The following is a 144179-nucleotide window of genomic DNA, read 5'->3' on the forward strand; positions in this document are numbered from 1 at the left end:
ATCGACACGACTCACCTTCAGTATCAGCTTCGCACGCAAGAGGGCGATATTGCACAGACATGAAACTGGCAGCAAGAGCCTGAATGCAAAGATGATGATTGTGGAAGAAGTGCTTACAGAGTGTTTTGATACAGATGTTTTCTATCTAATCCTGTTGTTTAAAACCCACAAATATCCTCCCCTTACCCCCTCCCAGACTAAAAGTGTGAAACCCATTAATATTTGGAAAATGAGAAGTCATCCTGAGCCCCCCTTTTTATCCATCGTCCATACTTTACCCCCTTTTTTGAATGTTTTAGCTCAATTTCAGGGACCAAATGTGAGTTGCTGCTGATGACTCGCCTGCTGTCATAGCAATGAAATCTCCGTGAAGCTGTTTTTTTCAGGGGGTGGGGGGCAGTTTTCTGCATGTATGATTCATAGGAGACAAGTGAGTGTTGTTTGTTTGTTTGTTGCTGTGCTCGGTGTTGGTCTGTGTGGTTGTGCATGTGAGTACTACTACTAGTATAACAGGATATTAATTTATTTGCTTTAGCGGGCGCCCTGAAGCGTCTAAAAAGGGTGAGGACCTAATCAGAAGTGACACTGTGTTTAGAGGAGTCGTCACAGCAGCAGCACTGTCTTACATAATGTGTTGGAAACCTTTTTTATTATTTCGCTGTGTTATTAGCACTTGCAAACTAATGCTTACATCCTGAGCTGTATATAGCCATACAAAGCAGACAAAGAGTCTTCAAGTGTATCAGCAGACATGAACAAACTAACCACTGGATTTTTGATATTGACACAGACGTAGTATTCACACCCAGTGCCATGATCGCTTATGAGTTTGACGAATGAGAGTATTGTTTTTTATTTTCCTGCTCCAGGGCCTGTGATTCCGCCACCGTCTGAAGTGGCCATATGACACAATGAGTGTGTGTGAGTGTGCACGTGCGCGTGCGTGTGTTTATGTGTGGAGACACCCAGCAACTAATAATCCCCTCTAGACTTATAAAATGCCAACTCACTGCGGTGAGATGCCCAGCTCAATAATCCTGTCTCTTTCATAGGCTTATAACTAAAGCTGCCCCCCTCAGTCTACTGTCGTCCAAATGCCACATATTCCCCCCCGGACACATACTGTGTACCCGCTGTGATTGCATGTGCAGTGCAACTCAGATAATGTGTGAATGGACTACGGACAATCCAACAAAGAGACAATGTTGTACAAAAAAACCCCAAAGTGGCACTTGTAGATAATGTACAATATGTTCTTTTTTAATTTTGTACCAGCCAAACAGCTGATATTTATAACTATTGCCTATTTATGTACAAATTGTTCTCCTGTACATACTCAACTGTCAGTTGAAATAAAAAAAAAATCTTTTTGCAGTATAAATACTCTGGAGTGCTGTTTCCATGTCCTCGGATGTACAGAAGTGTATCCTTACAGCCGGTAAAAGCTGCAGCAGTGACTTTACTCTCACTTTCTACTTCAGTCTTTCACACCATAAAGTCCCACATGATGCTTTTACCCCTCTTCATCTATCTGCAGTCCACCACCCCTGTGCTCTTGTGGTTTTATCATCACTCTCTCTCCAGCTTCTGGCTGCCTTTCTGCTCTCTCCTTCCAGGTTTTTGACCTTCCTCTCTCCTCTTTCCCTTCATAACTTATAGTTGGAAACAGCATAGAAATATTTTATTAGTTGAGGAAAGAAAAATGTTCTCCAGCTTTAGTTGGAGGACATTTGTCAGATACACAAACATTGGTATTGACTGTTCAATGTTAAGTCCACATTCAGAAGAGTAATTTGAATTCTTTTCAAATGTTTTGGTAAGAGCCAAATTAGCTTTTTGAAGGCTGGAAAATCAGCTGTGTTGTGTTGATTCAATAGTATCAGTCATGATAGAAGCAGCAGCTTTAAACATTGTTTATTTATTGCTGACAAGTATTGATTTTTGAGTTATTTTTCTACTCATAAAGCTGATATTGACTCTGGAGAGCTTGTTAAAAGCATCTAAGAAAAGTGTTAAATATCGCCAGCCTTGTTATATGAAAGTAAATGAGCACTGACACTTTTTGTTGTTCTTATTCAAAGCAAATAATTACTTGAGAGAACACTAAAGTATTTCACTTTTGCACAGAAGTAATTTCCCCTTCAGAAACAGACTCCAAACTTGCGGATTTATTGTAAATGTAAAGATTAAAACTTCACGCAGAGGCAGCTATCAGGCCGGCACACAAAGCCCAGTTTGTGACTTCATTATCATGCACTGTGTCTCTGTGTCCTCGGGGTCAGATCCGTCATCTCCAGTCGCCGCCCGTCTCCTGGTGGCACCGGGGCAGACGTGTCGTGCCGTGAACCCAGAGATCACCAGAGATGAGGCCACACCGCCCTCCTGGGGCAGCTGTGAGCCACTCAGTCTCTTCACTTTCACTGTACGTGCACTCCTGCAGCAACCATTTATAGAGATCCAAAAGTCGTGTTTTGTCTTCCTGAAGCTTGAGGAAGTTGGATGTTTTCATTTGGTGGTATGATACCCAAAAAAAGCTTCCAGTACGTGATGCCTCATCATTGTAATTACAGGGGCAAGCCCTCCTTAAACATTTTGATTGTACCCATGACTCCATGACTGAACAAAAAACAATTCAGAGCCAGACACAATTGCTTATTCTCATATCTGATTTGACATTTTGTTGCCATTCCAACCATGTGATGTGCTTTCCTCCCCGGCTTTGAAGGATTTGACTGCCTGCTGGTTTTTCAGGACATTTTTGGATCTAAACCTGCAGACAGTATTCAATGCTGCTGAATGTAATGTGTTTATAATGCAGAGAAGAAGAGGAGGAGCTATGAATAACTCTGATGGAATTTAATCAGCGTGCTTGTGGGTTTAAAAGGAAAAGGGGCCTGATTTGTTATCACCTTGTTTTTGTTATTTTATTCTTTTAATGGGAGAGAACAGAGCCTATGACTGCACAAGCTTCTGGTTTCCACTCATCAGGGGCAGCTACAGTATGTGAACAGTAGTTTTATAACCAATGGAAGAGAAAGGCTGAGCTGAACTGATAAGGGGTCAGTGGCTGCAATATGAGGCCAGGAAGCGTTTCATAAGAGGCTGGGGAATGTGGCTTTGGTATTTATGAGTGTTTGATGAGTATCTGGTAAACTGGGAAAATGCATGAGTGCACCGTGCAGAAGCAACGATGATGTTTGACCTTAAATCACACCGAATCACTGTTATATGTGAATCCTGCATCTACGCATTAATATGCAGACTTTATGTCTCATTTTCCTTCACGGAAAATCACAATATTTTTAGCCTGGGTCTGAATATCATAATTGTGGCCATGTGGGTCATGCTAACTTAACCTCTGTTGTAGAGATTTTGGAAATGCAATGCTAGAAAAATAATGCATGAGAAGGTAAGCAGGACAAGCCTCCAAAAGCTTTCCAAATAAACTTAAATCACAAGGCCAAATTAAACATGTTAACTATCCCTCTTGATTAGCTATAGTGGCTAATTGCATGAGGATCTACTTCCAGGGAAACTTGCAGGCTAAGCTAGAGCTATAATAGCCTTTTTTACAAAATAATCACCTCTCAGGACACTTTCATTTGTTTGCTTCTGTTCTGTACCTTTGAAATATCATCATAAAAAAGATAATAAGCAACAAGTTATACTGCAGATAAGCAGGTGTATAGTTGATTAGCTAACCAACAATCGTGCTTGGTTAGCTGGCTGGTTGTCACACAAGTTGATGTTTAAATATCTGTTTACCTTTGTTAAATTAGAATCATGCTATACATGAAACGATGAATAAAAAATGTTTATTACTGAAGATGAAGTTTACTAATTGGCTAACTGAAACAGCTAGCTTTGTTAGCCAGTTGGTTGTCCCATGTAGATTTTTGTAATATCTGTGCTCCATTGCAGCGAAATTATGTTATATATGAAGCAATAATTATCAAATTTGTTTAATAAATAAAATGTTTTCTAGTTGGCTAACCTAACAGCCAGCTAGCCTACTTAGCAATTTGGTTGCTGTTTGTGCTGTTAGCAAAACTAGCTGAGCCAGAACGCTAATATATCTCAGTTTGGGAGTCAGAGACAAGCATTTTAATTGACTTATATAAAACTTAAGTTTATTTGGAAAACTTTAGGAGTCTGAAGTGCTGCTTGTCTCAATAAATGTTTTTTTCCTAAATCTCATTAACGGAGTGGCAAGTCCAAATTAGCAGTCAGAACAGCCACAATTATGAGAATAAGACTTTTACTTTTCATGTAAAAAGGACAAACATTAGTTACTTTTTGTGTTTGATTCTCATATACATTGTGTCCTAAACCATGTAAATATTCACTATTGAATCTTCCACAGATAACTGGGGTTAGCAGGAAGCTGTGTATCAAATGATTTAACATCAAACAAAAATCGTGTTGAATTCTTTTGGGGGGTTCACAGCTCTGTTACGTCATTATGTTTCCAAAAGCAGGACACAACAGTCGTGTTTATAGAGACCTTTTTAGGTTAGGATATTTGATTGTTTACAACCATTTTGCATATCAAAATATTTAATCCTAAAGACCCCTGATTTCTCAGAACTGCCCATAATGGTGACCACCAAGCCACTCGCTGCTATTGTCTTATTGTTTCCTCCACAGGAAATACTCAAGAGCTGAGCGTGAGTGCAGACAAGGGGATAGCATGCTTGCTTTGAAAAAAGCACCGCTTCTACAATGGCTGGAACCAGGCCAAGTCTTTTGACCTGGCAGATCACTTCACATTATTGACCTTGCCTTTGTGTTCAGCGACTTTGACTCCACTTGCTCATAATGTACAGTATATAAAGCTCAGACAACAGACAAACAGTCCATGAGGCCAGTCTCCATCAGAGGCTCGGCCTACTGTCAGAGCAGCCGCTGCCGTCTGGACGAAGCTGTGATCTCTGACAGGGTTTACTTGAACATCCTCTGTTCTTACCTCCTGTGCTGTAATATTCAAAACACGGAGCATATTTCCCTGAAGTTTCAACACAATGAACTATGAGTCAGGTCGGGGAGTGTGTTTACAGTCATTAATGCCAAAAATGTACTTTATTCTTTCATAGTTAAAGTTTTTTAGGTGATAAATTGAAGTGGATGAGTCGAAGTGTAAGTGATAAATTGAAGTGGAAGCGGAAGAAATTAGTGCCGGTACAATTATGTAACGTAAAAGACAATCTTGAATTGAAGTGTTGATGGAAAAGAAAGAAATGAAAGCAGTTAGAGTAAATTGTATATGAACAGTTGAAATTGTGGGAGTTTGAAGTGCTGCAGGAGTTTTATTGTCTTTCAATGGCGAAGACCTGAGACCATGAAAGGGTTTGAAGCATCGGTCTAAATGTAAGCACTGAAAGGAGATGAAGTTGAAGAAAAAGGGATAAAAGGAGTTGAGTGGAATTAATTAAATCAAATTTTGAAGTCACCTCCACATTTATTAATAGCTGCTGCTGATGATGATGGTGATGATGATGAAGAAAAATATCCATATTCTCTGCCTCCATTGTTCTCCAGAGCGTCTGCTCTTCAACAAGAACAATGTGGGATCTCGGCCACCAACTGCGTCCCTCCTCCATCAGTGATTAGCTTCTGATGAAGGACTATTGTCTCAAGCAACAGTAGTCGCGTGCAAGAGACAGTGCGACAAACACCGGCTAACACCCCTCGTTGTGGCTCTGTCTCCAACACCAGACAGGAAGGACTGTTAACTTGATGAATTACAAGGAATCCAGGAAAAGTTGAAAATATAAATGATAAGCATTGATAAAATGAAAAAAGGGCAGGACCTTTAAAGGCAAACTATGCAGGAGAGAAAAAAAAGACAATGTATAGACTCACTTATCTGCAGCGACCTTGCCCCCTCTCTGTATTTTCTTATTGTCTAACTATTTTGCTGAGAAAGGGACATTTTTGTGCATCAACTTTAGGGGAAGTGGGTGTGTAGCCTCCAGCCAATAACAGCATGCAGGGTGTGAGGTCAGGAGTCGCAGCACAGTGACCAGGTTACAACCCTGGTTTTTTTATGTTTCAGTGTTTCTCCTGATGCTTCGTCTCGCTCCTTCGTCTTAAGAGGCCACAGTGGAAGGGACAAGCATGCATTTCAGCTGCATTCACACAACATCTGGCAATTTGGTACCTTCCTGCAGGGTTGTGCGGAGGTGTGCGCCTGTTTATTTGTACTTTAGAACGTTGCAACCATGTATTGATACCAGTACCTTTTAAATTAAATGATTTTACTGTCATGTTCTGACCTGTATTAACATTACTTCATTGATTTTTATCCGCTTGGTCCACTTGATCTACTTTGGTCCGCATTAAAATATCTCAGCAAATATTTGATGGATTGCCATGAAATTCTGCACAGACATTCATGACACCCAGATGATGAATCATAATGACTTTAACGACTTAATACTTTGGTTTACAACAGAAAATCTTCAAAACTTATAAACATTCCCATGAGCCTCAGCTGTACTTTCTCTTAAGTGCTACATTGTGTGTTAGTGAATGCAAACATGATTGTGTATGGTGATAGTTTGTGATTGTACTGTGAATGAACCTTCTTATTGAGATGTGTTTATGTAACCTGTTCTCAGTACTCATTTGCAAAACACATCTTGATCTCTATGAGAATTCCTCAAAAAATGGGCTTAATTTGGGCTAAACTTAAATGCTAGATTTAATCATACATAATACAGAAAGGCAACAGCTGGAAGAAAATAAAACCAATTATTGTATTTTGAGGTTAAAAAGGGGTATATCTTTGAAGACTTATGAAAGAATAGAGGCACATAACCTCAACAGTTTCTATTAGCAGCATAAAATAAGCCATTATTTGCAAACTGGGAGTGACCTTTTCCCTTTTTTGGACACCACCCTCTAAGAAATTATTACATTTATTTCACTGGAACTGCTAAAGATAACAAATTAAATCTTTTTAGCCAATCCAACATTTTGGTTTTATTTACAATGAACATTAAATCCTCTCAGAGCTGTTAGTATGGCTTTATATTCTTGACATTGACAGCAGAACAAAACTTGTAGAAATTATAACTCAGCAGATACAGCCTGCCATCTATAACAAATACTAAAAAGATCATTTGTGGCATGCAGAATTAGAGCTAACAGCTTTGGGAACTGAGTTTGTCAAACAAGGTATGTCACATTTTTGTGGTAGTTTTGTAGCATCAATGAATTTGACAGCTGCAGTGTATCAAAGCTGCACACCACATGTTGTTCTCCATAAAAACCACAAGAGAGCAGCATCGCAGCCTTCTCTCAGTGGCTTCTCAACTTCCTACAGTGATTCATCCTCCGAGCCGCTGGGACTGACAACTGAGTCAGAGAGCCCATCTCTCATTTAGCCGCTCAATATCCGATCCAAGCAGTTATGATCCCCTGTAAAACGAGGCATTAGCCTTATATTCACCTGTGGCACAGTGGGAGTGATGGCTTGCTCCCACATCTGAAGCGGCACACTCACACTGCTTGGCACAAAGTGTAATTGGAAAAATAAAAAGGAGGAATTGTCTGCTGAGAATTTACTGTTGTTTTTGTTCTTCTGGTTGACTTTTTTGAAAATTAAACATTCCCTTTTGAGAGAAATTATAGCACACACTGAACATGTCACACTTCTGAACTTCCCTGTCCAACCATCATAAAGTATATTTGCACAGAACATAAAGTAACGTCCATGTAAAGTAGATGTTAGAGCCAGTTAAACTATTTGACTATAGTTGGTGATTATCCAACCATCTATTTTCTATACCTGCTTATCCTGTGCAGGATTGTGAGGGGCTGGATTCTATCACTGGACATGTCGTCAGTCTATCACAAAGCTGATGCATATAGATCGACAACCATTCACACCTACAGGCAATTTTAGTGTTGTCAACTCACCTAAACTGGATGGTTTTGGACTGTAGAGGGAAACTGTAGCACCAGGAGAACATGCAAACGCCAAGCTCCATACATGTAGACTCCATCCCTACTTGAATTGATCAGCTAAAGCTACTTCTACAAGTTACTTTATTACCTATAAGTGGAGCTACCATGCACATTTAAAAACTTTGAAAGTAAACTGCACACAATCCAATGATTCATTTCTACACAAGACGAGAGGGGCATTTATCACAGAATAATATTTAAACCTGCAGTAACTGATTTTTTGTTGCCACTTGGGGGCATCAGAAACAAGTTGTGAAGATAGCCCTGACCTTTTATGTTGATATGTTGAAGCAAACAGATGCTTATGTAAACATCCTCCAGTTATAGAATTATCATTCATTTGGGGTTGTGTTTCTGTCCACCTGATGAATATAAGTCCCATATTTACTCTTTTTCTGCTCTGTTTTTGGTCTCAACCATCTCCTCAGGGAAATATCTGGCTCTATAGCTGCTAAATGCTCCACTATGTTCACCAGCTAGTTGCTAACTGTGTCTGTTTTCCATATGCGTTTGAGCTATTTGAGCTTGAGAGAATGATGCTATGAGAGTGCTGAGAGTGAACCAAAACAGTAAAGTTGCAGTCAGACAGCTAATCAATGAGCAGAAATGTGCTTTAAAGTTTCTTTAAGCTGATGGGGAACTGCAGAGTCTTTGATAGTTCTCTGTAAATAGTTCATATGAAAAATATTGATTGTAGCTACTTTAATAATGTTAATTATATAGATAAAAGTTAATTGTTGATCTTGGAAACAGAGGTTAACACAACAATCTGACCTCAAAGTCCATTTGGTGGCTTTTCTAGTAAGCATTAATACTTATACTAATACTTAATAACATATATTTCTATGACAACCAGACTGCTGATAAAGATTATGTGAGATGAGCAAAAGCTCCCGAAAAACTATATGGACATTGAGTCGAGGGGGGATTTTTACTAATTTTTTGTCAACAGGTATGTCACCTGTTTGTCACCTGTTTTTTGTCTGTGACTGAATTGTGACTGAGAAACTGATGGCAAGGTTGGTAAAGACACCTTCATATTTCTGACAGCAAGAGGACTCCTGACTTTTGTGACCTCATTATCGTTCCTCTACATTTTGGCTAATTGTGCAGAGCCCTTATCTCTGCTTTGGACTATACCTAACCACAAAAGAATGAACTATGAAATGACTGCAGATTGTATTCTTGTTTTATTAGCTTTTCTTTTGAAACACAGACAAAACTACCTCAAATATTTTATAAAAGACAAGATAAAACAATCCAAGGGGCTTTTTATTTGCACAACTGACAACAGAAAACAACAGCTTGCACAGCCTGAAACCATAAAAACAATCACAAGAAAAAATAGCACTGTCCAGGAGAAACAGGATATGAAATATTCAATTCATGCTTGTTTAACAGCAGAATTTGAAGGGTTTTCTTTTCTGCGGTGGACGCTGCTTTTAGTTCAAGTTTTCCTCGCTGGGAACTGATCCAGCACCTCCTCTCACTCTACTTCTGAAACCTTTTGGCAAACAATCTGCAAAAAATGTCATCCATCTTCTGAATTAAATCTGCTTTGAACTGACTTTTCTTTCATTTCCCTCCTGATTGAATTTAGTTTCTCTTTCTTATTCCAGATGGACAAAAGCGATTTGATGTGGCGATAAGATTCTCTATCAGATACGATGTGAGTCTTTGAGGATGACGGAGACACGTTTTGCACTGTGTGATAAAACAGGGCCAGATAGCATCACGCTGCACTGTGAGTGTGTCGGATGCTTTTCAGACACAAGACTAAAGGATTTCCTCCTTCATCCACTCTGCTGCTCTGTTATGTAATGTGCATTCGTATCAGTTGTAACTGCAAAGTGTCTGCAGCTTTCTTGATCCAAATGAGTTGTGCTATAAACAAGCTTCATCCTCGTCAATAATGGATTCACAGTAAAACGTTTGTCGTCCCTGTTCTTTGGGACCACTCTGTCTAACCCAGCATCCTACCAGAACAGTTATGCAACACAAGGCCGATAAGCAAAATGCCACAGACAGGCAAGATGGCATTCTTCAAGATGGAGGGGACAATGGTGAACCACTATCAGGCCCCCTCCAGACCTGCCTGCCCGAACCTCGGCCTTCCTGCTAGGCCTGGGTCCTGACATTTTGATTGAGCACACTGGGTCAGTGGCAATAACAAGCCACTGCAGAGAAGTCGCTACTGATTTGTGCAGCGGTTGCCATCCTGTGACTTTCACTCGACTATTGGATGGAGGGATAGGGGGCACTTTTATCCCAGCCATTACTCCCAGTCTGCTGCCTGGGACGCTGACCTTTCCATTAGTTTTGGTTTGGAAGTAAATGCAGATTAGGGCTGCGGTGCACAGCAGGCATGTTGCAGTGATGGCTGGCAGGTGAGAGCTGAGCCTCACCTGCCAACATTATGTTTTATTACATAAAACATAATGTTGGATTTGTGCTGACTGCAGACTTAAAATACTGACTATGCACCAAATCTCATCAGTTCTTGTCAGAGACGATGTAAGGAGAGGAACAAGTACTATATGCTGGCTGTGTGAATAAGACAAGCTACTTTCTAATCTACATAACTAAACACTAAATCAATCATGTGATCACAGAAAGAGGATGAATTTCACTAAGATGGGGGCTTTTAGGGTCCTTTCAGGTAATCTGCATATATTTCAATCAGGAGAGACCAGAGAATGAAGTAAAATAATGTTTATTATGCAGATGATATTAATGATTAGATATTGTCAAAGTCTTTGGCGCTTGGACTCTGCAGGGAGAATTTTTGAATCGAAGGACATAAGTCCTGAGCATCAGCATGATAGATCCCCCCATGGAGTCCAGACACTGGTGGTGGTGGCTGATGACTTTGATCAATCAATCTCGGGCCAAATCACAACAAGTCATCTTGAGGCTGAAACTGATCGGCTGATGAGGTTGAAGTGTCGCATTGAGGAATCTGAAGACTGGGTGGTGATGGGGAGGTGGAGGGTCGCGCAAAACATCATCAAGAAAGCACCTGAGCAGAGAGGGAGAACATTTAAAAAGATAGCTGCAATATGATAGGCTGACAATGAAGGTGTGTCACTGTGCTATTGGTTAGACTTGACCAGGTGATGTGAACAGCTGACGTGTCAATTGATGCTCCAGAAATAACAGCAAGGAAAATATGAGCTTTGACAGAGACCAGTATGAGCTGTGAAAAGGATAAGGATGACTAAAGAATGAGAAATAAAACTATGACGTGAGCATACAAAAAGGTGGTCTTCCTGTCTGAACTTTCGCTAAGCTTCATTTGTGCAAAGCAATGTCTCTATTTTTTCAGTAGTACTGATGAATTGTGTTTAAAAATGGTATTTTAGACTTATTAAAATGGTATTTTAGACTTATTAAGATCAATAAAGCAAACAACAGTGAGAGAGACTGTGTGCAAGAGCTTTTTTCAATTTTAGATTCATTGAAAAAGCAATTCCATATTTTACACATCAAGATCAGCCAACTCTTCATGGGTTAAACTACAGGACAAACAGTTGTGTGATGTCTTCTGTGGCTCTGTGAAAATATAATAAAGATGAATACATTTGTATATTAAACTTTGTCAAATTAAATGTAAGCATTTACTAAGTGGAGATTTACACATCTGTTAATTAAAACCAGTTGCACCTCAAATACAAGTTATTACGTAAAGATGAGTTGTATATGTTTATATAATATTTACAGCCACTAACTGCCAGGTTGAAATGTTACGTAAGCTAGCTGAACAATCAATTAATATCTGACCTGTTTAGACTGAAAGAGAGTAAAAGAGGTAGGCCTAACCTGACACTTTACATTTCACAGACAAAACACAACATATAATATAATATATTTATTTTTAATTACAAAACATGATGCAAGTGATATTAGACTAAATGTAAATTGGCAAAAGTGTCATTCTGTATCTTGTAATAGGCCTTTTTTATGTTCAAACATAGAAAAATATTAAGCTGAGGTTTTGGATCTGGTATTTATACAGAGAAGTCATCGATTAAGGAAAACAATAGTTGGAAGTTTATATATAATCCATATATGCATTCATTCCTCATGTTTCTGTAGCGGAACAAAGATTATTTATACTTCACCCTGCAGCATTTTTCTGTGAGAGAATTTGATCCTACGGGAGGCTGATTAACTTTATTGTATTTATTTTCAACTTACTGAGAAAAATGTGTTTGGTTTCACTTGGAAGAACAGCACTGTATAGTTGGGAAATGTCTAAACTAGTATCTTTTCTTCTTCTTCATCTTCCTAGAAAAAAGGCGGTGGGTGGGTGGGCAGATTGTGGGGTAAAAATAAAGAGCAAAGAGAATGAGTCACCATTCCCTCAATCCCAGTCTGGATATAAATACATCCACATAAACACACGAACACGCATACTCTTCTCCACGCGTGGCTGACATTACATAAGCTGGAGCGTGGGAGGTGTGATGCGAGGCATGTATAATTCATCAATGTGGGACTGAACTGAGGGGTAGCTCTTATACCCAAGTGAGCCCCCGAACACATCACCAATGTTTTGGTTGAATTTAATGCTCCAACATGAGAATCGGACTCGAGTGTTAAATCGGTCAGTTGCAGCGGTGAGTGTAAACTGACAGAAGGCCCAGAGGCTTCACGCCACAGCGCTGAGTGGTTATCAAATATGACAGAAAATGAGGAGAAAGATCAGATTGTCACAGACGTGGAAACAGGAGGATGTTCTGAAACATTTCCTGTAGTAGGAGGTGAAATATACCAGAGTCAATCCAATTTAAATTCAACTTGAACCTGCATTAACTGATTTCAGCTCATTTAGGGCAGCAGGAACAAGCTGTGACCACAACACTGACATATCAGACTAGTTTGCATACAGTATACACATCCAGCACAAATGGAGAGTCATAAGCCTTCATTTAGAGTCACCTGATTACTGATAATTAATTCCTAATGTCCATTATCTACTCTGCTTTCGGTCTCCACCAACTCCTGAGGGAAACATTTGACTCTTTAGCTGCTAGAGTCTCCACAACAGTGCCAGACCGGTTTAGAGCTTTTTGGATTTTTTGATTAAAGGATAAAATCTCATGTGCAGAGCCAAACCCACAATGAATTGATCCTCTTATAAGTATTGTGTGTGTATCCGAGGCTTGATATATCTTATTCCTCTGTGCTGCCCAGAAGTATTAAAAACACATCAGTGAGCCACACCACTGCACACAGTGAAATGTTCCTTCACCTTGAAGAGTGTGAGGAGCTGCAGAGCCGGGTGATAATTTCTCTGTGGGTTGCTGCTTTAATTTAGTTTATTTTAGACTAAAAGTTCAGAGTGAAAAAAACAAAAAACACTTCAACCATAAAAAACAGCCATTAAAATGCATGTCACATACACTGTTACACTCACAATACAACTGCTTTCCAGGGAGTCCTTTATAAGATATAAGTGGAAAGATTTAAAATAATCTGTAAATATATTATTAGTATTATTATTGTTATTTTGATGACTAATCAAATGGTGAATTAACAGATTTGTTGTACTTCCAGTGCATTTTCACATAGTATAATAGATGTTCATCAATTATCTTTTATTAAAATTAAATAAATAAGCTGCAAAGTAATGTCAGGTACTGTAGGTGTGCTGTGAAGTTTCAGGTCAGGTATGTTTCTGTTTTGTCCACAGGGGGAGAAAGAGAGCTGAAAACGGCAACAGCTGCATGAATCTCCACTGCAGTTTCTTCCAGCTGTAAACTGAAGCTCTCATTTTAAACCCTTTATATTATTCAGCATGTAAGCTTTATAATGCACACATGCGGGTATTACTAGTATTTTTCAATGAGAAGACACAAGATTAGATTATATTAAATTCAACTTTATTGTCATTGCACACAGTACAAGTCCAAGCACAATGAAACTAGTGCAAACTAGTGAAGTGCTGAAAAGAAAGTACGTTATATAAACAGAAGGAGTTATATCTATGCACATGAGAAGTTATGTCCATAAAGCTATGTGTATATGGGAATAAATGAGATGAATATTATATATCTGAGTTACATACAGATGAAGTTATTTACAGTGCAAATGAGGTGAATGTTATATATTAAAGTAAAGACAATAAGTTATAGAAGGAGAAAAGTCAGAGAGAAAAGACATGAAAGCCAAAGTTTGTCAGTAGTCGTATCAAAAAAGCTGTAAATATTTGAGAGTGATTCGGATTACTTAATTATTTTTAAGTAAATTACTTCAAATCCATGTTTCCAGTCAACAGTTCTCAGATTCAAGTAATTTATTATCAGTTGTGTTGAGGCTGCTTCACTTATAAAAAGCCTTGCAGAGTATTTAATTTGATAATGAAGAAGAAACTCAATTAAAGTTAAACTATGATCAGACTTATTTGAGGATGACGAGGAGGTTATGAGAAGGATTTAATGATCTAATTGAATCTACACTCTGAAAAGCATCATGCGTGACGCTGAAAGGGGGAGAAGTACCCTACTTTCACACACTCTTTGGGGAAACACTGTATTTCATGTGTCAACAACAGACGCCAAGAAAGTTTCATTTCCTCATGACTGTCAGATGACAACAAAACCAAAACCAGTTCAAATACTCCATCCAATCCCGAATCAATGAAACTGTGCCAAAAACAAAGCAAAATAAAAAAATTCAAACCAACTAAAACAAAACCACTTGTAGTGTTCTCATGCAGCGTGTTGAAACTCTGACTAAACACTCTGTTAAACTGTAGCCGATGAAGACTAGTGAGGTTTACCATTTACTGTCACACTTCCTCATACATGCTGTGGTGAAACTGTAAATAAAAACACAAACACAAAAACAGTTTCTGTCCTCTTATAAACACCGTTGTACATCGCTGTCATTGTTGCCTTGTACTGTGAGTAGCAGTTACTATGGCAACTAGCATTTCTGTTAGCTTGTGCAAAATTATAAACAAACCACAATTAAAATAACTTAAAACTTTTATTAAAACTAAACTGTGACTGATACATGTTCTTCTTACTTGTCTAATGTTGGACAACAACATTTACAGCATGGCCTCTGTGATGCTTCTCAGTGTGTGAAAGTTAATTGAATTCAGATTGTACACTGCGTCTCTCCATGGCCGGATCTACCATACGAGTAACCTGGGTAAGTGCCCAGAGGGCCACTCGAGTAGATGCCCCCATTAATTGAGGACCCCCTCAATGATGCCCCCTTTTTTTTGCTAGGCAGCACAGAAATATGACATAAAGCTTGACCCATGCTCTTGAAGTTAATAATTATGGTTGCTGCCACAAACCTAGTAATGTTTTCATCTGACAGCAGCGTTAGAGGAAACGAAGAAGGTTAAGTCTCATGATTGACTGGGTTTTATTTGTTGATTTCACGGCTGGCCAAGTGATGAATGGTTAACAGACCACAATACACTGTAGAAAGAGAACTGGATACAGTGTTGGATGTGAGGCCTCATTCATTCCTATCAAAGTTGCTCAGTGATGGATGAAGTCAAAAAAGACACTTCCTGCTGTAAAGAAATAACTGGATCAAAATATACTGTACATGCTCTCTATGGGCCTAATGCATTCACTGAGCATGCTCACTCAGAGACTTTGCTATCTTCCCTGTTAGCACTCCAGATAACTTGAATGGGGATAAAACGTTTCAAACATGCAGCTCTACTAGACTTTAGAAATGTGATCAGACCAGATGGATCAAATCCTGATGTTGAAACTAGTCATTTCCCGGAGGTTGTGACACTCAAAAAAAATGTATCTGCTGATTAACAGACATCTCTTTCACAATGTAAGTCTTTTGGAAGCAATGTGGTGTTATGTGTTGCGGTTTGGCCACTTAATTAGCTTCAAAGCTTGGTGCTACTTGGGTCTATTTTTGGAATCCATGGATCTATTATTAGAGCTACTGGACCAAAAATGGCTCCCATACAGTTGTATAAGAATTGCTCGACTATCGAAAAAGTTTCTGGCTTCCCAGTTTGCTTCCGCGTTATACGGCCAACTGAACATATTTACATTGAGCTACGTAGTTACTGAAGCTGTGGGTGAACACAGTCTTCTTGTGCAGTCAGGGATTATTTCATTTCGGGTGTGCTCACTCTCAGTTTTACCTCTAAATAAAATGTTTCTTTGCCCTGTCAGACTTGGAGTTTCAGCAATGTCGTGTTAACAGATCGCAGCAGTTACATTGGTCCAATGTTATAACAACCAATAGAAATGAGAGCCAAACATACAAAATTAAGCCCCAAATGGTAATAATAAACCAGATTTTTCCATTACTGTTACTCAAACTTCCCACTTTAATTTGTAGCACACAAAGATTTGATCTCCAATTCAAGCTCAAAACATTTACCCTCCAGGTCTCGGACAACATAATTGATCAATAAATTGGATTCTGGAGGTTTTCTCAACACACTGACCTCAGGGTCTCTGTGCTCTCTCTGATTGTACTGTACTGCTTTGATGTTGCCCAGAGGCTGTGCACACAGGGACAGCAGAGGTTTATTAATGCAGTGTGTAAACCATAAGTCAGCTGATGTATGAAATACCAGGGGAGCTGCATCCGGCTCCTCCTCTCCTTCTCGACTAATGAAACATTTTTCCAGGCAAATCCTAGTGTGGTTCTTTGTTTCCTGTCCTTTTTCTTCCGAAGCAAAGGGTCTAAAAGTAGCAACAGTACGGCTGACATGTTTTTCTTCTCCTTCCTCCCACAAATGTTTTCCAGGCATTTAGAGTGCAAACAAGTGTCAACAGAAGACTTCAATTTGAAAGATGGAATAGCCACTTAAGTTTGTTCCTTTAAAAAAAACCTACTGAATATCTCAAAAAGAAAAAGAAAAGACACACAGAACTATAGTATAAAGTACTATAAAGTACTCAAAGTGAAAAGAGTGAAAAAAATTGCAACGCCTGGGAAAATTATTTCAGGTTGCCAACATTTACTCATGTGATTTTTGTTTTGTTTTTTTGTTTTAATTTTTTTTATAAAGAAGCAGAAAAGAAACACATGCCAGTATTCAAATCACCTTTTTTAGTTTCACTTCTGTTTTCCAAGCAATAATGTGCTGCAATCTGTGTTACAAGCTGGACTGTATAGACAGGAATGAAGAAATAGTGAGATGACAAGTCAGTGCAACACCCTGAGAAATATTTGAAAAGTCAAACCAAGTTTCCAATTATTGGGAAGATATTGAGCCTTAAAAGTATCAAAATCAGCATTAAAAACCAAGCGTCTTTTTTGTTTGACACATCTTCAGTGTCCTCATCAGGCCTGTTTACACGCACTGCTATCAGAATACATCAGTATACTTTTGTATACTATTCTTTAATATTTCCTTTTTACTCCACCCTGGAAAGGAATAATTTCTGCTCCTTCTTCTTCTCTCAAAGTGGTGCATTAACAAGGACTTGTCATATAAACTGACACTTAAAGTATTTTCCCTTATTAGCACAGCCAGGCCTTCCCATCAACAGCAGGGATTTTTCCCTCTGTGGTAACGTCACTGGAAATGTTGACACAACACCAGGCTTCTCCCGAAAACCCTCTCCTGCTTCAGGATCCAGGATTCCAGTCAAGCCTCCCTCCCTGATCCCACATCCCACTCAGCGATGCTGTCAAGATGTCGACACAGCTCCAGCTCGTGTGGTACTCCGGTCTGCAGGTCGGTGTCTGCAGCTGAATGGAAACTCTGCAGGACTGTAGTAATTCACTGGCACCGTCTGTGGCAGTGACTCAACGCAGTGCAAAAAAATCCCAGAGAAGACGGATATTGGCCGTACTTTAAAGAGCAGCTTAAAAAACTTTTCTTTTTTTCCCCCTGTGGATTATATGTGGGTCACTTGGGAACAGTGAAAAAAAAGGGAATTTGTTTTTCCTAAAGGCTCATTTTGCAGGGCATTGAGAGCTGGATTGAGGCACTGGGGCAGAACGGGACATAGAAAACTAAGTTTACCTCAGCTCATACTTTTCCAAGAAACAATTCAAGCTGGCATCATGCAAAGTGATTTTCTCATCAGGGATTAGTGTATAACATCTTTCTACTTCAGGCTCAACTGATTAAATATCATATCCGCATACAGTACGATGCTTAAAGAAGGTCTTTAAAGGGGCTTTAGCTTGAGTCGATTCCAGCTTGAACAAACTTACACAAACAACATTTGAAATAGGCCTAAATGTCAGCTTTCTTCACACATTATACACACAAATATACAAAGATTTTATAATCTTACCCTGTGATGTGTAGAGGTGAAACAAGAGGCAGCTGCTCCTCTGTACTGCACAGTGCACAGCCATGATGGATGACATGGGGACACCATCAAATCTGCTCTCTAAGGGCCAACTATCACACCATCTCACACAAATACACTCACTGTCCTTCCTGCCTTTAAAAAAAAGTTGTATTGATAAGCATCTTTGGATTGGTGCCCAGCTGCTTGGGGACGGTTTTTATGATCCCTATGTGCCAGATTATGTCTGCAGGACATTGAGACTTCATGGTTTAGTTTATTTATACGTCCAGTATGTGAGGATTCTGTTTCTGCACCGAGACATGCATACCATACCTGAACACATTATGCACACATTCATCTACAATATGAGGGATCTTTCAGAGGTTTCGCCAGCATGACCTGATTTGAACCAGATTTAATCTTTTGAGTAAATTTCAGCTGAACCTTGTCGGCTGGGAACTCAAGACAAGTTAATTTCCACAGATTTAGATCTCCACTCCTCCAAGAATTTGCCGTCACATAAGATGCAATACATTTTTTGGCTCCATGGCTGACATTGCCAGTCTGTTAGTCTGACATTGCCAGTCTGTTAGTCAGACAGTTGGTCCAGCATTTAGTTGAAACTGAAATATCTCAACAAGTACTGATACTTTTAAGAGACATTTATGGTCGCCAGCAATAACCTTACTGACTTTGTTGATACCCTGATTTTCCTCTCTAGGGCCACCATGAGGTTGGCATTTTGGTTTTTAATTAAAATGTCTCAACAACTATTGGCTGGATTGCTATGAAATATATGAAGGTGTTTAAGGTCTTCAGAGGATACATTTTAATAACTTTGGTGATCTCAGACTTTTCATCTAGCAGTTTAAATGTTTAATTTATCCAAAACTTTGGTTTATGATCAAATATCTGCAAAACTTGCAAATATGCATCAGCCTCAGCTGTATTTTGTGTAGCGCTAATAGCAAATGTGTTGCATGCTAACACACTAAAATAAAGTGGTGAAAATGGTAAATATGAAATGCTCAACGTCAGCGTGTTATACTGTTATCTCAGGAGGCTCACAGAGCTGCCTACGTGGCTGTAGACTGTTAATGTTGCTTTTATTTAACCTTTGCTTAACCAGGGAAGCAGAACAATAATTAAAAATATATTTTGCAAAGTAGCAAAGTTTCCTGGCTTGGATCCTGAGCTACAGTTAACAGAATATATGCTGCAACATAGATTTAAATCTGACCGGCATGCTATTATATAGAAGAGAAACATTGCAGATGTCAACTTTTCTCAGAGTGGAAGACTTTCTTTGAAACTGGTGAAATAATTGATCAGTTTTGCTAACTGATACAGAAGCAGCCAAGGCCCACAGCTTATACTTCTGCCTCCTGGACCAGAAGCTGGTTCGATGGACTGTCAGATGGCGTGTGAATGGAGCTTTGAGCTGGCATTGAGAGCTGAGAGTGTACTCAGCACTGTACCCTTCAGCACAAAGAGACAGCTCTTGTGCGGGAATGCCTTGTGTTGTTATTGTAGGCTACGGCTCAAGAAGGCAGGAGTACCTCCCTGACCTTGAATTCATCTAGTGGAGCTGATTGTTCACACAAAGTAATGAAAACTGACTCACATTGTTGCCATTCAGCCACTGACAACATGCACATTGTACGGCGCGGCTTGGGTGAGAGCCTACATCCCATTTCTGTTAGATTTTTGCAGAAGGAACACAGGACAGGGCGCGGCCAGCCTTTGATGGATAGCCATAAATAACTGGATGTTTCGGTGCAGCTTGTAAAATGTGGTGAATGGTTAATTTGCTTATCAAACAACACCGTGGTGAGCCATCACAGCGGAGATGTGTCACCTCGTAGGGATTGTAAAATATTTCTCGGGATCAACATTTCTGGACACCAGAGAGAGGCCATGTTGTTAATAAAGTGTATCAGCGAGGGTTAAATCAACCAGTCATGTGGTTGGAGAATGTCCTGTTGCTTGATCCCTGTGTGTGTGTGTGTGCGCGTGTGTGTGTTTATATGTGTGTCTATGGCTAGGTGGGGGGTGGAGTCTGAGCGTTGCCCGGGCAACAGCCTCAGTTATGTAACATCATATGGTGTGGTGTAAACAAAGCATCCGGCAATGTGTACACCCCACCTTTTTTTTTTTTTAATCAGAGCTGTGGAGAAAATATGGAAACAGACATTTTGCACAAACTCATGCACAGCAGTTAAATTTACAACTGCAACCTATTTCCATTCATGATGTTAAAAAAAACCCACTCTTTATAGTTACAAATTACATAGAGAGCAGTGGACATTATAGCCTCATAATTTACATTTTACAACCATGCATGGCACGTTTATTGAAAATCCTGAAGTATAGTTTGTTTTGGTGGTGAGCAGCTGTTTGAGCTGCGCTACTGGATTCTGTAATGGTGCCTAAATGGGAAACCATCCAGTTTGATATGTGTATATGTGAGGCCTTATCTCCACAGGACAGCTTGGGGGCCCAAACCATTGTCCCATATTTATATAGGATTTTTATGACCAGTTCCTTGCATATCTGCAGCAATAGGAAACGCACTGAAAAAAAAGGGGGGATGAAAGGACACCACCCTATAAATACTTCAGCAACATCAATCTTTATCCAAATGCCTAACTGTGTGCCAAGAGAAATAGGACACTCCGGCATTCCCTTATGAATACTCTCTTTCTTTTGCAAGTTTGCGTTCAATAAATATCTATTTTTGATAAGAGGGGAAACAAAGTCAGAAAAACAGCACAAGAACCCCCCATGAACATCAGTTACAGAAGGACACAAACAGAAGGGCCTTCCCTCCACATAAGAGGCTATTGTTCAGGGGACATTTCTGCTGGGCAGCTGTGCTTATTTTCTGTAACCACTCCAGGATATTAATAGCCTGCCATTCACTAACACTGCTGTGGGGGCAGCTGAGGAAGTCCCCTTCTTTAATATGACCAAACAGTGATTATATTGCCGCGCTGACAAAGGTCTAACTGACACGGCAGAGTTTGGGAACTGCCTTTTTGATCAAGAAAATCCCTCCAGACCCTCGGCGACACTTTCCACAGTCGGTACACTCCGATCTGCTCTATCTACAGAAGTGCGATGAGAGGGTCAAGTCGAATCACAAATTTGCCTCAAAGGCCTTCACAATCTGTACAACACACATCATCCTCTGTCCTTAAACCCTCTGTCCAGATAAGGAAAATATCCCAAAGACATTTCCGACAGGGATAGTGAAGAAGAAAAGCCACAGAGCAGGGAGTCCTTCTCAAGGACGGACAGACATGCAACAGATGCCCTACTATATGTACACAGCAGACAGAAATAACAACAGTAACAATACACTCCCAGGGCCATAATTTTATTCAGCCAATTTCTGAATTTGGCAGGCCTGAAAATGAAATGTTCTGTCTGTCCATGATCGTCAGTCGTTGTCAGTCATGTACAGAAAAGACTGAATTTTAGCAATGTTGTGTAGGTGGCACAAAAATGGTCTTGTGGATTTCTTTGATGTACGGATCAAACAAGACTTGGAGTCGCCAACCATGCTGGCAAATCTGTGAGGCTACACTTAGCCATAGCCGTAAAGCTGATATTTAGCAGGTATTATATTTACCATCTTCACTATCTTAGTTTAGCATGGTAGCATTTTGATGTGAACTATTTAGCACTAAACACAAAGATAGGAAAGTTACTGTCAATGTCAAGTACTGGACAAAGTAAAATCTGACCTGGTGGTGATGTAAGAGGAAAGCTGAGGGGATCACCAAGTTTATTTTTTGATCATCATGTGGAGGGGTAACATTAATGTTTCTATCACATGCCCAAGCATTCAGCATTCAGTCATAAAATTGAATTCAAACCCACAAATGTCAACTTCATCATATGACACTAGAAAAGTCCTACAATGGTTAACAGTCATTATGATTCATCATTTGAGAACCACGAATGTGTGAACAAAATGTGCCAATTAAACTCAAGGTTCAAGGTTCAATGTTCAAGGTGTCTTTATTATCCCTAAGGGGCAATTTGATTCACAGCCAGCAGTCATGTGGATGTCGAGATATTTCATTTGACACATGGAAACTTTGATCTGCTGGTGATAGATAAAAATCAAGGGATTACCAAGTAATTATGATTCATCCTCTAGTCCTGGATGTCTGTACCAAATTTATGACATATTACTCAATAGATGTTCAGATATTTCATTCAAAAAACTGAATGTCACCTGGTGGTGGCGCTAGAAAAAAAATCAGGTCAGTAGGATTCATGAATGTCTGTGCTGAGTTGTACAATTGACAATCCGGTTCAGTGTGGACCAAATAAGTGAAACCGACGGCCTTCAACATGGACAAAAACACAAAGAATCTTGGCTGCCAAAATCTGAGAGAGAGAGTTACTCAATCAAACGGTGTCAAAATCTGGTGAGGACAACAATCAACATGTTAGTTTATTCAGAGTTTAGAGGCAGTTACGTGACATCCAGTTTTTCACAAGCAGCCAGGCGAGCCTCTAATTTACCAGCATGGACGTGATCATCTGCTTTTACGACCATGTACAGCTGAGTGTTATCAGTGTGGCGGTGGAAATTGAATTCTGCCTTTAATTTGGGCATGAGGTGAAATATAAAGAGACAAGCAGAGGGCCAAGAACAGAGCCCTGAGGTCCAGATCACCTGTTCTTCATTAAACACTTCCAGAGAAAAAATACCACATTTCTGGTGGACCTCAAAAACATTAATGGATCTCGTCCAGCTGCAACCACAAAAAAACTCTGATTTGATCTATGCTTGTATTGACTTTGGCAAGCAGAGTGGCAGCTGAGGGTTCAATTAATGAACAACTGTTCTGCTCTTTGTGTTGCATTAGCACAACCCAAACAAGCTGTCTTCTCAGGAAAAAATGTGGTTATGTAAACAGGTTTTAACATCACACTGCAATGCATCTTGTACTGACAAAAACAAAAACATCTCGACTTTTATGTGGGTGTACAGACAGCATGAATGAAAAAAAACAAAAACCTTGCTATGTCTCGTGGAGAAAACTGAGCAGCCTTTGTGATAACAGTTGACATTTTAGGTGATGTTAATTGTCAAAAAGCTCTTTTGTATGTGAGAGAGAGGAACAGAATCACTTTTGCATTTAATAAGTCAATGAAAACCCTCATTCATTCTTACTAAATAAAACCCCATACAGAGAGAAATGCTGCATTAAAGTTCAAATTTCTGTGCGGAAAGAGGATATTGTTCCTCTTCTTGCAAGAAAAATGTTCCACTATTCAAATGTGCCATTTTAAGTTGTTGTAGTTGAAACAGGTGAGTCATAAAGCTCAACTGAGCCAGGAGTCCCACTGTGTGCAGTCTGCAGGAAGCTTGTGATATGATGGTGGGCGGCTGTCACACAATCACTTATTAATGAGTAGATTTGCCTCACTGCAGCAAAGTTTCTTTGGGTGACAGTGTGTTTCTTTCTTGGAGCTAGTTTGCAGTAACTGCAGCTACTGACTCGCTATGAGACTATAAAAAATGTTCAGGCTGCAGCTCAGTTTAAAAATCTGGGTCATCTGTTCTCACATTAAAATTGTTTCCAGTTTAAGTGTTTTCCTTTTTTTTAATTAAAAAGAGCCTGTTGATAGTGTGCTGTGTATTCATTCAAGTAGATATCTTTCAATGTTACAGTCTTTTTAGTGCCAAACACCCTCTTTTTGTTACTAAAATCCTCCGCAGCTCAACAGGGAAACACAAAGAAGGAATTTGATGCTTAAAATGAACACTGGGGAAATACTAACGGCGTCATTTCAGAAAGGTCAAACTAAACCTTACTCATTTGATTCCACGCTGAGTAGTCACACATATATTAAATCTATAGATCTGTAGATTTGGGGCAGTTGTCCAGATAACCAAATACACAAATCTGTGGTGGAATTTGATGCTAAAAAGATTGTAAGTGTGGCATATATCCACTTAATATGATTAACTTTTAAATGCTTTTATGCACAAAATGACTGTGGGATCTTTTAGGAAGGGGATCTATTAATAGCCAGTATAAACAGGATGATGACTACAGCGAGGAAAACCTCTTTCAGTCTTCATTTGAGCAACTGAAAAACTGTGAATCTATCCTTTAACATTTTTTTTGATCACACATTGCTGTTGCTTGGCTAACAAGGTGCTGCAAAAGGTGCTGGTTGCCGGGTGAAAGCATTCGATTTATTCACGCATTTATCTGAGAGCTATTTCTGACTATATGGCAAAAAATAGCATGACCTTTTACGCTCTGTGATGTGTCATAGCAGGAGCAACTCACACTCACGGTGGCCATAATTTGAGGAATACAGACAGAGGATTAAAATTAGACACACCAGAGCACCCAGGCAACCACTGCAGGAGGTTAATACAGGAACAAAAATCCCCTTATAAAACTAAATAAAAAAGACAATATCACATTGCAAACTATAGTTGCTGCAAAATTTTCCATCTTACATTCTTATTTTACAGAACTTTATTTCAGTGTGCGGGATGTGTGAGTGTCATGTTTAGTGGTACTGTCACATACTTATTAAAAGAAATGTGAAAATGAGCAGGAGTTAAAATTTCCCTCCCCACTGGTATATCTTTTTTTTTTTAAACTATGTTGAAGACGCAACACTTGTTAACAGAAAATCTACCGTGGAAAATGTGAGTTGAACAACTGGGGAAATACTAACGTGTAAAAAGTGATTGTGATTTCAGAAAGGTCAAACTATACCTATACACTCATTTGATTCCACACTGTGTGTTAAACCTCAACCTCAAACCTATAGATCTGTAGATTTAGGATATCTCTCCACATGATCAAATACATGAATGTGTGGTGGAAAAAGTAGTCATATCTTACATAAAAGTATACAGCAACATAGATACACTACATTACAATTAAAAGCCCTGCAGGGAAAATACTACTTCTGTAAATGTATATAAGTAGCCTATAATAAAATGTACTAGAAGTATTAAAGAGAAGTAGCCTACATCAAATGGAAATATTCAAGTAAAGTACAAGTACCTCAAAATACTTAGTACTCGAAATAAGGTACTCGAGTAAATGTACTTAATTACTTTCCACCACTGATAAAATATTAGCCTGTTTAACAAATGCTAACTGTGTTATGAATTATTAGCTTGTGTCCTTCCTTAAAACATTGAAGATTACCAGCAGTTATGTATTTACAAATGTTTTTTGCAGTCAAAACTGTTACTGTACTAATGAAAGAAAAATGTATTTGCTCTATAGGATACAGTATACAGTAGCTGCTTTAGCCTGACTGTCAGAGATACACCATGACAATAAACTCCCTCTGCTGAACTGACAGGTTGTGTAATGTTGGCAGTGATACTGAAGAAAAATATTTAACACTTTTCAGCTCCAAAAGTGGTCGATCTTCACACTTTAAGGTAAGTTTTAAAGCTGTTCTCACACAAAGTGCTACAGCTAACTAGATAGGCTACAATGCTAACTTGTTCATTAAGCAAAAGTTGAAAAATAAAAAATATATATGTTCATGTTTGAGGGCAAAAAGAAAGATCATATGTACTGCTTTTCCATTTAGGTAAAGACATGGACAGGCTATTTGATCATTGATTCATCTTTTATTTATTTTCTCAATTACAGTATTTAATCATTTGTTCTATAAACTACCTGCAAATAGCAACAACAACAAAAAAAGCTCATCACATTTTATTGTTTTATTCAACCAACAGTCCAAAACCCAAATATATATTATTATTATCATATATTAGTTATTATTTGACTTGTTGTTTCATTTCTAATTAATTGATTAAATGAATTACATGTATTTGTCAGGGACCATGTGCAATGTATATGTGTTATTGCAAAGAAAGAGAAGAGATGCTTTGTTCTTTTAACTAGATAGATAGGAAATTGCTTAATTTACAGCAGCTACATCCACACTTAAGACTCACATAACATCACATAGAAACTCATCTCTAAACTATCCGATGGAAAGAATAAAAAACTAATAAAAAACGTATGACTAAAAATACCCAAAAGTTGTACTAATACAACAAATATGTAATAAATAATAATAAAATACTCAGTGTGCAAAAAATGCCAGTAGATGTGCAGCAGTAACACTAACACTACCAAATTAACAATTAATACAAATACAAAATACATCATAAAAAACATATTTATGTAAATGATATATGCTGTTTATTTTTAGTGGTATATTTATAGTTTTGTTTCTATATTATATGAATATAATTTAATATACTTTAGAAATACTAACTGCAATGAAACAATAACTACCATAATTTATATTTTAACCATACCTTACTTTTATTAATCACCCTAATTTCATATTTTACATCATGGGAAACAAAATCAAAGTGATGCTTTACAAATAATAGTAATAATCTTTATGTATAGAGCACTTTTCCAAATTCATGTCACAAAGTTCTTCACAAAGGCAACAAAAATAAAACAGACTATTAGACAAATAAACCCATCATCCTTCACACTGCTTCCATCTGGTCACATATACAGATATATACAGATTTCTGGCCTGGAAATTGGCATATTATGTCAGGAGTGCATCCCATCTGCCATAATATTACTAAACAAAACACCCCAGTAGACGTAACTTCTGTACATGTGTATATACATGTGGATATATCCTGTTTGAATGTCTCTTGTGGATGTAAACTTTATTCATGTATCTGTCCATTCTAGTGAAGGACAATAAACAATATATCTAAATAGCAGATATATGCAATAAACAGCACAACATGGTTATTTGGGAGAAGTTCCATAAAATCCTTCTTACAAATGTTTTTTGCAGTCTTTTTTTTTGTTGCAATTTTTTAAATTGTATTAATGAAAGAATGTATTTACTCCAGAGATATACAGTATACAGTAGCTGCTTTAGCCTGACTGATGGTGGAGCTAAAATTGATAGTTATGTTAGCAGATATATGCAATGAACAAGCAGAATATGGTTATTTGGGATGAGAAGCCCCATAAATCACCCCTTTCTTAATTTCTTTGGAGTGTTTTTCAGCTGCAGTCACATTAGTGGTCGTTTGGCACCCATGTTTTTTGTTATTTACCACCGCGGGCACCAATCGTGTTGCAGAAAAGGCCCACTGTTTAGTCCCCTGCTGCGGGTTTGTGCATGGGAAAGCCCGGTCGGTAGTGGCGGAGGGGCACAACGTGACCTGACAACAAGGAACCTCCGGGAAAACCGTCAGTCCTAAACTATGTGCCGAGGAGAGGGCGGGTGGGGGTCCGCCTGGGGGGGTTTATGAGAAACGACCCGGACATGCAGCTCCTCATGGACAGATTAGAAACGACTCAAAACGCAAGAAAATGTTGTAAGTTTGTTTAACGAGCTCGTATTTTAATGAGGGTGAATTTTAGGTTACAATTTGTTGCACAAGTCACCGGCGTTGCGGTGGAGGCGCGGCCGTCTGGAGCCCCCCGCTTGCCGGAGAGGACACCCCGTGGCTGGGAGGCGGAGACGGGACCCCCGTTGACGTCAGTGGGCCTGTCTGTTTCCTGCAATAGAAAGTGAGAGACAAGGTGAAGGGAGAAATACAGAGCCGTGTACCCCCCCTTACACTAAAAGGTGTGTTACAACCCTGACACTAGCTAAAAAAAACTGCACCTGTGAGTATGAATAAATTCAGCTTGTGTGCGCTTGTTTCGTGTACCTGCGTGTGTTTGGGAGGGGGGGAGCTGCAGCCTGAGCGGGGGGTTTTCTGTCACTGTGATATAGGTCGCTGTCGGTAGCTGCAGCGCCTCAGAGAGTCAGACATGCTTGTATCGCTTGTGTGTGTGTGCGTGTGTGCACCGTGTGTCTCTCGTCCGGGATTTTTAAAAAAATGTCTTGCTGTTTAACTTTAGAGGGAATTTAAAGTCTAAATTAAAGAAGACAAGAGGCTGGAGCAGCTTGGAGGGGGTTTACTTTAAATTTTGGCGCAGTGTTTTTGTTGTGTGGACTTCTGCAGCAAACCCGAGGTGGAGGCAACTTGTGCTCTGCTCCAATATACGCAGCGCTCTTTGTGTTTTTTTTGCACCGTTATAGGTAAGCTTACAAGCTATTATCCTGTCAGCTCATGTGTTTACTGTCATGTAACGTAGTGAAAGATAAATGTGCATGTGTGGAGGCTGAAGGTAAGGTGGTGGTGGCGTCGCGGCGGGCGAGGGAGGGGAGGAGAGGGTTTTTTAATGCTGGATGAACGGGGAAGTGTCCCGTTGGAGCGCTGTTCCAGAGACAGTGAGGGGTTTTCCCTGGCTCCTCCCTCCCTTACTGGGCGTTCACGTGTTGCAGCAGGCACAAAATACGCTATTCCCACGCATTGTTTTTGCTGACTTCATCCCATGCAGCTATGCCAGTTATTCCTTCCCTCTTTTTTTCTTCTGTTTTTTTTTATCATGAACCCTGCGTACTCCCTCTGCAACATGGACTACCCCAACATGTTCAGCATTCATTTTGACACGCTTAAAAATAAAATCTCCCCATCACTGTGCATGCACCGCCACTTGCTCTGCTTTTATTTTTATTTTTACTTTTACATAATGCTGGCTGATGATCCTCAGGTGTGAGCAGAAATCATCATTAGTCACCTGCATGCATGTGCATACCAGCCGGTTAGGACACAGCGCAGCTTGAATCACCGGTATGCCTTTTCTTATTTCCCCCTCCTCCTTCTTCTCCTTCTTCTTCTTCTTCTTGTGACACATGGGTGTTTCCTCAAATATCTCTCTCTCTGTCACACACACACACACACACACACACACACACACACACACACACACACACACACACACACACACACACACACACACACACACACACACACACACACACACACACACATGCATCCAAACACAAACACACACACACAAACATGCATACACATAGAGGCAGGCAAGCAGACAGGCTGGCAGACGGACTGACAGACACCCCGGGGAAAATGCGCACGTCTCTCTCTCCTCTCTCTCTTTCCTCTCCTCTCCTCCGCCTCTCATCCATCCGCCGAACCTGCACCATAACAAAACAATAAATTATTATGCATCACTGACTGATGCAGCCAGGTGAGCAGCTCTTCGTCTTTCTGTCGTGTGGCTTGTCAATGTCTTTCTTTCTTTTTAAAAAAATCTTTTTTTTGGTGTGTGTGAACCCGGTGCAGGCTCAAGCGAGTCCACACCGAAAATCCACCGTGAGTATGATGTCATTGCTCTAGCGCCACATGTACCAACTGTATGGAGAGAGGGGGAAAAAAATCATCATCCAGTTGTAGTAAGTGTTATGTAATAATGGTGAGGGGGAGACAAAGGCTGATTTCCTGAAGCACTGCAATGTACATTGCACTGGCAGGGGTACAGGTGTTGATGGGAGACATGGAGAGCGATGATGCAAGGGCGAGAAAGCATCAAAAATATGACTGAGTGATGATATTTACTTCATGATTTGATGCTTCTCTGCCTTAGATCTCTAATTGCAGAGGTGAGCTTTTTCTTCTTCTGCGGTTGTTTATGCATATCAAGCAGCTCAGTGGGCTTCACAGCTTCATGGTAACATTTAACTTGATCACCCACCTTTCTTCTTTTTGCCTCGTGTTGCTTTCACCACACCACATTTGCATGACACCTTTTTTTTTTTAATAGCATCTTTTATGAAAGGGCATCAGAGTGGAAACCTTTTGTGAAGGTGGGTTCAATCGCTGTTGTCTTTTTGATGTTTTGTGTAGACTTTCTGCGCTGATCTAACTTGAGCAGGGAGATAACTGATAGTAACCTCTGTGTGGCCTCCTCAGTAGCCCCGAGCAATCACCACCGGTACACACACACACACACACACACACAGGACCTTTCTTGTTTGCATGATTCGTCATCTGAGCTGACATTCATCAAAGTGAAGAGCAGGCACCCCGTATCAACGGCTGACATGTCAATCAGACGTTTCCCATAAACAACAGCCAATCCGCCACCTCTCTCTGTCTTTTTTGTTGAGATCAGAGTGGCAGATAGCAGCTGCTGCAGAGGTTATGTTGATATGGGGAGAACATATTCACACCTCCTCCCACTGACAGCAGACAGTAGCCCAAGCCCGTCACGCTGCACATTATTACAGAGAAGCTCAGAAGAGAAGAGGCCTGAAATGAAGAGTCCGGTCTGAGGCACCTGTTAGAGGAATAAACTCAATCAGCGGCTCTGTCCTGGACTCCCAGACAGCTGCCAAGTGAGAGCAGGAGGAGGCTACACGCTCGCAAGGCCAGCATAGTGCCTTATTGATGTGTGGAGTCCATGTTCAGCTGATCCTCACTCTTGTTTTTTCCTTTTTCTGTAGATGTACGCAGACTGTGGCTCAGGACTCGGCTCTTCTCAAGGTCCAACATTAGACCCTGCTTTCCCCAAGATGCACCTGTAAACTGAGGCGGAAAGATGCCGCGCACCAAGCAGAACAACCCGAAAAATTTAAAAGGTGAGTTTGCACTGCTTGAGCTGTTTTGGTATAGGCACACATTCACATCTGCGATGTGTCGGGAGATTTGCATTTTCAAGTCAGCTGGAGGATTTGTTGATTTGGATCCAAAGAGGAACTGCTCGGTTGTGTCTCGTGACCACAAAACAATTTGATCATCACATGCTGTTGGCCTGTCATTTGTGATCAGAATAGCCTTTTATTTCCTTCCTGTGTAATTGAGTTTGAGCAGATGGTCTTCTTTAAGTGTTAAATATATGAACATATGATAAAATATGGTGTATGTATTTGTCTGTTGTTCGGACGTCATATCAGCTGTTTCAATCTCCTCACACTCAACACAGATCCCTCATCTTGAAATAGGTCAGTTGTGGTGCCGTCACTGTCGTCTTACACTGCTGACGTGTTTTTACGGTGCTTTATGTTGACGTTTTATAGCCAAACCACTTCCACGCCACAAAAGTTGGCCTCTTTGTTTTTTTGGGAGTGTTGCCAGATTCAATAAGTTTTTTTTAAATGTGATTATTTAGGTAAAAATCGGTTTTGTTGATTGTTTGGGTGAGTTTTTGTAACATTTGGATGAATTCCTGGATTATCAATTAAAGGCTACAATCTAATCAGCTTCTATAATTGTAGTAGGGAATAGGTTGAGATGGATGCTGAAAAGGATGTAACATACACATTTCCAGGTATATATTTTTAATCTGGGATTCTACTGGACTATATTTCCATGATTTGCTGTTAAAAAAACTTCAGCCTCTGTCTAAAAGAGACTATTTTAGCTCCTGTCTTTTTAAAAAACAAACAAACCTCCTAATAACCTCACTCTGCGTAGATTTGCCAGTTCAGGACGCTACGTAAACAAACAGTTAGATTTAACTTCTTTTTCTCTTTCTTCACTTGAAACAAAAACTTTCAGAATACATCCATAAATGTTCACCCAAAACCAGATCCAAGATATGCAAGTGGACAACATGAACCACCTGTGAAACAGCCTTAGCAACAAATATTATGTAATTGACAGCCAATTTTGGGCAAGCAAGGATGATGCAGCGTTGTTTTGATGGGGAAGTAGAGGTAACTTTGTAAACACTTTGGCAGAGCAAGTTTTGCAGGCAGTATTGTTACATCAACCTCAGTTTTTGGAACTTTTGACCATGTTTACAGAGACATCCGACATCATAACAGTATTAAAATAACAGAAAATCACTAATCATGACGTTTCCTCTTTAAGAAGATTGACAGGGGACTGAGGTGAGCAGGCTTGACCCCTTAACACACAGAGTGACTGATGAATGACTAATAATAAACATCTCTTCATGTAGGTGAAGTTTGCACAAATTTACAGCCCACTAATAAAAAACACGGACATGACATACGTGTTTAACCACAGAACAGATCACAGAGGCCTGAAACAGCCATAGTTAGTGTTATTTTAACACAATATCATTGTATCGCAGTTTAAACTTATACAACAATAATTATTTCAAATGTGCATATGTAGGAAGGAAAAAGATTCACCTCACCTCAATCTGATGCAAATAATTCAGATATTTTCAACACAATTGAGCAGTTTTGAGGCTCTAATTGGGCAACTTGTCAGTCAATTCTGGCAGCACCATAATATTTTGTTGTGCTTGTGTGTAATCATGACACAAACACGTCAAACCCATCACGATACCAAGGCATCATTTCGATCAGATTAAGACTCATGCTGTTATCATCACCATCATCAACAACAATATGTTTACCCCTCTTGTCATATTGCACTTTCTGGTTTTATGGTGTGAATCTGATGTGCTCTTCTCTCCTGACTTCACTGATGTTATCTTTGTCTCTTTGCAAACACACATAATAACGTACAAGCCGAGTGTGTGTGGCTGCATTGTTTGCTGTAGATCCCTCTCCTCGTTGGACATCACGAGCTAATAACAGTGGCCATTGTCTCAAATCTGATGAGGTCAGTGTACCGGGGCGAAGACGTGTATTTATTCAAACGGTATTTAGTGTGTAGTGACGTGTCAACACGAGAGAGACAACACTTCAGATGAGGTGAGGTGAATCTTTAATGACCCTCATCCAACAGCAGCAACAAAGACCTGGACACACTATATTACAGATAATGGGGCTGACGGAGCATATTGAAGCTGCAGCATCCTGCCATGCGAACAACACAGAGCACCAATTGGCTTGTATGGATTTCGTGTTATGTTGAGAATTGACAGATTTACGTGTCAACAGACGTTTGCAGTTCACAGATCTCCGTGTTTTTTTTGCAGCGCTACATGCTGGGTGTGAAAATGTGCATCATTGCCATTCCCCAGCAGTAGATCCACACAGCAGATTTCCTAATGTCTGTGAGCAGCGAGCCAGAGTCCTCTGTTTATTTATCATATAAACACTTCCTGTGCGCTTCTGGGTTTTTTTCATGCAGCTTACTTGGCCAAACAACATAAATAATTAAGTTTTAGAGCAGTGCATTACATCGCCAAACATAGGACAATAGGAACAGCAGCCAAATGATACTTGATGCTATTTTTAATGGTGATCGGTCCCCTGCTTCTCGTGGTGCAGACGGTAGCGCTGCAGCTGCTGCAGTGTCTTTTTGGATTTCTTTCTTTCTTTTCTTTCTTTAAAAAAAAAAATTGAGGATGAAAGACTGGACTTGAAAAGAATATAATTGGCAATAGTTTGATTTGCATCGAAAATCTTTAAGGGTGATTATTCTCAAGTTCTGTTATCCCAAATTCGAGGCTTTACATTGTTTAAAAGGGAAAACAATTGAGTTTAAATCCCTTTTTTTTTAGAAAAAGCAGAAGTGATTTGTTTCCTAAACAGCACATGCAGTGTCTTAGAGTGTGAACTTGAACTTGAGGTGACTTGTTATCCTCAGTTCTGGTGAAATTTGTCAACATTATATGGGGACTACCCAGTTCACTTCCTCATCATCTGATAACTTGTTGAGACATTTGTTTGGCTTCTTCTTCAGGCTTTTGACCCAGTTCAACACCTCTTCTCACAGCCTGCACTCAAGGCGTTTCCTTCATCAGACAGGAAATGCTAATTGCATGGCATGCTATCACATGCTTAAAGGCTTCTGTGGAGAATGTCTTTTCCTGGAAACTCAAAAAAAAAAAAAATCCTCCTCATACTGGCCTAAAGCCATCACATGATGATGCTTAAAGCCCAAGACTAGCTTTAAAGAAACACTCAGCTTGAAGCTAAATGGGCCTTTTAGCAAGGCTGTAAGTATTTGTATGTTGCTGCTTTTGCTAAAACCTTGCAGCAATTAATCTCAGCACAGATTATAACCCCCCAAAGGTTGCATTTAATTCAGTATTCTGAGTTTTGGCTGGATGAGAGGAAGCCTCGTCTCAGGTCCTTTCTGCCACAGAGGCTTGGCAGCAGTCTGACACTTGCATAAAAGGAACCGCACTAACGTTTTCTCTCCCGGTCGTCTGAAATCTGACTTGACACACTTTGTCCTGTCGGAGGACACAAAGGCCGAATTGTTTAATTGACACCGTCTTGACCCGGCTGCTTGGCTGACATCTATCAGCTGAATTTAAGGCAATGTGGCGTTCATGCTAAGAGAAAATGTGCAAGATTACTGTCAGTAAAGCTACAGTTGGAGCTCTAGACTAAACTTTATGTGGGCCATGAGATATTTTCTTCCTATTTTACAAAGTGAAGATTTTGTATTATTTTGAAACCATAATTTACAAAAAGACCCAGTGTAAACGTTACCATGGGTGTTTACTTTTTGCATTTTATTGTTATAATCTAACACAATGACCCTGCAGTGAATCCATTATTAATGAAAGTCTAATGATTAGTTTTTGTTGGCTTTTGGGATGGAAAAGAAAAGTAAAAATCTCTGTAGGAATAATTCAGGCTCTAGCTAGAAATGCCTTCTTATTTATGAGCTGCTTTTCTCTGTTTATTATAATTATAAACTGAACATCATTGAACTATTTGTCGAACACAAAAAGAGATTCGAAGACGTCACTTTGAGCTCTGGCAAAACTGAGCTGGATAATTTAAAACATTTTAGAGTCAAAACAAAGAATCCATTAATTGAGAAAAATAATCATCTGATTAATCAGGAGTAAAATAATGGTTAGTTACAGCCGTACATAATATTCATAGTGATATTTTGTAATTCTCATCATTTTGATGATAGCTTAAAATGACACCATTAATCTGTTAACATGAATTTATTTTAACAATCTAACAAATATAAACACTGGTGTTACATACTTGACATAGTGTATACAAACTAACTCAATCTCAGTCACATAAAAAGGCTTTGATGCTGTGTTTAACCTAAAACAACTTAAATTAACTGTGCTTATTAGTTAAATGTTGAAAAGTGAGACTGGCTTAGATTTTACAGGTAAAACTTGTCGACCTGCATTCAGTCATTTTAAAGGGACATTCTTGTTAGTTACAGATGTTGTTTTGTCTCGAGATGACTCACTTTATTCGTCATCCATTACATCCGTCTGATGGTTTTTCTCAGTTGATGAGTCGTTATGATTCGGGACAGCAAGTTTATTTTAATGCAAGTGAGCGATACAGCTGTTGCTCTCGAGGATCTGATTAAGTTTGGTTGTCTCAGACTGTGTTTAGGGTTTAGATTTGATGTTTGAGCTCATTTTATGGTGACTAATCTTTACATTGCTTTCTCTGATAGTGTGCATATTTAGGATTGTTTATTCTGTTATATGTTTAAAAACACAGTTAATCATTTTGGCTTTGTGTTTTTATGTAGAGGAACATTTAAAAAAGTGCAGTAAAATGTTGTAAAAGCAAAAAAGCACTTTGGGGTCCGCTGCTGTGGAAACACCTGCATGGCTGTAGATTGTGCAGGTGTACGTAATAAGCTGCTAACTCTGTGTGCAAAGTGCCCAAATGAACAAAACAAACAGCAGAGAGGAAGGAACTTTGACTCTGTTGTGGTTTTGGTTAATCTTCGGGCTACTTTGGGAAAGCGTTCTTGGCTCTCCTTTTTATCTTGAATCATCATAATAAACCATCACATGCTGTAAACACAGTAACAGAGGAATTGTCGGACTTAGTTATTTTCTGATCTCTGATCTTCTTCTTTTTTTTTCTCTCTCTCTCTCCTGAGACGTAAGGAGAGACAACCTAGTTCACAGGCTTCAAATGAATCATTTACCCTCGATGGACAGTCGAGAGATTCATTCATGAAACTTTGCGGTCGAATACAATGAAGGTCAAAAGGGTGAAATGCAAAAATGATGGGGAAAAAAATCACTCATATACTTATTTTAAAAGCATTTTTTTAAACTTTAAATGCATTTTTTGCAGCACTTTTTAAAACACTTTGAACTCTGCCAGCTGCTTGTCAGTGTATTCATGTGCTCCTGTGTGTGTGTGTGTGTGTGTGTGTGTGTTTGCATTGTCAGGAATGAGCCTCTGACGCAGTTTGTGGGCAACAATGCAGGAAGTTAGGAACTCCTGTCCCCCTCCTCTCTGTGTTTTGTTTACTTTTCTCAAACAGCTGGTCTCCAAGCAGCTCTGGCGGGACTCACAGTGGTTTCCCCTTCAGACAGACACTCGCTCTCTCTCTTTGTGGACATCAGCAGAAACTTAAAGCTTACTGCTGACAGGAAAACTTTTGATACAAACTGTCACACTTAAACTTAAGCTTAAAAACAAACTGAGTGATTAAAATTGAGAGTAAATGAAGATGTGACATTCAGGTGGAGTTCAGATTTCTTTTGTCTGACTATAAGTTGCAGACAGTGCTCAGAGGTAGTCAATACAACCAGTTTAAATGTTAACCTCATATGCCCACAGAGAGTTTCGTAGAGTTTTTTCCCCCATCCAAAAATGTTTCAGGTTTCATAAACCTAAAAATATTTTACATTTTGTTCCATGCTCTGAATCACGCCTGCATGTCAGCTGTAAGTTTTTCAAGCTGTACACTTTAAGGTTGTACATCTTGTATGCTTGTATTTATCGAGGGTGTCTCCCTTGGAAAAAAAGGTTGTTTATGTGTCTTATTTTAACAAAATGTGAAAAATCGGACATCTGTTGGAAATCTGTTGTTGGACGAGTGGAGCTATTGCTATTGCTTTTCTCATTGCTGCTAATACAAAGTACTTAAGGATCTTAAGTAAATACTTTAAAGAGGATGTAACATGCATATTTATATTCTGGGGCTTTATTGGGACATCTTTGCATGATTTACAGTCCAAAAGATATTTAACTCATAATGACCCTTTATGCAGCCGCTCAGTTCAGCCTCAATCTCTTAACAGGCTGTTTTTAGCTTGTGTCTCTTTAAGCCTGCACTCCTGATGACCCCACTCGGCTCTGATTGGTTATCTTTCAGCTACAGAGACTTCAGTCAGATATCACTTCTTTTTTTTGTTGTCATTCTTTACTCAAAATCAAAACTTCTCAAATATATCTGTACATGTTCTAGCCTGAATCTGCTCTGAAATATGCCAGTAAGACATCGTGATTAACATGTAGAACAACCTCAGCATCAAAGGCGACCTACAGACAGCCATTTTGGGCATTAATGAAAGATCTTACATCAGTATTGATGGGGAAGTAGAGTAACCTGCTTTTAAATGCTGTATTTAAAAAGTTATAAAGACGTTTGAACATGTTTAACACTGACATCAAACAATATAACAGTATTAAAAATAACAGACAAAAAGCAAAAAGCACGAGATACATCCCCTTTAAATAAACAATAAAACAGTTTCTGCTGTGGTGCAAAGCTGGGACTGTGTTGACAAATTAAATCTGTTACTGTATGTGTGTGTGTGTGTTTTTTAAACTCATATGAACACCATTCAGCTCAGCTCTTTAAAACACAACTGAAGTCACTGTTGTGTCATAGGATGTGTGGCCTAGTTAGCTGCAACGGAAAAATGTGACCCAAAGTTGAAACCCACTGATTCAGAAATGAGTGCAGTATATTAACCTTTCTCACAACGTTCACTGAGCCGTTTTCTTTTGTCCCTTTCTCTTTCTCTCTTTGTGCATTTATTAGCAGTGGTCTCTTCAGTGGCTTCATCCAGACTTGTACCTTTACCGTCACCGTCTGTGTGGCATCCCCCCCCCCCCCCCCCCACATGCAGCCCCGCTCCTCAAAGTGCCCCCTGAAAATGCCCAGACTTGTTAGCAACACCAGTGTTTATAAGAACTGACTCTTGCATTCCTTCTTGTCTTATAAAAAGGCTCCTCGCACCAGAGAGCCCTACAGGTCTGGTCCCCTGTTTTTAGCAGAGACCATGCTGCGTGATAAATGGTGAACAACTGCAGTGAAAGGGGGTACATTTAACAAGGTGGAAAATGTTTACCCTATAAAGCCGACACAGGGAGACGCAGATGGGAGTCTCCCATCAGTCCAACATCCCTCACCATGCTGCTGACGAGGATGTTTATGCAGAGAAATAAAGTTTGTGTATTTTATTACCATTAACCTGATGGCTGATTAATGTATAGAAGTGTAATTTGCAGGGACGGCGGATTTATTATGCTTTAATCAGGTGCAAAATTGTCTTTACGAGCCAAAAATTTGAATGGATGAAGACAAACCAGATAAATCCAGCTCATATTTCCATGTTTCAAATCGACAAAGTTCAGCTTGTGTTGTTTTTCTTTTCTTTTTTTTAATAGTTTTTTTCACTGCCTCAGTCATTTTCAACAATCTGACAACAGTTTTCCTGTTAATGATCAACTGTGCCTCTGAGCTCAGCGCTGACTGTGGTTAAATATCCAGGGTCAGAATCAACCAACACTAATCAAGCTTACACGCTAACCTAAGAGAAAGCCCGATACTGGACACACAACCGTTTGTTTGTCGCTTTACAGCCACTGCAGGGCTTTTCTGGCCTTGTTTTGAGGAGCTTGATTTAACCCTCAGAAGGCATCTCAAATCCTCTCGAAGTGGGAGAGGTTTGAGATGCCCTTCCTGTCAACTCTTTGGTCTTACCCGCCATGAAGTTCCTCCGAACTCCAGATTATCTCTGAATCAGGCCTCAGTGTATCTGTCTTCCTGCATACCAGCTGTGTAGAAAGCTGAATCACTGAATGACGAAGGAAACGATGAAGAAATGAAACCCTAACCCTCTGCTAATTGCGCAACTTAAAAAAAAAAAGAAATCAGTACATACAGTCTATATTCTTGGTGTCTGTTCCTGTTTTTGAAACTATGATGGCGCAATATGGTTCAAAATCTGTGTGAGTCGTCACCGAAAGTAGTTCATAATTTCAGGTCACAACCAACAATTATTTTCATTATTGATTTAATCTAATTATTTATTCTTTCTCTAAATTATTTGTCCTATTCAGAATCTGGTGATATCTTTAAATGTCTGGCTTTGAACAACATTCAGTTACATTGATGGAAAAATTGGGAAATGCATCAAATCCTCACAAAGGAGAAACTAAAACCAGATAATTTTTACGTAAAATGAAAAAACGATCAAGTGATTATCAGAATAGTTTCAGTTGGTTGCAGCTCTGATAAAAGTCATAACCAGCTCGGCGGCTGATGTTGTGAGTTGTGTTTTGTCCCATCTGTGATTTAAGCTCTCTAGTCTTTACTCTATGCTAATGATTTTGAAAATATACTGAATTGCGATTATTTTGACTGATTTTGATGCTGTGATAGGATTTGCGATACTATACCAAACAAAGATGTTTTATTAAGTCTGTTGAACATGATGTGTGGGCCTGGACGTCTCTGCAGCACCACAGTATTTAATTTAAAATGTGTGTTTAAAATATAAAATTTTATCACACATTTTGCCTTTTAACAAATATTGTACCTCCCCCGATATGATAATTGCAGGAGGCCTTAGTCCGACTTCCATAAAATATAGATTTGATTTAGAGCTGTGCTTACAGGACTCCCTGTTGCTGTGAGGTTTGACAGTCTTGTAATTTGTTGTTTGGACTTGTTATTATGGATCCTGCTTCCTTTTTTGGCAAGACCCACCCTTCTCTGCCTCTGATTGGCTTGTACTTTTTGTCTTCTTTGCTTGGGTTGGTTAGGTTTAGGCATGAGGAGTGATATTGGTTAGCGTAAGAATAGCAGAGTAGGGTGGTTGTTGCTACGAAAAGCAGCGGGATCCAAAATAACGCCATCTGGACACATGAACGAGGGACGGCTAATGCTCTAATGCTAACCAAACACGATACAGTTAAATAACCTGAAAAGAAGTCTCATCTGATGGGAATGCGCTAGCATTAGCTGGACTAGCTTCCAGTTTCAGAGTCAAACAAACTTAACGGCACAATGTATCCATCCAAATGTTAAATCTAAAGAAACAAATGTCTTATTTGACCAGCGCTATGTTTGAATTTGTCGAAGGAGTTAAAAAATGTGTATCAACATTCGTTAGCTAAAGTGTTATGATGTTCTCCAGTTGGTAGTCAACAGTGCGTCTCCAAGCAACGACAGCTCTCGAATGCCAGTCAACTATTGCTATGGGAAACACCCACCCACAGATATAAAATGTTATGTGGAAACATTAAAAAGATCTGCACATTAATTTATATTTTATCACATAAAAAAGTGCAAAGAATTAAAGTGTAAGTGCTGTAAAGTGATGAGCATGACCTGCTACAGTTGAGCTTGTAAAAAAAATAACACTTTTCTTATGTAAATATCCGAGCAGTGCAGAGAAAGAGTTAACTTCCTGGCCTCGGCGAATGGATTTTTACATGTTGTGTCATGCTTAGGCAGCCAAACCAGTGTTTCCGTACGGTCCCTTCAAATTACAGTGTGTGTGAATGCGGCGAGATTCACACAAAGGGAACTTCTCTCCCAGAGGCAGGAATAAACCCGGGTTTTAGCAACAGTAACTACAACAGACAGGCTGAAACTAGTTCAGGGATGTCTGTTTAACTTGGTGGTAACCTCACAGAAGCTTTCACTTTGACAGAGAGGCAGTGCTGGGACAGGGAGGGAGGAATTTTTATGGCCATATTTTGTGTGAATGAAATTGAATATGGTAAAAAAAAAAATAAAAATAAGAAGGCTTCTGCTCAATTTGCTGTCCTGAAATGTGGGTTAATGTGTATCCCTTCCTTTTTAGCAGAGTTTAAGCTTACATTTCAGTCCTTTCTCACTGTGTGCTGGCTTAAACGGCAGGCACGTTGCACAAAATACATTTCTGATGATGGAAAATGTGATTATGAGCTTCAGTTCGTAGCACTTTTTTTTCCTTTCCATTTTTCTGTGAACTCCTAATTGTGAGGGTGTATCTCAACAAATGGCCATGTGTTTAATCACCTCGGGCCTCTCCTAAGCGGAGTGCGGTCACTCCCTGACAAATCAGCCCTCGGGGTAACGATGTGATGGTAGCAAAGATGGGAACCTCCCCAACACCTGGAAACATCTGGTTTTGAGGAAACCAATTTGTCAAGTTAGCTAATTTGCAAAGATTTCAGGTGACAGCTTGTTCAAGTAATTATGTTTATTATTATTATTATTCTAGAGTATTTTTTTCCATCTACATTTTCAAGGTATGATTACGTGAAAAAAACTACCAGTAAAAAGTTAACTAATTGTATTTCTTGTCTATTTATATACTAAAATAAGAAAATGTTAAATGAGTATAAATAGAAATTAATTAGTTGCTGAAGCAGACAACATGTAAATGCTGTTTTTACATACTGTAGTGATGCCAAACCTGCAGTGCTCAAATACAAGTTGTCAGTTTCTCTTTCATGTCTCAGAGTAAGAATATCCTGTTTTTTTCTCATTGTGAGCTGACATTTATCTCCCATAATAACAGCTCTGTGTTGAACCAGAGACCTTAATATTGAACAATCTGTTCATCCTAATGGCCGTCTTTAATTACAGCTCTGGGAAAAGGTCAACTATTTCAGCCTATATGACTGTAACTGAATGACTGATAGATATTTAAGCCATTATTAATCAAATACAACATCTAAAAAATATATAAATGATCGTGATGTTTGAGATAAAACCAGAATTGTTTTAAACGTTAATCCTCACAGTCTCAATGGTTGTGAATTAGTCTCTTCATCTCCTTCTGTTGAACTTCATCATCAGGTTTTCTTCCTCCCACCTAACCTAAACCAATTTCCTCTGTGCAGACTCTCAGTTTGAATGTCTGTCATACGCTTGCCTGTTTATCAGACGTTGGTGACTAATACCATAGCTAACACCGCCCGCCTGCTTGTGCAGAAAAAGGTCTTGCGTGTGCGTTTGTGTGTGTTGTTTTTTCGAGTATGTGCACTCGTTTGTATGTATGTATGTATGTGTTTTATGGGTATTCCTGTGTCCGTTAAGCCTTGCAGCTTCTCATCTGTGCTGCGAGCGTCGCTCTGTGGAGGCAGGGATGTATTTTCTTGTGAGACAAAATGTTCTACAAATTATCAAGGCATCATTCATTAACGGCCTGTCAGAGACCTCCCCTCTTTCTTTTTTTTCTTCTTACCTGTCGCTGGTCAGACGTCCACAGCTGAGGCAGATGTGTGTGCGTCTGTCACCGTGAGCCCGCCACCCACTCTGCCATTTACGTACGAACCCCTGAAGACTGATGACCTGCCTGTTTATAGCCTCATGTGTGCGTCCCGGGCTTCATCTTGGGTCTGTAACAAGGACCGCTGCCCAATCAGTCAAATTATTTGGCTTAAACTTTTCAAACTGAAGCATTAGTGAAGGGCTCAGGCCGGCCGAGTTAAATTGGAGCTAACGAACAGTGACCTTCTCGTACTTGTTAGCCCTGTAAAACCCGTGCACGCACGCACACATACATGCACCTTCCCCCCCTCCACAGGTGAGCTCTTTGCAGGCCCCGGGGATCCACTTCCTGGAAACTTGGTTGAGTAGCATTGATGTTGGCAACTCCAGAAAGGTGAGCGTTGGCGTTGGAGCGGGAATGATGAGGGGGGGAAAAAACAGGGTGGGGGCCCGGCATGATTTGCCTCTGCTCGCGTCAGCACAGAGACCTTGGATAGTGGAACAAATTCTCCCTGCGGTGGCGAAACAGGACCGAAACCGTGGTGCTGGATGTCACATTATTTGGAGATGTGCTCATGACACATTGAGGGGGTGGAGAGAGGAGGGAGTGAGAGAGTGAGAGAGAGAGAGCTCCTATACACTCTGTGGATGTATGTCATCTGCAGCGAAATGCCCCAACAAAACCTGCCTCTGTTACAGACGGGGGCTGCTGATTCCCAGGGGGTCCTTTTTTATGATTGTGGGGAAAATGTGACGTGAGTTAAGTTGCTGGAGTTAGAGGTAAAAAAAAAAAGAAGAAATAAAATTAAAAAGCTTTGGAAAAACTGCTCAAATTTAGAAAAAGAAGCTATAGTCTGCCAGCCGGAAACCCTTAAAAGGGTGGCTGTGTGGGGGCGCTTTTCTATGTGTGTGTGTGTGCAGCTGCATGTGTGTGTGTATGCAGAGCTGGCATTGCTTAATGGTTTGCACAAGCAAAGCCCAATGTAGGGGTTGCCAGGGAAACAGAGCAGCATGAGTCTCGGTCTGCAGGTGCTGTTCCTTGTGTCCTACTGCTGGAACCTCCTACGAATACGGAGGGAGGGTAGAGAGGGGTAAAAAAAGAAAAGAGAAAAAGGACGACTGAGGGCAGAAAAGCATTGAGATAGAGTTGAGATAAAATGAAAAGTTTTGAAATGTAGTGACTGTAAGGTTGAACAAGTGTTGGATCAGATTTAGGCACGCATACTGAAGCATGTGCAGTGACAGAAACGGGGTAATTTCACACCAACGGAATCTTTGACTATAAGTCGAGGACCTCTGCAGCCTCGCGCCAGGGGACCGTAACCAAAGTCACACTCATACTGTCAGAGGCAGTTAGAGAGGGGGGGAGAAGAAAAAGAAGAAACAGCTCTAAGAGGAGGAGAGGCAACAACAATACTGTCAATTCAGGACCCCGAAGTGTCTGGCAGAGAGCGGGGCAGCGAGGTCCGGGGGGTTTGACAGAGGTGGCTCCGTAACAATCGCTGAATGTGTGCACGTCAGTTCAGATCTGGAGGGGGAAAGCCGCTGTTTCCACTTCTGTTCTCTCTCCAGTATGTGAGTGACAAGCCCTGAGGTACATTCAGACACTCCTAGCTGCTTTAAAAACACGCTCCACCGTGAATCCCCTCCCCACCACCTCCTCCTCCTCCTCCTCTTTCCTCTCCTACCCCCTCCTCGTCATCCTTTTTCCAGTCGACGCTCGTCTAGTCCAGTCAGGCTCCGCTCAGATCATGAATTGATTCATAAGGCCGTTTGCAGAGCTGCTGACTCTGATTTCCCTTACCTACGTAAGCCACACTGCTATTAGTATTAATGGGAGCAGTTTGCTGCAGCAACATAATAGATCACTACATAATTAATTCAATGTCGGCGTCTTAATTCTGCACACGGCACGGCACATTAGACATCTGGGACTTGAACCCTGATGTGTCCTCCTCAGTTATTACACATATTATGTTGAATTTAAGATCATTAAAGATGTTAAAGTGTCAGTTTGTCATTCTGGTCAGCCTCCAGGAGACCTAGTCCTTGACTAGAAGCGACAGGTCTTGGGCTGCTGTGCCCACCAGATGTTTGAGGGCAGGTGGGCAGATGGGCGAGAAGGCTGCGCGATTTTCTTCCTTAAGGTCAGGCCGTGGGCTGTATTTATCAACAGTGACACTTGCTGTTTCTCTGCTGCGTGGGACGTCTGCCATCATCGCTGTGGCACACCAGCCAATCAGAGCACAGCTGTGGTGGTTGTGCTGCTTAAGGAGTCACATGCATCAGGCAGGGGAATGACTAACTATCAGATCAGGCCCCCATGGGAACGGAAGCTGTTGCTTTGCTAGAAGGCGACAAAAAGGCCCTCCAAAGAGACCCCCTCCAACACATTTAAAACCCCCTTTAGAAGACAAGTCAATTTGCCTTCTTAAAAAATCTTTACACAAAAGTTTCTGCTCCATTAGAGATTATCCCAACGACTCGCCTCACTAGTCCTTTCAAGTGTTGACAACGTTTTTTTGTTTGTTGTTGTTTTTTTCCCCTCCCTCCTAAACACTCAGTGATGTGTGGAGAGTGAAGATACTCGGGGGGAGGGTGGAGTTTTAAAAAAGCTGTGCATTTAGCAGCACAACAAGCAGTTTGAAATGATTAGAAGGAATTGCAGCAAACCTTCTGTGTGGTGTTTGCAGTGAAGGATATTCTGCTGTGTATTTGCTAATATGACACAGCTGAGACAAAATTTACTGATGGTGGACTCTGTTTCACTTCTTCATAGAAGAAGATAGAAAAACATTATTTTTTAACAATATTTTTTTTATTACTTACTTTGAGAGCGTTAACATGCTGAAAAACTGCAGAATTGTCATATTTCAGTGTAAATATTAGTACGTTGAAAGCCAGACTGCAGCACACCTGGATGTCTGTACACAATTTGTGACGCTGGTCACAATGCATCCAGCGTTCCTCGCAGGCATTCATGAGCGAGGGTTTGCATGTACTCGTTTATACACACATGGCAAACATTTTTGATTATCTATTAATGTGTTGATTATTTTTGGTATAATTGATCAGTTGTTTGGTCCAGAAAATGTAAGAAAATGCTGAAAAATGTTGATCACTGTTTCCTAAATCTATTGTTGATTATCAGTTTATATCAGACAAATATGATAATTATCACCTGTCAACACTGAGAAAGAAAGTGGGGAAAAAAACTTTTTTCATTTAATAAATAAAGTCAAACTTCTCAAACACAAACTTACATCTGCTTGTGATTGAACATCAAGACTTTTGTTCAAATACAATTAACAAAAATGTGATTTAAATCAGCAGCTGTCTGATCAAAGAGAAAATAAACAACTCTTTGAATCTGAGCAGACATTTGACGCAGGCTTTTGTTATTTGACTGTTTTCGATGCTGCTACAGACACATTTGACTCAAAACAAACCCTGAGCCGACTCTGCTGCTGACAGAGTCGAGGGACACATACAGGCTTCACCCGTCAGTCAGCACAAAGCAGGATGCTGAATAATGAAACTGAAAGCTATATAAACTCCAAGCTGGGGGTGTTTTACAGGAATCAGTGGACTCTTCGCATGTCAGCAAAAAGGTTCCCTCTGTACAGCGTTAAAAAAAAAAAAAAGGGGCCCCGCCTCATATCACAGCCTGTTCATTCATAAACTCTGCTCTTTGTTTTGTTTCCTCACTGCTTGTGTAGGCCAGTCGCCATCAGCAGGAAATCTGTTGTTTCATCTGTGCGGTTTGTGTGTGTGTTTGTAAGGTATTGACTGAGTGAGGAGGCGGAGGAGTGGGAGGAAGTGAGTGTGCATGGCCTTAAGTGTCAGAGGAGAGGGGTGAGGAGAGGAAGGGGTGGTGGAAGAGGGTTTGTCCTTGGCCGGCCAGATCTGGTGGATTCCAGCAAGTCGATGGAGAAAGACTTAAAGCCCCCAGGACAGCCTGTGAGTCATGAGGAAGGTAGTGTGGGGTCAGCCGGGTCAGGTCAATATTTTAAAGACGTACACAAAGTAGTAGAAGCGCACACACATTTAGAGCGGGGTCAAGAGGTTGACGGCCATCCTTGGCTCGTTTTTAGGAGTGGAGACAGCAGTGACAGGTGGCAGTCAGGTGTGAGAACATGATACATTGTCTGATGAAGGCTTTACGATTTGGGGGGGGGGGGGGGGGCGACTTGTCGTGCTACGCTTCTCTCGGCGGGGTCAATCGGTCACGACGAACATACGTCAGGCGATTGCGTCAAGCCGCCTATCAAGTCAGTTGACTGTAGGAAAAAGCTCTTTCAAATGGAAAGCTGCTCAGCCGTGCAGCCATGCAGTGTTTCTGCAGCCACGGACAAAGATAAATGCCACCCACCGAAAAGCCTCGTCGAGAGAGTGAAAAGGAGTGAAAATGAAGAGGGGGCAAAGCAGCAGTCGAGGGCGGGGACGAGGATGGCAGAGAGCCAGAGCTCAGGGTGTGAAAGAGAGGGGAAAATGATGTGAGGTTAAGAGAACGATGAGGACAAACGTAAAGAGGGTTAATAGGGAGGCTGTGAAAATATGTGTAAAAGGGGAGGAGGAGGAGAGGTAGAAGGAAGGGGTGCTGCCTGCTGGCAAAGCTTCATCCTCTTGCGTAACATGGGCCATCTCTTCCTTTAGCTGCTGTTGCCATGGGGAGAAATGGTAGGGGGTGAGGGGGGTGGGGTGGGGTGGGGGTTTCTGAGCGCTGTATGCCTCACGGTTGGGAGAGACTCTGGGGAATTTTGAGCTGCGACGATCCCAGACCTCTCCGCCAACAGCGCTCGCTGAAGGAAACGGGGGCTGATCTTAAAACATGCAGTTTTTTTGTTGTTGTTTTTTTTTTCATTTTTAGTTCTTACATCCTGGAAGATTTAAGTTGGAACATTAAATGAGGCTGCAAGCCAACGCCTAAAGAATTTGAAATAAAATTAAGGAAGCTGCTGGCATGTGAAACTGCGAGGGAGGCAGAAGTTGTATGTGTGTGTTTCTGTGTGTGTGTGTGTGTGGGAACCTGCAGGGCGTTGATGTGTGACTCAAGCTCTGGTTCAGGTGTGCCTTGTAAAATGAAATCCAGGCATTGTTTATAACCGCTGTGTTGTTTTGGATGAACGCGGCATGACTAACGGCGAGTGTCAGCAGTGTGTACAGTTGTTCTGCCGTGTACCTGACGGGGGTGTGGGTGTAGAAATGTTGTTAATACTGCTGATTAAAAGAAATATTGGCTAGTTTAGTGAAATGAATCCACGGCAAGTCTGAACATCACAGAAAGGAGTTCATCAAGTACAAAGCTGGAGTCAGGATGTGGTTAGCTTAGCTTAGCGTAAAGACTGGAAACAGAGGGAAACAGCTAGCCTGGGTCTATCTGAGGTGGAAATAAGCTGAGCAGCACCTCTTTTTAACATGCTGTTTTTCATTAGTTTAATCCAAACAAAGCTGGAAAAATGACAGTTTGTAGTTTTTATTGGGAGTTACGTGCTGTAATATTTCTTTGCTGGAGTCACAGTGAGATGAACCACATCCTGTGTTTTTTATTTGACGTACAAACATGAGACTGATATCTTTTTTCTCATCTCACCCTCTGAAAAAAAAGCAAAGAAAAATAGTGTCTTCTCTCCAAATTGTCATTTTAGTTATTGAACATTGTCTAAAGAGCCAGACAATAGTTACAGTCTGAGGCTTTGCTCATTTTTCACAGCTTCACCTCATTATTAACTGAGTATCTTCAGGATTTTGACTGTTTGTTAAAAACAAAAGTACCCCTGTTTGAAGGGATCCTGAAAGTTGTGGTTGCTGTTTTTCACATTTTTATAGACTTAAACCCTTAAGGGCAACACAAATGGGGAACGTGGGACCCATTAAAACACCTGCAAGCATTGGAGAGGAAGGCAGAGCAGGAGTACGTGATATTGTTTAGATTTTGGGATGACGGCGCATATTTTAATAATAATAATGACGGCAGCAGTGCCACATGAGCATACTGTAGGTAACCAGGGTAACTTGGCTAAGTTGGTGAGCATATATCCAAGTGGTGCACTGCCAAAATGTTCCTGGTGGAATTCAAGCACGAGAATTATTGTTAACAAAAGTATAAAAGAACAAATGGAAGCAGCTTCGTACTAAAACATTGTAGGAAATTAGAAATAAAGGCCTTTCTCTAATATACTGTAAGCCTGATACCCTCTGCAGTTATGGTAAATAAAGGGAAGTCCACTATTAGTGGAAATACGGTATCTCTTGTTGCATTCCTTGAATGGTCCGTTTTAATCCATACATCAATGAGCTGCAGCTTTATGGCCAAAAGCTTGAATTTTTCAGCTATTAAACTGACTTAATTACCCCATTATGTTATTTTATCTGCAAACAGTTACTGAGATGAGTTTCCAGAAGACATCAACATCATCATCATCATCATCATCATCATCAGACACCTATTAATATCACAGTAGTAATAAACTACAGTAAATTCACCATGACAGAAGATTATTGCAGCTGTACTCAGCAGACCTCTTCCTGTGTGTGTCGATGCGGGGGCGGCTCAGGTTAACCCTATGCATCACGCATCCCTCTCTCTCTCTCTGTCTGACTCTACACATTATGTCTTTCAGTTTCTTCTCCTATTAGCGTCTTCATTAGTCCCACTGTGTAACGCTGCGGCTGTCCCCGGCACTCACAGCTTGCCCTACACAGATAGGATCAATGCACAGAACAGATAGATGAGTATTTATAGCCGCTGTGGGGGCGTGGGAGGTTGAACGCCACAAGTAGGTTAGCGGCTAATCTGATGTTGACAGTGTGTGTGTATGTGTGAATGTGAGCGAGTTGCATACAGAGGAATTAAAGCTGTTTTTAGAGCCCCCATCCTGCTTTGTTTTGCTTTTTTTATTTTTTATAGAAAGACTGCTGCTCTGCTCGGGGAAGTCAGCACACTAGTGAGGCAGGCAGGCAGGGCTTTCCCTGATTTAGAGTAAGGATTAAAAAAAAAAAGGAAAAAAAAAAGGAGGACGAGGAGGGAGGAGAAGAGAGAGAAAGGCGGGGGGGAGAAGGAACACGAAGGCAGGCAAGCAGGCAGGCAGGGAGGAGAAAGCAGCGTGGTTGCTACACTGACAGTGGAGAAACCAGGCAGAAGTGAGAAGTGAAAGCTCGGCTCTCGACACAGACACACAACTGTGTATTGGTGTGTGTGAGGACAGACGGCGGCCAGACGCTCGGCTTTCCGCTCTGCAGTGGCATTTCATTTGTCTCCTTCTCTTTTCTGTTGTTTTTTTTGTTTTTTGGGGAGGAGGAGGTGGGTGGTGTGGGGGGGGGCCCAGGAATGTCAGTGGTTATTGGTGGGGAAAGTGTCTGTCTGAGTCGGGAATGTCAGGTGTTCCCCCGTAAGCGCGTCTGACTCCGGGAGGGAAAAGCAGCCAGCTTTCCTGCCAGCCAGCCAGCCGCTCTGTGAGAAAGTGTCGACTTGAAAACACAGCCGACTTCTCTCGTCCACTAACAGGTACTGTGCAGCGCTGCGAGAGCTTGTGTGTGTGTGTGTGTGTGTGTGTGTGTGTGTGTGTGTGCGACTGCTGATCAGTGTCTGTTTTTATTCCTCGCTGCAGGCTTTTGTTTCAGTGTGGGCAGTTCAGCTTCATTGTCTGTTCTTTAAGAAAAACTATGACATCATATCAAGTTAGTAATTGTTTCCTCGTTTAAATTTCAGTTTTTAGTGTTGTTTTAAAGGGTGTTTTATCCTGCTGTTGATTGGGTTTCACACCTTTTTAAGGCTTTAATTTATCAATCGACGTGCCCACAATGCTTGATTCATGTTAGTTTGTGAAGTCAGGAAGTGAAAAATGTCCATCACAGTCTCCCAGGTAACGTCTCTCCAGGTGTTTTTTTTTTATTAGTCCAACAGTCTAAAACCTAAAGATGTCCAAGCACTTTTCAACAAAAGTGCTATAACTGAGAGATAAAAGAAGCATTTTTAGACACATTTACACTTTTATTCAGTTTATTATGAAGTCAGACAGAAGCTGAAAGCATCATTGGCTTTTTTTTTGGCTTGACTTGATGAACTGATTACGAAATAGTTTATTTAATATTCTGTGGATCATCTAATCAACTGTTTAAGCTCTTTATATTTTGAATTCAGCAGTAAAGAAGCTGAATGTCGTAAATTAGAAAAGTTTTCTGAATAGTTTAATTATTACATTTATTTTCACACACCAGCCAACAAACGCTGTAATATCTGCTCATCCATCATTTTTTACCCGTTTTGCATCTTTTCTGAGTAACAACAATGTTCGTCAAGGGGTTAAAGGCTCCAGCGGCTCACTACACTGGCTCTAGCACTCGTCTGCGGCTGTGTGTTCCTCCACCTCCTCCTCATCCCCCTCCTCTTCCTCCTCCTCAGCCAGGCAGCAGCAGCAGCTGACGTAGTACATGAGCGGGAGGACAGGATAAGCCTGTGTACTGCAGCCGGGATGAGCTGTAGGTGTTATGCAACAGCTCGGTCCAGAGATAGAGCAGAGCTGAACTTAGACACTTCTGACTTCTTCCACACACCATGAGATCATCAGGCTCACTTAGCTTCCCTCCCGCCCGCCTGCGAGCTTCTCCCCCACTGAGCTGCTTCATGTAAGAATAGATGTTCCTATTATAGAGGAAAAATACTATGAAGTCAGGTACGAGCACTGCTGCATGACAACATCCTTTTGGTAATTGCTTTGCTTTTGTCTTGTCTGCTGTAATTTCATTAAAGTCCTTTAAATGCATCCTTTAATTAACGCTCCTGGAAACATCAGCAGCTGCCTGCATTAATCCCCTGTGTTGCAGGATTTCCTGTTTCCGCATCATCTTACAGATTTTTTTTTAAATTTAAAGTTGATCAGTCAATTGACTGATTGGCAACCATTTTGATAATCGTCTGAGTCATTTCTCAGCCAAAAATGTGCTGCTTCCAGCTTTTCAAGTGTGAGAATTTGCTGCTTTTGCTTCTCTTAACATGATTACTGTGAACAGGAAGTTTTTGTCTTTAATCGACCTGCTTAAAACAGATGAGTTGAAAATGATCTGTCAATCAACATAAAAGTAAAATACAACTATTTTGGCAATCGTTTTAATTCATTTCTCAGGCAAATAATTTGCTGGTTCCAGCTTCTGAAGTGTGATCATTTGCAGCTTTTTGTGTTCTTACATCAAATTGCAGTGAAAAATATTTGTTGTTAATCAACCTGCTGAAAACGGATGCAAATAGGAAGTTAGTTAATTCAAAATGTGAAATAAGCAGAGCTACAACCATTAGTTGATTAATCAACAAGTTGATCAACATTGACTTTAATATCTTTTGGTTTTTGACTTTTGATTAAGCAAAACATTTAATCATTTTATCATCTATATATATCTAATCATTTTAAGTTCTGATTGGTATTTTTCATGGCTGTCTAATGTTTTATTGGCCAAACGATTCAGCAATAATGGAAATAATTGTCAGGTGCATCAACATATTTGTGATCCGATGAACGCACGAACATTTGAACATAACAGTTTGGTTTTATAACAGTTATGATGTTGGTTACCACGTCCTCGTACTTTTTTAACTCTGATGTGAGGAGAGAAAGGTGGGCAGTTGGAGGACTGGAGGCAGGAGGGAGAAAACAAGGGGAGTAAAAGAGGGTGATGATGATAGAAAGAGGCAGAAGGAGGGAGGAGAGCTGGAAGACAGGGTGGGGAAATTGAGGATTGAGAAGAGAGGAGGAGGAGGTGGAGGAACATGAAAAGACAGTGAGGGGACGCTGTGTCTCCATGCGGCGCTGCACTCAGTGCAGTTATGTAACGTTACCTCCTGCCTGCTTACTGATGGCAGAGGAAAAGCACAGAGTAACAGCCGTGAACGGCGAGGAAGTGGGTGGCAACAACAACAACAACAACACCAAAGAGGAAGAAGCGGTGTCCATCAGAAACACATCAAAGGTCGAAAGCGGCTTTTTATTTACCCTCTGCTTTAACCTCCATGTAATTTCGAGAAATCAACCTGCTAGAGAGGAGTGGTGTTGTTTACCAAGCCCAGAACATCAGCAAGGATCAGGGTCCTGCAGTCACAACAGGGCGCTTTACTAAAGTAATATGTCATCTGGCACACTCTCCCCAGGGTCATGAGAACACACACTTTCACTCTGGCCGGCAACTCGTACAGAAAATTAGCTTAACTGACTTGTTTCCGTCAGTATTTTTGGCTCATTTCTGGATTTCTGCTTCACTGGTTTAGATCTTGAGGGCTGTGTGTTGTCGCCGCTGTCGAGTCACGTCCCTCTGTGTTTACATGCAGGACCGGCCATGTATATGTGAGAGTGTGTATGTGCCAAATGAGCTATAAAAGCAGATGGTTGTCTGGCGGCATCCACAGAGAGAGAAACCAGAGAGAGCCTCAGAGCAGCTGCAGGAAAGCCCTGTGGGAGTCTGCAGAGCCGGCCACCGGTCTCCCCAGGCGAGCCGACGGCAACGCAACACACTGTAACTACACACTGTAATTACACACTGTATGCTGCTGCAGAGCCGAGGGACACACTGCTACATATATATATATATATATATATATATATATATATATATATATAGATTTCCCTTTGAAATCACTGTGTCCGTGTTGAATTTCATCACTAAATACATCCAAGAAGTCGCAGTGCGTGAAAACTTCCAAGTGCTAATCCGAGAAATTCGTAAACTGTTGATTATTAAGTGATATGCTGTGATGTTTTCACACTGCATTTCCCAGAGGTCCCCTGTCAGTCAAAACTGCGCTGGATGTTTTTTTTGTTGATGAGGTGCGAGTGTCTGTAGCTGGTAATGATTGCTCATAGAGACCGAGTTCTTTATCTGTTTCTTTCCACACCAAAAAAAAGTGCTAAGGACCTTCACTTTGCATCAGAATAGTTGTACTGGTTAAAGGGGCATTGCACCTATTTTACACAAGGTTCAGTTTACTTGTCACAAGGAGAACCACTCATGTAAAATCGTTGTGTACTGTCTTCTGTAGCAATGGAGGAAATAACCCTGATGATGTCTTCATGATGTTATCAGGGTTGATGACATTGTTGGATTCGAGACTAAATTTTAAACAGAAAGCTGCATTGCAAACTGGAGATAGAGTCGTTTGTAAGATGTGGGAGTTTACTGGGCCGGAAAGGTTTAATGAAATATACTGTTGGTTGCATTATGGGAAATGTAGGATTCATTGTACATGGAGAAAATGTGTGTATTACACGTTTTTAAAATTAATGTAACTAGTTCCAGCTTACTTATTAGGTGTATTTTTAGGTGGTAATTTATGATGTAAGCACCATCACGCCGCTGCTTGGTAGTCATTCCTTTCATGCATTCACCTCAATGTCATCACCGGTCTCTCTATCTCCCTATCTGTAGTTTCAATGAAATCTCATTCAAACCTCCACTCGGCCTGGAGCTGACAGAAGGGTAGACCTTCTCCTCCTCCTGGTAATCCTTAATTGGCTCTATTCACCCACCGTACCTGAGATGATCAGCTGGTCAATGATCTGATGAACTGGTCTGTGCAGCTCTTTTACTGCTGGCTCAAATGTCTCTGCAGCATTTTGATATGTGATATGATTCATTTTGGAAGATACATGTTGGTCTCATAGATGAAATCTAATAATTGTAGCTGCTGCATTAGTTTGTCTGAATTTAGAGTTAAGCTTCATGTTTGCCTCTGTGGCTCTGTATGTGCAGATATCTAGGGAAGTGTATTGCATTCACAGAGCCTTATTATCACCATATTAACATCAATATAACTGTATAACATCACTTACTGCATCTCTCTGTCGATGACATTATGTTTATGAGAAAAAGTGTTAGTGGAGCTTTGAGGTTAGATTATTTTGCCACATTACAGTCAGGTAGTTGAGAGTGATCGTACTGCATCCTGATAGATTACGAAGTTTGTACTCCTGAGTTGAACTTGCCAAGTCTGAACTTGGTGTACTTTGTCTTGGAGAAAGGCCCGATGTCAGATTGGCTTCAGTCAAAGCTCGGCACACTTCCTGTATCCGTCATTTTTAAATTAAAAGCTTTCCAGCGTTTCTTACACAAACCAGCCATACACCAGATTTTAAACTCATTACTTACTTACAGTAAAATCTGTCTCTTAAAAGTATACCAACTTTATGAGAGTGCAACATTTAATCACTGGAATACAACTTTCAGTATTGTGCTCACTTGATTTCATCAATCGAAGGTTTAATTAACAACAGCTTTGATAATTAATTGATAGTTTGTCATTTATCAAGCAAAAATGTCAACATCTGCTAGTTACAGCTTCTCAAATGTCAGGATTATTTCAAGTTTTTGTTGTTTTTATATCACAGTTTTCAGGCTGTTGATTGGACAAAACGAGAGAGTTGAAGATGTCACATCTGGTTCTGGGAAATTGTGATTTTTGTGAAATATTCTTATATTTTATAGACGTAATGATGAATTGAATAAATAACCAGCAGATAAATTGATAATGACCACGCTGGATTGTTTGTTGCAGTTCAACTAAATATTGGCTGTTAAGTAAGTAAATGTTGAAACTTCGGTTAATCATTTAGTTTATAAAATGTGAAAAATTAGTTTTGTCTGGCCAACACTCCAAAACCAAAGATATTCAAGCAGTGATTTAATGTTCTGTATTTTTAGTTTTTAAAACAACCAAAACGATTACATTCGACTAATTGATTAACCGTTTCAGCTCCAAACTACTGAAATAAGAATTGTGTCTTTACTCTACAGCGAAGCAAAATGAGGAAAGAGAACATTTTGCTTAAATTAAATTATAATGGTTTCGTGGCGTTAACACATCTCACATATTTCCATGTTCAACACTTTACACACACTCGCAGCGATCACAACAGGCCTCATTAACATTGTAGCTCCTCCCCTGAGGGCGAGCAGTGGGAGGCAGCAGAGGAGTAGTGTGATAGTTGGGACAGAGAGAGAGAGAGAGAGAGCCTTGTTTTGCAATTTCAACAGAAGAGGAGGGGGGAGAAAAGGGGTGATGGATGAGGAGAAATGTGCGAGTGGAACCAAGATACAGAAGCCGAGTTTGAGCAGGATCCGACTGCTGTTTTGTAACATGATCAATGACCTTACGTACCTTCAGATCCTTATTTCCCGTATGGGCTTTTGTTGCACTCGCTGCCTCTCACTGTAGCAGCCTCATAAGACCCAGATCTAATTAAGAGTTGTCTCTCTCTTCCTAGAAGGCTCACCAGCTGAAATAGTCTCTCCTCCCCATTGCGAGGATGGCACCGTGATTAGATTTTGGAGATACGAGAGCAGCATCTGTCAACCAGCTGAAACTTATTGGGCAGAATTGTGTTAGATTCCTCTGATTGGACTCGCGGCGGTGTCAAAGCCGCCGAGTTATAGATCTGTCTCTGGAAGGATACGCTGAACTTTTGACAGTTTAACCCAAAATGGCTGCCAGTAGTTGACAGTTAGTGACCGACTAAAGTTTGGCATTTCGGTTTTTGATAAAAGCTGAACAAATCTGTTTGTTTCAGGCTGACAAAAGAAGATTTAGCATTTAGGTTTTTGAGGCAAAGCCAAGCAAAAAGAAGGTTGAGATGGGAGCTCTCTGATTGGAAATCCTGTTTTTTTATTTATTTAAAAAGGCAAAAAAAGTGAGCGATTGAGTTTAATTATTCATCAGCCCTCCCTTCATGGTTTTGTATTAGTGTCAGTTTGGTATTCAGAGTATGACGGGGTCACGGAGGGCGGCTTGTTGTACTCACACTGTGCAGAGAGAAAGGATGGGACATTTTTTTGGCAACAAAGACGGTTAAATCCACGACTGTTTCGCAGCTGAATGACTGCGAGTGTCTGTTTGTTTGTGGACGCCTTTAACCTAATGGACACCCGGCACACAGAGGGCAGCGTATTAGAGGTTACTAGCTGGATTACTTCATTCAAGGCCTGTTGCATTATCGCCAGCTCAGCTGTCATTAACTCAGATGTTCCCACAGGGATGAGACGGTGTCCTCCACTGCTGCCTACACGCACACATGAAGGGGCGCGGCGCTGGCAGAGTGATCCGTCTGTAGGTCATTTTTAAGAACAGTAGAGACTCTGCGCTAAGCCGTCAAAGTGAGTCAGTGCTTATTTTTGCTTTCAACTCGCCAACACCAACTTCACGCTGTCGGTTTGGGCAGCCTAATTACAGAGCGCTATGTTGACGGTGGAGTTCCTGCCTGTGAAGTATTTATCTTCTTTACCCCGGCAATGACACTGCAGAAAGTGTCTGGTCACACTGTTTGTTGTCCCTGGTCTGGGTAAATATTTACCAGATTTTCTGAACCTCTCTTGCGGCCAAACTGTAAAACCCTCAGAATTCCCCTCGTGACTAATACAAAAATAAAACGAAAAGGGAGCTTCCTCTTTTTTTTCCTGAACCCAAAGCAACGTACAGTGAGGTGAGATGTTCAAGAGAGCAGTGGAGGAGGGGGAAGGGGTGTTTTTGTCATTAACGCCCGATCCTGTTGTGTTATGTAATGCTACAGGCTGAGTGAGGTGAATCCCCACCTTTAAATATCGACCCCGGTCCTTTTAAAAGCTCACTGAGCTGTCCCACAGTGACCCGCAGGCTGTATCTGACTGAGACCCTGCAGCTTTACCTCAGCCTGTCAGTCACTCAGTGTTTATAAGGAAGCTCTGCAACTGTTTTTAGTAGCATCAGTTGAGTGGTAGCTCAGTGATTAATAAAATAAAAATAATCTCACAAGATGCTGCAGTTTTCTCGACCACACTTTGCTTCTTTCTGGAGTTAAAAACAATAATGCTGATGAGTGTCTCCATTTTCCACGGATTCAGCAGCAGATGTTTTGCTGTTCTTAAGGCACAATGTGACGAAATGTATTTATATAAAGCAGAGCTGCAATGATTACTCGATGGAAAGAAAATTAGTCTGCAACTATTTTGATAAGTGATGAATCGTTCCAGTCATGCATCAAATATTTGCTTGTTCCAGCTTCTCAGATATCATCAGTTTTTTTTTATTTATATAACAACAAATCACAGCAGAGGTTATCTCAGGCCACTTGTCACATAGAGCAGGTCGAGACTGTGCTCCTTTTAAATTTACAGAGCCCCAACATTCCTCCCACGAGCAAACACAGCGAGGAAAAAAACTCCCCCTTTTTTTTTTTTAACGGAAGGTAACGTCGAGCAGTGCCGAGCTGCAGGTGGGCGGACATCTGCCTCAACCGGTTGAGCTGAGAGATGATTGATGTGAGGATTTGCTGCATGTTTTTATCATATATGAAAGTAAATTAAGCGGCAAATGACGTGGTTTTTGACAGCTGGTTGGATAAAACAAAGCAAATTAGGGACATCGGTTTGGGCTCCGTGAAGCTGTGAAGTGATGGGGGGTACTTCAGTTATGTTTCATAGACTAAAACAATAAATCTATTATATCAAGAAAATAATCTGCAGATTAATCAGTAATGAAAATATGATGTATGGTACATTTTATACAAGGGGAAAATTCAATAAAAACAGAAACTTTACTATACAAAGAAGGACATACACAGGTCAGAGCAGTTTAAAATACATACAAAAACAATGTTTGAAATTAAAAAGCTAAAACCGCCTCCCCTCTGAAAAAGTTTTAGTTTTTTTGTTCTTTCACTTCAATGTTTGAGTTTCATTGTGCAGAAGAGGGAAAGTTTCTCTGTGTTCACCTTAAATCTGAGTTTAAAACATTTATGAACGGGTGAGATTTGTGGCATCACGGCTAGTTTGGAGACAGATTATTGTCCAGTGTGCAACTTAAACCTCAAGTACATCCTACATACATATTACACCCAGAACATCTAAACTTTTGAACTTAACATTATTTGTATTTTCACAGATTGTGTATTTATTGAGGGTCTTTCTGTTTGAAGTTTGCATGTTTTCTCCAGGTCCTCCGGCTTCCTTCACAGCTTAAAATCATGCAAGTCGGGTTAACTGATGACTCTAAACCGCCTGTAGATGTGAATGTGAGTGTAAATGGTTGTCTGTCTCTATATTGTATGTTAAATTTGGCTTCAGCGGCTTCAAGTGGTGAAGAAAATGGATGGATGGATGCAATTAATGAGGGATATGGAGTAGTTTTTAACACTGTAATCAAACTTTTTTTTGTGCGGGGGAAACCTTAGTAGACACAAATTATTATTGAAATAACTCTTATGTCTGAAGAGGAGCTTTAAAGCCACTCTTTCACATTAAAACACACAAAAACCAAACATGAGTGATTGTTCATGATTTAAAGGGAACTGAAAAAAGGCCCTGTAGGTTAAGAATTGAAGGTTTAAAAAAGAAAAGAAAAAAAGAAGTCACCCTCAGTTGAGTCTTCCTCACCCGGTGACTGAGCTTGTTGGGCAACCAGCAGCCTTGGTAGGCCACATTAAATCCCTCCCTCTGCGAGGCAAACAGAGAGAAGGAGGGAGGGAGAGCGAGAGAAGGATCCCCTGGAGGGTGCCAAAGCCGTAACTGACGTCACCCAGCCTGCTCTGTTTAGGCAGGCCCTCTCCTCCCTCCCTCCCTCCCTCTCACCATACACCCCCCACCCCCCCCTCTTCTTCCTGGGCCTTACAGGAATTCCCCTCCTCGTCACATTATACTGAGGAAACCGCTGGCAACGCCCTGAACCGCTGCGGACCCACAGCTGATAGGGCGGAAACGCAGACTTGTGACTGCTTGTGTTGACACAGGAGTATGTATGCACTTGTTTTTTCTCAATTCGCCTTTTGTTCCCGGACAAAAGCAGTCGCTGAGTGTTTGCCCCATGAAACATCAGCAGAGTCCCGGGTAAGAAGTGAACATTTGTCCTATAGACTATTGTGAAACATGACTCAAAATAAGCACACACACACATAGAGAGAGAGGTGACGCGTTGTTTACTTTTATATAGTAACTGTTTGTGTTGTTTTGACATTTTGAGATCAGATGTGTGTGTGTGTGTGTTTGTGCATTAAGTTGAACTCTAGTGTTGTTTTATGGTGTTTTTAGGTGTTAAAAAGATTTTTAACTGCTTACTAAAAGTCACAGTCCGCTCTCGTCAGTCTGAATGATACTCGTCTCTCGTCAAAGTGAGCAGCGCAGACAGGAAACAGTGTGCTGTCACTCAGCTGTGGCGCCGCGGTAACCAACAACAAGTGGGTAGAGGGACAGTCAGGCCTGAGGGACCCAGCGTGTTTTGAAAGGAGGTTTTTTCTCTCTTTTTTTTCACTGCAGTTGGAGTACACTTCCTTCAATTTAAGGCTTTCAGTTTTGATTTGACAGAGCCTGTGGGAACCCAGACTCATGTCTAAGAGCTGGTTTAATTAGTAATAAAGTTTGATTTTTATTACCATTAATAATTACTCTACAGCTCTCCTCTCACTGTGAGGCAAACATCTAGCAGACTTTACTTACATGATTGAATTGATTTAGTGCTCAGATTTTGAGCATTAACTCAATCTCAGACAACTTACTGATTTAGTGTTTATTTTTATTAATTGTTTGTTATAGAAAATGACAGAAAATAGTCCATATTGCTTGTTTTGTTGGACCAACAGTGTGAAGCTGAAAGGTTGAAAGTTCATTCTTGACTTTGACCCATTACCACAGGGTTCATTTAGTAGCTTTTCTGGAGCTTTTGATTGTATCTTCAGCAGACAGAGAGAGTTGCCCTCTTCTTGGGACTGTAGATGTTAAAATTGAACATTTTTTGAGCACTTAATGGACGTTCCTCTCAAGCTGCAATGACAAAATTAACTGGCGATTATTTTGAATCTTAAATTCTTTTTTTTTTAAAGAAAAATGCTAAAACGATCTGGCTCCAGCTTCTTAAATGTGAATATTTTGTGGTTACTTTAATCCTCCGTGATAGTCAGCTGAATTTCTTGTTGCATCTTTGGCTTTAGGGAACTAGTGAGCAACATTTTTCAGCATTTTCTGTCATTTTATAGACCAAATAACTAATTGATTAATCCATAATGAGAAGAGTCATTAGTTGCAGCTCTATTCTCGTCCATGCCAGCTGCGATCAAAAGCTCCAGAACAGCTACTAAATCAATCCCATTGTTGAGATTGAAAAACTGTTGCCATCGTAGACAAAGAAAAGCAGAAAGATTCACATTCAAGAAGATAAAACTAACAAAATGTGGCTTTTTTTGCAACTGCAATCAAAATGTATGCATATTTATGTTGTTGGTCATTTCAGCTCTAAGTCACATGATTATGAAATACATTAAAGGTCTTTTGGTGTCGGCGCTGAATATGACCTCCCCCTCATCTCCTTCCTCATGTGACGCACAAATCTTTACTGTACATGCAAAATGTGTTTTCACACTGAAACGAATGAAACGTGCTTCCTATGCTTCCTGTGGAGCCATCGTTTGACGACACTCAGGCCATCACTCGCTGGCTGAGTAACGTGAAACCTCCGCCAGGCTGTTATTTCTGTGTCACGTCCGTCCCGACCTGAGAGGGAGGAGGTGAGGGGAGACTCGAGACACTGACTGGATGGAGTTTGACGTGCAGTTTGTTTTAGTTCCCTTTTTTTTTTAAGCGTCTATAAAAAAAGAAGTGGGTGTTTGTGTTTGTGTACAGTGGAGGGCTTGCTGACGATTTTCAATGACTGTTTCACTTCTTATCTCAAAGAATCGGGCTCGAATGGTGACAGAAATCGGAACTGAAAAGCTGCTCGGAGTTCAACTTTTAATGGAAGAGCAGCCGTGTGTAAGAGCTGGAACTGATAGAAAATTAATGTGTAGCTTCTTTTATAATGAAGTTTTATTTTAAATATTGTTGGTTTTGTACTGTAGATCACACATCACCTCTTGGACAGTGTGAACATAGATACAAAACAATAGATGCAACGTTCCTCATTTTAACTTTTCATGTTGTAACAAGATATTTTCTTATTATTACTTGCAGATTTTGTTAAAACTAAATAATTTAGTATATAGTAATAATGAGAAAAAGTTTCATTACCTCTTTATAATTTGAAATGATCTTGTAATAACTTGAATATGATTGTGTTATAAAAAGAATGGTTTCTCTATCTCAAAAAACTTGGCACTTTGTGTTTATTACTTTGTCATAGTAGTAGTAATACACTGCCGTGAGTCAATTTAAAGTGCATCAGCTTGTGTTTAGGACAACATTTAACCGTAGCAAAAAAACAGGTTTTGGTATCATTTGGTAAACATTACTTACAGCTCTGATGTGTCTGATCGTAAATACCTGATGCTATTCTTAATTTTTCTGGGCATCTTGTGATTTTTTTTTCTCCTACAGCTTAAAACAGGCTTTTCAAGCTTCACACCTTGGGGTTTTGGTTCTTGTTTTTTTGTGATTGTGAGGAAAGGAAATCATTATTTTGTGTGTCTTGGCATCGCGTTTCTGTATTGTGTGGTTTCTTTTGGAAGTCTGGCTCTTTATCGTCTGTTTTGGTGCAGGCAGATTTTTGGTTGAAGGTTAAATGTGCGTGGTCTGAAAACAGTGAAAGAAGAGGGTTAATATTAACATTCGTCTCTGCCTGCACCATTAAGCCCCCTACACACACACACACACACACACACACACACACACACACACACACACACACACACACACACACACACATACCTCTACCCACCCAGTAGATTTCTCGTTATATCAATTTTTCACAAGGGTGCCCACGCAGTCCCAATAATCAGTGGCCTCCAGTCTGCTGCTTCTTCCACCTACAGTTTCCTGCGGGGGCAGCAGTACTGTACAGATACCGCACCAAACCACTGTCTTTGTCTGTGTGTGTGTGTGTGTGTGTGTGTGTGTGCAGGAGAGAGAGCGTGATCAATATTTCATTTGTTGACTGGCGGTTGGCAGATTCATCACAAATTATTGGGAGGACGGAGGTGATAACTACACCTCCTAAACACGTCCTTTAATTACCATCATTATAGGTGACGGGACAGGTAATTCAGACAGGTAAATCCACATAACTGCGTCGTACATCTTGTGTGTGTGTCACTCTGTTTACTGCATCTCTCTCCCTTTATAGTCATATATTATTAAAAGGTGGCTGCCCGAAGCTCTAGTTAATGCTGTATTGTTATACCTGCCCTGGCTCCGTCGTACAGCCCACTCAACATGCTGTTTCACGCCGAACATAAACAATCTCCCCCAGTCTTTCCCAGTGGAGGGTGAACAGCTAGCGGGCTGCCTCCTCCTTGTGGCTCCCAGTTGTGGGATGTTTAGCAGTCAGAAGCAGATCTCCGGGCTGCAGAGAAAGCAGGACTTGCTTGAATGCTTTGTTTTTATGCCGAGTATGAAATCCCAAATCTTTCCTTCTCTCCTCTTCTTTTTCTTTGTCTGTATTTAGGGATGAGTATCAATTTCAGTGCCAATCTTACGTGAAATGATTAATCAGCCTGTTTTCTGCTTCTTCAATGTGAAGAGATTTGCTGCCTTTTTTACATATTGTATCATTGTACATTGAATATTTTGGGGTTTTAGAGAGTTGGTCTGACAAAACAAACAATGTGAAGATATCAGGACATTGGCATGGGTTTTGTTTTTTTAAATCATTTTGGGATATTTTATAAACCAAACGATTCATCCATTAATCGAGACAATAAATAGTAGATTCATTCATGATGTTATTTTTTTTTAATGAGAATGTAAGCTTGAATAAAATAGTCTAAATAATCCACCTGATTAAAGAATAACAATAAGTAAAGAACTTTTCCAATCTAACCAGACATGCCAGCTTTCAATGCTTTGTGCTGCAGAATTGAGCTGCAACAATTATTTTTTAAAATATCTAAATACTAATTTACCATTTTTTTTGTAAAACAAATGCTGTCACAAGCTCTCAGAGCCCAAACAGATGTCTTCAAATATCTTGCTTTGCCTGACCAACAGATATAAACCCAAATATATTAAATTCACAATGATATAAAAACAGAAAAGAAGCTAATTTCACATTTGAAGGACTGAAATAAGCAAATGTTCGCAGTGTTTCTGTTGATAAATGATTTAATGAGCCAACTGTTAATGATAAATGTTCTATTGATTTAAACAAATCGGTTGGCACCAAACAAGCAGCCTCTATCTTTTATCTCTTCACTGTGTCCCTCGGTCTCCCATCTTTCATCTGTCATTCTCTCTATCCGTGTCCTCCTGTGTCGATTAGATTTGATAGAGCGAGCCGCTGCAGCCCCCCGTCCAGCTAATGTGCAGAAGAAGAGCGAGGGGAAGTCACTTTGCGCTCTCCTCTGAGCCGGCTGATGATGATAGACTGCAGGGTAATGGGACACTCTCGCTACGGCGGGGGGATTCCTCTGCTCTGCATCATCATCATCACCATCATCATCTAAGCATGCAGTACTTTTTGTAGCGCCTGTCCTCTCTGCAAGTCTCTGCTATCAGACTGGTTCGCCTCCCTCGAGTCCGCCGGGAGTCTCTTTGTACGGGGTGTGTCCGTGAAGATAAAGAATGAGTCAGAAGCTGACAGTGGCCCTCGTGGCTACTTATTGCATGGGTCAGCTTTCCTCGCTGAGGGCTGCGGAAACTGCTGCGTGTCTTCCGCAGGCCGCAGAAAGAAAAGCTGAGATAAGATCAACAGACTTTCTTTTAAAGATGACAAGAAATTTTGCAAAGCTCATACATCCCTCAGCTGTAAGGAGCTGTCCTCGTTGAATAATCACATTATTATTGAGTCATTGTTGCTATAAAAATAAACATATAAAAATGTAATTACATGAAAGAACAAAGTGGGTGTTCGGCAAAGTTAAAACAGCTCAGGATTTGGCTACAAACTACTTTCTTACAGCTGGACTAACTGGCAAAGTATCAGCCTTCCTGTCTGTTTATCTTCCTCTGATCACAGCTAGGAAATGTAAAACACTGTCCAAAAGCCTTGTAGGGTAGAGCTGTGAAAACTGTGATACTTAATCAATTGTTTGGTTTATTTTTATTTTTTAAAGAAAAGAAAAAAAGACCTGATATCTTCAGATTGCTTGTTTTTTTTTTAATTGAAAAACTGTTATAACGTAGAACAGAAAAACAGGAAATATTCACATTTGCGCATCATGAACCGGAAGATTTGTTGTGTCATTTGTGACTCAAAAATAACAAAAAATATTAATCAACATGTCACAATTACTGTTGATACATTTTCTGTTGATCAGCTAATTGATACAGTTATTAGCTGTTCAAGTAGCTCAAAGTTTTTAGTGTCTTGCTGTCTGCTCAGTTTCTCTTGGTGTTGGAAAATGATCTTGATTTGTTAGCAATCTTTTAAAATCCGCCAAATACTTTGTTGATTCATCAATTGACTGGTTCAGAAAATATCTTATTCTGTCACAAGTTCCCAGGGGCTGCTATGACACCTTTTTAGATTTAGCTTTTTCTGTCTCAACATGATTTAGGAACACAAAGAGATCCAACTAAAGCAGGGAATCTTGACATTTGAGATTCTGGAAAGTGCAGTTTTGGCATTTTTGCTTTAAAAACAATACATTTCCTGTCAATCAGCTAATAAATTACAGCTGCTGTCATGTAGTTTTTCATTTTTACCAGCAGCATTTAAATCTTCCCGTACAGCTCAACTTTTTGTTGAGTTGGAAAATGTCCTTGTTAGCGGCTGCTCTAAGAATTCATCACCCTCTGTGAGTGTGTGTGAGTGTGTGTGTGTCGGGCGTGTACAGCAGGCTGGTGGAGGTGCTCGAGTTACATAATCTCCATCTCCCTCCTGCACAGTGACTGGGAGGAAGGGGGCAGCTGCCGGCTCCGATCTCGTCATCTTCAGCCTGCTGAGGCATCTCTCCCTTTTTCTTTTTCCTCTCTATAGTACGGTATGCTACTCCGTGCGGCCCACACCCAGCTGTCGGTGCAACCATCCCTTTGTCCCCAGATATCATCCTGTTATCATCTAAACATCAAACCCAATCCTGGTCCTCTCTTCACTTTGTGTGTATGTGTCAGAGTTGTTCTATCAATGAGTGCTGTCTCCGCATTATCAGGCAAATGACTTTAACCTTTAGCTCTTACAATATCATTTGTTCTAGTTCATTAAAAAAGCTGTGATCAAGTGTGAAATGATTTACTGCAGCTTGCATCATTACTGCTGTTGGACGCCCGTCTGCCCACACACGGTGGTCCTCTGGCATTGTTCAGGCTTGTGGCTGGTATACTGGTGTTTGCAAAACAACCAGTCCCCAGTCTCCGCCTCCCAACAACACATATCTTTTAATGCTAGTAGGATGAGAAGCACCATGCTGGAGATAAGCCATCAGGGCCATCTGAAACACGTGAACGCATATGGACACCATGAAAAGCTGCCACTATGTTGTTGATGGCCGCCATTTGGCATGGTGAGGCCCAGCAGGGCAGGCTGTTGAGCACAATGCAAGTGTAGCAGGCTGGCTGGGAGGGTGTGTGGAGCCTGGTGGTTATTTGTCGGCTAACAGGCAGAGAAAGGGGGGAGCTGGGGGGCAGTGCCAGGAAGATGCAGTGGTGATGTTGCTCCATGTAGTGTAATATGTTATTCATCTGACTGGCAGAAGTTTGGTTTATTAGGCTCATTTTCCAGAAGCAAGTTGGAGCTCATTAGAGTGTGTTTGTACGATCAAGTCTTCCCTTGATTATTGTCTGTCAAACGCCTTCACTGAGTTTTGGATGAGCCCCCCCCCCCAACCTCAAGTCAAGTCATAGCTGATGGGTTGTAGATTTACATCAGGTGGGTGTTGGGATTGAGCGTGCGTGTCACTCCCCTCCTGTGCCTGCTCAAAGACCCACGATTGTATGCTGCATTAGGAGAGTTATTAGAGGCGTCAGGTAGATAAAGGAGGAGGGGGGGAAAAGATCACTAAACAAAACACAACAGGCATTTCTGATTTACAGTGTCTCTCTCTCTCTGTTTTTTTTAACAGTTATCAGATGTAGATCAACCTCTTTTGTGATTTGAGTGAGATGGAATATCACTTCCACATGTTTAAGTCACATTAGAAGAGTGTGGTGATTCATTTTCTACTAAATTATTAAAGCCAGTCAGATACTTCACATGCTTTTTGCTTACGACACAGCCGACTTAAGCGCACCAAGCCCCTCAGGCAAGTGGTTCAATGTGCTTTGTAGAGCCTTTGGGGACATTTTTTTGTGTCGTTTGTCGGTTGGAAGGAGCTTGGCGAAGAGAGTTTGTGCTTTGCAGTATTTTTAAGTAGCATCCCACAAATTATGTCTTCTCTCTGTTTTGCTTCAGACCACACTTTACAGTTTAGCTCTAAGTGGGGCCTCACAAGTTTTAGTGCCCTCAGACTGTGTTTTCTCTCGCTGCCATCGCAGCTCGTGGTCATGTTCCACAGCGTGCTCTGGTTTTCATCACGAGCAACACGCAACATTTGTGTACATTCCTTTTCGTTGTTTTCCCATGGGTACCGGGACAATTACACGCATTTAAGATGGCATGCCAAGGTCTCGAAGCACCGTACAAGCCATCGTAAAGACCACCTCAGCAAACCCCAGCAGCCATAATGAGGGAAATATGAACAAGCGTGTAATCATTCCCTGCTGTCTTAATAACGGGCGCTGTGGATGGAATATTTTGTCCTTATTGAGGGTGAGGGTGAGGGATGAGGGAAGCGCTGCGTCGTCCCCCTTTCCACTCACTGGAGCCTGTGTTTCCCTATTTTTTTTTTTTTTTTTTCCACGGTTCAGGGCTTCACTTCATGGGTGTCATTCAGCATGAAGGGTCTTGTTTGTGGTTTGTTATGTAAGTAGTGCAATCTGATCTATAATAGCTTATACTCTGGTCTCCTACCATACACAACCACTAATAAGATTTTTGTTGGGCAGTAATCACTTACGCCTCGGTTTGCCAGTGCGGTCTAATACAAGACATATGTATCAAGCTGTGCAAACAATGAAGCATATGCAGGCGAAAATCTGTCTCCAAGTCTTCTAACCGCTAAAATAAGCATTTATTATCTCAAATTGGTTCGCAATAATATCGCTGTTCAACTCGAGGAAGCTGTGAGGTTACAGTGTGGTAACTATGACACATTGGGAAGCTCCAGGAGCTGCTCCGCTTGGAGAGACACTGGCTTCACTGCCAGGAAAACGTAGCCTACCTGATTCTTTTGTCAGAGGGCGTTCACCGTGGTCATTTATATGCAAATAGACAAACATAGCTATCTCCTTTGTATCAATCTACCTTTTTTTTTTTTTTTTTTAACAGACTCGCAAATAAACAAACATTCTGCCCGCTCGTCATGCTCCTCCGTTGCTGTGTTTCTGCTGGCAGGGTGCCTTTGTTTTGCTCTGACGGGCAGCTCAGGGGTGGGGACACATTATGTAATCTGTGGCGTGTGCCTGGGTTATAGAGAGAGAGAAAGAGAGAGCGATGGTGAAGGGTGTGACTATAGTAACACACACACACATACACACACATACACACACAGAGGATGACACAATCCACTGACCTCTTCCATGGCCCGCTCATGTTCACCCCTCCTCTGAGTATTCCCAGCATTGCATTACTGTGATTTTGAGAACCACAGAAGAACATCCTCTTTCACCCTCCATTAACGTCCGTGCAATCGAGGACCAAATTGTTACTGCTGGTCCTCGAGGACTCTTAATGTCATGTGTGGGGCGCTGAAGCCACAGTAAGGTTTATTTTTACAACCATTTTCCGTGGTCATGGGAGGCAGAAACATGCTAAAGTCCTGCTGTGCTCATTAGTTTCCTCTGTGCTTAATGTGAGTGTGCTTGCATGCACACTTGTACTTATAGATGCTGAAGGCTAATCATTATTGTGTCTTACTGATTTTCGTGGTAAAATACAACCCTTTTTTTTGTTGCACAGACCGACTGAAACTGCAAGAACACATTTTCTTCCAGCAAGCACAGCTCAGAATGTGTTTTAATTAACAGCTAAATGTGAGAGAATATTAAAAAAAAGCAGCTGATTTTGCATCAGATTTTCCTAATAAGGAAAGCAAATATTTTTATAAGCTGGTTTTCAGCTGTAGTTTTGCATTATTGATTTTTTATAAATCCAATTTTCACCTGTTGCTTAAAGTTTAAATTCGATAAAAAATTATTCAATAATAAAATGTGGAAGTGACCCAGCAGGAGTGGAAGAAAAAAGGCTTTATCGTTTCTTTCTCACTTTATACCACTCTGTGTAACCTGTTCACGCCACGTTGATCCAGCTTATATCATTAATATTGATTTACAGCAACAAACAGTCAGCACTGTGTCACCTCCTACTCGTCCATATGGCTCGTACAGAAACATGTTCTTCACCTGCCTTTTAAAAAGTCTGTCTGGAATGAATTTGTCTTCCCCCCGAAGGGTGTAAACAGCATTTAAATATGTAAATTGATCTGTGGGTTAGCGCTAGCTCAGTGATAATGAGAAAGCGAGTCCCACTTTATTGACTCGCTTGAAAGCGTAACCTTTTATTTCACACAGGGTCGCACTTTTGTTTTCTATAAGTGGGTGTGCTGGTATGGGGTTTTTTTTTTTCATGCTCACACAGGCCCCTTCATGATTACAGTAGTTTCCATATTAGAGTAATGTACGCTCTCTCGGCTATGGGAGAATATCTGTTTTTCATTTGAGAGACCTTCGTCCTGCTAAAGCCATGTGGGAAGCATCCCTAGTAGTTACATGTAATTACATCACATTAGTTACAATCTGCACTTTGGAATATCTGAATATGCTGAATATGGTCTCTTCTTGTGTTACAGATAAAATCGAAGAAGCACAGAAAGAGCTTAAAGACCCCAAAAGCTCACAGAAAGGTAAGATTTTTATTTTTTTCTCTCTCTCTCAACACTTTGGATTAAAAGTAATGAGTTACATTTATTTTAAAGAAGGGATGAATTGAATGTCTCCTCTTTTATTTGGAAGTAATTTTGTTAGAAAGTTTCTGTTTTCTTATTCAACATGCGGTAGCTTAAAAGGAATAAAATGAATGTTGTAACCTAAGATAGGGTTTTCACTAAAGGCATAAAATGTAATTCAGTAGTCTGGGTTGTAAAGGCTTTATGCACAATCATAATAATTTATGATAGGGTGTGTTTATCGTGGCAGTGTTATCAGAATTAGCTGTAATTTATCCTTTAAGGAATGCTGTACTTGTTAGTAAAAAAGTAAAAATACTTTCTGGTTTCCACTTGTTACAGCAGCAGATCCAGTTGCTGCGCAGCATCTGGTTTTTTGCGGCACTTAATGTTTCTGCTTCAGTAAAACTATTTGCAATATATTGTTTTATTTGGTTTCCACATTCCTTAGAGAATAATTTACAGCGGTGACCTGACACAACGATAGCTTTAAACCCACATTTCAGTTTCTCTGACACACTAAAATGTGACGTTAATGGTTACATGGCAGTTAAATACTAAAGTCTGCCTCGGAGAAAGAAATGATTATCCAGGAAATGTTTCATAATTTGAAAAAAACATCTTAATATCTAGAGTGCATACATTAGGTAATATTCCATTACTGTAGTGTTACTGCCGTGCATCGCAGTAACACCACACCAGTAATGGCAGTATTATGTAACCGCAGCTATGGTGTCTGTTTAAGCTGTGCCTAAGAATTAACCAGCTGAGCAAACCTTAACACTGCAGCACTGTCATTTAAAAAAAACAACCACCCAGCATATTTGCAGGACGTGCAAGCTTTGATTGAATCATCCACTGTAAATGAGATTGGGTGGAGACGCTAAATAGAAAAGGTATGAATAAGAATATCTTAGTCCCCCTCTCACAGTACAGCAGATACTGATGGCCCTGCTTGCCAGTCAAAGGTTAATCCCCATGACAGCCCTCTTTAAAAAGAAGTTAAATTTGTCAGTAGCTCCTTCACACTGGATCACTAAGACATGGTCTTTATTTTACATTAAAAATAATTAGCTTAAGAAATTCATGGAAAAAGCTTAACCACTATTTGAAAGAATTTGTTCATTGGATGATTTTGAATTTTTTTTTATTCTTATACAAAAATAGCCTTAACAGCTTTTTCTAACAATAAACATTATAGCCGAGGACTGACACTGACATGATGTTTGTTTATGAAGTACTTTTTTATGATGGAAAACTTGAAGTCATGGAATCTCTTTTGCAGTCTGAGAACTAATCCTTTTCCCATGTTTCTTAGCAGTCGATATAAATGTGTTTCTTTGTAAGGCATCGTTCAGACCAGGGTTATTTTAGAAAAATCATAGGGTTTACTTTGAGAGCATTTCACATTCGTTTTGTGCTGCCTTAAAGGCTCTCTGGTTGCATGTTTGTGTGGAGAATGGATTAACTTATGTAAAGACAAGGCGTTCCTCAATCTAATTATGCCAGAGGGCCTAAAGGAACCCTGACCTCATCTTGGGAAATACCTACTCAAGCCAGGAAACAGTGACAGGGCATTGCTAAACCATTGCATCATGTCCTTAAAAACACCTGCTTGAGTCACTTACAGGGCCAACATGAGAAATTATGGGATACCATGGTATGGGTGCGCCCTTTTAAAACAGTGTTGCTTTATTAATGGTGCTGCCTTAGATCGGTTCTTCTTTGTTTAGTTTTTTCTGTTGTTTTTTTTATGTAGGTCTACGTAGGTTTTTGAAAAGCAAGGAAAGGAAGGAATGATTGTTTAGTTAAGTAATAAAGTGTGGGCCTCTTCAGCATTAGTCACACAGCAAATAAATAAAAGTAAGGATGACGTGACTGAGTTATTGAATATATCACACTTCAACAAAAACTGATCAAATCAACGACAACACAGAAGAAAGATTAAATATATTTAATGTGGAAGGCTATGCTTTAGTTATGCTGTAGAGCATTATATGTTGTTATATAACAGCTGTGAATGCCATAAATTATGTCATTGTGTTGCGCTATAATTAAACTGTTGTAATCATACATGTATTCTACATGTATATAATTAATGGTTTTAAGAATGACTGTACGACTCTGCAAACTATTGGAACGAGAATATTTTTGTAGTTTAAGTCTGAAAATAGTGTTAAGTGGTGTAGCTTATGTAAAAAATAATATTAAACCTAAAGTTTTACAGGAGGGGAGTAGTAACATAAAGTTAAAGTAATAATAGGGTAATACATAATATAGTTATTGAAACAGTAGTACTTGCTGTTTTCTTTTTGGGTTTAACAAAGAAACAAAATGACAAACATATCATGTCATGTATATGAACCAAAACCCCTTTTTTTTCCATTTTGTCCGATGTTTGCCGAAGGAGGTTTTAAAGCAAATGTGACAAAAAATGTTTACAAGTACAGTAATTAGACTTGATAATTTGCTGTACAATCCATTTATGCTTATCACTGGATGCTAAATATTTGAGATAAAATCATATGTTTGTTGATCATTAGGGGCTGTGGAAGTAATGTATTAGAAATGATGTGCCACAGCTTTGAGTATTGGTGGACTTTTGGACACCTTGAAATAGTCTCTATTTTTAAACCAAATGACCAAATGTTTAAAAATTCTGATTCATAAATGTAATATAACATGGTACATTTATTAACTGCAGTCTATTTTTTTTTTTTATTCAAGTGTGTTAAGTTTCCTAAGCCAATAAGAAAACCAATTCAGCACAGAAAATATAATTTATTTTCTCAGTGGAGAATTGTGCCTAATCTGCCCATATGGTACAGTGGTGAAAAATGTTTAGAAAAAGATGGTGTTCTTGTGCCAACTCTGCTTTTGTGTGTTTCTCATTGTTGTTTCTTTGTATACAGGGATATCTGAAAGCAGTCGAAGAAATGCAGATAACATAAAAGGCCTGAAGAGGAAAAAGGTTGTTGCAGAGAATCAACTGAAGAAAATTCCTAAATCTCCAGTGAAGAAGCCCCTGCAGGTGAAAACATCTGAAACTGCTCTCCACGGATCATCGTCCAAGGAAACTACAACTTCTTGCTCCTCCTCCTCAAACAGCCCATCTCACAATCCTTCAGCATCAACCAGTGAGAAAAGAGACCAACAGTATGACCAATCAGATGCACCATCCCCTGACAAAGGGGCATCTTCTACTGACCATGAAAGGGTGAACCAGGAGGAAACGTCTTCTAGGCCACCATCTCATGAGCCCGCAGATGGTGAGGAGGGATCTTTGATAACAGCTGAAGTGTCTCAGCACAAAGACAGAAAGAGCAAAGACCCCAGCTTTGAGGCAGATCCTTACCACACCAGTGCTCCACTTGATGTCCTACTTAAGGCCATGGAGCCTGACTTTAGTACACTGGCTGAGAGGAAAAACTCTTTGCACATCACAGCCATTCGAAAACCAGTTTCCACCCTTGATGCGCAATCCAGTAGTGAATTAACAACAATGCCAGCAGCCAATGTTGGTCTCCAAACCCAACCTTCCCATATGCAGACTTATTATATTGACAAACAAGGCAACTTCATTGGCATTGCAGCACCACTACAGGGAAATGTGCAGACATCTACACAGGGTACCCCTTTGCAGTCATCTTCACATGCCACACCACATTTTATGCCTGTTGCTTCAAATCCAGAAAAGCCTAGCTTGCACATGAGCTTTAATACTGGACCATCCGCTATAACTCATGCACCTGTTCCCTCAGGCTCCAATGCTTTGCCACAAAGCCAACCACCAGTAGTGCACACATGCCAGTCCCTCTCAGCAAGTGTTCCTAGTACCATTCAGGTCCCAGTTACACCTGGAAGCAACCAAGTTCAGATGACGACAGTAATGAACTTTGCTGCAGAACAGGTCTCAAAGGACCAAAAACCTAAGAAGCCAGGAAAGTACGTTTGTGAATACTGCAACCGGGCATGTGCGAAACCCAGTGTGCTGCTCAAACACATCAGGTCTCACACAGGAGAAAGACCGTACCCCTGTGTTACTTGTGGCTTCTCATTCAAAACCAAGAGTAACTTGTACAAGCACAAAAAATCACATGCTCATGCTATAAAACTGGGCCTCATTGCACGCTCTGAATCTGGAGGTGGATCACTATCGCAAGAGTCTGACAAAGCTGTCGGAACACATTCAGAGGCAGAGGAAAGCGGGGACAGTGATGAGGAAGGTAGCACTGCAGACTTGGACCCTGACTCATCACAGAGCAGTGTGGCAGCTTTATCGGAACACAGTTTACACAGCGTAGGTACAACTCAAGCAAGCCACGGGGAAGTGGAGTCATCAGCTGTGTTTGATGCAATGAAACCAGCACTTGGACAGAGGGCTCATGAGCCCAAAGTGACAGCTGCACTTCCAAAAGTTGTTGTATACCCAGTTAACGTCTCCCCTCTGAGGGCAGATAGTCCGAGAGTTACATGCGCAGCACCCGAGCAAGCCGCAGCACAACGGCAACGAGAGTTCCAGACTGCCAATCTGAGATCAAACATCACAGTCCTATCATCTCTGAAAGAGGTGGATGGTACAAATCACTCATTAGATACAGTGAGTGAAGATGAGGACCAACAGTGCAAGTCTCCACTGTTAGGTGGACATGCTCAGCTTCAGAGGCAACAAGCAACAGACTTTTCTCAACAGCAACAGACTAAGTGCCTACTTAGTCCCCGCAGTTTGGGAAGCACAGATTCTGGCTACTTCTCACGTTCTGAAAGTGCTGACCAGGCCATGAGTCCACCTAGCCCATTTGTAAAGATAACTCCTCCAGGAGAAATTGACATAGCCAAGAATAGTCTTCCCATTGTCCCTCCTGTGGTTGCTGCAGTAATGCATGTAGCAGCTGAGCAAAAGCCGCGGGCCACAGAAGGACAGATGCGTCCACCATTAGAAGCAAAAACACTCTCTCTGGAAGAACGAATTTCAAAGTTGATATCAGATAATGAGGCAGTGGTTGACAACAAGCAGCTGGACAGTGTAAAACCAAGGAGAACATCTCTCTCAAGGAGAGGTAGCATAGACTCCCCAAAATCATACATATTTAAAGACTCTTTTCAGTTTGATCTTAAACCGATGGGAAGACGGTCAAGTTCCAGCTCAGACATCCCCAAATCCCCATTCACCCCCACAGATAAATCAAAGCCAGTATTTCTTCTCTCGGTACCCTCTCAGTACCCGCCAATGGACTGTTTGCCAATAACAAGGAGTAACTCTATGCCTACTACACCAGGACATTCTGCTCTTCCCCTCAATGTTGCCCCTCTCCCCCATCCTTTGCGAATTTGTCAGTCATTTGATGACAAAATTAGTTCATTGAATGATGATGTATTTTCATCAGCCCCATCAACCCCAAATCCAGCAATACATTCTCGTACCTTAGTCAGACAAGCAGCAGTGGAGGACTTCTCCACGACTGACGGGCATGGCCTCCCTTCTGTTCGCTCTATGGATGAAGGCTATCATGGTCTAAACAATTCCACAGAACTAATGCAAAGAAGCAGATCTTTTGAGTACAACCAGGAGAGAAACAGAAAGCCTCAGCAGAATAAAGGCACAATGTATGAGTGTGAAACTTGTCGTAACCGGTACAGAAAGTTAGAGAATTTTGAAACTCACAAGAAATTTTACTGCTCTGAGCTCCATGGTCCAAAAAACAAGCCAACTGCTGTTAAAGAAACGGATCAAGATGTTTTTCATGTCAACATACAACAGCCTCTTGTCCCTAGATCAACTAGTGGTCCAGGAATACTTGATCAACAGACATCAATAAGGAAGAGACGGAAAATGAAAAGTGTTGGAGATGAGGATGATCAATCTCCAACTGATACGATTCCACCTTGTTCAGTTAGTTTTGATTCATGTCAACTACCAACAGCTATGGCAAATCGGACTTTTTCTCAGCATGCTGTAATACCTGACATCCAGCCCAAAAACAACCAGTCAAAGCTAACGCAAATTCAGCTCATAGCAAGAGGTATGAATACTTCAGATTCAAGACTGTCACCAATACGAGAAACCCAAATCAGCACCTCCACTAAAGGAGAGATGCAAAGGCAAGGCAGTGGTACTTCGGTCATTAGACACACCAACTCTCTCAGCAGACCCAATTCCTTTGAGACTGAATCTATTGACAGGGCCTCTCCTGTTGATAGTATGGAAAAGGAACCCTTAAACAAGCCCAACACAGATGCAATAGTAAATGTTTCAGTAGACAGCTACCATGAAAAAATGTCTAAACCCAAGGGTGTTGACTTTGGAAAACAAAGGATGGAACAATGCACTGATGGTACAGTAGCAGCAGTTAGTGAAAACTCTACTCCTGTCCATCAGTCTCGTCTGGTTCGTCAAAACAACATCCAGGTTCCTGAGATTCTGGTCACAGAGGAGCCTGACAGAGAACATGAAACACAGACTTCTGAGCCTGCAGATAAGCCTACAGATCAATTCAACTGGCCTCAGAGAAGTGAGAGTTTATCAAAGTTACCAGCAGAGAAACTTCCGCCTAAAAAGAAAAGAATTCGTCTGGCTCAAATGGACCACTCCTCAGGTGAATCCAGTTTTGAGTCCAGTCTCTCAAGAAGCCTCAGCAGGGACAGTAGTCTATCTCGCTGTTCGAGCATTTCAGCCTCTTTTGACAGAGATGAACAATCTAGGTCAGAGAGTCCATCTAGAGGGGAGTGTGTCAGCAAAATCCCAGATCCTCAAGGTCTGCCACCAGTCTTCAACACCCTTGGGGTGCCTGGAATTATGAGGCGTGCTGCATCTGAACAGATTACTTGCACTCAACCATCTGTGGAGATTTCATGTGACTATCGTAGCAAGTCCTTTGACTGTGGCAATGTATCTCCCAGCAGATCTATGTCACCTGTTGGCCAGCCAAAAAGTGGACATATATCACAAGTCTCCCAGGTGCCCCTTATTGAAAGGAGGCGGGGGCCATTAGTCCGTCAAATGTCTTTAAAGATAGGCCCAGAGAGTCAGCAACCTGTTCGAAAACCTCTAGATAAAGCTCCCATTACAAATGTTAGCTCTTTAACACAGAATAGATCCCAGCAAATTCATATTGCCAATAGGCGCAACATGGCTCAACCTTTTATCCTACAGTCTGGAGATACACCTTTGCAAACAAATGAGCAAATGGTACAAAGTATTCATTTGGGCAGCCCAACTCAGCAGCCCCAAGTCCATGGCCTTCCACACCCTTGGCATCAAACATCAAGGGTTCAAATTTGCCAAAAGTTACAACAGCCTCTGAGCCAGATCTTAGTTTGTCGTGACAATGTCCAGAACAAGCCAGCTGACTCTGAAGAGAATAAATGTTTTGTGCCCAAATACCAATTGCAGTGTCCTGCCTTGAAAGCAAGCCAAACATTTTCATTCTCCAGCACACAAGGAACGCACATAGCCTTGCCAGTTTTAACAATACCTATTGCCAATCCAATTTTGAGCATTTCAAAATCATCAGATGTACTCCAAAATGTATATGTTGCTCAACCCAATCAACGGATATCTGAGATTAAGACCAAGACTGTAGTTTTGCCAGTTGAGCAGCAAAGGGACCCATTCAATCAAACCCAAGCAGGTGCTATAACATTGCCACAGATCCTGATCACTCATGAGCAGATGCACCCTGCTTCCTCTGTGTCCAATAAAAATAGCCTCTCATCCACTCATAGTGTAGATAGTGATGCCCATGCTGTACCAGCTGTTAAGAAGGATAGGACTCAAACTCCAATTGTTAGCAGTCATAACCATACTGGAGAACGAGCACCTTCTCTTGGGTCTTTACATTGCACACAGAAACTGACATCAGTAACACTCTGCCCACAGCATGAACCCACTGCTTCAAGTAAAAGAATGCTGTCACCTGCCAACAGCTTGGACATCTACATGGAAAAGCACCAAAAACGAGCTAAGGATGAGCATGGCGTGGCCTGTCTTACTGATGGCAGATCAGTCAATTATCTTAACTCCAAGATGTCAGAGGTGACTCGACAGCGGAAGCTAACACTTGTCAGACAGGTTTGCACAACTGAACCAGTGGACAGTCCCATTGAAACTGAGGCCCCACCTTTGCCCCAGGTTAAAACAGATAGAGAGAAGGACTCGGAGGCTCTTGATGACGTTAAGCCAATGTCCCCTGACAGTACTGGGCTGGAAAAAGAAACAAGCACTGTTATTCCTGAGGAGGCTGGCCCTTCCCTAAATACTGCACCTAGAGGCCAGGTCACCTCCATGCCAGCTAATACCAAGCCTCAAGAGAAAGCTGAAGAACAGAGGTGGACTCCTGCCAAATCTCCTATTAGGCCTTCCAGCTTCCATGGTGGTCAGGTGAAACTGACCACATCTGTTTCTGTGGTTAACACAAAAGACAGCCATCGCCTGTCTTTCCCCAGCCTGAAGACTGCCACCACTTTCACATGGTGTTTCCTGATGAAGAGGAAACCTCTTCATGTGCCACAGACTGATCTGAAGACTTCAGCGTATGCTTCCTGGACAGTCAGCCCAAACAACCCTAACCCACTTGGGTTGCCCACCAAGGTGGTCATGTCTTTGTTTGACTCCAAGCAGAGCTCCAAGAAAATACACTACACCTCGGCCATAAGAACTTGTGGAAAATCTGATAACTTGTCTTACACAGGCAAGCTAAAAGACATCATGCCAAGGGTAAGAACTATTTTCCTGCAAAGTTTAGACAATCTTTATGTTTCTTGTATATTACTGCCTTGTTTTTTTTAATCATATCAATAAATACATCAATTACTTCTCTCTACAGCTGCCAATAACCCAGAAGTCTGTATCAGTTGAAACCAGAAGTAAAGTGCAACCAGAAACTCAGGCCAGCATTGAGTCAGACAAGGACTTGGCATCTAAGACGGAGCCACGGCGGGTCAAAATATTTGATGGCGGGTATGATTCGACAAAATTTATTAAATTGATAAATTATTTTATTTAATATCAAAAATGATGTGCTTGTTTTCCATGTTATGTTTACCTCATGCCTGCAATCCAACAGATACAAATCTAATGAAGAGTATGTTTATGTACGTGGACGTGGGCGTGGTAAATACATCTGTGAGGAATGTGGGATCCGCTGTAAGAAGCCCAGCATGCTGCGCAAACATATTCGCACCCACTCTGACGTCCGGCCATACCACTGTGTCCACTGCAACTTCTCCTTCAAGACAAAAGGTTAGAGCTCAGTGATTGGTCAGTGTTTAAAGCTGTAAATCTAAAGCCACAACTTTTTTAATGGGTACATATTTAAAGATATAATAGAGATGTTTTTTGCCAATGCAGTATTTTCCTATCAACCTTTGATTAAAATTCCAAGTTTGAAGTTAGTTTTTCCCTTCTTGCAGTGCATAAACACATGTCAGTACTTTCACACTAATCAACTGTCTAGAAAATAATTTGAAATTATATATTTAACTGTATGTGGTTCTAAATGACTGAATACATTCATCATGATGAATACAGTACCACAAATCTTAACTGAAAAATGTTCACAGTGACTGCACATGTCACTTACATCTGATAATACTTTTCTTTTTCACCACAATTTACATCTCAGACTAAATATTTTTTAACAGATTTGAACTCCTACATTCACTTTTTACTGTTAAGAGCTCTGAAATTAAAGATGTGGTTTCACCATCTCTTAAACCAAGACAGTATGATTCACCATTCTTTATCGAACTTGCCTACCCACGCGACACTGCAGAACAGTACTTGGTGTCAGAGCAACCCACGTTCATTTAAAAATGTCTTTATCAGTTACTCACCCTTTACATACAGCTTGCCCATAGACCGTATTCTCTTACATAAACTCCTTCTGTGCTATTGTTCAAGCTCTACCCACCCAAAGACCTTTCTGCTTCTCTTCTTGCAGGAAATCTGACCAAGCACATGAAATCCAAGGCCCACAGTAAAAAATGCATGGAAATGGGGGTGCCTGAGGGTCTCATTGAGGATCAGGATGCAGAGGACTCTGGTACAGTGTTTCACTTGCTTACCGTTAGCCTAGAGGGAAATATAGTAAAATGATTGCTTGAAGCCATAGTTTATTAAACAAAATAGATATAAATTTGTATACGTGACTTAAAACAAATGTCTTCTTTACCCCATTTGCTTTGATTTCAAACAACAGGATTGCCCTTCTTTAAATAGTTCGTTGATGGCATGAGATGTAAAACACAGATTGTCCCTGCTTGTGCTCTGTTGCTATGTCGATCAATAGCTTTGCCATGGTCTAATTAGAAATTCTAAATGCAGCTTCTTCCTCTGTTAACTCAAAGCGCATGTGGGCGGCATGCACAGCGTTTAGAAAGAGGAAATTGCTGCGTCTAATTTTAGAAAAAAAAAAGAGAGAGAGAAGCTGCCTGAAAGCATTCTATGGTCCCAGTCTCTGAGAGCATATTTGTTTTTCCTCCTCTGCCTGTGATGGAGCTCAGGGGCGTGTGGTGGTCTGGGGTGTAAAACACTAGTGCTGCAGCAGCACAAAACATCAATTTTATTCTTAGTGGTGGATTTTCTCACTGTATGATAGAAACCTAGATGATAATAGCAGAATTTTAATGAATGAAAGTGAAAGAAATGCTTCTGAAGGCTGTTTTTTCCCCCATACTAGCTGTGATGACTCATATGTTCTGCAGAATACCGAGAATAGACACTCCCCTTACTTACAGTATTCTCTCATCTGCAGGAGACCGCAGTCAGGTGAGCAGCGCTGACCGTCAAGATTCAGATGGTGATGACTCCGACGGCCCTGATGATGAAGAGAATGACGATGAGGAAGAGGAGGACAGCCAAGCAGAGTCTGGCCTGTCTACCAACCCTTCTGTCTCTGCCAGCCCGCAGCATATTCCTTCCAGAGAGGCTGAGATCCCTCCTAGTGCCCTCCTCGCCCAGATGTCCATCAGCTCAGTTTCCTTCCCTCTGTCCCAGCCTCCAGCTCCTGAATCCCACACATCAGACTCAGAATCTGTACCCATGATGAGCCCCGTGTCCCTGAGCAAGCAGATATCCATCTCTGGGTGCTGCACCAGCTCAATGCCCCTCCCTTACTCTCCTCCACCTGTTGCCACCACATCAGACTCCTACATCTCAGACACAGAGTCAGTGCACATGATGAGCCCAGTGTCACCATGCAGGCAGATGTCCATCGACTACCCTGACTTTGATGTGCCCCCTAGTCCCCCAGTGCCAGGCAAGGGCTCCAAGCTTGGCCAGGTGAGACCCATGTATTCTCATTGTGTGTCTCTCCATCACCCACTACCTGCCTCCCTTCTTTCTTATCCATACCCTTACTTTGAATCCTGCATGCGAGGCACTTCCACAAAGCTCCTGTGAATGCTCTAAAAAACAAAACACAAAAGGTGAATAGTTTTATTATAATAAGTTTGATTAGGCTTGGTGGATCCAAATACTATTACATCATATCCTCTCAAATCTTCTAGGATTGTGCCACAAGTAAGTCAAGAAGTAAAACTGAATATTTATTTTTTTCTCTCTTTTTCACAGGACACCATCAGGACACACGCCCCTCACTCTGTGCCAACCAGTGAATCGAGCATACCAGTCGACCGGAGCACTCAGACGTCCTCCTATGCTTCTCATGGTCCTGTGCACTTACCCCCACACGGTCTATGTCAAACACTAGGAGCAGAGACACAGACCCACCTGTTCAGTCACCTGCCTCTGCACTCCCAGCAGCCTTCTCGCTCCTCTTACAGCATGGTACCAGTCGGGGGGATCCAGCTGGTGCCCGCTGGCCTGGCAGCTTACTCCACCTTTGTACCAATCCAGGCTGGCCCTGTCCAGCTCACAATCCCGGCAGTGAGCGTCATTCACCGAAACACAAGCCCGTTACCGGCTTCAAACACTCCACCCCAGCCAGAGGGCCTACAGAACCAGCCCCTCGTGGTCCAGGAGCCAATCAGTAATGTACTCCCCTGCTTCCCCTTGGGGCAGGTCGCTGGCTTGCAGGCTCAAACGATACAGCCAGTGGGTCTGGAGGCACTCAACCTCATGGGGCTGACCAACACAGGCCTGGCACCCACCCAGTTGCTATCCCAGCATGGGCTGACACTTAATGCCACCTTGGGCCTGCAGGTTTTAGCTGCCAACCCCACCTCTCAAAGCAGCACTGGCCCCCAGACACATGTCCCAGGCCTGCAGATAGTTAACATCGCCCTGCCTGCCATCATTCCTTCTCTAAGCCCTCTGTCTGCACTAAGTCCCCTCCATGGGTCCTGTGAGAGGCAGGGCAGCCCAGACGCTCTGGCGGCGCAGCCATCTCAAATTGAACATCTTTCACGGAGTTGCATGGCCGCTTCACCGCCGGCCGCTTTGATTGTCAACAGCCCTCCAGAACTGACCTCAGGCAGCAGGCCAATCTCTGGAGGTGCAGAAGAGCTCATACAGACTTTGGAGAGGGTTGAAAGAAAGAAATCCCTGCAGCAGCACCCATCACCAGCTCCGCAGAGACGAGCAGACAGTGTTAAGGATTCACCAGTTGAGGGAGCTAGTGATCCTGCACCTCCAAGACCAGCGCCAGTGTCCAGCTGGCAGAAGGCAATTGATGACTATAATGAGGTATCCAGTGATGATGAAGACAGACTGGTCATTGCCACCTGAAAACCTCCTGCCCCCAAGTTGGAAAAGCTCTTCTTTGTTCTCTTTTTGTAATTCTTGTCACTTTGTAAGACTGAAAACACTTCTTCAGGGGTTTGTTTCTTTGCAAATCACCTTTCAAAAGCACAGATGCTGACATTCATATTGTACGTGCAATCATATGACAATTATAATGATGACCAATCATTTTATTTTTACTTTTTTTGTCAGCTCCAACAATTTATTTTGTACATGTTGTATAGACAATTGTGCCTTTATGGAGTTTCTTGTTTAGGAACCTGTATATAATTCCTTATAAATTCAGTAGTTGCTTGTGTTTATTTCAAAAAAACTAAAAGTAAAGAGAGGCATAAAGATGGAGGAAATCAATTTATTTTGGAGGATTTGTCATTCGTAAATTTATGGAAATATAAATGTTGTACTGGTATATGTACATTTCTATGGATTATAGGGCAATGTTTCTGTGTACAGATGTTGTGTTCAACTATTTATTATAATCCATCTAGTGCCCATTATGATTCATAAGTCCATAGGTATGTGCATTATGGTAGCTTTACATTGCTGTATCAATATTCCTAATTGTATCAGTAAAAATTTGTTTACAAAGAAAGTGATGTCATTTTATTTTATTGGTCAAACACTGAAAATATTTAGTACATATTTCAAGATGGATTCTGGATTAGACATCAAATACAGATGACACATATTCATACACACTTCAACATTGAATCATATACAATCTGAGCATTAATTATCTCACTTATAACAAATTAACTGATCAATACAAATAGTTGGAGTCAGTGTTAAAAGTCGGACTGTGGCGTGGATCAAATTCTGTACATTGTTTTTTTAAGTATATATTCATGATCTACTGTTATTGATAATGTCTGATATTTAATATTGTAGTGACCATATTTTCCATATCTTAAAATAAAAGAAATGGAGCTCCAACAATTAATCAATAAGTCAATTGTCAGAAAATGAATATGCAATAATTTTTATTACCAAGAAATCATTTAGTTAACTCACTGGTCCCATCTTCCCAAATGTGAATTTAAAAAAGTCTTCTATGATTTTAAACACAAACTTGTGGTTGACATTTTTCCAGATTTGGTGATACTTTACAGATTCATTGACAAAATAATTGGTAGATTAACTGATCATGAAAATAATTACAGGCTACTGAAAGTCAAATAGAAAAAGGAAGCATGTCACTCTTAAAACACATTTTGAGATAAGTGATATCGATAAAGTAAATACTACATAGAAAGTAGAACTGTCGATGAATAGCTGGCATGTCCACACAACCCGCTCAATGTTAAAAATGTTTACACCCAGCTACCATAATTTGGGTAATCAGCAGCTTTTATAATATACTCTACTCTTGATTGGTTGGAACAAAATCCTGCAGGCACACGGCCCTTTATGGAATAGTTTGGACATGCCTGACCTACAGCATCTGCATGAGGTCCGACCAATCAACCTCAAATCAAGCCTCTTACAGCATGACAGCGAACATTTCAGCAGTAATTCTTAAAATAAATGGCTGGCTCTGTGTCTGCCTCAATAATTGTGACTTTTGTGTGTTATACAAAATCATTTTCCACCACTATAATTATGCACAATACCATTCAGCTTTCAAGCGTTTCTATGGAGCTCAACACAGGGATAAATTGCAATAGTACTACTGTATTTTTTAAATGTCTATGAAGACTAAATAATGTTAACATTTTATACCATACAGTGAAAACAATTACATCTCCTTCAATATCCCACTAATTATAATAGGTGACATGTATTATATCGCAAACATCATTTACATTCAATCCTCCGGGGACAACTTAATGATCCTCTCAACATCACAATGATAACAGTCAATTAAAAATCACCATTTACCAATCAAACGAGTGGCACTTGATATAAATGTATATTTGTTTTATTTTACACCTACGGGTAAAGTCGTGGTGAAGAGCTCTCAGAGGACCAAGACCAAACAACCGCAGCAATCTGGCCTCAATAGGGAGGAAATTTCACTCTCATCTCAAGAGGCTTTACTGTGATAACCTGCTTGTTTCTCATTCAGAAGGTGACTCATCCATCTACAGTATAGACCCCATCGTCCTACCCCCTCCTGCATCAGGACTGACTGAAACCTGTAGGGGAGGCAATAGCAAAGTGAACAGAGACCCCTTGAGGTGAATATCTGCTAGTGCTGAGAAGGATTGATGAAACCCATTGAATCCACAACCCAAGTATAGTCAGAACTAAAGTCTTACACAACACAATATCATCACAGCAGCTGCATGTTCTCACTGGATAAACTCGAGAGTCCAAATTTTTTAACTAAAACATAGCAAAGCTGCCTGCTCCACTCTGTTGTTTCTGTCCTGAATGAAAAGAGGCCAGCTCCTCCTGCCAGTAGAACAAGCTGTTCCCCCAGCCAGTGGAAACTCCTAACACTAGCCTCTGATTAGGGGCCTCAAAGGTGCAGCATGTCAGGATACTTTACTCAAAACTTTCCCACTTTAAACATGCATGTGCGCACCAACACGGTCAATTTTCCACCACTGCCTAACAGCTCAATGTCTGTGTGTGTGTGATTTAGGCAGATGAAGTACCCCTCAGTTTCCACAGCTTTTCCCTCTTCCAACAACCATTAGATTAACAGCCACTTTGGAGCCTGTTTGTACGTTCAGTAATCAGTATCACTTCATTCATCAGTTAATGAAACACAGCAGTTGTGGAGCACAAGGTACAGAGCCAGCAGGACCATATACTCATCGCGAGGGGATGATGTAAGAATACGTGCAGTCAGGATGACGGACTGCCTTGTAGACTACATTTGTTTGGATTTTTAAACAGAGTTAATGCTCTATAAATAAGACACTTTATTAGTTATTGCTTTTTAACAGCTGCAGCTCAGATTGTTTAATCTTTGGCATGAGTTGTGCTCAAAAAAGACGATTTGTAGAAGATGTCTGTGCTTGTTATGTCATTTTAGATGTCTAATACAAGGCTTTAACCTGAAAACACTATATTCGTAGGGGTAAGGGAATAAGGTGCATTCCTACCAAGCAGCTTCTTTGTATGCAGTGGTGCAACTGATGTACTGATGTGAGTGTTTACAGGCTATCAAAGTTCAAACTCCAATATGTGACAAGATTGCTGGTCAAGAATGAGGTAAAATATCTACCAAGAAGAACTTTTACCGCTGTAATTAAGTGACTTTTACAATTCAGTTGCACTTTCTGGGTATCCTTTTACACCATTTTCATTTAACTTGACTGTCATGTACATATTGAAGTTTGTTACTGCTATTTTTCAAAAAGCAAGAAAAACAGTCAAGTTCACATTGTGCGAATGTCATTAAATCAAGAGGATATTATATCAATAAAATATCTCACCACTTTAAGGAGTATCACTGAATCAGAAAAAATGTTGGTGATGTGGGACTGCACTAAAAAATGTTATGTTTATAACATTTTATTACTGGACACTATGACTATACTGCACAGTGTATATTAATACATACATTTATTATGGTACGCTGATAGGTTTTAGGCCATTCTCTATTCTTAAATTGTATTTAATTTAGTTTAGTTTATATTAATTATATCTTTTATTTGACATCTCCAGAGTGTCCCGATCTCAATTGGATTGTCATTTTGCCATAAATTGAGCAATCAGATCTCTCTGACTGAAATCAACACATTTTTTATGGTAAATTCCTCCATGTTTATGTTTCTCTGTTTTTAGTGTATTTTCTTTTCCTTCTTTGTTTTGTTATACATTTTTAGTATTGCTTCATCTGCAATTTTTATGCTGCTGTCTATCTATCTATCTATCTATCTATCTATCTATCTATCTATCTATCTATCTATCTATCTATCTATCTATCTATCTATCTATCTATCTATCTATCTAATCATGACCTGTTCACTTCTTCTTGAGTGTGGTTTAAGTCGAGTAATAAACAAATTTGCATGTATAATATCTACACTTCTGTTTAAAATTATACTACATGCCCCTAGTAGTGCTTCAGTAATTCAAAACTCACCATAAAAAGTGGGAACCGAGAAATGCTTTCACATGACTGCCACCTGCTGTTTAATAAGTGAACTCCACATCCAAAGAGGACCGGCAGGCAGTATGGCACAGGTCGCATTCAATCACCCCCACCCCCTCCCCCCCTTATCCCCTAACTCGGAACCAAGGAATCTCAAAGTCCTCAACTTGTCCTGCACGTCTGCTTATCAGCGACCGACTACTAACAAACAGCATTGTCTGGATAAGAGCCAAAGGACAAAACTGTGCGGCGCTGCAGGAGGAGAAGAAGGAGGAGGAGGAGGTAGGAAGGGAGGGGGGCCACTTGTATAAAGTCTAAGGGCTGAACATGTGGGGCCACACTGACAGAGAGACTCCAGACTGACGCCTCTGCGCTCCTGTGTCAATCTCAGAGGACTCTCACTGAAACAATTTGCAAAAAGCAGGGATACACTGGATCATTACTTTTTCACTTGTTTTGGATTATTTATTTTCTTGAGCAAAAATTTTATTTTAGCAGAACCTGGAAAATGGATATGTACATTTTCATCTCCGTGTTATCAGTGATGTACTCCTGGAGTTTGTGCACAGGTAAAAAAAAAAAAAAAAAATTAAAAATTGCATGATTTTTTTCCCAACAGCCAAAAGAGTATAGGAAATTGTGGTTAAATTATAATGACTTGTATTAGTCTATTCAACCATCTGTTTATCATACCTTTGCATGAGTGCAGATCAAAATCTCACTGCAGAATCTTACCCTGACATATCCTGACATATATGTAAGTATGATGTTTATGAGCACTGTTCTGACAAAGATGATTTAATTGCAGTCCTATCAGCACCAGCCACAGAGACACCCACCGCCTCCACCGTCACCCAGAGGCGCCATGTGCGGACCAAGCGCTGCTCCTGCGCCACTTTCCTGGACAAGGAGTGCGTCTACTTCTGCCACCTGGACATCATATGGGTCAACACACCTGAGTAAGTCACCTTTAGCCTAATATTATTTGACAACAGTTAGAGAAATATTACTTTAGTCTAACAACCCTGGAGAGATGTTTATATAGAAAATGAAACGTAATTAATTAGAAATATTGGGTAAGTTAACGTTTTTGCGAGTGGGGACGCTAACTGTTAATGTATGGGGGTAAATTAACTGTACCTTAAGTGTTGTTTTGCCCACCTTCACAGTCCTGTATACATGTAACTTTAAAAAAAAATGGGCTGTCACAAATATTTAAAAGTATTTGGCCGTCATATGTCCCATTTTTTAATCTAAATTGTTCGTTTGGTTTTAACCATTAATTTCTGGTGTTTAATTAATTAATTGATTAATTGATTAATGTCTCTGTCACTTACAGGCGTGTCGTCTCTTACGGATTGGGCAACGCTCCCAGGACGAGGCGCGCCGTCTCGGACTCCATGGCAACCAGCACCGGACCTCGCTGCCGGTGCCTCCGTGAAAACGACAGCACATGCAGAAACTTCTGCTTACTGGAAAACCCCCTCAGGTATTACAACGCAGCTTTAAATCACCCAGTAAACAAGCAATGCCAACCCCAGGCCAAACATCTATCATGTTTACTGTCAGTGATACTAGAAATCGCCCGAGTCTATCATTTTACTGCTTGTTTGCACCACATGTGAGAACAAGTTTCGCTTCTTAAATGGCCCTTAAATGCGTCGAAACTGCTGGATGAATAATTGAAATGTGATCCAACTGTCATCATGTGTTTTTTTTCACCTCCTGTGCGCTTTCTTACAGGTATGAGACATCACCAGACACGGTGATCCACTCCGCCGAGGGCGATGGCTGTGCTGGGGCTCAGTGCAAACACAAGCTGGCAGCAGACACGGGCAGGATTAAGAGGTAAGACAATCCGCTAAGACTGAGGAGAATGAATACCTTAAAGTGTGTTTGCTGAAATAAATTGATACGGTAATTATATAACCACACGCAACACTGAGGTCTTATAGGGCATGTCATTTCTGCATGCATGAAACCTTGTGAGCCTGAGAGATGAAAACAGTCAAGCACGTGTTTTAGAGACAGAAATTTCAAGATTAACCCTCAAGCAAGGAATTCCCTGTATATGATGATGACTAAGCACCATTATGAATTCCATAAAAACCTCTAAGGTTTTGTGGAATTTACTCAAATTAACCTGCATCACTTTTTCCTACTTAACTAAGAGTGATATGGGTAATAGCTCCTCTCTTTACTCATGTACCATCATGTTACAAAATGAAACCCTCTCAAAGTTTGCGGCGCCTCATGTCTGCACTTTGACACATTAATAAATGGAAACAAAAACTTAAATCTCTTTAAGACAGTCAGAAGTGTGCTCTGCATGACACTTGGCATACTTAGCAGTTGGAATATGAGTGACTGACAGCTCAAATCCACCTGTAGGCTTACCTTTTCACACAACCTGAGAGATCAACGGTTCGGATGTCTGATTGCTTTCTGTCTTTGTCTACAGGATGAGGAGTAGCAACAAGAAACGGGTGTTGCCTCAAATGCTCAGGGCTGCGTTGAAAACCCGCTTGCTGCTCAAGAAGTGGAGTGTGAGACAGCGCCGCAGGGCAAGAGCATGGGACGGCGAGAGCTCAGCCTCCTAAAGAAGACAGAAAACCTCCGCACCTTGTCACACAGAGGACGAAAAGGGTTTCATAACCCTTACTCTAAAAGCCATCTGCCAGAGAGGAGTCCTGTGCAGCAGCCCCTCAAGAAGACACTTGGAGAGCCTACACAAGCCTGGCAGACGTCTTCCATGTTGGCTTGATGGCTGTCTTGAGGTGTCAGCAGCAGAGCAGAAAGCATTTACACCTCGACTTGGTTGCACTTCATCAGAGAGATGAACGAGGTCAGAGACAATATGAGGAGTTCAAGTGACAAGAGATAAGCTCAACAGAGGACTTGGACCTGCTCCGCAAAAATCAAGGACATTCACTGATCTTTTCAGATGTCATGGCCAGACTCTCTACAGTCGCTGTAACTCATCTGAACTAAAAAAAAACAAAACACCAAATAGCATTTCAAACCCTTCACTGACATTAGTGGGAGCAATTAATATAAATCTCTGTTACAGAAAATCAACACTGCCATATATGGATGAAGGCAATTCTACTTATTATATTTCAAACATGCCATTATTTTCTCCCACAGACGTCTACGTAGAAGGGATTATGTGTCTTGTGTCATCACTTTACACAGAACATTTTTCACTGACTGAAACTATTTACTGCATTTACGTAACAGGTCGTCTCCTGTATGTCAGGACACAGGTCATTGTAGCTGTGCAGTACTATAGCTCCTGGGAGTTCCCCATGCTGATGTTATTGCAGATTTGTTTGCATTTACCATAATTTAATATTTTCCACCACATGTTATGTATGTTGTTGCTACTACGCGCTGTGTGTTATTTATTTATTCATTCTACACTTAACGTAATTTGACGGCCATATTGGTTGTATGTTTGGTTTTGTCATTTCTATGAAATGTTTTTGTCACTGCGGTGCCGTATTCTGGCCAAACTTTAATAAATGTGTACACACTTATTTAAATCTAACTGATCAACTCCTTCTTCTTCTTCTTGGGATCATTATTATGCTGATATTTGAGGCTAAGATAGATGACAGACTGGAGAAACTGAGAGTTTTGTTAATCAGATGTGTGCAAAATTCAGTCTGGGTTCAGTGTATGAAGATTTTCAAGATGGTAGATAAAATTTGAAAAAAAGCAAAAGTGAAAGAAAGGCAGTGTGAGAGACCTGGATGAAAACAGAGAGTATTAGATGTGATGACAAGAAATTGTTGATATTAAAGACAACGCAGCAAACAACAATAAAACCCGGCTCACTCAGCTCTTTTTATCTCTGTGCCAAACCAGTGTATACACAGCAGTTTCTGAATCAGCTGAAAGTGGATTCAAGGTTTCTCTCAGCAGCTTGGATTTTAAAGAACTCCAACAAATTGTTTACTTTCAGCCCTGCCATGATCTCCTTTCTCTAAAATGCCTTTTTTGACATCAACAGTGTACCACCTTCAAACTTGAGCTCGTCACAACTTTTTCTAATAAGTGACTCAGCGAAATTCAACAAAGCCTGGGTCACGTTTATGTTATTTGCTCAACTTACCTTCCCTGAGCCACCTATTCGCTCAGCTCTGATGATTATTGCAGATACCAGTCATTATTAACTGCTGCTGTTCTTTAATCACCCTTTACCACTCCCCCTTAAGGGGATTTGCATCTGTTTTTCCTCCCAAGTGAACCCAGACCTCCCGGCTCTTCTGCAGATATCTTCAGTTTCATCTATGATTGTAAATCAACATATTTCATTTCAGTGAATCACTCATGCAGCGAACGTCACTGCTGTAAAAATTAAAAAAAACCTTGCATCTTTATGCAAATGCCAAGAAATGAAGAGAAATGCATTTACAGTCAACTCACAAGATGATGAATATTCATCCGTTTATGTGAAAATGGAAAAAACTAATAAAGATTCATCCAGTAAATGTGGACATAGTAAAAAGAAAGAAAGAAAAAAGATTTACTTTCAAGCTCTGTAAGTAGAAGTTATTTTAAAGTATTTTCTAACACCACAAACACTTTTTTTCAAATGTTGCAAAGCCGAGATTAAAGTGGTGTAAAAGTGCTACATCAATCTGTCAGATTTGTCCCCTTTCAATCTCAGTGTTGCAGATGAACGTCCTACAAGTTGTTCTTGGGCTCAGTTCAAACAGTGGTGCGCCTGCAACTTGCTCCCATCACTCATCAGAGAGCTGCTTGAACTGCCAGCGGAGAACAATCCAATGTAAATTGGTTGAAAAGTCTTATCTATCCAGCCCATTTAGCAAACAAATCCATGGCGGATTCTGCACCTCAGGCTTGTAGTGTAAGAAACTATTGTGTCCCTCTTGCGTGCAGAGTCCAATAATAATAATAATACTGATGTCATATTTTCCAGACAGACCTACTTTTTGTTTGCAAAACAATTTTAAGACAAGTCTGGTGCAGCAGACGGTCAGGACCGCAGATACAGACTAAAGACAAAAGAGATTGGCAGACATGCTAGAAGAGCGTTCAGCTAGATTCAATCCCACAATGTACAATCTTTGCTGGTTTCATTTCACGTCTCGTTCTGCTGATGTGTATCTCAGTCTCCTGTGAATGGAAATGCTAAGAAGTCAACAAGAAACCGACATTACGATGCAGCAAGTTATTCATCTACCACATGTTGCATAAGGAGAGAAAGTGAACATGGATGCTGACACAGGTGATGTTTTTCTATTTAAAAGTGCTTCTATTATAGCTCTTTTTCATACATGGCTCTCATTATGAGTATATGATATGAGGTGAAGGTGATGCATAACATGTCTTCAGTGCTGGAAGATGCACCGAAATCCTCCTTTCAAAATACTCTTACTTTATACTCTTTTTTAAAAAATACTCAAGTAAAAGTACTCATTCAAATTTTTACAGCAGAAAAATGTATCTAAAGTACAAGTGCTCATTGTGAGGATAAATGGTCCCCTTTAGCAGACATTTAGGACCTTTTTGTAATGAATGTAATGTAATCTGTAATGTAATCTGTAATCTGTCTTTATAGTTTTATAATATAATTGAAAAACTGTGAAAAATAGCTGTTAAATAAATACAGTGGGATAAAAATACAATGTTTGCTTCCTAAATGTAGTGGAGTAGAAGTATAAAACATACATTAGAAATACTCAAGTAAAATGTACTTATTTACTACCCACCATATCAGCCGTTACACTGATTGACCTCGTTATCAGATTACCTTTATCAACATGTCTGCCACACGTTTGCTTCCACGATTTAGCTCTTTTACTCTTATCTTCAAGATAAATCATGAGTCAGCCATAACTTTATTAAGCTCTCAATTCTTCAGAAGTATTTCTAAAAAGGAGATAACTTAATATACCTGCACATGGAAGAGGTTAACAGAATGTGGACTGGCCCGGGACCCAACACAATGGCACTTACCCTCTGAACTATGCAGCTCTATGCAAGAAACTCCCCTGAGACATTAGCTTTTGGCATAACTCATTAGTCTATTGAATAGAGTGAGCGCTAACATAATAGCCCATTACACAGCGAGGAATCTCCTCAACGCGACAGGAATTCTCCAGCTCAGGAGCCGAACAATAGGACTCTGTGCAAGGAACGTTTGGGCGGGGCAGACTGGCCTTGACTGCTGACGTCTGACCAACACCCTGCTCTACCTCCACACACCCAGTTGTCCAACTAACACTCCCCGCTGTGCCAAGGCATCTCACGAAAGCCTGCTGCGGCCCGATCAGAGGTGATTAATTACTTTGGCTGACGGGAGTCAAACTCAGGATTTGGTTGAAAAGGTCAGTAGGAGTCAGCTGGGTGACTGAGCACCCAGAGAAACCTGTCAAGGAGGTTTTCTTGAGAAATTTTTTTGGGGGGGTTGGGTCGGTGCGGAGGAGAAAGTCTGACTGGTATCTGGCAGTCTCATTCAGCCTCGGGTGAATTTGATTTGTCATCACATCAGGGCGAGAGGGGATGACACACTTCTCAGAGTAGATTAAGGAAATCTGTGCAGGTATCTCTCAGCACTCTGTCTGCCTATAATCCTGCTCTCAGTCCAGCCCAACCCAGTTTCTCCCTCCATCCATCCCTCCCTCCCTCCCTCCCTCCCTCCCACCCTGCCTGCCTGCCTGCCAGGAGCACAACAAGTACTAAAAAGCATTATAGTATATCCCTTTAGATATTTAAAAAATGCTTTGCTGACAAACATAAATGTGAGGATGAGTCGTGTCTGCAGTAATGCTCGTGCTTGTGCTGGATTTATTCAACTTCACTGTACTTTGAAATCAAAAGAGAGTGGGGGGCCCTGTCACCCAATCACTCATAAGCACATTCGGAGGGAATGTTCAGAATGCGAGGAATTATACACCATGTTTCACAAACCAGCCACAGTTTGAACTCTGTCGTCCAAAATTAGCTCGGTCAAAGTCGGGGATGATGAAAAACGCTTATCCCATAGAATCTAAATATATACACATTACCTAACACATATAAACACTTGATGCGCACTGATAATAAATGCATTGCAAAAAGATGCATTCATTTGGCACTTGAGGTAATTATTTGCATTTTTGTCGGAGTGGATAACAGGTGTTCGGTCTTAGAGCATTCCAGATGGAGTAATTCCCCCTGTCGAACATTCATCAATGCCTGATGTGAAAAGGCTTGAGGGTGTGCTTTCTACAAGTACTAGTACTAGTTTTCCCTAGGTGAAAGCTTTAAATAGCAGAACAAACTCAACAGAGTCATATGTGCAGTTATGTTTTCCTTGAGGCTTTACTCTAAATGCTATTAAAAAGGTTCAAGGTTATCTTATTCCAATAATAACGTGCTGCTGATGGGAATGTCGCTTTCAGCTTGAGGATTTTGACCCATATTTCTGCTGTAATTGTCAACAGTAGGCGCTGAGATATTGGACCCAGAATAAACATTACACTATCTGGGAAAACACTTTGCCGTGCCAACATTGCAAACAGACAGATATCAATCTGATTTGGGTTCCCGGAGATAATTTCAAAGACAAATACATAAAGAAATGGGGCCACTCGCTAACAGTAGAATGCAACATGCGTGTTATTAAGCACGCCTGTGTTGCTGTTTGTTTTGCGCTCTTTTGTCACCGTGTTTGCTTACATTGCTAGGCATGTGGAGATGAAACTCTTACTCTGTCATTCCCCTTTTTTCCTTGCTTTGTCTCTCTCAACACGTGATGAAAATCCCTTGTGAAGGATGCACAAGCTAAACGTTGATAGACACTGATGCCATGTAAGAAGCATTGAAGGCTTCTCCTTTGTGTGTAAAACATTTCAAAACAGACATTTCATCAGCGATTAATGTCATTATGTCAGTTCTCGTTTGCTAATGTGTGTAAAATAGCCATGTCATACTTAAGTCTTTAGACTAAGTGGGTTTGAAACAACAACTACTTTGTGTTAGATGTTTGAATTACTCCAGAAATTTCATTTGGAGCAGCTGTCCAATAGACAAACAAGCATCAGTCCCAAAGTGCTTCATCGTCAAAGACATAAAATCCAATACAAATCAAATCAAATACAAAACAAAGACCCCAGATAAAATACACAAGAGGAAAAAACATAAGAGACAAAGTAAAACATTAAATACTACATGCTACTTAAATGCTGGTCTGAACAATAGCCGTTTGTTGCTGCTTTTTAAAAGAAGGGGGACTATTCAAAGCTTCAGGGCTGCTGGCTGGAAGTCTAAAAACGTGTCTGAGGTACGCTTAGAAAACCCTGAGAAGTAGACCTTTTGGGTGCAAAAGGTCCGTGAAGTAATGTGGAGTCTGGTCAAATCGTGATGATGCTAAAACTACTGATAATCTGTCCCAAGACAACAACACATTTTGACACCAAGCCAACATTTCCATAACTAGACATGGACATTTCTGGGTCTATATTTGTATTCTAGGGCTCTACTGGTTTATCTCTGCATGATTTACAGTTCAAAAACTCTTTTTAACTGTTTTTATGCATCCCCTCAGTTCAGCCTCTGTCTGAAACAGTCTGTTTTAGCTCCTGTCTCTTTAAGACCCCCCTCCTGATGGGCCCAATCTGCTCTGATTGGCTAGCAAGGGGGACCCAACATAAACAAACAGCAGCAGTAGTAGGAATTAGCTTCTTTTCTCTTAATTTACTTCTCAAATATATCTGTACATATTCAAGCTGTAATGTGATCTAAAATATGCGAGCGGACAATGTGAACAACACATGGAACAACCTTAGCAACAAAGGCTACAGAACTGACGCCTGTTTGTGAGCATGCACGAACAATCTGTCATTCTCGCGAGGAGGAAGTATTTGTAATATTGCAAACGAAGGCTTTTGACTTGCAGGGGACATTTTACAGTACATATGTCCAACACAGGTTTTGGACCATTGACCATGTTTAACATAGACGTCCGACATTGTAACAGTATAAACATAACAAAAGATCGCAAAAACCTTGATATGTCCACTTTGAATTCTATAGTTTATTGTCCAGTAAATAGCTTGGATACCCAACATGTCAACAATATGGATAATGAAAAACATTTTGTTTTTTGCTTCATGGCAAACTAGTTTTGAAATTATTTTTAAGTTTATGACACCCATTTAAAATACAGTAGGGTACTTTAAAAAAAATAAAGTAATAGTTTAATTTTGCATCGCTTCATTTATCAGAGTAAGATATCAATCTCATTTCTGTATTTTCAAGAAATATTTAGACATTTTGGGGAAAATACGCTTATTGACTCTGTTTTAGAGGGTTAGATGAGAAGATAGATACCACTTTTATATCGGTATGTTGAGTATAAGGCTAGAGCCAGGAGACTGTTTGCTTAGTTCACCCTGAATCTGTCCAAGGGTAAAAAAAAAAACCTACGAGCATCTCTAATGCTCACTAATTAACAAATGATATCTTGTTTGTCTGACCTGCACATAAACCAAATTATAATTGTAATTTATTGGCCAGGAGTGGTGAGCTGCTGGTTTTGTCTTAGTCAACGAAAAGACAAAACTATTCCTTTAAGGGCGGAGCTGAACTCAATAGATGTTTAGCCTAGTTTCACATGAAGACCAAAAGCAGGGAGAAACAAATACACCCACCAGCACCTCTAAAGCTCACTAATTAACACGTTGTATTTTGTTTGTTCAATGCCTACATAAACAGAAATGTAAAAACAACAATTTGCGGATGTTATGGCTTTATTTTTAAACTATGGACGAATCCAAAATAGTAATTTCCCTGTTTCCAGTCTTTCTGCTAAGATTAATGCTAAAATTAGATTAATATTTATCTTCTCATCTCCTTCTCAAAAAAGAAACGCATTTTCCCAAAATGTTGGACTCCTCCTTTAACAACAGTCTCACACACTGACCCTGAACACGCCTAACTCAGTGGTGAATGACCTGAGCCAGCGATCAGAGTCTCCACTATCCAGCTGCCAGCGACAGCCAGCCTGGGCTGGGACAACAGCAGCGAGAGTCCGGGTTTTTGTTTTGACAGGACAGCTGCCAAGTGATAAACTTCTGGGTTAGACTCATTGTGTCAGGTCTTTTTATACTCCATCATCATCCTCTTTAGCTCAGCTTTTCATTGTATATGGCCGCGCCAAGATGATTGTTCATGTTGGGGCCTGGAATTTTTAATTTGTCTCTATTGTCAACAAAAAAACTTGGTGGTTAAATCAGACAGCAGCCAAAACAATAACACATGTCACGAGCCATTTTCATCTCTGCACTGACAGCATTCTTAATATCCCGCAGATATTTGTATAACCTTTCTAACCATTTTTTTGATACTGTCTCAAGTAAAACATTTGAAAAGTAAATAATCAACATTCAATTATTTTTTCAAGGAGTGACATAATCTTTGGCCAATCAGATTACATAACGAGCTGACATTTCTGCTGGTAATTAATGTTGTTCCAAGGAGTCATAACTTTTTCCAGGCCTTGGTTACAACAGGTATCACTACATCATCATGTCACTTTATAATGCCATCCCACGCATGATGTATTATTTGAAGCAGAATTAATAGAAGAAATAAGCTGGTTGCAGCAGGCCTTCAACATGTTTCCAGTTTCTTAGGTGTGTTAAGTTGGATAGATGTAGTTCAGTGGAAGTTCAGAGATTTAATCCCATCCTTAGGCGGGAAATAAGGGAGCAACAATACGGGATGAGCTGCAGAAAAAACTGTTCTAAAAATACGGGATCTTAAAGGAATGAGAAGACTGTTGACATGTGTGCACTGGCATAATGTGGATGCAGCCCGAGATGTAGACATCCAAATTCTTTGAAGTGAGGAGCAGCAGAGGCCAACAGGTCTGTGCAAAGTGCATACAGAGGAATGAGCTGGGGTGCCTATAGGTGAACCCTTATTGACAGAGCCACTGCTCACATTCAACCTGTTCAAATTCGGTGTATGAGCCGCTTTAAAGTGTTGGCTTTCAGGACCAAAACATATCAGTACAGAGACGCATATGTGGAACATTTAGAGAGGATTCATTCATGTTATCATAAGGTCTGCAACACCAGGTTCTCAACCTTTTCAGTGTGTAACCCCTTAAAGGTACTCTGTGCAGTTTTTGACCAATAGGAGCGCTGTGGAGTAATGTTTTTATGAGCTGACCCACGTTGTGACCCCAGCTTGTGCTGGACATTTCCAAGATGACGCAAGTGGTATGATTCACATCCTGCTTTGATCGTTGGTTGGTGACGGTAATGCTCCGACAAACAGAGCAATGCGCAGACAGTGACGAAGACGACTGATGACAAGCAAGTAAACATGGAAACACACAATGCACAATTCAAAATAGTTTTATAAACAGCTTTGCAATTTTTTATGAGGAAAGAAATGCATTCAGTATGTGTGCATTTTTGTGAGAAACACTGAATGTAAGTCCAAATGGCACCTTTAATACAAAGAGTGGCATTAAGCATCTCATTTAAATCTCAGCATGAAAGCAAATGTGTCAAATTGGGGTCCTGATCGCCATGTTAGGAACCACTGTGCTTAACTTTCATCTCTAATAACAACAAAAACATTTCACTTCTTACTTTCTTGTACAGCACAAATCCCCTTTAACTAATTTCAGTTTGTAATCAAGGTCACATAATGCCCTATACTATAGTACCACAAGGATGCACAGTAGGACAACCCACAGAATGAACTACATTATGTTGAGGACGTACTCATTACCTTGACCCGCATTAGTAAAAGTAAGTTAATTACTAAACTCAATGACACAGTAGATGTAGGTGATGTCCACAGGTTGGCTAATATCCTTGAAAATTATCTGCAAGGCTGAGCGGTTGAACACTTACATCACTGATAAACTGGAGGATTACTGTAACTGTTAACCTTCATTTGGCTATATTGGTTATGAAAGTTTCTCTTTTTTTCTCTTTTCCTCTGTAACACATTCCAGACATATTTGCTGCAAGACTTTGTCCTATTTCCCAAAGCGTCTGTCAGTCTCCACCGAGGCCCCACATGTCCCCACTCAACACTGAATACCACACTCGCAGCACCAGCGGAAATATGGACGGTGCAGACAGTGCAGCTGCTGTAGAGGCCGACAGTGTGTCAGGTCCTGTGGTCCCATCACGTGAGAGACTAATAATCACAGAGAGATGTATGAATGTTACGGAAAGAAGAGCAGTTAAAGATACATGTAGGCTTTTTTCTTTTTGTCCTGTTTTAAAAGTTTACGGGAATCAGGTTTTAAAAGACTAAATGTGTGTTCAGACAGAACTGGACAGATGAATTTTAGAGGTGGTTTCAAGTAAATGGAAAGACTGGGATGTGAATCCAGCACAAACTGACAAGACGACATGTCTGTTAGAGTTGAAAATGTTTCATATTAGTTGAAATATCCCAGGGCTTGAATATGCTTTATAAACACACAGAGATGAAAAAGGAGAAAGACTCCAGGGAAATTAGGGAAAGAGCTGGAGTTTGTGGTGAGTTGTGAGATCAGTCAGTCAGAGGCGACACCGAACACAAACACAGGCACACTCCTGTATCAAAGCCACACGAATGACCCGAGGTTAAAATTCACTTTTCTATTTGTCTGAACACACCTTGAAGAGTCAACAGTCACACTGGCAGCTCTGAGAGGCTATTGTTAAGTACAGCTGTGGTTTGATCTAAATGCTAACCCCAGTATGCTACCATACCAACAATAACCATGCTGACATGCTGACATGCTGACATGCTGACATGCTGACGCAAACATTCAAAGAAGGATGAATCCTGCTGATTTTGGCGATCCTTTAATGACGATCAGTGTCATTGAAATGTCTCAACAAATACTGGATGGATTGTCATTAAATTTGGTGCAGACAATGTAATAACTTTGGTGATCCCTTAACTTCACGTCTAGCATCGTCACCATGTCAAAATGTAACTTTTGCCAATACTTTAATTTGTGACTAGATACCTGCAAAACTAATTACAGAGCTGCTTGCACAGCTGTAGACTCTAAGTCTTTTAATTGTTAACTTTGTACATGAATTCATCATAAGTACTTTGCTACAGTTTGTTCTGTCTGATGTGTTATAATGGCTCTTGCTCTGTGCACTAACAAATCTAATCCAATATGAAGGACACTGAAATTGAACAGAAATTTCAACAAAGCTTTGCAAAGCTCCATTTTAATGAGATGTGGGCAAACATCAGCATTAGTGTAGAGATTCACTTTGAGCTGTTGTGCACCTTTTGCAGTTTTGCGGTCTGAAGCGCCTCTTCTGTTACTCAAGCATGAGCGACCAACGTTTATGGAAACATCCTAATTACAGTCAACTGATGTGTCAACTGTTGATATGATTATGTGACTGTTTGTGTGAATTGGTTCATGTTTTTCCAAAGTGAAGCCTGGACGATACAATTCGAACACACTTCCTGTAAAATATCCGCCCTTTTTTGGTACAGTGCATGTGTGTGTGCTTGTTTATACGAGTGTCCGTGTTTGTCTCAGGGTGAAAGGTGTACAACAAAAGACTTTGCACTGTGACCTGTCACAGGCAACAGCCACTGACTTCCACACACAAACTGAGCTCGACACAAAAATGGGAAGTGTTTCCACATGCTGCTATCATCCCGGACTGTCAGCAATAACTGAGCTACCACAGTCTGATAATGTTGCTTTGACCCATCTCTGAACAATGTACCCTCTCCCTCACTGCTTTGGTACTATCTCCTAGAAATGAAACATGATTGTGTGCACCTGCAGAATGTTGAGGCAGTCGTTCCCAAACAAAACTCAAACTCTGTCAACAGCGGGTGAGTCTGCCGAAAACCAACACACCCTCAGACACCTCTAACCCAAACAGCATGGAGATTATCTCTAGCAAAAGTGAATCTCCACCTAAAGTGACGCATCTAATGGAAAAATATACTATTTAGAATAAAAGTTGGTATGGAAAATTACACAACATGCTTAAAATTAAACTGTAATATGTTAATGTTTTTTTAAAGATGTTTTGTCAATGCAGGAGATACTAGAAACATGATTCAAGGTTCAGGAGTTATTAAAAGCACAGATTGTGGGAAAGGATAAACAACAGGATAGCTTGAGTTTGAACAGTCTTCAGAGAACAGTTTTTCTTTTAGACTACATTTTTGCTGCACAATAAATATATACTGACTAATTTTCAGTCTCAAGTTAAATGTTAGTCACACCATGCCGCATATTCATCTGAAAAATTGATCACAACAAAAGTAAAGAAAAAGAGTAAGACATGGGTAATAATTTGCTGATGACTATCTGTTATTGCATCACACATTAATGATTTTCTGTAGCAAATCATTCCTTTAACTGTTAAAAAATGAATCCACACAGCACTAGTTTCCTGCTACAGTAACAAACATTTAAGAGGCTTTTTTTAGGTGCCAAAGCTCTTTTGACCTTGTGTTACAGTGTGGTAAAGTAGTCATTAGAATTTAAGTATGGCAAAAAAGATGGTGATATATTTCAAACCTGCTTTTTACTTCTTAATTTGACACAATTATATGGTACGAGTCAAAGAAATGACCTAACAACCTGTCTGCTGAGAGGTCACGACCCCAACATGTGGACAGTAACATAAGGTTTGCTCATTTGGGTCGGAGGGTTTTACTTCAACACTGGACTACAGAAGTTTTGGTTCAGAAAATAAGATGTAAATTCTTTCAAAAGAATTACTTATAATAGTTCTCACATTTGCAAAAAATCTGACCATGATACAGTAATGTGTCAAACTAACTATAACAATATCTTCTTCCTGCAACTTTAAGCAAGGCATTTATAGAAGTTTTTATTTTTTATTTAGAATGTGTAACTGCATCTAGAGGTTACACTTTCTACTTGCAACTCAAGTAGAAGTGATCCAATTTTAAGTTTCCAATCTAAATTTGATTTAATCTTTGATGCTTTATCGATTACCCAAAGCAAAAAGGTCAAACATTCGCTCTTCCCAGCTTCTAAAATGTGAGGATTTGCTGTTGTATTGTTGGATTTCGTATTGTAAATTAAATATCTTTTGGTTTTGGACTGTTGGTTGGTCAATATAGGCTATTTAAAGATGTCACTTATCTCTGAGAAATTGTGATGGTCATTTTTTTACAATATTATGACATAATTTAAAAAAATCAACAGATTGATCAGTAATGAAAATAACAGTTAGTTGCAGCCTTAATAGAAACTACAAATTAACTAAGGATGACAGTGGGCCTGTAGGAGGGTCACATCTCTCCCCCTTCAGATGTCACCCTCCTCTCCCGCCAACCTTTCAAGTGTCAAACCCCGACTCATCTGTGGGACCCTGATGCATTACATGATCCCCACAGGGGTCCTGCACCAACCATGCCTTTATGACGGCTATTAGGGCCCCCATTCAGGCCATGATGACCTTCCCTGTGGGGACACGGCCTTGGGGCAGAGAGGGAGGGACAGAAGGAACAAGAGGTTCAACCTAATAACCTTCTGCTTTGAATGGGCGCCATTCGTCCAAACTTCACACAGTGCAGAGAACCATAGAGAATGGACACATGAACGCAGCAACTGTGACACTGTTACACTTATAAAACAACTAAAGAAGGTAAGAGGTCAGCGTTGTGGTTGTAACTAATAAACAGAGATAAGCTCTGATCGTCTTTAACAGGGATGAACGTGACTTGTATACACTCTATATGTTATAATATTATTACAACATAATATAAACTACTAATACAGTAGTGGCAGCTGCTACATATATAAACTATTACTGTAGCACCTGCAAACTAACAGATGGTACAGTAGCAGTTAGCAGGTGTGACCCTAAATGCTTTATTATCTGTGACTCTTTGACATAAAGCTGACTGAAGATAAGAATATTACAGGAACTTATCACTCTGGAAGTTTATGTTTTGGTCTGAAATAAAAGGAAGATGTGCTTAATTTTTGTTTGGGTGCTGTAATAAAGTTAAATATTGAAAGTGTTCTACTTTGTAGTAATAATCTGACATCTAGTTATGTACCAAAACACAGGTCTTTTTGATGGCAGTGTAAAATATAACTGTGGCTCCTTGTCAGCTTGTAAACACTGAGCAGCATGTTCCGTAAATATTTAACTTGTTTCTCTGAGTGTAGAACACAGAATATGGACAAAGTCTACTTCAAGCTAATTATCAATTAGATTGCACATATAGTTGTAAAATTACAAAGTCTAAATAAAATAAAAAGAATAAAAACAAGATCTAATTTCTGAAGCTCCAATAGTGGCCCCTAGAGGTTGTCCCTGGGGGATGCAGCCCAGTTAGCATTTAGTACACAGTAATAACTCATTTTAATAGTATATTGTTTGAGCAGGTTGTTGAAAGATGTAGTATAAGAAGAAATCATTGCACTTTTATATTTTGTACAAACAGAAAATTACACAAAATCTGTGAAAATAGATCAGTAAATTTAACGTCACAAAGAGAAAGAAAAATGTTTTCACTTTCAGTTCCTTTTCAGAATTTAAAAACAGTATTCAAATAATTAATAACTGGTTTTTAACACACTATAATGTAGTTACGAGCAGGGTGAGTCCGCTGAAAACCAACACACCCTAAAACACCTCTAACCCGAACAACATAGAGATGATCTCAACCAAAAGCGAACCTCCGCCTAAAGTGACGCATCTAACGGAAAAATGTACTATTAGAATTAATGTTGGTATGTAAATAACACAACATGCTTACAATGAAACTGAAATTGTAATATGTTAATGTTTTATAAAGATGTTTTGTCAATGCAGGAGATTCTAGAAAAATGATTCTAGGTTCAGACTTTATTAAAAGCACAGATTGTGGACAAAAAAAGGATTAATGATACAAAATGTGGATTCATTTCTTAGAAACGACAGGATAGCTTGAGTTTGAACAGTCTTCAGACAACAGTTTTTCTCTTAGATTATATTTTCGCTGCACAAAAATATATACCGAGCAATTTCCAATCTAATGTTAAAAGTACGTCATGCCATGGCATCTGAAAAATTGGTCATAACTTTCACAATAATGAAAGTAAAGAAGATGAAGAGGAAGACATATTTGCTGACAACAATCTGTTATTGCATCACACATTACTGTAGGATATCGTTCCTTTAATTGTTAAAAAATGAATCTACACAGCACTAGTTTCCTGCAACAGTAATAGAGATTTAGGAGGCTTTTTTTTAGTCTCAAAACTCTTTTGACTTTGTGTTACAGTGTGGTAAAGTAGTCATTAGAATTTCAGTGTGGCTAAAAAGATGGTGATATATTTCAAACCTGCTTTTTACTTCTTTATTTGACAGTTATTTGGTACGAGTCAAAGAAATGTCCTAACAACCTGTCTGCTGAGAGGTCACGACCCCTGTAGTAAATCATTCCTTTAACTGTTGAAAAATGTATCCCCAGTGATATATGGAGCAATTACACCTTCTCTGAAGACACATTCGGTATTATTACAACTGCGTTTTACTATATTGTCATTTCTTATATTTTAATACAGCAGCATCCACTTACTGTATAGGGGCCCACAAGAGAGGTAAAATACTACATTATAGTGTGTTATTTACAATGTATTAAATGTCTGTATACTGCTTATTAATGATGAATATTAAAGTAAAGTATTACATTTACAAGTTGTTTTTTCTCGTCAACATCTGCAACTTTGTTGCAGCAGTGAGAAGCATTTTCATTTCCCATTTGCATTGTATTGCAGGATAATACTGTTCATAGATTCTGAGGTATAATCTGTAAAAAAGTGGAAAAATCAACCCATTAAAGGGTGTCTGCTTGTCCGATTTTGGACATTTGGACTGAAACAAGAGGCCACTAAGAAAAAAGAGAGAGTTGTTCTATGGGATGAATATCCACAGTAAATATAAATCAAAATGTGATCATTAGTTGTAAGCAAGAAAAAAGAGATATACAATTTTTTAATTTTGTCCAGTTTTTGTGGCTGAACACAGAGCATGTTGTTTGGCTTTGTGTCAGACAGTGTTTATTTAGTGATAACAGCAAAGACAACTGCTCTTTGTCTTCTTTTCAGTCACTGTACTGCTGATGGTCATATTTAGCTCGCTGTGAGACGCTGATAAAAGAATTACGAAACACTTTTGTACATTATTCGCTGTAAGTGTTACAATTAAGGTTTCTGTGTTGTTGGTTTTTTATGTCCCTTCACAGCATGAGGGTCACTCTCATCTACTTCATACAGTGCTTACATGCTTCTCACAGAAGGAAGTTAACGAACGTGTCTAGCTGGTAATAAATAATGCTCGGATATTTTATGCTGAACAACTGACCCACATAGAAACTAAGTATTTGCAGCATGTTTTCTCACAATCTTCTCTCTTTAAGTTTCTCTCTATGTGCTGCTAACTGAGCTGCATAAATCCTACAAACTTTATGGTTTCCCTTGACCCTGAACATCCACTTTCCAGAGCATACAGGTCATCACCACCAGCAACAAGGAGTGAGTTCAAATTCAAATCTCTTTTGATCACAACAGTGCGATGACAAGCCAAATATTTCCTCAGTAGTTTGATGTATATAGACATCATTTCCCTTTTAATACTCTGCATTTACAGCAATAATTGTTCTAAACATGTCCAGTGATAGCATAAATGTCTAATTAAGATGGACGACAACATTGTGCTGTTGTATTCTACTTTACAGCTGCCATACCTACAGTCACACTAATCAGACTTATCAGACTTGAGGGTGAAGTTGGGCCCAGGGGCAGGGATGCACCATAATCCAGATTTAATGATTATTTCACTGATGAAAAGAAGACAAATCATCCACACCCAGTTTATTGTTTCAGCTGTCAGTCACATAGACCTTTGTCAGAACATCTCTCCAGTGTGAGGCAATATTTTGTTATATAACACAAAATAAATGATTATTTCTATGTATAATATATGTATCAATGTATATTTCAGTAATTCAATATGTGCCCTCTGACTCTGAAACATCGTATCCGAGCATTAAATGATAAAGTCTTAACATTTGCCCTCTTCTAAAGTGTGATGACGGCTGGTTACACTTATTAAAAATATTTTGCCACAATTTATGACTATCTTAGAGACGTGATGGTGTTTTTATTTGTTTGCATCGATTAAAGGTTGAATTGTACCTCAACTCTCCAGATCCAAACCACTTTCTGCATTACTAAATCCATTGCCTACAGGTGTGTTCAGAGAGACTTGAGCAGACATGTGGAAAATGCAACTACACAAAATGATGTAACTCCAGCACAAACGATGCACTTTGTGACTCATAAACATGGCACGCAAAACATTTTAGTGCTAAGATTTGCATAAATATAGTGAGTAAAAATCTGCATTGACTTTATTTTGAAAACACCTTAAGGCTACTAGTGAGACTTCTGGTGACCTCAGACTAGTATCCTGGAGAAATGTGTTTATGGAGCAATTAAATGAAATTAAAGTAAAGGTTGGAAGTTCAGGGTGGCAAATGGGTGTGTAACATGCAGGAGACTGTTGTTTCCATCCAGGTACAGACCTACGTTAATATGTGTGTTATTAAACATAGTAGTAGTAGTTATTCGACCAGTAAATGTCCAGTAACTATGTATATTTATGTTCAAAGTGACAAAGCCCTCCAGTGGCTGTAGAAATTATGACTTTTGTCTGCAGAGTAATATCCGAGTAATGTTGTTATAGAGCTACAAAGTCAGAGTCAGAGGTCTCTGGATTCTTTTAAAGGTATACTGTGCAGGATTTGTCAGGGGCTGTTCATAAACACAGCATTCAAAATTGGCCCCTCCTCATGGACTCGACCAGCGTGAGCTGAGAACAGAGCTAGAGAGAGAGAGAGAGGGCAGTGGTGGGTGAGTGAGCTACAGAGTGAATGAAGAGAGCGAGCATTACTAACAACAACCATGAATCTGATGAATAAAAATTATAAATTGAATTAAAATAAACATTAAAGCAACTCATTTTGTGCATAAACCTTGCTAAACCTGAACCACATTAAAAATAAATAAATAAATAAACATTTTTATTTTGGCAACAGTGGTTTGACAAATGACATCAGATCAGAAAACACCTATATGTTACCTTCTGGAGGGTTTACATATTGATTGCAGTTTATATATTTATGTATTTTATGCATTTTTTGGAATGATTTTATGGAGTTTATGGATTCTATGGTTTTTATGTAGTATCTGTCTTATGTTTGTCTGTTAATGGTGAGCCAAAGACAATTTTCCACCATGGTGGACAATAAAGTTTTATTCTATTCTATTCTATTACTGTATATTGTTGAGGTTGCTTTGACACTTTAAACTGACATTTTTTTGGATGGGATTTTTCAATGTGTGTAATTAATGAGACAGGACCTTAAAGCACAAGTATGTTCCTGTAAGAAACATGAAAACACTAAGGTTTGGTATTCCACGATTATAAAAAGGAACAAAGTTGTGTTGTCTGTCTGAGTGAGCGGAAGTGATAATGGCGTTGTGACACATTTATCAATGCACAGGTCATATTTGTTTAGCTGAGTGTATCCTGTCCTTTGCTCACGTTCACTGTTGTTGCGTTCTTGTGTCGACCGTGTGGCCCGGGCCAAGCTCTATTATCTCGTTAGTAAAACACCTCGTATCAACGCTCTGGCCGTTGTGATGCAGACATCCGGACAGATCAATGTAAATTTCCCTTTCATGCTCACTTGCCAAAAGGTACAGACAGGAGGATGCAAACTGACTGGTTGTGTGTGTGTGTGTGTGTGTGTGTGTGTGTGTGTGTGTGTGTGTGTGTGTGTGTGTGTGTGTGTGTGTGTGTGTGTGTGTGTGTGTGTGTGTGTGTGTGTGTGTGTGTGTGTGTGTGTGTGTGTGCAGCAAGGCCAAAGGACAGATCGCTTTCTACACTCTCTTAGTCTCTTGACACTTTATCTGCTTCAGGAACTGCACTGCGAGGATGACAGCAGCATGATGAAATGGCAGTCTTTAGAACAGGGAGTGAAAAACATGGCATGATTTATCTTGGCAGCTTGTTTGTTATTGTTAACAAAGCATTTAGGGAGCACGGAAAAAAAAAAAAAAAATCTAATGTCCCTTTGTAGATAGGAGCAATTTTACCGCCAGAATCAAAACAGCCAGTTTTTAAAAGTGACTGCCCGGAGAAATGCCGCAGCGAGCCAGCATCTCGCCTCACCTGAGTGACTTGTGTTGTTTTTGGAAAGGCAGGGAATGAAAGATAACCGATGATGTGACAGTTTGGGGCACAGTGGAGGGCTGATGGTTAAGTGGAAGAGCTTGAGCCCTGTGTCACACTTTATATCTGTTTTAAAAAGTCTATAAAGCCTGATTATTGTCTGAACTGCAATTTTGTTTCCCCTTTATTCACTCAACCTGACTTGTTTTTCTTCCTGTTAGCCAGTTTCTGGTGGCATGAGGGGCATATTTTGTCATGTTTTGCCCCAATCAGTAACTAGTGACATACTGTATTTGTTGTGCTGCAGCCAACTTTCATTTGTCATGAAAACTGTGGTTGATAGGAGCAGTTAACCTAACATTTCCCTTCCAATCCAAGATATATTTTGATAAACTGACTTGCAAAAACTTAATTCAGTTTTGTCAATGTCCCCAATGTTTGTTGCCATTTTTCTGTCACTATTTTACTTGGATGTAGTAAAACAGGGAAGATGATGTTCCCATAAATCTAATCTTTCTTAAGCCAACAAATAAAATCTCACTAGTCATCCAACCTAGTAAACTGCTGTCTATGAGAACAAAGACTGGTCCACCCCCCCCTCTGTCCTGAGAGTCCACCACCGCCTACGCATTTATATCTCTCAACTAATCAAAACTGTGGGCGATGATTCAGAGGTCTAGAACAAGGCTACATCTATATTAAACCTGTATAAGCGGAAGGGTTTTTTTGGCTACTTGGGAGCGGTGCCACCAGCTATAAACACCACTCTGACATATTATAGAGTTTATAGGGTCAAAAACTACCAATTTACATGTCCAGCAGATAGAGAGCAACATTTTCATTCACATGAAATCCAGTGTTTCTGTCCAGCTGATGAACATTAGCCTAAATTTCACTGTTCTTTTAGCTGTTTTTTTGTCTCCTCAGGGAAATACCTGGCTCTTTAGCTACCTAATGCTCCACTATGTTAGTTAACTTGTCGCTAACTTTATCTGTCAGCTGTTCAGTGCTAAGCAGGACTAGTGTACAGTGACTTTTCAGAGCCTTTTCAACAATAACTGCAACTTTGACTGCAACAATGGTGACAAGAGCAATGAGAATGAATAAAAACAGTGACATTATAGGTGCAAAGCCAAAACAATGAGCTGAAAGATGCTAAAACACAATTATCTGTAGGTTCTTCTCTATGAACTACAACTTTTACATTACACATATGCACATATACTCCATACTTTTAGGTTAAGATTAAAATGCCAGTTACAAAATACCAATTTGATTTTGCCATGTACAATTTAATTGTGTGGATTAACCCTTTTCCCATGATGTTTGATTGACCAGCACTGCACTGGCCTTTAACAATTGAACTGTCACCACAGACACTTCACAGACACCTTTAAGAAAACTATGTGTTTATTTCCTGTCATTTACAAACTGGAACAAACTGGATTTCTCTGCACAGGAACTAAGCTGAGCCCCACTTCTCAGACTCATTGTGTTCAAGGCTTGTTGGTCACTGAACCTGAAACTAGCATGCTCTCCTGAAAGGCCAGAGGAAGACAAGAGTCACGGACAAAAGGCTGAAAGAAAGAGAGGAATGAAGTGAACAAGAGAAGAAAAGGCTTGTCCGGGAAGGTTACAGTGCAAAGTGTCGGCGTGGGGTAAAGCAGAATCAAGTGGGCTTGAAGAAGAACTGGAGGTGGCCGGTATTAGCGAAAAATGTCTTTATATGCTAATACACCCACATATAACTAATAATGACTGAATTCACAGTGAACATGCTGTGGTGTGATTTTAACACCTCGACGTGCTTCTCTGTTCAATTGTCTGAACTACTTTCTCGCTGGCTGTGTTAAGATCACACCAGTTTCCTGTTGTTGTCTTCATACAAGTTTCACCATGTTGATTGTTATCTCTCTCCCACTCTTAGGGTAAACCAGGATGGATTGTCATCTGATCTCAAGATTAAATGCATAGAATACCTGCTTTAGTATTCATTCGATTAGTAGGAATAGACAAATAGAGGCGAGAGAGGCGGGAAGATAACAGATCAGTATAAGCAGTTCTGATCAACACACCCACAGAGAAATGTCATCATGCAACTCTCATCGCAATGATCTGCGTTTTAAGTGGTGCAACCTCAACTCAATATGGGACATACTTTAAAATACCAACTAAGACGTTGGACATATTTGATTCATTGAGCGTCATTTCACTTCTTCCAGCTCATTGGATTTGCTGAATAGACGGCTGATTCAGTGTTTGTTCAATGTAGTTCACCTGCAAACTGTTGCTAACCTCACTGTTGATATGTTTTGTTTATTAGATACTGATTATTATACTGAAAAGACATCCATAACAATATTTTCCTCAACAAGAAGCTCAACATTTTGGGGAAATGCACTTAGTTGCTTTCATTCGTTAGATGAGAAGATTGATACCACTCTCATGTCGGTATGGTAAATGTGAAGCTACAGACAACAACTGGTTAGCTTGGCTTTGTATTGAGACTGAAAACAGGAGTAAACAGCTGGCCTCTCCAAATGTAACAAAATGTTCTTATCAGCATCTCTAAAGCTCACTAATAAACACGTTGTATCTTGTTTGTTTAATCCATATCAAAACCAAAGTTTAAAAAGATTAATGTGCCGAACCATTTTTTGGCCTGCAGACTTGTCATCATTGTGAGCTTACCAGGCAACCAGCGGAGATTCCAGGAAGTTAGTACAATGCACATCTTGCTGCAAAAAGTCCAATTATTCCTTTTATATCAGTGTATCATATTGCAACTCATCTGATTTTGCATATTGCTGTTGTCTTGGTGATTCTTATGTTTCTTCTGTAGTTTTGGAGAAAATCACAACACATTTAGCCTTTGTGAGCCTCAATTTTAGGGAAATCTGTGCAAGAAATCTACATATTCGCATCTGCCATTAAAATGAGCATTCTTGGGCTTGAATATTTTACGAAAGATTTAAAGAAGAGCTGAAAGAAGATGATACAAAATATGTAAATATGATACGTCAGACAGAGATGATCTATGAGATTTCTCTAAACTTAAAGCTACTTAACAGGAAATAAAAGAGTAAAACTGGGTTTTAAGGGGTTAAAATTTATATGTGGAATTAAAAGTGATACAGTAGTTTAAGTACTGTATCAATTTCAGTTTTTAAAACAACACGGATGACAAGTTTTTAAAGTCTCAGAAAATCTACAATAACATGACAGCTGGATGAACTCTATCTGCTGAGGAAGATTGAAAGCTCCAGATCAACTGCTAAATGGACCTTGTGGTGGTTTTGTCACGTAGTATATTAATCATAAATTTAAAGTTTCAATGTTTCCTCATGGTCAACTGTTATAATAACAAACTCATATACAAGGGTAAAGATTAATGTATGCAGGTCTAGAAAACATTGATGTTTAAAGATTTCATGTTTTCTCCGAGCAGCGTCATTATGTCTGCGTGTTGTTATTGTTGGACGACAGCAAACACCAGCAAATCCCTGTTAACACCTGCTGACAGAGTTTATAACTCCAGACGTCTCCATTTGGACATTTGTTATTTTTAATTTCTATGCAGGCAGATCCTTACAAAACACCCTTATCCACATTCTTCATCTGGGTCTGATGCTGGTGTCACCGGCAGCTCTCCCCTCCCTGCCTGGACGTACTTAGGTAATGAGCTTTGGGAAAGCCTGGCTAAGCATGAAATATTTTGGCAAAGCACTGGTGTCACCGCCTGTTTGTAGAACAAGCCTAACTCTCTCCTAATTCCTGACCTGTCCCTCAGAGATCCCTGGCAACAACACCATGGATCAAAGCTGGACCCAAAGGTCACAGAGTTCAGGCCCCTGGTGGGCTGATTAAAACCATCAAAGACGCAGCGGAAACAACAGCTACACACACACATAACCACATGCAATAAACTTTATAGTTTCTGTGGTCGTACTATGAAATATTTCCTTGTGTTGCTGAGGGGATCAGAAAGTCTAATGGCATGCAGTGCGTCTCCATCGACAATGAGGTCAGCCAGTCAGCTCAAATATGAGGAAACAGCCCCTTCGCTTCTCTGTCACGCTAATCCCAAAGCAGCCAGCCTGCAGGACCCTGCGCTCCCTGACAGATACACACCTCAAAACACTCTTAACTGCTCCATTAACTCTCTGCCACAGGCCGCAGGCGTCGACAGACACCTTCTTACTGGGGTAATCCTGCAGCTAACAGTGGGTTCAGTCAGATGAGGGGGTAAATGGGTGGAGGGGTGTTGTTGGGGAAGGTTTAGGGTGACAGAAGTTGGAGGCACCAGTGATGCCCAGAGGGAGCAGGGACGACTGAGGCCACTAAGCTTCTGACATGTTATATGTGACCTCTTAGTTAATGATTACATAATAACACTATTAATATAAAGCATATTTAAGAAAGGTTACATAGTGATTCTCTTCAAAGTGAACATTTAGGAAAGCCATAATATGAACACTGATATGAAAAAAGTCTACAGTCAAACTTCAGAGGCTCTGATGAATTATCACTATTTGAATAGTTTTAGGTCAGAAGTCAGAATCCCAGAAACATAAACAACATACACCATTGAAATGGCTCAGTGATATATTAAAAAAAACACTAACACAGCTATAATACGCAAGTTTCTTCTAATGAAGACACATAACTTGACTTTGTCTTGCCCTCAAAGACTTTTGGCATGACTTGAGGAACTTGGGCTTTGACTTGGGCTGAGTATCGAACCTCTGTACTTTTTAGGGCACAAATCCAAATGTTTGTTTATGTGTGGCATTAAATACCTGGACAGATTTTAATTTAACCAATTTTAGATTATTTTATTTAGGTATGACTGTGTTTAAACAATATTCAACATCTTACAAATTGTAAAGAATAAAAAGGTGTTGTTGAAACATTTTTATTTCTCTCAGCGGAAGGTATTTACAAAAAAAAGTTTAATTTTGGTGTCGGTCCTGAAACTCAGTTATCATATTTCGATTATCTCTAAATATTTAAAACAATACAAAGGCCTGGTGTAGACACAAACAGTAACAACGGAAAAAAGGAGGAAATCAAGACACATAACACACAGACGAGTTAAACCAAACATTGAGACTTTTGATAAAGTCAGAACTGCATTTGCTTAATCCCATTTCTGAGTTGAGACAAAACTTAAAAACAATTGGAGGAGAACCAGGAGGAAGAGGAGGAGGAGGAGGAAGAGAGAGATGAATAGTAATGCCTGGTATACTGGCTCTCAGTCACGTAAACAGGCTGAATGTGAGGACAGAAATGGAGGGAAAGAAGCTCTTAAGTGGAGCGAGGCAGTTTGTGCGGTCTGATCAGTGCAGGAGGCAGCTGGCATCATTCATTCACCACCACACTGTGAACAGCATCCTCTTCCTCGGCCTGCTGGCTCTTTCAGCGTCACCCTAATGCATCCGAGCTTGTTTGTTCAATCAACTGTTACAGGTGACAGACCTCCCGCGAGTTCTGCAAACTTTCCACGAACTGCTGCGTTCAAGTTGAGTGAAATCAGCTGAAAAATGTGGATGGATTTGCTTGCGTAACTTTCTTTTAAGCGTCAATTCAAGCATTGTGAACATTTTATGCTTCAGCTTCAGTCCCAAAAGCTCCTCTGAAGTTTCACAGGTGGGGTCTGTGTAACATAAGACGGCGTTGTACAAGTCACTAATCGCTAACTGTGGTTTAATGATTAGCATGCAGACACGCTGGGAGAGCGCAGGTAAGCCAGACAAAGAACGATATGACTAAGACTTGCGTGATATCAGTCCCTTCAGGGAAGATTACATGTACAGTAAGTATGCTTGCAGGCACCTGCTAAGGATTTTGGAAAAAGAAATTCCTCACATTCATGTTCTTTGTGCTCTGCAGTGACCCCTCAGTTCACACACCAGCATTCCTGAGGTACTGGAGGAAGGAATGATAATTTCTCTCCAGCTTCGCTAATGCAACAAGCCACAGCCTTTGTCCTGCACGCATTCCTCCGACACATGGAGCAGATTTGGGCGACGATGGCCTGACAGCTGATCTTTGGCTGATGATGTTTGCAGCCACAGGCGAGCGATGCATATGAGAGAAGGCAGGCTGACACACTGTCAACGTCTGCAGACACAAGTTTGTGATGGAAAAAGATGAAATCAACCGAATCATCATGCATCAAACTGTCTCATAAGCTCTTTTGTAATAAAAGAGGAAAATAAACTGCAAGGCGGCATAGTTGCTAAGTTTGCATTATTACCTGACAGCAAGAAGATCCTGGTTTGAACCTGAGCTGTGGAGTTTATTCTCACTCAGTCTGAAGACATGCAGGTTGAGCGTATACAAAAATCTATTCTTATCATATTTTTGTCATGTTTTGATTTATTTGGCAGTGAAGACAGACAAAGAATTAGGTGGAAGAGGGACTGAGAGAGGGAGGGCATGACAAGCAAAAGAAAAAACAGATGCTAACTTCTAAGGAGATCTCATCACATCTTACAAGGAGGTCTCATCTCTTACAACTCAGTGACGCACAAATGCTAAACTACGCTACGTATTGCTGCCCTGCAATGTCATCTCACAGATCCTGGATATTGAAGACACTCACACACTTACCGGAAGAATTCTAAAAATAGAAACTCACTTTCTTTTTAGTGAATTTAGGTGGAAAACATTTACATCAGGAAAGTGTGAAGTGAAAATTTAATGAACGCTGAGTTTCATAAGATGACTATAGTCCTGGATCCTGGATCCTGCATTGAACGCTGGAAATTGCCTGGTTTTGTTGAGCTGGCATTTGCATTTATTGGACTGGGAGTCACTAAATATGATGTTATAATATGACAAAACAAGAAACTTAAGGAGAGAGAAAGAGGCAAAGTGTTGGAGTGGCTTAATAAAAAGAAATAGAGCATAGAGAGACAGAAACAGTGAAACTTAACTTCATTTGATGCTTCTTTTAAGTTACATGTGCAATTCTATATTATACTACTTTATTTGTCTGTTTAATCCACACTTGAGAGAGCTCTCTGTCTTCTCTGAATTAACACGTAATACAAAGGTTGCATCAAATCAGAAGTAGGGATAGTCAGAAAGACTGAAAAACTGACTTAATTCCCTGTTAAGAAGCATCAGTACTTTAAGGAAAATTATGATTTCCTCATTAATATGTAAATGTATGCAAGACGGTGCTCCAGCATCTAATTAAATGTGTTCGACTGTGGTGAAACCTGTGGTGCAAAACTGCTATCATCTTTTGATTTTGAGGTATTATATTCACAATGCACTTACATACACACACACACACACACACACACCTACAAATACACACAGATTAATTGGAGTCACCATGGCAACATAATCTCCCACATACCAAGTATCATGGTGAAAAGTGAAAGATGATTTTTAAATTAGAAAAGTAATGTGTTTTAGTATTATAACAATCAAACAGTCACCTTCATTATGACCCCCCCCTGCTTGTCAGTCTCTGCATGACTAAGCTAGTGCGTTCAAAGAGATCACGTGACATTTCTAAGCGGTCAGATCACTGTTTGTTTAGGGTTGGAATATCTGTGTGTGTGTAGCTGCAGGAGGTCTCTGCTCCGTGTCAGGGTGAGACCAGAGAGGCCCCACCTGGAAGTACTTCTCCGGGGTCAAAGGTCAATGCTATTGAACCTGAGTGACAACATCTATACGTAAACAAAAACACAGAGCGTAATGAGAGAAATGTAGAAGTTCAAAAGAACAAAGGGAAATGTAGTCTTCCTCTGTCACATTACTCTTTGTTTTTTTTTCTTGTTTGCTTTTCTAAAATACTTTTAATGAAAATACAACACAACGATATAACATACATAACGTTACTATTTTTTACTAATATTGTCTTTTATTACTTGTGTACTTATTATTTATTGTTCTTTATTCTTTCTATTGATGTTCTTTCTGTTTCTTTGTTATCCCCTTGTTGCTGAAATAATGTACATTTCCCTACTGTGGGACTAATAAAGGATTTATAATCTCTCATACATCAACAATAAATGATCAATATTGGAGGAGTTTTTCCTTTTAATTAAGTCTTAATACCAAATGCCTTAAAAAAAATGATCGTATATATGTCAACTTTGCTTCTTATATACAGTAACTGATGCAGGTTTGATTTGATTTTTATCAAAAACTTTTGGAAAATCCTTTTTAGTTTCATGATTTGATGCTTTTTAAAATAAATATATATTGTTCTCTCATATACATGGAAACATACTCAAAATGTAGGATGATATATAAAAAATAAGGTAAAACATAATAATTATCAGTGATGCAGAATTAATCAGTTCAGATTGAACTAGTCCTACAGATATCAGTACATTTAATTTGATTTAGTTTTATAGTGGGATCTGTTTAAAGTCCAAAATTTCACAAGGTAACCAAGTATCATACTGTAGAGTAAGCTGTCATTTCCCTTTAAATACAGACGTACTCTCCCATTAGAAGAACCTTGAAGTTTAAAGATTTTGACACACAAAAGAAAAAGTTTGATTGATTGTTTTCACATTGAACTGAAACAATCGATGTATCAATTACAAACCAAAACCCCTTTTTTCTCTCTCTCTTTGCAGGTTTGACCTCAGTGTAACCCGATTGTTTCACACAATAATAGGAAGCATTAAAAAGTTTTAATATCGGGAGAGGCATCTCTTGTGACATTGTTTATCATGAGGGTAGGAGTAAAAAAACCTGACAGCTACAGGAAGGCATCTGCCGGGGAGGTTCCCTCGCATGAACAGAGAATAATAGGTGTCGCGTTGTTTAGCAGCCCTGTTGTCAGGGTGTCGAGGATGCCAACTAACCTCAGTATTAAAAAGTCCTGCACAAGGATGCCAACCATGCCAAAATAACACGATGCCGCAGGAAGTGCAGGAATCTGACTGGAAACAACAACATCGACGACAGTGTGAACTCCCAGAATTCTTTTTTCAAAACAACAACAGGGTTCAATCCCGCAGACTGAGTGTCTTATTGTACCTTTTGGAGGTGATAAGATAATTCCAAGAAGCCACGCTAGCTGCACTTTCTGTCATTTCCAAAACAGAAAGCAGAAAGTGATTCAAAAAAAAAAACATGACAGATAAAAGTTGTAGAGATAACAGTGCATAGAGGAGGTCATGATGCTTTTGTACATGTAGCATCATCATAAAAGACAAAAATCAGCAAAAGAAAAAAATCATAAAAGACTTGAGCCTTAACAGCACTTTGACCCACATAGAACATGAGTCCAGATTCAAACAAGGTCACCGAACCATCTCGCAGAGTATTTAGTCTATACTGCGATTGCTCCTCATAACATCCACGGGGGGTTCGCAGTCTTCGTGTCTCTGCTTATCGAGACATGCCAGACATTCCCTCCGCTGTGTGTGTGTGTGTTTGCGTGTGTGTGTGCGTGGAAATGTTTGTGTGTGCATGCTCTGACCTGAGCACAGACATGAACATAACATGTGAATTCACCTCCTCAAAATTCCAAACACTTGTAGCACCCACGAGCCAAAACAAGGGGATGGTTTCCTGTTTTGTTCTCGGACCTTTTGAAAGGAGAGACTCCCACCTTTCCACCACCCACCGTCCACCTAAGCCTCCTCCCCCACGCCCCACCATAACTTCAATCCCCTCAAACACACATTCCCTCCTTCCCCAGTTCAGTTTCATAAGAGAACGATGGAAAGTTTGGAGAGGAATGCTGAAAAGCTTTCAAAGTCTCCATCAAGTAAGTAGTTTTCCATCTCAGTTTGTCTTTCGGGCGATTTATTTCACAGCTTTTGTGTCTTATCTTGCTCACAAAAAGCTACGTAACCCTCTGTAAGCTACCTGTTCCATAAACATGTGGCACAGCTTCCTGTTGTTCACTCTACACTTTCCTAAGATCAAGTGGTGCTGAAACATTAATGAAACCACTAGACCTTAAAGGTACAGTACACGGTGTAAGACTGGCCCGCAGGAAGAGCTGGGAAGGGCTTTTTTTTCTTTTCTTTTTTTTCTTAACAGCACACTCAAGAGGTTGTGTAGTTAACACCCATTTAAAGATGCTTTGGACCAAATCTAGTCCGTTAGCCTGTAAAACTCTAGTAAGACAGAGAGAGAAGGAGGCTCATGGTCCACTTTTAAGCAGATTTTGGTTTGTTTCATTTGTGGTGTGAAAGCAAAGCAACCAAAGGGTTTTATAACAGCAAATATGTAATTTTAGCATGAATTTAAAAGCTACTAAAACGATTAAATCTGCTGATTGTTAACTGTGATGGAGATGATCTGTATAAGCAGCTAATAGCGGCTGAGGCCTTTATTTACCTCAACTGCAGAGGGTACCAGGCCTTTCTGCAGCCAGGCTTATATTAGAGAAGCCTTTATTTGTAATTCACTTTTTCATGTTTTCTGATCAGCTTCCATTTGATTACGGTAATCCACACAAGAGACTTCCACTAGCCTAGCTGACTTGTCCGGTTAACCCTCTGATAACATGGATCATGGATGAAATAATGTAAACATGCGGCTCTTCTAGACTTTCCAAATGTTATCAGGCTGAATGGATCAAATGCTGATAACTGATAAGTAACATCACGACAGCTCAACAGGCAGCAGGCTGGGTGGGGGAAGCTCGACACAGAAGACTGAACTGTGACCCGAGAATGTGGACGTTTGTGTCGTGGCTTCTGTCTCAGTTTCAGAACCGTTACACCCCTATGTGAGAACGAGGTTTTAAGGCTGTAAGTTTAAAGGTGAAACAACTTTAAACAGGAAACAGGTGTACTATTCTGTATTTGGCCTCATTAAAAAGTGTTTAAAATGTAGCAACTATCCCCCCTGTAATAGTACTGCGGCCAAGCCAGCCGCCACGTTATTTCCTGCTGTGCATCCACTTGCATTATTACAGTTATGAGGTTTTTCCACTTGGAAAAACTGAATAATCCTTCAACAAAACACAATTTGCCATCACTTTCATTTACTTTACATTGGGCTAAAATATTAGGGTGATTCAGGAGGTGAAACAAGAAAATATGCTATGGATCCAAACGCATTTCTAAACATGAGGAGAACTCACTGTGAAATTTGAATATCCAGAGCCTTAACGTCTCTTGTGCAGATTAAAAAGGTATCATATTCAGCATATTATGTAAAAGAAATAGTCTGTTTCCAATCACTAATTCCACTTCAGACACATTTGAGAGGACCTCAGGTAGCTGCATGAACACTTCCAGAAACGTTCACAGTGGAGTTTAACAACGCAGGCCTTTAAAATATATTATGCACTAAAACAAGTTCACTTCTGACCTCTTTTTCATCCTGTTTCTGCCTGTTCATCATTGTCTTGATCAATAATGCTCATAATTAGTTATTTCTTTGTGAGGTTTTTGTGATAGAGACATTGAGAGAGACACACTGTGAGAGATTGCCCAAGTGTTTGCAAAGACACAGCAGGGACACTCAGTAAAGAAAGAGGTTACCATGGTGCACAGTATGACAGTGTGTAGATACTAGAAAACACATAGTTGAATGTATTGAATAGATTTTTGTTTGATCAAATTTAATAATTGTGTGGGATAATAATTACTTTATAAAAAACATTTCATGTGATTGCAATAAATCTTTTTCTGTGTTAAAAATGTCCAAGTGTGCACTCAGAAATGAGACACAAATAACTCCAAAACATGTGGATTCATGTAGTGACGGTGATGCACGATACCATCAAAGTTCAATCACTAAATTTAGCTGTTTTACAAAGCACTTGGTTTACTTCCAAGTTTGAAGTAACTGTTTTATAGTCAATGTTCCAACCCTTTTATAATTAATCTCTAAATCATTATGACATTAATTCAGGCCTGCAGGTTGACAGCAACAGTAATAGTAAAAGAATTTGCTTCTTCGGGTGCATCCAAGTGTCACTCCTTCATTCACTCCACTGCTCCTTATTTAATAAAAATCTATAATAATCAGTAAATCAAGGATTAAGGCAAGAAAATACTAATTATAATATTCATTTGAAACTGCTCTTTGCCTGAAATCTTAAAATATGAAACATTATATGTCATCGCTGACATGTGGTGTATCGCATGTCTGTAATTCTTGAATCTATTAAATAGGATATATTGCATTGTGGGATTGTTACACAAAGTGGAAACTACACATCTTCAAAGGGTTCTACATGGAGCACACATTTTACACACACAAAAAATGTCCGACAGTAAATTAAGTGCACTATATCGTAAATAGGCAATGAATGAAGTTAATCTTATTTGGTGGATGGAGAGTGTTAAATCAGTTAAAAATTAATAAGAAAAATTAAAAAGTCTTCTGTTGTCTACCTCTGACCAAAGATCTGCTGTTTCAATAGTAAATATCATTATCATTTCATCATATGTGCTGCGGTAGAATGCAAAATTTGACAAGTGAAGGAACAGCAGCAAAGTTGGGAGGACTTGGCAAACAGTCAATTAAGGAATATTTCCTGTGGTGGTTAAAAGTGCACTTCACTGCACTAAATGTGGGCTCAGCATCAACCACAATTATATTGGATATATAGCATGTACTTGTTGATAGTCCAGTCTGCATGATTCATATGTAATAAAGTTACACAATGTTCATTTTACATTCATATGCAGCACACTTGTATTGTGGTTTATTTCGCCCTTGTTTCAGTCTTGTGTAAAACTTCATTATGATTATAAAATCAAATCAGACCTATTCGTTGACAGCTGTCAACACAGTGAAGAAATTCCTCCTTTGTTTTATTTCATAAAATGGTAAAGGTGGAGGTGTTTCCGTTGTTCCAGTAAAAGTGAAGAATGAGGATCTGACATTTTTAGAGGAATCCTTGCTGTAAATAAACAGGGAAGGGAAGGGGGTTAGAGGGGAGGAGGTGAGCTGTGCTGGGAGGGAGGCAGACTCTTTTATTGCAACAGTTGATTGTTCTCAGAGTCAAAACAACGCACGCTCAAGCCACTGTGGACTGGCATTGTAATAACAAACAATTCTTATTTTCTGCCATCGAGGTTTACACAATCTGAATTGTCAGGCGATGGAAAAGGCGAGAGCTCGGCTGTAGCCAAAGTGGGTGCAAGTATCTGCCTGCAGAACGCGGGATCGCAATAACAGGAACCACAGAGTGGCTCCTGCAGCGCTGCAGATAAGAGCCGGGCTGAATGAGGACCTGAGGCTGTTTAAGCTCCCTCATAAAAAGTTCCAGTAATGAATACTGCCTGTAATACTCTATATAACTATTCAAGACAAAATACTGCTTGGAATCTGAAAGGACAAAGCAAAAATGTTCAATACTTCACACATCAAAAATGGCAACCTCTAACCCCATTTCTGAGTCGTCATGGAATCACTTCTTCAACGTCAGCGCTGATGATGACATGTGTTTAATGAGAGGTATTTGTCTCACTAATTGACAGCGATTTTCTCCCCTTTATGCCCTTCAGACAGCCCTGATGTCATGGAAAAAACATATGACAACAACTTCTGGAATGCCGCTCGTTTTAAACCCTTTTCACGTGTACGCCTCAACGCCCTCACAAACCAGCAGGAAGTCACTGTGAATGTAAAGGTGAAATAATAAGACCGAGCCGTGCCAGTTTCCATTTCCTATGTCTGCAGCTGATTGACTGTATTTGTACGCTGTTTTACATTCCCAGGAGACTTCCAATTAATGTCAAACATCTTGGTTGTTGGTCTCTCCGAGGGAAAATATTATGAAAATACTAACCTGTATTTCGAAAACAAACACGCTTATCAGCCTTTATCATCAGCAAGCAGAGGGTGCCCGAGGAAAAGACCTTCCACGGTGTTATGTAATTCTAATAGAGACATTTTTTGTTGTAAAAAACGAGGTCAGGCGCCGGATTTGTTTGATGTGTTGTTCACTATATTATACAAGTTGGTATGTTGTGTGCGTGCTGCTGCTGACAAACTGCAGCGCTGAATGTAGACACTACACTGTGATTACATGAAGCTAAATGAATGTGCTCCTCTGAAGGATATACTTGTCATAAACAAACCTGTGGTTTGCACCAACTTGCATTTCAAGGTCTTGTAATCATTACAAACTTAGATTAATCATTTTAAATACAGATAACAGCTCTTGCATAAAAGCCTCCTAGTGATGCAGGCTTAGAAAAATAAAACCACAGAAAAGGAGGATACAGCAGGTATATCTGGCAAATGCTAAAATTGGACCGTAAACATAAATTAAAACATAATTTCTGCTGAATTTGTGATGTACGGCGTACGTTTTAGAATTGTGGAGATATGAGGTAAACCCTGTCTCCTAGGATTTACATTTATATGCTACTAAACATTTTGAAGGATATGTAATTGCTCCCTGGATTATGTGAACTGGCAAGGTGTTTTCCAGTGTAGGAAAGCTTATTTACCACACACAAGTCACAGGGAGGTGGTCGGGGTGGGGAGTGGTTGCAAATCCGTGAGATGTTGGCTACAAAAACATTTTTTTAGTTAGTAAACTACATGAAAACTCACTTTATACAGCAGGAGGATACGGCAGGTCTATCTGGCAAATGCTAAAATTGGAACGGACCTCCTCATTCCTGTAGTGATCACTGCAAGAAGAACTATTGGTATTTTTTCCTGAATAAAACATTATGTCCACTATCCTCCCATAAAAAAATCTTCCCCAAAAAACTGTGGAAAATATCTCCCCAACTTTGAGCTGCCTAAAAGAAATAGTTTAACATTTTTAGAAATACACTTATTCACTTTCTTTGAAGGGTTAGAAGAAAAGATCGATCTTCAACTTGTGAGTTATATGCAGTGAGATCCTGGATGGTTAGCTTAGCATAAAGACTGGATTCAGTTTTCTATCATGTATGACGAAGACAATAATTAAATCATCACATATAAAGCTGCAAATATTTTGTCATATTTATATAATATGACTCAAGTGATGATTCAAGTATCAAAATATTTGTCAATTTTGCTTTAGCTACACATCCTACTGCAATGCACAGACATGAGAGTGGTATTGATCTTCTAATCTACCTCTCAGCAACAACATTTCCCAAAATGTCAAATTAATCCTTTAACATAACCATAAAATGTTCATAAAAATGCCAAAGATGCATATATTGTGCCAGTCATCAACTACATTAATTTAATTTTCAATTAATAAATTATTCCAGTTAAATTTGAGCACTGCGGCCCAGATTCTAAACCTATGGAGATGTAAAAGCACAAAAGTGTGACAGCAATCTCTCTGAACTATGGCTGCCTTGTGGACTTTGGCATACGAGTCAGAGCCACATTCTCACCACTCCTCATGAAGAGTTCCTGAACAATCTGAATTTCGGTAAAAGATTTGAAAAAAAAAAAAAAAAAAAAGGTAGCACGGTGACTCAGAGTTCAAACACAACAATGACCACCTAGACTACTTTCCTCTCTGGCTCTGCTGGTGTTTGCTGTTTGCTTGTTATTCAGGTTAAACTGGAACACTCACACACGTTCCTCCTCATCACGGACTCTGCAATGAGGACAAGGAAGTGCACCAGGTTATGAAAGGCAGACAGGTTCTGTTATGTTTAAGGTTGCCAGTTATACTGACTTTGATCTGAGTGTTACTGTATTTCTTAAAAGATTTTGCTACGGGCGAAAAAGCTTTCACAACAAAACACTCCCTCTGAGTGTTGTAGCTGAGTCACTGAAGCATCAGGGCAAGTTCAGCCTTTAAAGTTCAAATCAAAGACACCAAGTCAAGTTTTAAAGGAGAACTACGCTGATTTACACATCAAAGTCTGTTTACAGATGCTGGGGAGTACTACTACATATGTGAAAAAAGTATTCGCCTTTCATGGGTCCAGAGGGAGCTGCACAAAGCCTGATAAATTGTCTCAATTGATGTCTTGGATCAGGGTCCGTTGGGGATGATGACTACAAGTCTGAAAATGGCTGGTATGGAGTTTAAAAGAAGTTAGGTTACCAGACCTCTGCAGCCTGTTCTTCATCTCTGCTTGAAGCTAGCAGTTCAAGGCAACATTAGTCACTACTAGAATATCCGAATCTCCAACTGAATGGTTTGTAGGCAAGATGCATTGTGGGCAATGTAGGCGCCAGGTTTTGCCAAGGAAGAAGAATGCGTTGAATAAAAAAGACGATCTTCTCTGGTCCTGCTGTATCAATTTTCAACTTTTTTATTGAACTGTCCCTCATGAATGCTAAATCAGTAGTAGACCTTGGAATCCACATTACCAAAGTTTGGATGCGATTTAACAGTTAGGTTTAAAGTTAGATCAAACATAAATTGGTTAAGTTAAACCTCAAAGTAATGATGTAGTCTTCATGGTGCATATAACAAACACAGACAGGGTAGAAAGGCTAGAGGAGAAGCACAACTAATGCAGGTGCTTCCATGCATGCCTGAATTTATGACTGCATAGAGGGCATCCAGTGGTCGTGTTATGCAGTGATGTGCAAAACTATTTTGATGGGAGCGGTTTCTTCCAGGATTAACTGGAGCACAAGCGTTCACTGAGTGGTTTAAGTACGAGGAGTCCGTGTGCTTCAGCCTTCAAAACGTAATCACAACACATCAAAACCAAATTAAGGGATAATGATGATTGGAACAATGCCATTAACCCCTCCAGTAGAGTTCAGGTTGAAGGTGCACTGACTTGCTGCATTATTACATCATCGTTATTATTATTCAATGCGTGCCACAGCAGGCACCGTTATGTGTGTCAGTTTGCTTTTCAGTAAACACGAAAACTTCTGTGAAAGTAAAACGTGGTTTTAGAAACTCATGTGAAACACTGTTAACATACTTAACTTAACTTAACTTAGAAACAAGCAGCTATGACTAATAAGACCAATAAGTTATGAGGTAACATGAGAAGCTCTAAGTGAAATATATCTCTCACTGATTCATTTGTCTTCCTTATCTTTTGTATTATAGCAAAGACCAATGTACTACATGTGCAAGTAGCCATTTACATGAATAACAAATATGTCAAATATTCATATCTGTCTGTAATGTAAAGTAATGTTTTAGATATCTGAGTGTTGATATAGACTTTGGTTATTTAAAAATGAATAAAAATGTAGCCTTAACAGAGCCATAAATTAGATAAAATGCCTTCAAACCCAAAATATGGTTTAAATAGAACTTTTAAACTTAAATGTGCTTTTTTATTACTATTCAAAAAAAGAGAATAAAATGTTAATTTCTGATGGCAGATTAACTTTACTTTTTAGCCCTATTTAACTATATACTATGTACTATGTAATAGAGACAAAAGTCATGTAAAAACATATGAAATTGAATTAAAATGCCACCATGTCCCCAGTGATGACTTCACCGTCTTGTTGCCAACTGATAAAGCTTTTGGACCTTGATTAAAATGTGGGTCTGAGTGGATCTCTGTTCTCCTTGAACATATTTTCCAGCATGTTTGACCTTTGGGACATCTACACATACAGTTAGTATAAAATCCATTTCAGCAAAGCTCACAGAAAGTGACGGAGCCATCTTCATCAATGTTATCACCTGACCAGCAGCTTATATCAGACACAATCTAATCCTCCACTCTATATCAACATTTAAGCTTGATGTTGGCCAAGTGACCACACAAACTTTCCATCTGATAATCTGTGTAGTCATGTGTTTACTGATTGAGACTCAAGTGTAATTTCAAGCTCAGTGCCTTCACTGAGGTTACAGTAATGTCCTGGTAAAAAATAAAGGCTCAGTAACAACTGGGAAGGTCCGCCCAAGATCCTTAGATAATCTGAATAGTACTAACTGTATTTTTATACTGGGGCTCTACTGGAACACCTCTGCATGATTTACAGTTAGGGAAAAAAAATAAAATTAACATGATGTCATCTCTCCGGGAAAGTACAAAAACTGCAAAACAAAACATTCAGGACAGGCTGAGACCTGGTTTTTTGTCTTATAGGAAGCATTATTAGATATGTTGACCTGATGTTGAACCTATGTTCAACCATGTTTAACTCAGACATCATAATAGTATATAAATGTAAATGACAAAGCGTAATACGTCCCTTTAATGCTGGTGTTTAAATTTGGTCAAATTTGACCCATTAAAAATGTTCTTGTTGTTTATAAGTTGGTTTAATCTGATTGCTTTAGGCTGTGAATGAATGTGTCAGCCTTATATATCTGGTACAATATGACTGAGCACCAGAAATGTATGTCATATGGTAATACTGAAGGTTGAAAACATCATACACACAGATACACACAGTGTTTTCCTCTGGTCTTTAAAAAAGTTCAAATTACTGAAGCAATTGTAGATATTCATTCAAAAAGAAATGGTGCATATCCAGGTGATGTATCTATAGCTCATTGTTATTTAGAAAGTATGGTATATTGACCATATATTCATGAATGGGAATGAAATAGTTGAAATGGTGTTAAACAGTATTTGATTTTAATTCAACTTCAATTAAAGGAAAACCACTGATTTTTGGACTGATCAAAAGTAATGAAACCATAAAAAATCAATACAAGGATTAAATTTGGTTAAATTTTAAAACCAGTGTCCACTTACAGCACATTGACTACAACAAGTGAAGATTTCATTAAGAGTTCCTACATGCGCGTCGTAATCTTCACATCTGCACTCCTGATAAAATACCTTTGGGGGTTCTGATTAGACCAATGTGTCCCACGCAATGTCTGTTCCTCAGGTTTTTCCCTGCAGACACACACATACACACACACACACACACACACACACACACACACACAAACACACACACACACACTTAACACGCGCACAAGCACATCACTCTATTAATAACATCGCGTGCCGGCAGTTTCTCTTTACCGGCTCTCACGCCATGACATCACAGGGTTTAACATATTCGCAGTGTTACAGAGCAGCTCGCGTTAAGTCGGACTGACAGCGGCTGACATTAAGCAGCATTCCATACATGCTGCCTTGTTGGGGGAAAGCAGTTAGAAGATCATAACATATTTCAGTGAAGTTTGATGAGCGTGCAGAGCTGAGGGGACGAGGCTTAGAGAGGATTTCGCTGATCATGTTAGAGCCAATAAACAGTGTCGCTCAGTTCAGAGTGGAGCGCATTTTTAAAAATGACTGCGGAATTGAAAACATTCATACATTTTCACGTGTTTCAACATGTCAAATGTTAAGATGCTCAGACTGGAACCTGATGTTCAGATCAGTGTGTACTTCTGACTTAATACCATCTAATTTTACAGCTGTTTGGCTCACATCTAATTGCTGAAGGTATGTAAAGGCAATAATACTTGTGACTACAATGGTAACATAAACATACTAGAAATATTTTCCATTGTGGCTGGTACAGTATGTATAAAACTTCTAAGAAGCAGTCCCAAAAATGAGTCCAACCTTTACCTTGTAGGTAAAAAAAATCTTGAAGATGAACTTTCATGGTCGGATCTTTGTGCTACAGTGACTTCTAAGTGTTAAAAAGGATCACAATTATAATTGCCCAAAATGCCCTCCCTTAAGCACTTAATCAGCCAATAGCAGGCTAGGACGTAGCCTGTAACCCCACAGAGTTATACACTTTACTAAAAGGGGATGTATCATGCACATTTCCAGATCTATATTTATATTCATGGGCTCCACTGGTATATCTTTGTATGATTTACAGCTTAAGAAATTAAAAAATCCTTATTTATCTTATACTGGTACTTTAACCAGCCCCTCAGCTCAGCGTCTTCCTGAAACTCCTTTAGCGCATCTCACTTTAAGGCCCCACTCCTGATGAGCAGAGTGCGGGCTTCTGGTACAAGTTCACTTACTTTCCAAGGTGCACAGAGAAGTTTAAAAAAGTTTAAAAAGGTCTATTTGTAGTGCATAAAACAACTTTATTATTGGACCAATACATTTTGACTTGTGGCCGTTGTGGATGACCCTGATGATGTTCTATACTACATGTGTTGCTAGAGTTTTGACCCCCTTCTGATGATTGGTTAGCTTCTTAAAGCTACCCCTCAGAAGACTTCCACTGACTCTGGAGGCTACATAAACTAACAACAGAAGTCCGACGTCACATCCCTTTTCTCATTCTTTACTCATCATCACTCTCTGGGAGTGGTTACAGCGCATGCCACATAATTGCAACGTTGCTGGTTTGACACCAGCAAGGGACCTTTGTTGCATGTCATTCCCTTCTCTCTCACTTCCTGTTTCTTGTCCGCCTCGATGCCAGCTACTTTCGAATAAAGGTTCAAATTCCCAAAACATTTTTAAAAATATCACCCTCTCAAATACACCCCTACATGTTCGAGCCTCAATCTGATTCAAAATGTGCAATTGGAGCCTTAGCAACAAAGACTTTGTAACAGACGGCTGTTTGTGAACATGTGCGAGTAACAGTTCGATGAGGACGTAGAGGTACATTTGCAAACAAAACATTCAGAGCAGGCTGAAGACCTAGCTTTTGACTTTCAGGAAGCATTTTACATACATTCACCTCACGTTTTGGAGCTATGACCAAGTTTAGTGTAGACATCTGACATCGTAACAGTAAATAAATAACAGAAAATCATGTTATGTCCCATTTAATTGCTCCACGCTGTTTAAAATAAGGGTCAGTTACTACTGTAGGCAACAAGCTAGTTAGCAAAATATGCAAACAACTGCAGGTTATGTCAGAGCAGATAAACTCTCAATTCTGCTCTTGTATTTTTGAGTTATAAAAAAAGGACACCACCGTCCCTCAAGATTTTTTATATACTGAGTATCACTCTCACTACAGCCTCAAGTAAATAAATCCAAGGTTTGACAGACCTGTTTTAACAGCTACAAATGTTTAAGGTTGGACTTTTATTCTTCGTTCTAAAGATATGAGCGAAACAACATCATACGTAGAATGATGAGCGTCTTCATAAATACCTGCCCTGGACACAGTCTGAGAGACAGTCATAGTCAATAAAAGATTTCAGCACCATCTGAGATAAGAGATCACCTCCAACGATTGTCTGCCTCCATAACTTTATTTGATACTGATACATCAGGATGACGTAGGTAAAGAGAAAACACTGGGTAAAGTTTACTCAAGTATTTGATACCCAATACCCTAAAACTGTCATATCGAGCAAAACCATTGTGTCCATACATTCCTGTTGGAGCATTAAAATGTTGTTTGTGTATGTTTGGGATTGGTTGTGTAGGGGTATTTCAGATAACAACCTGATCTCAAGAATATCCTCACGGTAACTACGCCCATGTCGAGACGCATGCATCCGGTATGCCACTTGATACGCCTAATCCAAAAGGCGTGAAAACTCCTAAGCTTGACAAGATACGGGATGAATCATGAGGAAAAGTGTACAGTCACGAATACCCGCATCAACTTCAAATTACAGTTTTGGCTCCCGAATGTCAAAATCTCTCAGCAGCATTGTCACATAATCTAACAATTAACTGGATGATTTAGAAAAAACATTGGGGAAGAAAGAGAAAGTTTTGGCTAATTCCAACCAGATCCAATCCCAGCTGTCTGGATGATAAAAACAAACCTATGCAGAGTCTGAACATTCCTGCACTAATACAACGAGAGGCGGTGTCAGCCACCATGTTTACCGGCAGCAGATGGAGGTTTTGGTATGCAGACCCCTGACAGAGGGGAGGCGGCATCACCTTCCTGATGCATGATGTCATGGACTACCACCTCTGTCTGACTGTCCATTCCAAGACGCCGCTCATCCTTATCCCATCAGGGTATGAGGGTTTGTAACATCACTCCTCTGCTTACAAAGCTGGTGTTGAGTTACAGGTAGGTTGCAGGTGGGGCTCACCTGGAGCGACAGTTAAAAATGAGCCAAATAATCTAAATTCGACTTTAAAAAAATACTTATTCTGAATAGAAAGAAGAAAAAACCTGCTAAACATCTCTTTAAAACGGGCCCGCTGCCAGTCTGACTTCCTTTGGTTTGTGGACTCTTGGAAAGACGCAGCAGTGCAGGAAGCAGAATTGAATGCATCTCTCCAGGGTTAGTCTATACCCAAGAGAGCCTGCTTGCTTTCCGTCTTTCTCTCTCTGACAAAGCAGTACGAAAAGTTTGGCCCAGACCGCCGTGCTGGAAGCTGAAAAATGAACACCGAGCTGGCAGCAAGTTTGTGGTTATGAAACAAACTAAAACTTAATTTAGCACTCATCCAAAAACAAGTATACAAGGTCGAAAAACAAGATTTAGTGCATGTAAATTAGCCATAGCTTTTTATTTTTCCTCTCCTGAGTTTACTGTTTCCAGTTCAGCATCCAAACAAGGACTTTCTCAGTTGATGCACACTGTAGCCTGCACTATTCATTTCATTACCAAAAACTATGCAGAAGGGGTAAGCCAGGGTAAGGTATGTTGCACGAATACAAATACAGTACATGAGTCAACACATACAGAAGCCTATATAGAAGTATACAGTTTGCACAGGCACACTATGCACATTTATTTGCTCAAGATTACTGAAAATTATACATTTAAAAATCAGACTGCACAAATCTCTTCTCAGACAGGAGTTTTATGACACATATGAGAAGATCTGCAGCCACTGTTTCATATGTGACGTTGCATACCTGTAGCCTTTTTGACACTTGGTTTTAAAATGCATTTTGGGTGATCGAATCACAAGTAGAGAGCACTAAATACAAGTTTAAATGACCACCAAGAGGAATTGTGATGCAACCACTCAAACCACTTACCAAGGGTGTTTGGGGCATATTTAAATACTCATCTTTAGCAGTGTAAACGCATGGCGGCTATTTTGTTGACAGTGAGCCAACACCTAATCTTGCCTCAACAGTTGAAACAGACAGTATATGTACATTAGTTTTCTCAGCTAACCTGTCTGAAACAAATGTGTCGCTTGTGTGATGTAACAGCTGTGTGTGAGGCAAAAATCTGAAAACAAGTGGTCAGCCGGACACCACTAAGACCCATGACAGACACAGGTGTGAACAGCGATGTGTCTCGGCTGTTCGCTTGTGCTTAGATTACCAAAACGCATTTTCAAACCAAGTGTAAACAGCCTCTGAGTCACTAAAGGTTGGCTTTTGTCACTGACTTGAAATATATACCACCTCTCAAGAAAAGCAGCAATTTTATGACATTTGACCACATCTCGATTCCTGTACCATGACAGTCTATTTCTTCTGCCTGTATGTCTGTATGAGTCTGATGTGTGCTACAGGTGTCAGTTAATACGTGTCAAATGATCCATCCCTGCCACATTATCATTATCGTACCTCACTGTGGCTTTGCTGCCTGCATTTCACGTTTAAAGACAAACATAAACAGAAAATAACAGTTAGTTTCCCATCTTAAACACTGTTTACCTGCTGGTGGGAAGTCATTACAAACGTTGTGCTGTGCAGACCGTAATACTTAATTTTCAATTCCACTGGAGATTCGAAAGTTCCCAAAAATACGAAAATATATCTGAATGAATTCTGGGGAAATATTTCCATTTAAGGATTGTTGCAGCTAGAAAAACTTTTAAGTTTGGAGTTTAAATATTTCACTCAATGTGAACATCACATACAGGATATCTATGTGATATTATCATATGTGATATTGTCAGACAGTGTAGAATACAAAGATTGTCCAGCCTTAAAGAAAAGAACAGGAGAAAACTGGATATCAAGAGGCTGAACCAACCAGTGCTCTGACTCACATTTACCAAGATCTCTTATCATGCAAGTATGCACCTTACATATACTGTAGATGGAGGTTTTGAAATTGTACAAACAGATAATAGATGCTGGCATAATCTCACCAAGACACTCCTGCCGAAATCTCTCACTCATTGCTCTACAATCATCCGAGCGTTACCTGTTATCGTGCCTATTAAGCATGAGTACAGTGTTTCCCAGTGGCCATGGCAACAAGGAAGACTGATTGAGCCGCATGAGCAGGAAGTGCTGCGAGGACAACAGGATGTGCCCTGGCTCCGCCGTCGAGGGTCTAAGAATTCTAGGAAGTTATTGTACTTTGTGGAATGGGCTCAGGAATGCAAGATGTCTGCCGTTTTTTTTGTTTTGTTTTTTGTTTTTTTTTAGGTCTGAGTCGTATCACATGTTGGAGGTGACAGGCTTTGAAGATAATGTGACCCCTATTTGATGCATGTGTGGCACAGCACTGGCACACGGATGTTTGCGGTCACCCACCTCTACATTCTCCTCTGACAGGCTGAAGGTTGCACAGACGAATATAATAAAAAAACTCCACTCAGCAGTAACTCAAGCCGATGGACGCAGATGTTTTTGGTCACGTCAGCAAGGTGGATGGCAAACATGTCACCTGGGGAAAAAAAGGATGACAAATATGTTCCTTATAACCTCAGTGGAATGCGGCTATCAGTAAAAACAATGATAAGTTCCAGATAAAGTAAACAGATACAGGAACCTTGACCACTCGAACCCCAAACGTTCCCCTAAAATTCCCCTCATGTAGGTTGAGCCTTGGATCAAACATTCTTTCCAAACTGTAAGACAATGTCTCGTATACAGTAGGTGGTGCTGCTGACATCGTGCTCTGAGTGGATTTTTTTCATGCCGTACTGAAAATAAACCATCAATTCCGGTCACATTAAAGTGAAGTGAAGCGGTATGGAGTCTATATGCATGTGCTCGAAAACAAACTCAGGTAAAAGAGGCAGCTCTCCAGGTGATATAAAAAGCAAAATAAGCACATTCTGTCTTGACAAACTGAGACCTTAGAATAACAAACAATAAACCATAATTTGGATTTTAACTTGACTGAGATAACACACCCAACTGAATGCATAAGTGGGAGAATTTCAGTTATCAATTGATCATTTAAATAAATGTATCAAGCAAAAATGACAAATGTATGTTGGTTCCAACTTTTCAAACATCAAAATGTGTTGCTTTTCTAACTTTTTTATCACTGTAAATGGAATACATTTGCATATTAGAATAACAAGCATTGTGATGTCACTTTGTGCTCTAAGAGAGTGTAATGAGCATGGCTCTGTTTTTTCTGACATTATTAAGTAGTTGCCAAAATAACTGACATAAGTCATGAAAATAATAATTTGTTGCAGGATTTAACTATGGCTGTATCATAACTTTTGTGTATTCATTAACAAATTCAACTGAACTAGGGAAACAATAGTTAGTTAATCTTTTAGGTCAGTTATCAAGCAAAACTGACAAACAATTGCTAGTTACAGCTTCTCAAACATGAGAATTTAGGTCAGAAAAAATGAGCAATTTTACATTTAACATTTTACAGATCAATCACTGTGCTTATGTGTCTTTCTGCTAAATCACTGCAGACTAACTGCAAAAAACTGATGCCTATTATGTTGTTTCTCATCAATAAGTCAAGATTTTAATGTGAAAAAGAGGGATTGCTTTTCTGCAGTTGTAAACATGAAAGCTTTGGTTTTTGATGTTTGAGTATCTTCACTACTGATAACACTGCAGGTTTAATCTGAGTCATTTAAAGTTGCTCACTGCACACATCAGTTAGTCCAGGAAGCCAAGCTCTTAATCCGCACTCTCCTCTCCCGCCTGTGGCATCTATTCACACTTTTTCCTGTAGACATATTATGTATCCGGTAGCCTGACATTCTTAGCTTGCGCTGCGTTTTTGATCTTTAGTTAGTCACACCGCTCTAATTGTACCCCCTCCTCTCCCCTTCCCCAGCAGCCCTGCCTGTGTGTTGGATGTTTCCGTTGTGACAGACAACCCTTCTCCCTGACGCGTGGATGGAGCTGTCCTCCTGAGGGTCAAGGGGCAGCGGGGTCATGGGTTAACACCACAGGCTGCGCTAAAAACAACAAACAAGTTGTCCCAAAATCCCAAAACAGGGGCTAAAAGGATTCACTTTCTGGTCCTATAAATCCCATCACACCCATAAATTAACAGCTAATGTCAGACTCTTTTTCTACAGTGAAGTCACCACCATGAATGTTTCTTTTGGAAGCTGCTCGGTGACGGGTTGTAGCTCTTTATACGTCATCGTCCGTGTTGCAGTCAGTTCATCTATTCAATCTGTAAACGGTAAAAAACAATCAATGGAGTGAAACACATCGAGCTGATGGGGGATGAGGGTTAGCACACTGATCCCCTGCCGGATCAAATGTTTGCTCGGTGCTGAAAGCTACGTTCTGCCTGTGGGATCAGGGTGTCTGTTTGTATGCCTAAAGGTGTAGCAAACCACACACACACACCCCCTCCCCCCCGATGATGATGTGTTCTTCAGTGGAGAGGTTAACAGGTTTGACCCAGAGTCTCTCCCCCCCCCCCCCCCCCCCACCTCCAGGCATGATGGTCAAAGACAGACAGGTTGGCCGACAAACTAAGAAACATACAGGAAGACATGATACAGAAAATTGAGAAACTTTAGCTACAATTTAAGCTGAGCCTCCTCCTCAGCTGCATGTTAGACCAGGGACCCCCATTTGATCTCTTTTTGTATGATACAATGTATTTTTTAGGGATGCAACTAACATCAATTAATCATTTGATGTCAAAAAATGGTGAAAAATGCCTAATGTGAAGCCAGGTGTCTTTTTTTTGGCCTGACCAACAGTCCACAACCCAAAGTTCACTAAAGAAACCATAAAAATGTATTTGTATTATATTACATTCATTTGAGAGATTGCAACCAGAAAACACGACTAAAAATTATGTAGCTAATCAATTAATCCACTAATCTTTGCAGGTCCAGTATTTCTCAAATCACGCATCATCCTTAAAACAACAAACAATGATTTTTCCGTCATTGATTTTTCTGTCTGAAACTGGTCAATCAAACAAAATGTCCATCACAGTTTCACAGAACGCAATGTAGCTTCTTCACATTGCTTGTTTTATGTGTCCGAAAGTCTAGAAAAGCAGACAATCCTCACATCTGAGACGCTTGAACCACTGGATGTTTGATGTTAATGCTTGATAGATTACTTAAAAGGAGTAGTTTCACATTTTGGGGAATCAGCCTATTTTGCCTTCTTGCTGAGACTCTGATGATGATTTATACCACTTTCATGTCTGTACAGCTAAAGTTAAATCCAGTAGCAGGTTAGCTTAGTTTAGCACAAAGACTTCAAACAAATGGAGACAGGTAGCCTGGCTCTGTTCCAAAGGTAAAAGTGTGTCTACCGGCACCTTTTAGTTCACTAATTAACATCTAATTTCTTAACTCATACAAAAATCTGAGTAATAAGTGTAATATCACATTGTGGTTTTTCTGTCATCTCCTTCTCATAATCTGTTAACTGACTAATTGTTTGGGCCCAACTAAGGACTACTGTCTGATTAAAAAACATTTATTTAATATGAAATTATAAAACAGTTCACTCAACGAGATAATAAATCAACCAAACATGTGACTCAAGTCTTTGTGATTTTAAAACTGTTTCCAATAGGAATATTAATAAAGAATAAATAAAAATTAACTATTTGTCTTGTTGGTGGTGGGTGTGGTGGTGACGGGGGCTCATGAGTTCACTGAAAGGCCCCTCAGGGTTCCTGTACCCTAGTTTAGTGTCACTGCATTAACATACCAGTCACACCAGTCAATCATATGCCAGGATTTGCATGTGGACTTCGCTGTGGAGCCTTTCTGATATTAGCAGTAATATGTGGTATCGATATCAGCAGTGTACCTGGCAACAACAGGCATAAAGTAATTTTGGGAGAGTTAATTACTGAGTGTAACTACTGCTGCCAAACCCAGTGCTTCTATAAAAAGCTTTCAGCATGTTTGCCAGTACAGGTTAGGTTAGTTCCAGATTCATCTGGCTCCAGAGGATTTAAAGGATATGTTCAAACAACAGTTGATTACCCAAATGAAGAGTGAAATAGGTTGTCTTGGCTGTAATCATCCCTCCTGTTCATACTGGCAATTAAAAGATCCTCTTCAAATGTTATTTCAATGTAAGTGATGGGGGCTGAAATCCACAGTGTTTCCACACAGTTATTTTGCACAACAAATCATTTAAAAGTTGATGTGAAGCTTATATGAGGCTTCAGCAGTCTGAGTTAGTCATATTAAGTGAATATCTGCCACATTTACAGTCTTTTTAGCATATTTGTGTTTCCCTGTTGAGCTGCAGTAGAAGAACAGTAACAAAAAGAGGGACTTTGGCAATAAAAAGACTGTAACACTGAAAGATGTCCTCTATCACTTACATTGTAGGTACACTTTAAATCTTATAATAGTCAGTATGAACTTGAGGAATGATAACAGCAAGAAAAACATGTTGCAGTGTTCATTTGAGCACCTGATTGTTGATTTATGACAGACTTTAAGACAGAAATTGTGAACCTGTCATTTAACATCAATCAATGTAAAGAGCAGCAAAGACAAGCAGCCAATGTGATACAACATGACTACATGTATCTAATGCCCTCTACTGGGAAGTGCTGTCACTTCAGATGCAAAGTGAGCATAGAGGAAAAAACCCAGCAGTGTTAACTATCTTTCAGCTTTGTAAAGCCTTTATAAATCTGAGCTGCTACCGCTGGTATGAAACCCATCTCACATTGTTTTTATTCAGTTAGCTCTTAATTTAACTGTTAGCTGTTAATCCATATAAAAATATGGATGTCCAAAGCTCTCCCCACAGAAATACAAGTAGGCTGGGGAAAATACTTGAGCTGCAATGATGAGTCTATTAGCTGCCAACTATTAAATTAAATTAATCACCAGCTATTTTGATAATAATTTCATCCTTTTGAGTCATTTTTTAAGAAAAAGAAGTCCAAATTATCTGATTCCAGCTTCTAATATGTTAATGTTTGCTGGTTTCTTTAATCCTCTTTGACAATAAATCGTTAGGTTGTGTGAGGTTGGTTGTGACAATACAAGACAGGCTGGGGCTGCATGTTAGATTTTGGGAAACAACTAATCCATTAATCAAGAAAATAATTGGCAGATTGACAATGAATAATTGTTAGTTGCAGCCCTAAAAAGTACAACCTTTATTGATTTATTAGCCTGAAAGTAGTAAAAATTACATGTTTTGAGTCTTTCAAAATGACTGAAATCAGTCTAGAAAATATCCACCAAGTGTTTATTAAAAACCATTCAAGTAGGAGGACATGACTTCAGTTTCCTAAATTATACCTACAGCCCTGTTTGATTTATTTTATTATGTACAACAACATCAAAACAGAATATTCCTGTTAATATTTTAAACTTATGAATATATTTACATGCAGTTTTGGTTGTAGCCTATAGGTGCACATTACTCATGAAGCACAGTGACAGTACAGGTAAGTTACCAACATACCTGCAGTGCAGAGGTGCAGTGGAGGTTCAAAAGGGTTGCAGTGCTGTATTATACATCCCCAGCAGGCAAACTGTAACGTTATCACAATGCAATTAATTAAATAATGAATGATACAACATGCATTTTGCATATAAAGCACATTAGAGAGGTAAAAAAAAGTACAAATGAAAACACACTTGCTATCTCTGCCCTTTTCAAATAGCTTTTTAGGAGTTATAACGGGTATAAAGTGCAAATAAACTACGTTAATTTGAGGTATTAGCACCAAAAATACGTTAAACGAGAGTAAATGATGCTAGCAAACAAGGTTGTCTCACCTGTTGACTCTTCCTATGCTGGAAACAGCCGGATACTGACGATAAATGAGTGAAATCTCATAAAGGTTGAATCTTCAAACTCTTCAGTCGTTTTACATTGAGTTTATTTTGAATAATAAGTAATTATTTTCGCTCTTGCTTTGTTTGTTTGTCATTAACGCCAAACGTTACCTTAAAAACACGTCACAGGTCACGCCCATATTAATTTAAACAGTTAAACGCTTTTCGCCAATCACACTGCAACAAGACTCATCCAAATGTCACCAAATGTGGGTAAATAGTGACCCCAGAATGAGTGACTGATTGGATTTAGATAGGTAGCCTATATGATATAGCTTGCCAAATTATTTTAAATAAACATAACCTAATACTAGACACGATTTTGCAGTTTGCTACCAAATTTAACATGTGCCCTTTAAATAACTACTTTATTAAAAACATCTAATTTGTAGCTGCTTTTTTGCATATTTATGTTACATTTATGCACCTGCTGCTGTGATTTGTCTTGTCTGGTCTTTTAAAATACTTTTTAGATTTTAACTTAATTTTCTTTATTGACAGTTCATGTTTTAATATATATCTCAATGTATAGGATCATTTAACCACTCTAAATTTAAGATTCTTTACTTAACCAGCGTACCTTCTCATTTATTGGCTACATATAGCAATGAAATTATATCTGGTGTGATTATGTCACTCATGCTCTCAATAAAGTTTAAAAGGGGAAAAAAAACACGTCCTGTAAAATTAAAGGTATTTTGGCCAACAGGTGGCTTCACAGCATCATGATCAATTCAACTGGTGATAACTCTGCAGTGTTGTGAATTACTTGTATTTTTGGATTATTAACACATGTGTAGTTTTTCTGGATATGAACTTGTTTCAAAAGTGATGCATCAAAATAGACAAGGTGGTAGAGAATCAATATTTAACAGCATGAAACATTAGTAACATGCATTTGATGTTTGCTCATAACTGTACAAAATCATGAATTAGTTTTTAACATTGAACACCACAGTAGAAACAGGCACTATACCTGTTAGTTAATACAGCTTCATCAGAGCTTAAGAATGACAAATTAGTTTGCACTTTGGACTTTTTATTGCTGAATTACTAACTTCTTCGTCCCAAACTCTGGATCTGAATCAGACAATATATTTTTGAAACTGACTCAAATTGTCCACTAGAGAGCAGTATAACTACATGTATGCAGAGCATTGGACCACTTTCAGCAAACCCTTTAATTCATTCAGCCTGAATACATGTCATGAATACAATATTATATCATTCATGAATGTGTGCTTGATTCAAACTATAATCTCAGGTTTATAAGTTTGTAGCCTACTTGGAAAAGAAAAGAAATATTCATATTCCATCAAGATTAATTGTGATGTCTCAGCATACAACAACACATTTTCAAATTTAATTAACATTTCTGCATTTTAACTTCCCAACAAAATGGTGATCAGACTGAAATGCCTGTGTCTTTTTTATACATGTAATTTATATTTTATATTTTCCATGCTTCAGAAAATGCAGCTGCAAATGTCTGTTTCATCCAACCATCGTACACGATGGTTGGAAAAAGTGAAATTCTTTAGCTCTTACAGTAGGAACTACTTTAGATTGAGTGCTATGTTTGCAGGAGATACTTTCATAAAATCAAAAAACACAAAAACACAGGCTGTGACTTCCATCAAGTCAGCAGTAAACAATGACAGGGCAGCACAGTGACTCAGTGGTTAGCACTGTTACCTCATAGCAAGAAGACCCAGGATTCGAACCCTGGTCATCTCAGTTCCCCTTTGTGTGGAGTTTGCATGTTCTCTCTCTGTTTACTTGGGTGTCCGGTAGGTGTTCTGGTTTCCTCCCACCATTAAAGACATGTATGTAAGGGTTAATACTCCTGTCAATGCCCCGCCAGACCACCTGCGCTGGCAACAAGAACTGGAGCTGGTCCCCGGTTGCTGAGCCACAGCTGCCCAAAGCTCCTATATGATGAGTCAAATGCAGGAGATAAATTAAATTTCAAAGTAGGTGAGTGCTGAGAAATGACAAAAAAGAGATCTCAGTCTGAACACAGGACATGATTTGATGTTTAATAATGTAACATATATTAAGCATGTCATGTATTTTGTATCTGTGTTGTCTGCTGCTCCGTGCGGGTCTTTAAGAGGGAGATTAGAGAGTCTGGTGAGTCAGACGGACAGATGTGTCATCAGGTGAACCTGTCTGACTCCAGCAGCCACCACAGCCAAGCTTATTGTCCCTCTCTGCCCGTCTGTGCCCTCGTTCTGCAGCACCCATTATTCTCTCTTCCCCCTTTTGTTCTCCTTTTCCTTTCCATTTCTCTCCTCCCTGCGTCTCGCTCTATTCCCTTCTGTCTGTGTCCTCTTTTTACGCCTCTTCACCCACTCCTTTCTGTGAAGTCACTGCCCTGGTTTTATTTCATGTCTGATGTCTCCATCACATCTGCTTATTTTCTCTTGGTCTCATTTTGATGATTTTCTTTTTATGTAAAAAAAAAAATGCTGTCCATCATTTTGTTTTGATGTGGCTTCACTTGTTTCCATCATTCTAAGAGCTGTGAATGGGATCATTTTCCTGTTGCTGCATATAAACTGACTGAACCCAAATTGCCTGAAAGTCAAAATAAAAAGAGATGACAGCACTCGGACAAGCTATAAATTGACAAAGTATTCCATTTACGGGGCAATAGGATGGATAAATAACAATTTAAGCTGTATTACACCGCCTCTGTATAAGTAAAACAAGCCAGCAAGCCATAATTACACCAAAAACATGAAATAAGACAGCAGAGGTAACAGTACACCCTGCTGGTGCAAAAAGAGTAATTTCTGTTTTATTTCAGTGCATTCATGCTTGTGCGTTAAACAAAATAAAATCAGTGGGTGTGTGAAAGAAAGGCGAGACCGATCCACTGTGTGTTTGGATCTAGATGAAAGTGACTGAGATGAGACGAGGAAAATACAGCTGCTGGGCCTCATTTGTAACAGAAGCCCTGGTTCAAAAAAAACAAAAAAAACAAAGCAAGAAACACTTTGTTTTATGGACTGCACCAGTCTTTTTTCTCTAACTGCAAAATGTGGGACATGACATTACTAATCAATTACGGAATTACATAATCTAACCAGGTCAAACAACTGCAAATGATATCAAAAAAGATTTCTGAATCAAAAATTTGGATTGTAAAAGAAGTACAAACCAGTGAAGCTTCATGGAAAAACCACAATTTAAGAATATCTAGGGCAACTTCTTTATAGCTTACATTTTTGAAAAGCTTTAATATCAGTTTCCTCAGAGAAACAAATGGTTAGAAATAGTTTCGTGCCATTCATCCACATTTAATCTCAGGATTTGAAACATAAAATGTCAAAATGGGGATTAGGTTGGGAACTCTGACACCAGCAACAGCCATCGCAAGTCGGTGCTTGTGTCTGTTAGTGCTGTAAAGTGGCAAAATGTGTGTGTGCATGTGTGTGTTCTTCATCAGTGGACAACAACGGCTCTTTTCATAGCTGTCAGTGTATCCGGGTCAGCTGTGCAGGAGATGCTGAGAGTCCTGCAGCTGTTGGAGGGAGCAGGAGGGAAAGAACAGCAGAGAAAATGAGGATAGAAAGAGAAAAGAGTGTAGTGTAATGGTGGTGTGTGTTGAACGAGGAGATCTCCCCTATACAGCTCAACAAGCAGCCAGCTTACAGTGACATAAACCAAAGGAGAAGAAAACAAAGATGGGTTTATGCCAGCAGAGGACTGCTCCTGCTTGTTTTGTCTGCATCTAAGGCTAAAACGAGTCATTCTGTCTTTTATTTGGGTTTCTACGTGTGATTTCACGTCTCTTAAAGAGAGATGTTGACAGTAGGGGATTTTGTGTTTGTGTGAGATGAAATTAAGGTTTCACTTATCTGGAGGATGACTCAGTGATAAATGCAGTGAGCAGCTGTGAGTTTGACAGCTTTTTGAAACGCTGCCAAACAAGCTTTTAGACACATCTTGCAAGGTTATGAACTGATTTATGACCAATCACATGAGTGGTTTTAAAGGATATGGCTGGCGATTTTCCTATATTTTTCCTATTGTCAACAAAACGTACAGAGCCAAAACAACAAAAAAGTATGTGTGTGTATTCAAAGTCTGATATATCTTATTCCTCTGTGGCATAGACCTCTGTTATTGTCCAAAAACTATTAAAAGCACATCATTGAGTCACACTGCTGCACTGGGTGACATGTTCCTTCATTATGATGATTATGGTCAAGTTAGTTTGTTTAGAAATGGCCCCAAAGACTGATAACAGTGATCATATTTTCAGTCTCCAGAGAGTAGTTCTGTCTAGGGCAGGCACAACTGAGCATGTGCGGGAATGTGGGTCTGTTTGCAGTTTCAATAGCTTGTTGTGCTACTTTTTTTTTTTTAAACTCTTGACTTTGTACAACATTGTACATTGTAAATAACTTCAGTATAAAATCAAGTGGTTGTGATATGTAGCCCAACAAGCTAGCATTGCACAGAACTACTCTCCAGAGATAGAACATGATTGCTGTTATTCCTCTTTGGAGGATCTCTAAACAAACTACAGTAACATCTGTCCTCAGGGACGAAGGATCTACCAGTGCAATCGTTTACCTCATTGATGTGTTTTAATCATTTTTGGACAACAACAGAAGTCTATGGCACAGAGAAATAAGATAAATGAGACTTTGGGTAAACACAATACTTGTGAGTAGATTTATTGTTGGTTTGTTGGTTCTGAACATTGAGATTTGTTGACAATAAGAAAAATATATATAGAAAATCTCAAGCCTTATGTTTTAACCAACAAGCTTCTGTTTTGTTATACTTTTCTTATTCACTGTCATGACTGTGTTGTATCAGAGATAAAGATAAGATTCACATGTAGTCTTTTAGAGTTTAGTTGTGATTACCTGAAACTGTTTTGGAGGAAAGATCTGTATTATACCTGTGTTAAAGTGTCACACTTACAGTGACATGTTTAAAGGTGTTATGGTGGTCTAAGAGGTTCATATCCAGCGTCTTCTCAGAAAGGCTGATTACAAACCGAGGATAGTGCATGGAGCTTTAGCCACAAGAGTATCTATACAGTAGTAGCACACTGACCTTTACATACAGACACAGACATATTTCCTTGTATTTGCAGTGTTACATGCTAAGGGGGTGTTCTACTTTTAGAGGGATGATACCATGGTCTAAGGCTATATTTACTGGAGTTGTTTATTTCTGGAACTAAGCACAGCACGAAGAAAAGGCTTCTCTGTGTGCTGATTAACTTTCTCAAACAGATCAACAGTCAATTGAGTCCCAGAGTCAATGTTGGTTTATCTGCTTGTGGTCCAGATTAGACTGGAATTATTATTTTAAACACTTGGGATACTTTCACACACTAGTACAAGACAGTGTGTCTCATGTTGGATTCACTTTTTGGTGTCTGAGTTGATTATGGTTGAGTACTCACAAAAAAGGCGATGACTACTTAAAATTCAAAAGAATCTCTCTCTTGTCTTTTCATCTCTTCCTATGAATTCTGTTTATGTCTGCTTTTTTGCTACTACCCTTCTTATCTCATCTGTCCATTATCATTTGTTTAATCTTTTTTTTTTCTCTCGAGCTTCCTTCAATTCTTCTTTCACCTCGAGGGAATCAAGCTTACATTTCCTCCTCATTTCCCATACAGTCTTCAGCCGTCCATTGATGTCAAAGTGCAGAGGAGCGCTATTAAGCCTTTGCCATGAGGAGTTCAGAAATTACTAAAACATTTAAATAATTGTTGACCCTCGAGACAGCAGATGATGAAACACTTTCATCATACCACATATCACACAATCTTCTTCTTCAGATGGTTTCGTAAACTGCTGTTTCTAAACTCAAGAATGAACCTTTTAAGCCAATACGTATCAATTTATTTATTTTTCATTTTCAATTATCAAGGAAAAGAATGATTGCTTTGGTTTCACAACACATATCAGTTCACGTTATTCATCCCTTTCAGAAGACATACTATGAACAGATGCTGTAGCGGAAGCAGTGATTATTTCATTGATATTTTATTGTCCCTTCTTCCACCACTGTATCTGATCCTCTTATGCTCGTGAGCTCAGACAGCTCCATGACCCACAATACAGGATGGACTCATGAAGACAGTTGCATAATAAGACCTGACCATGTGAGAGAGGCTTATTCACTCTAACCGACAGTAAACCCACTCAGGTGTGTGTCATAACTACTTCCTGTCATCTCATTGAGAGTTGACATTTCACGTTCAATTAAAAAAGGTTTATATGGCCCTGAGGGGGAAAATAATAAGTCAGCATGTGGACAGAGAAGAGAAGACATATGAGGACTAACACAACAACGAGGACTGACACGGAAGGGTTACAGCAGCAGCAAAGATGGTGTTAGTTTCCTATTGAATAAAATAAAAACAGTAAACAGTAGCGCAGTGACAGCACAAACAATAATAAATACAAGATTTTAAGCAGAGTTGGAGCTGTTGTTGCAGTTTAGCGTTTCATGGAGCCAAGGAGAAGTCAATTCAACTCAAGTCAAGTCAGGTCGATTTTATTTATGCAGCACCAAATCAAAACAGAAGTTATCTCAGGGCATTTTTAGTCTAGACTGTACTCTTTTATTTACAGAGACCCAACATTCCCCCGTGAGCAGCACTTGGCAACAGCAGCAAGGAAACACTCGCCTTTGACAGGAAGAAACCTGGAGCAGAACTGGCAACCATCTGCCTAGACTGGTTGGATTGAGAGAGAAAGAACAAGTTGGGGAGGAAGACACAGAGATGCACAGTAACAACAATAATAATTAATTATTATAATAGAATTATGGCTAATTTTAATAGCAGCAGTGGTGGACGTCATAGTGGACATCCATCTGTCTGCAGTCGAAGTTTGGTTGTGAGACGAGAAAGCACAAAACTCTGGGGAAGATGCCAGGTTAGTAACATGCAACAATGGTGCATGAATGCATATAAATGAAGAAGAGGGGGAGGAGAAAGGAGTGCATCATGGGAAGTCCTCCGGCAGTCCTGGCCTATAGCAGCATAACTAGGGGCTGGTCCAAGACAAGCCTTATTTAATGCAAGGAGATTATTTAATGTAACATCTGTGAGTTAATGTCTCTATAAATCAATATGCAGCTATAATTTTACCTCGCTGTATTTGACACTTATATTTGCAGGCTTCTGAGGGAATATTGTATAACTTTGAAGTCATTACGTCTTTATTGGCCTGCATGCATTTTGCACCATTTGCATTTTATGTAGCAGATAGCATTTATTAGACAGCCTCATTGTTTAGAAAGTGAAATGCTGCTTTGTGTAGAGATGACTACTTATAGCTGTACTTACTACTGCTACTACTGTATGTTAATGGTGTAAAATAATAGTGCAGAATGTTTGGAGAGGATGATGATGAATGTAGTTTATGTGTGATCTGTTAGTTGCACTTTACTTATAGTGTGTGTGTGTGTGTGTGTGTGTGTGTGTGTGTGTGTGTGTGT

At 39.9% G+C, this 144179-nt stretch overlaps 2 protein-coding genes across 2 annotated transcripts; both read left to right on the forward strand.

Annotated features, from left to right (window-relative positions):
- Positions 1–27885: 27885 nt before the first annotated feature.
- On the forward strand, positions 27886–82308 carry hivep1 (HIVEP zinc finger 1). The gene is made up of 9 exons (XM_062435925.1): positions 27886–27907; positions 30594–30728; positions 68970–69023; positions 71978–77781; positions 77891–78024; positions 78131–78306; positions 79007–79108; positions 79820–80346; positions 80638–82308. Exons 2-9 carry the CDS (start codon positions 30689–30691, stop codon positions 81751–81753), a joined length of 7953 nt encoding a protein of 2650 aa, XP_062291909.1. The 5' UTR covers positions 27886–27907; positions 30594–30688; the 3' UTR covers positions 81754–82308.
- A 3866-nt stretch (positions 82309–86174) lies between these two features.
- On the forward strand, positions 86175–88422 carry edn1 (endothelin 1). Its single transcript, XM_062436285.1, has 5 exons — positions 86175–86385; positions 86625–86775; positions 87156–87305; positions 87560–87664; positions 88284–88422. Exons 1-5 carry the CDS (start codon positions 86325–86327, stop codon positions 88414–88416), a joined length of 600 nt encoding a protein of 199 aa, XP_062292269.1. The 5' UTR covers positions 86175–86324; the 3' UTR covers positions 88417–88422.
- Positions 88423–144179: the final 55757 nt, after the last annotated feature.

The sequence above is a fragment of the Scomber scombrus genome, chromosome 16, assembly GCF_963691925.1.
Source record: "Scomber scombrus chromosome 16, fScoSco1.1, whole genome shotgun sequence".
Lineage (NCBI taxonomy): Eukaryota > Metazoa > Chordata > Actinopteri > Scombriformes > Scombridae > Scomber > Scomber scombrus.

Bases quoted from the DNA above. Each gene is read 5' to 3' on its own strand.
- hivep1 (XM_062435925.1), top strand. From the start codon at position 30,689: ATGCCGCGCACCAAGCAGAACAACCCGAAAAATTTAAAAG. The intron at 30,729-68,969 runs GTGAGTTTGCAC...CTTGTGTTACAG, and splicing joins CAACCCGAAAAATTTAAAAG to ATAAAATCGAAGAAGCACAG. The intron at 80,347-80,637 runs GTGAGACCCATG...TCTTTTTCACAG, and splicing joins AGGGCTCCAAGCTTGGCCAG to GACACCATCAGGACACACGC.
- edn1 (XM_062436285.1), top strand. From the start codon at position 86,325: ATGGATATGTACATTTTCATCTCCGTGTTATCAGTGATGTACTCCTGG. The intron at 86,386-86,624 runs GTAAAAAAAAAA...ATTTAATTGCAG, and splicing joins CTCCTGGAGTTTGTGCACAG to TCCTATCAGCACCAGCCACA. The intron at 87,665-88,283 runs GTAAGACAATCC...CTACAGGATGAG, and splicing joins GACACGGGCAGGATTAAGAG to GAGTAGCAACAAGAAACGGG.